Genomic DNA, 144,179 nt, shown 5'->3' on the forward strand with positions numbered 1-144,179 from the left:
CTTTGCTAGCAAAGCTGCCATCTATTCTTGCCCTTGGCAAATTATTTTAGGCACAAGACCTAACACCTGACTGAAGCTTTTTTTGCTAATTCTTGTTGATTATCCACTTCATTTACTATTAATACCCTCAAGATTTAATGCTAGATGTTGGACTCTCTCATGTTGCTTGTAAGTTTTTCAAATCTATTGTTTGTTATGCCTCCCACAGAAAGATAGCCCATTAAGGAAAGTTACCATGTTTTATACTTTCTAGAACTATTTGTATAAACTATTGTATAAAATTTTTGAATTAAGAGTTGTCTATTGCCTCTCCAGAATATCTATAAGATTTGATCATTTCTGCTTACTTTCATGCACTTCATTTCATCTAGTCCTTCACCTTATGCCATGATTACTCTAAGATCCTTTTTTTTTTTTTTTTTTTTTTTTAAAGATTTTATTTATTTATTTGACAGAGAGACACAGCGAGAGAGGGAACACAAGCAGGGGGAGTGGGAGAGGGAGAAGCAGGCTCCCCGCGGAGCAGGGAGCCCGATGCGGGGCTCGATCCTAGGACCCGGGATCATGACCTGAGCCGAAGGCAGACGCTTAACGACTGAGCCACCCAGGCGCCACCCTAAGATCCTTTTAGATAGGCACTGTGGCACTAGTCTCTTATTTTAGTTACTATTCTATTCTTATATAAACACAAAAATCATTGTTTTCAACATCCCTCTAATCTACCAGGAGCTTATTCTTATACTGTTTGTTTTGTATTGTTTGTTTTTATTTTTTACAGAGCAACCGTTTCTGAATACTATTTCTTGGAACCCTAGGTCTATAGAAATTTAAAGTTTGTGGCATAAAAAAAGGAAAAAAAAAACAAAACCCTGGACAAACATGTTAAAGAGATATTGGGTTAAATAACATTAAAATGTTTCTTTATGACATAGCCAAACACTGAATATGTTAAAAGACCTTATAAATCTGAGTACATACAATAGACAAAAATTTCCAAGTTTGTTTAGTCATTGACTATTTCTATTTTCTCATGAAGCATACTGAGGGCTACCGTTGCAAAGAACATACTTTAGGAAATGCTAACTGAGAGATTTTATTCAAACATTGTATTCTGATTCCCTTTTCCCTAACCCAATCCAATGCTTTATTGACTTTTCTCTTGGCTTCTCTTTCCCAACCAAGACAGCCTCAGAACTGGGTCTTTATCGGTGACCCCTCACCCCTTCTGCTGACGCTTTGACCTAGAACAAATGTTCTCCTGCACCTGTACTATATATAAGTTCTATTGATAATGTAAGTTTTAAAAATTAGGTTAGAGAGATAAAAACTTTACAATCCACAGCAAGCTTAAGTAGTGAATGATGACATGAGCTTAATTTCCTTGGTGAGCCTGATTTTAAAGTCTTACTTTAAACCATAATAATTTGATAAATACAATGGTTTTCTTTATATAATTTACCTTTAATATTTGTAGGACCATTGCCCATTTACTTGCTTATTCTTAAAAAAAAAATACCTGCTAAAATAGAATGTTGGTTCTTATTCATCATCTCTTATACCATATACATAAAGTAAAATGGGGTTTACTGGTGTGGTAAATATGAAACATTTGCCACAAAGGCATAGATTTAGAATCCATGATTTGCATGCTTGGAACTTGCAGTTGCTCTAGCTTGACATTAGAAAACCTAGAGGAATCAATTTTTATTTTTTTATTTTTTATTTTTAAAGGTTTTATTTACTAATTTGACACAGAGAGAGAGAGAGCACAAGCAGGGGGAGCAGCAGAGGGAGAAGGAGAAGCAGGCTCTCTGCTGAGCAGGGAGCCCGATGCGGAGCTCGATCCCAGGATCCTGAGATCATGACCTGAGCTGAAGGCAGATGCTTAACTGACTGAGCCACCCAGGCGCCCCAAGGAATAAATTTTTAATACTGATCATACATAGTACTTCTCCAATGTTAATTGTTTACCTAGGTCTTAAAAAAAAATAAAAGACAATAACAAAAAGTCAACCCTGCCATTGTTTACAAGTTTCTAAAAAACAGATTTTTGGATTGCTTTTTAAGCTGATATGACATATTTGCTTTGGATACTGAAGAAGAGGGCATGTTGTCATAGACATGTAAGACTAGAATTCCTGGCTGCTGGAGGAAAGCATGAGCTCTTGGATCTGCAGCAATGCTGATGGGCAGATTAATAGCTTGTCAAAAGAGGCAACTCTAACTTGGCTCAGACTTGGTAAAAACTGCAAATTTTTTTTAAGATTTTATTTATTTATTTGAGAGAGAGAAAGCATGAGAGTGGGGAGGATCAGAGGGAGAAGCAGACTCCCAGCTGAGCAGGGAGCCTGATGCGGGGCTCGATCCCAGGACTCTGGGATCATGACCTGAGCAGAAGGCAGTCGTTTAACCAACTGAGACACCCAGGCGCCCCAAAAAATTGCAAATATTTTTGAAAGAGATTCCATCTGATTGGAAGATCTGTGGGTCTGTTACTAGTCATCTGCTTCTGCCGCAGTAATTGTTATTATTCCTCCGGAGGAAGGTTTGACTTTGAGTAGTCCTGAATGAGCCAACTTATCACATGCTAACTATGAGAGAATAAATAAGGGGCATAAACAGATCTTTGGATGACAGTTGCTTTGTAATATCTATCTGGATGCAAAGAGCTTTGGCTAAAATCAATAATTTTGATATAATAGATATTGGACTAGCCTTGATGACATTAAATTATATGTTTATTTGTTTTTTCCTAAGGCACATTTTTGAAGTATAGTGACAGTATCATGTTATTTTCACAGAGGTCAGTAATTTTTTTCTCTCTCTTTTTTTTTTTTGCTAAGGACCTGGGACATATATCTGATTTATCTAAAAACTATATCATATCATGTAGGCATTTATGCAGTGAATACTCTGACAAAACATTAAAACCTTGATCTGGGGGGCGCCTGGGTGGCTCAGTCGTTAAGCGTCTGCCTTCGGCTCAGGTCATGATCCCAGGGTCCTGGGATCGAGCCCCGCATCGGGCTCCCTGCTTGGCGGGAAGCCTCCTTCTCCCTCTCCCACTCCCCCTGCTTGTGTTCCCTCTCTAGCTGTCTCTATCTCTGTCAAATAAATAAATAAAATCTTTAAAAAAAAAAAAAACAAAAAACCTTGATCTATTTTAAGTCCCTGCACATACAATCGCAGATTGTTCCTCTCCATGGGAGTAAGGGCTGATGATGCATTGATAGGTGGTACAGTGGACTTTTAATTGTTCAGAATTGTTCCTCAATTAGCTGAAACGGTACAATGCTCAAATTCATAAACAGGAAGATCTTACTCATATTTCTTATTTTATCTTCTCAAAATTACATTACAATTAATGTGGTGTTTTGGTTGCATATGAATGTTATTCTAGGTGTCATGATTGGATATATAATTTTTTTTAAGATTTTATTTATTTATTTGAGAGAGAGAATGAGATAGAGAGAGAGAGAGAGAGAGCATGAGAGGGGGGAGGGTCAGAGGGAGAAGCAGACTCCCCGCTGAGCAGGGAGCCCGATGCCGGACTCGATGCCAGGACTCCAGGATCATGACCTGAGCTGAAGGCAGTCACTTAACCAACTGAGCCACCCAGGCTCCCTTTTTTTTTTTTAAGTTAAGATTAAATATATAATTTGCAGTCACACACACATGCAAATATTTTAAGGGCCCAGTTACCAGAATCAGACATACTTAAGTGTCTAGTTCTATCAATCATTTATTAGCAAAGTTATTAGCAGAATTTATAAGAGCTATATGATACCTCTGAATCTTCATCTATAAATTGTAATAAGAATAGTACTGACCCCATAAAGTTGTTGAGGAGATAATGAATTTAACATGCTTTGTGTATATCTGGAAAATAGTACACCTCAATCAATAATGATAATTATTGCTATTGTCATTATGTTGAACAAAAAAAATTAAGTGAAAAATGATTCTCATGTTAGTTCATATTTAGGTCTAACCTGGACTTGGAAGTAAGAGCCTGAATCTATACTAGAACAGCCTCTTTGACTTCAATTTCCTAGTCTGTAGTCAGAATTCTGTATAAGCCATGTCTATGTCTAAAAACTAAGCTGCTTTAACTCACCTATATGCAACCAGAATCAGAGTCTTGATGTTCTACAGGACATTAAAGATGGAACAACCCCATCTCCTCACCTTCCAACTCTATTATCCTAGATGAGTTTATTTCTCTTTTGAGGCCTTTGATTTCTCATAAAAAATACAGGTATGAAAATAACTTGCAAAGATATCTTGAAGTTTTTAAGGTATACTTCAATGACATTTCTTGCAATTAATCAATAAAAGTGGCTAGTGTTTAAAAGTTAGTTTAAAAATAATTAGAAGATTGGAGAACATTTTAAGGATGATATGTTGTTTGAAAACACGTGGAAGTGATCTTGGGCTATCAAATATTGTTTTCATTATTCCAATACGTTAAAATTGGCTGCTCATTGAAATTTCCTAATACAAATTTTGCTCTCTTCTGAAATTGTGAATAGTACTTAAAGAGATGCTGAATAATTGACACATTATTTAATTATTCTCTGTTGAATCTTCCCTTTATATTTATAGTCTCATTATCTATTTTTGAGTAATTTTTAAAGATGATGAATTGGGGGAAAAACACATCTTAAGTAGCTGGACATGGGGGTGCCTGGTTAGCTCAGTGGGTAGAGCTTGTGACTTTTGATCTCAGGGTTGTGAGTTCAAGCCCTACTTTGGGTGTGGAGGCTACTTAAAATAAATTAATTAAAAAATAAATAAAATAGCTGGACATGGTGAAAGAACTGGGTAAAGGTGGTCAAAGGGTACAAACTTCCAGTTATAAGGTAAGTAAATTCTGGGGATGTAAAGCACAACATGATGTCTATAGTTAACATACTATACTGTATATCTGAAAGTTGCTAAGAGAGTAGATCTTAAAAGTTCTTGTCACGAGGAAAAAAATTTGTGAACTATGTGTGGTGATGGATGTAGTAATAATCATTTTGGAATACATACATATATCAAATCATTATGTTGTACACCTGAAACTTATACAATATTGTATGTCAATTGTATCTCAATAAAATTGGGAAAAATAAAACAGCTGGACATGCTTTTCTTAAAAATCTATTGTGGTTATAATAGCATTTGGACTGAAGTTATGATGAAAAATCTCATTATGACTTAAAATTTGGACTAATGTTAACAAATCAACATGATCCACATAGAGAAAAAATAAAAAGGGAATAAATTTATGAATTCCAGACTAATGTTTTAAAGCTACTTACGGCAATAGCAAGAGTGCTAAGTGCTTATGTCATATGAATAAATAGTGTGGTGAGAAACATCTCTTTTCTTCTAATGTTTGGCTACTCAATCTAACACAAGATATTTAGGACAGCATTTATATTTGGTGATCAAGTAAAATAAATATTATTGGCCACATGAAGCTGGGTACATAAGAAATAGGGTTCCTATTGAATATATTGAGCTACGCCTCCTAATATGATTCCAGATAGATATAAATAAAGGAACAAAAAAGCAGAAAGGAATGTACAACAGGATCCTATTAATAAAAAAATCTATCATTTCATTAAGCAAATAAAAAAACCCAAAAAACAAAAAGAGGGGAGATAATTATTTCTGTCTCTTCCATGGACCAGATATTTAACATAAATTAACCTGTTTAGTTCTTAGAACAATTCTGCAAGTTATGTACTGTTCTCTTCATTTTACTGATAAGAAAACACAACATTTAAAGAGGTTACGCAATGAGGCCAAGATTTACTCATTTATTCAGCCTTGTTCTAGGTGCTTGGGCTATATCAATGGACAAAAACAGACATAAATCTCTGCCTTCATTGAGCTTACATTTTAGTGAGGAAAGAGAGGCAACACATACATTAATAAGTTGTGTAATATATTAAAAGGCAATAAGTACTATGAAAAAGAAAAGGAAAAGCAGGAAAAAGGGGATCAGAAGTCCTTGGAGGAGGGATAGTTTGCACCTTTAAATAATATTAGATAAATTTTCTTGAGAAGGTTACATGTCAGAAACAACTGAAGAAGTTAGGGAGTTAGACATGGCTGTCTGGAAGAAGAGCATTTTAAGCAAAGAGAATAGCTGGAGCCCAGGTGGGCCCCTGTGTGGCATAGGCATGTTGGAGAAGCAGCAAGATCAGTGTGGATGGAGCCGAGGGATCAATGGGAAGAGGGAGAGAAGGCAGTAGTTGGAGAGGGTACATGACAATTGGAACCTTGTAGACTATTGTGAACACTTCGGTTTAGAATCCAAACGAAATGAAGAGTCATTGCTGGGTTCTGGGCTGAGGAATGACATCATCCGACATATGACATGTTTTAAACATTTCTGGCTGCCGTGTTGAGAATACTAGAGGATAGGGGAGGGCAATGGTAGAGGCAAGGAGAGCAGCCAGGAAGCTATTACAATAATCCAACTTAGAGATGATGGTGACTCAGTCGATGTTTGTTATGGTAAAAATAGTGAGAAACAGTTTCCTCATAGTTTGGATGTGGGGAGGGAGACCAAGAGAGGAATCAAGAACAATTTTTAAGAATTTTTGGCCTGAACAACTAGAAGGAAGTGGTTTCCATCAATTAAGAAGAAGACTGAGTGTGGAGCAGATTTGGGGAAGAAGAACATTAGCTCCATTTTGGACATGTTGAGTACAAAATGTTTATTAAATGTGCAAGTTGAGACATTGAGAAGGCAATTGGACATCTGAGTCTAGAGTTCTGGAGAGAGGTCTAGTTTGGAGAAATAAACTTGGGAGTCATCAACACTGGTACTGGAAGCCATGTGACTGGATGAAATTACTAAGACAGTGAATGGAGATTTAAAAAAAAAAATAGAGAAAGTGGATCAACTCTTGATAGGATTGGGGAAAATCAGATTATTTCATGACATTATTGGGAAGGTTTCCCTTTGTCAACATAATACAAAAAAAGCTCTATAAATACAGGTGACTTGATCATCTTCATAGAACATATTCAAAATTCTGAACTTCACAGCTTCACAAGCCTGGAGGAGGTCATTTTAGGTCACCAACTGTACTTCCTAAACTTTGGGCACAAAACAAAAATGAACCCAAACATATCTAAACAGTTGGACATGCTTTTCTTATGAATAACTAATTCTCCAATAATATACCCATAAATGGCATAATTACAAGACAATACTAGGGAAGGTAAACCAGTCAATTTTAGGTATTTGCAACACATAAGCTCTTCTAAATGTGTTCATAAGATTTTTGTAAGTAAAAGGTAGATCTATTTCATTACAGGAATCTGAATATCCTATTATTCCAAACTCTTAGTGATATCCTGATTATGAGAAAACTAAGTTTATGTTATATTCTTTGACTTCTGAACTCCCTTGGTTGCATGCAACTTATTCTTTTATCTTTCTGTAGGGGAGGAAAACATTTTCCCTTTACCCTTCTAGGTTCTTGTCTAAGAACCACCCTCCCCCTCCCCCCTCCCCCCAATAAAAGAGTAATAGCAGAAAAACAAACAGAAGTTTAGTAACATGTATACCTCCTGTGTACTTGGGAGACATCCAGGAAAACTGAGTAACTCTCTAAAATGGCCCAAGCCATGATCTTAAATACCTTCTACTGCTAAAGACAAAAGAAGATGTTAGGGGCAGGTGGTTGTCAGGGAGAAAGGCCAGTTATGGGAGGTTACCAGGAATAGCACAGTAAATAAGGGTACATTGTTATACAGATTTAAGTCAGTGACTTCTCCATCAGTAAGACTTTCTAGAGATTTAGTCATCATCCTCTCCCTGGTATAGAGAAAGAGAGAGAGGGAGAAAGACAGAGAGAGACAGAGAGAGACAGAGAGAGACAGAGAAAGAGAAACACCCTTACAAATGGAGACTTCCCTTATAAATGCGAAATTTTTTTTACAAAAGGGTAACTTCTACTCAGTTTTCAGAGCTTCTCTTATGTCTGCTGTTTTGTAAAAATAATCAGCTCCAAGTAATCCTTATTCCAAAGAGATATATTTTGGGGTGGCAAATTCTGTTCCCGCTCACTTTCTTTCTTACATGACTTATTCTCCAAAACTTATATCTTATTAAACTTATATGACCAATGCAATTCTCCTGTATATACTTGTAAAATCCAAAGTCCTATCCTGATCCAATTTGGAGGCTCCAAATAGGATAGCTCTTTAAATAAAATAATGATCGGGCGCCTGGGTGGCTCAGTTGGTTAAGCAACTGCCTTCGGCTCAGGTTATGATCCTGGAGTCCTGGGATCGAGTCCCGCATCAGGCTCCCTGCTCAGTAGGGAGTCTGCTTCTCCCTGTGACCCTCCCCCCTCTCATGCTCTCTCTCTATCTCATTCTTTCTCTCAAATAAATAAATAAATAAATAAAATCTTTAAAAATAAATAAATAAAATAATGATCAAATGCTAACCTTAGGCAGCAGAACATCTTGTGAAGCTTATAGAACATGGTTATATATAGGAAATATTCCCTTCCTGTCATAGATATGGGTTGAAGTAGGTCCAAATATACAATGCTAAGTGGTGCTCACCTGAGACAATGCTTTCTTTTTTTTTTTCTTTTTTACGATTTATTTATTAGAGAGAGAGACAGAGAGAGAGCGCCCACAGAAGTGGGGTGAAGGGCAGAGGGAGAGTAGCAGAGGAGGAGGGTGAGGAGAGAGAATCTCAAGCAGACTCTCTGCTGAGACTGAAGCCCAACACAGGACTCCACCCCACCACCATGAGATCATGACCTGAGCCAAAATCAAGAGTACCACAGTTAACTGAGCCACCCAAGTGCCCCTGAGACAATGCTTTCTTAATAATAAAAAAAAAGTCAATTAGCTATACCGTCAAGAGGTAATGGGAAAGGTTTGTCACCCAAAGGTGCCTTGTCAAATGAAGGCTTTTTCCTAGAAAAGCACAACTAACACTTGACTACCAGAAGGCCAAGGTCATATCTGACTCAAAAGTGTAAACATCAGACTGAGTTTCTGGTAAATTCCACTCAAGGTATGTAACACTAAATAAATCCCTTGAAATATTTGAGCTTCACTTTCTTCATCCGCAAAACAGTAATGATGACATAAAACTTGCCTAGGAATGAACGTTGTGAGGGCCAAAGGAGATAATGCAGGGCCAGGGTTTTGAAACGGTCAAGTTTTGGACACAAGTTAATTATGTAACAAATGTTAGAATAGCATTACCTGCAGGATTATATGTTTTCAGTGATTTTGACCAATTTAAGCTTACTTAGAAAGGGCAGCCTTTTAGAAATTGTTGGTAAGACTCAGAGATTTAGATATCAGGAGTCTGATGATGAAATTATAGAAACTGTGTGTTGTCCCCTGGTCCAAGAAGGTCATCTGTTGTTCTCCCGTTTTTGTTACTAGTAATCAAAAGTTGACCCTAAACGAATTCCAGCTCCTTGAAAGGTATTTTTTTTTCCTTCTGTACCAAAACGGTCCTTATCCCCCTTTCCTCGCGCCAGTCATTTCTAGGCCCCTGCAGGGGGACTACATTTCACAGAAACCCCTCCAGTGCCCGGAGGGGATGGTGCTGTGACGTCCTTCCACGCTCGGTCGGAACACCTTTTCCCTCCCCCCGCCCGCTGTCCCGCCAGCCCGCCGTCCCCGGCTCCCGGCAGCGCGGCCCGCGCTCCCGCAGGGGCCCCGAGCGCGGCTGCGGACGCCCGGGCGGCAGCGCGCCACGGCGCAGGCTCCGCGGCCCGAGCAGGCGCGTCAGCCGAGCTCAGCGGTGGCGCGGGCGGCGGGGACGCAGCTGCCCCCGCCGCACCCCCAGAAGCCACCGCCGTCTGGGCCCCGAGCCGCCGCGTCCTCGCCTGGTGGCTGCGGGCGGGGCCGCCTCGGGTAAGTGTCGGGGGCTCTTGGCTGGGGTGGGGGTGGAGGGCAGGAGAGGACCCGCTGTGAGAGGCGGCGGAATTAACGCTCTGCGGAAAGACCAGGTCAAGCCTGGGGTGGTGGAGGCGCGAGGAGCACTGCGGCGTGCAGGGGGAGGAGGCGAGCGCTGCCCTGCGCGGGTAAAGGGGCGCGGGGCGCCCGGCAGCCGGGTCACGGATGCACCGGTGCGGTGGAGTCCGCAGATACGCTCCGGATGGAGGGCTGCAGAGAGCTGGGAGAAATTGGGAGAACGCAGGATTTGCGGGGAGGGCTCCTTACGTTGTTTTATTTGTGAAGCTCCTTCAGTCATTGCAGCTGTCCCCTTTGAAAGGTTGGAGGTGAAGACAGGGAGCATAGGGTTGAATTTCTCTTCGACCCTTCAAACCGTTAGGATGGTCCTCCTGTTTTCCTGGGGAAGAATGTGAAGGCGGGAGAAGTACCTGCTGCTGTGGACAGAGGTGTCTGGAAGCAGATGCCACCGTAGGATGGGGGAAGGGAGCGTCCAATGCTGGAAGTTGACAGAGGAGAGCCTTCTGTTGTTGCTCTTGGCATGATAAGTCCCCTCTGTTGTCCTCGGTAGAGGGGGCCAGGGAAGAAGCCTTCTGGCTTGCCATAGGGGCTGTAAAGGATAAATGGGAGAAAATAAGAATTCTTGGGAGAAAGGAAGGGGCAAAATATGACATAAGAGAATCAAAATTATAAGGGTGAGATAGTAATTAAGTGGATGTTGAAGGATCTGATAGATCTCTTAGTCTGCAGAAAAGAATGATGAAGAAACAATTTATGGTTTGGAAATGAAGGACTGCAAAAGAGGCTTAAATATTCCAGAATATTAAAGTTCTTTTTTTTTTTTTTTTTCTTTTTTGGATGCATCGGACCGGCAAGAATATAATTCTCATTTGAGCATAGAAAATGTTATTAAAATAGGACTAAGAAGATTATTTGGAAGAGTCTGACCATACTTGCTGTTTTTTTTTTCATATTAATGTTACCTAGAATTTGTGGAATCAAAAATCATCTACGATAACTGTTAATAACATGAAAGTGGGAAAGCCAACAAGCTACCTTAAATCAATATGCACCCTTTTTGGGTAAAATGTAACTTGCAAATTAAATGGGTATAAATAAAAACAATGAATTTAAAGTGTGAAACTTTTGATTCTAATTTTTTCCTTTATCTCTGTCAATTCTTTAAGTTCGAATTGTCTTTTCCATTAGAAAAGCTTTATCATTTTTGAAAAAATATACATGCAAAATTCAAAAATATAGAAATTGAAAAAAGAAAGAAAAAATCCAAATGTACAAGGAGAAGGTAACCATTTTAAAACTGTGTTAAACATCCTTGCAGGTAGCTTTCTAAACATACATTGATAGATTGTGCAATTCAATTCAATGTCAATATACAATTGTCTGTAGCTATAAAATCAGAAATTTTGCATACCTTTTTTATACCTTTTGCATACTTTTATACCTCCTTGGGATTGTATTTTGTATGAGCCATTATTCTATTTAACCCTTACTGCTAAACATCACAAATATATAATGAAGGCTAACCACATAGGTTCGAGCAATGAGAATTTCATGTACAAATGCTCTTGTCAATTGGGTAGTAATGGTCATACTCCTTAGAGTTGTATTGTTATCACTTTATGTAAACATTTTCTTGTTCTTTCTTGTAGATTGATCTCCTGAAATTTAACTTTCAAGATGAAGTTTTTATTGGCGATTGCCTTTTTTATTTTAATGTCATTGTGGGTTGAAGAAGCTTATTCTAAAGAGAAGTCTTCAAAGAAAGGGAAGGGGAAAAAGAAGCAGTATCTATGCCCATCGTACGTCCTTCATGTCTTATATTATTATATGGAGAAATGTTATTGCATTTTTTATCAAAGTAAGGTGGTTTGAAGCATATCAGCAGAACTTTTCATATGTACCCATTGGTTTCACAGGAGAGATTTAGAATGTGATAGCTAATTCCTAGTGTTTAAGGTAAAGTTTTATAAAGTTTTGTTCATGCTTTGGGATTACATAATTTCTATACATCTTTTACAAAATTAGAAAAAACATTACTATTTCTTTCGTACCCCAAATATGGAACTCTAATTGGATACTGAAATTCCATGTTTTGAGCAAATTAGCAGTTCAAAAAGATGGTTTTTAAAAAATATTCCTAAAAATGAATATCAATTTAAAAATTAGCTAAAATATGATTTTTAAGGTGTATTTATATTGATGCATGGAAGAAGAAAATGCACATAGTAGATCAGTTTTCTATTTTAATATTTTTCTGCAAAGGGCTTAGATTGGAAAATTAGGATATTTTTCAAAAAATATGTCACTAAATTTGAAGTTACTTGTAAAAACAAAATCTAAATCCGAATCACCCACTCCTCCTTTTGTAGTTTGGACTTTTTTTTTTTTTTTTTTTTAATAGGAAGAGCTAATATTACTGGATAACAGCATATTCTTAATAATACCTAATGGTTAGAGCAATTGAAGAATATGTAAGTAAATAACTTTCACAAATGTAAGGTGTTTTCAGGTAATAAGATCACATATGCATTGATCTGGAATAAAAATTAATTTCCTGTTATAGGTCATTTTTTAATTAATATGTTTTAAATGCCATATTGATCACAGGTAACATCTCAGCATCAACATTATTTAAAGGTAGACTATTACAGTTTTGTAGGTATTTGGTATGGGATAGTAAGGAACATTTTGGGAAGTTTATTTTGTTAAGAAAGGATATTAGAATTGGCATTTTGGGATGGATATCTGTATGACTATGTGACACCGGAAGTCTGGAGAGTGTCATGATGCACATATAGTCTAACATTAAATAAAGCTCCCGATTTAGAAGTATCTCTTGGTTTTCAAGTTTATTAGTCCTACTTTTTTCAGTGCTGCAGAGTCTGCTGTCAGCGCCAGATTTCTGGGTGTATTACAGGGTGGCCCTGAGTTATATTCATGTGTCCCTCCTTGGCCATCTGCCCAGTTGGGTATGAAGTATCTGATGGGGCAGGTTTAGGAATAATCACCATCTGCAACCATCACTACTCTTCAGTGTTCAGAGTTTTTGTGTCACAACCAGGAGATAAGCCTGTTAGGGAACTGGACATTGTCAGGCTTTACTCCTCCCGAGCGAAAAGACACATTCTCATGTTTTAGATATTTTTATATTAACCTTTTACTTGATGAATGTTGGCATATTGGTACAGACTGTTGCATATGTGTTACAGTCATGGTGATTCTATGTGTGGAGTCAGGTCAACTTCAATCGATCAGGTTTCTCTATATGTGAAGCTGATAGGACTCTTTTTCCACTACCTCCTGCCCATTCCCCTCCCCCCCCAATCAAATGTCATGAATCAAAGAGTTTGGAAGATGGCAACATCAAGCCTTAGAACTACCACGTATCTTTTTTTTTTTTTTTTTTTAATTTATTTATTTTAGAGTGGGGGAGGCAGAGGGAGAGAATCTTCAAGCAGACTACCCACTGAGTGCGGGACCCAACATGGGGCTCGATCTCACGACCCATGAGATCACGACCTGAGCCGAAACCAAGAGTCAGATGCTTAACCTATGGAGCCACCCTAATGCCCCTAACTACCATATATCTTATGAGAGTCCTTTAGAGGACATTCTATCCCTTTTCAGAATTATGCTATTAAATTGTCTTATATATAAACTGGCTATATATTTCCAGTGTGTATAGCTATTTAGGACAGATTTTTAGTTAAATCTAGTAGATTAAGAATGAAACAATAAGGTTCTCTTTGGCAAATAGAAGGCCCAACATACACTTGGTAAGCCCATATCACAGTATTATAGATAGGTTGTGTAATTAACTGAAATTTTATTGTTGAAATTTTCTACCATGACATTTAAATTTTAATTATTTTATTTATTTTATTTTATTATAATTATGAGACTAGACAAAACTTTATTAACAGTTGCCATGGTGATGCCTCTAAAAATCTGACTTATTAAAAAGCAGGTGTGCCTTGGAGAATAAGATTTATATATATATTTTTTTTGTTTGAGCATTTTATTAAGAATTTTGAATTATGAACTTCAGAAGACTAGAGTTTTCTCTGGCTGTGTTTGGATCCATTATACTAAATTTCTTTGAACATCCAGATTAAGAATCTCAGCTATAATAATGTGCTGTGAAAGAATATGCATATCATTTGTTTCTTAGAGAATGATCCAGTTAGTCCATCTTGTATAAGTTGATAAAGTATAAAATATAAAATATTTTGACTAAGAGGAGTATTTGAGATTATGAAATTTAGGTACAGACTACCATATGCTCTTCAATATGGTGAAATCTTGTTCAGTGATATTTTTATTTATTTAAATTGTTTTTTTTCTTTTTGAATAGGGTTGATGAAGCAATGAGGTTGTATATACACATGCAGTTAATGTGTGAGTGTAGCAAAAGTGAGCAAGAATTTCCTGTTTTACTGTTGTAACAATATTCTCTCCCCCAACCAAGACTTGTAAATAAGAAGAAAAAGGTTTTAAAATGTAGAAGAAATAAAACACTTGGGGTCCTTAACATTCTAGAGTTTAATTTTGATGTTGAGCTTGAATTGTATCATAAACTTTCCTGGCTCTTTTACTATATATTTTTTAACTCATGTTGTCTTGAGATCCTATAACATAAATTTATGCTATTGTTTTTTGATGTATAAGTGAAACAGTAGTACCACATTGACAAGCTATCTGATAAATTTCCTTTCAAAAACTTTAGAAATTTCATACATATTAAAATATAAGAAATAAACTGTAAATGAGAAAAAAATTGATAAAGTCCTTGGATACAGTAAGCTTTTTATTTTACAGCTTGAATTTAACATTAACCTTCATCTATTGGGTCTCTCCTCTGATTATGTATAGTCTGCCTGAGTGATTCTGTCCAAATCTATGGCTGTAACTACCATCTATTCACTGTTAACTCCTAAGGTTCTGTGTCCATCCCAGAGTTCTTTGAAGAATGCCATATCCATACATCCAATATTTTCTACCTGGCTATCCTATTTTGACCTCAAACTCAACTTAAAATGACAAAACCTGAGTTCAGAAATCCTCCCCACCACTCCTGATGCAGTGTGTCCTTATCCAGCAAATGATACGACTACCTCTTTTGCCAACTGAAATGCTGGGGATCTCCTTAGACCTTCTCTTTCTACTGAAACATCTCAAATTCATTAGTGTCCAAGACTTCTCAGTTCAGAGTCTTTCTCGTCTCCAGAATATGTCCTTCATTTTCACTCCCCTGTGGGCACTGCTTTAATTACTCCTCTCTACCCATTTTGGTGAACTCTTTATTAGTCTCCCTGCTTCTTGTCTTCCTCCATCAGTTCATATTGGACACTGACCCCAGAGGATGTTTTCTAAATCTTCAATCTAGGCAAGCAATTCCAATGCTTAGAGCCCTTCAACGGCCTCCATAGTTTTCTGTGGCTCCAGAGACAAAGCTCTTGCTGAATTGGCCTCTGGCTCATTTCTTGGCTCCACATTTCTTGGCTCCACACAAAAAGCTCTTACTGAACTGACCTCTGACATCTCCAGCAGTATCTTTCTATCCCAGCCCCTCTCCCAACCCAACACATATGAGTCAGGTCTCATACACACTTGACCTTTCACCCCTTGGGAGTATTCTTCCCTTTACCTGAAATTCCAGTGCTTTCTTTTTTTCTTTAGTTAACTCCTACCTCAGTGGTCTTGTCCAAATCCATGGCTATAAATATCATCTTTCACTGTTGACTCTTCCTAGAAAACAAAATTCAACTGAGTAAATTTGAAGATTTAATTGGCTTTATTAAGCAGTTCATAAATCGGGCAGCATTCCATCTAGCAAGTAGAGAGATGCTCTGAGGAGTTGTACAAAGTGGAAGGTTTTTATAGGAAGGAGAATGTGGCAAGAGGTTATTAGCAAAAGAAAGGATTGCTTCAGGCAAGGCTACCTTTCCTTAAGGGGAAGGGCAAGGGATTTTATTAGGTGGATTACCTCATTTTTGGGGGGATGGAGAGGGCACGTGTGACAGATTCCTCATTGATGATGATCCGAAAATTCCTGACTGTCCAGTTTAAGACTACATTTTTAGGGTAGGTTGAAATGCAGTTGGGTAAGGTATTAGGTCCGTATTTGGTGACTTGCCTTAAGTGACACCATTTTGGGCCAATGGTTTTCTTTTTTTAAAAAATTTTTTTTTTTTTTTAAAGATTTTATTTATTTATTTGACAGAGAGAGAGGCAGCGAGAGAGGGAACACAAGCAAGGGGAGTGTGAGAGGGAGAAGCAGGCTTCCCATGGAGCAGGGAGCCCGATGCGGGGCTCGATCCCAGGACCCTGGGATCATGACCTGAGCTGAAGGCAGACGCTTAACGACTGAGCCACCCAGGCGCCCCAATGGTTTTCTTTTTAACACATTTAAGTCTGTATGCCTGGCCCAGACTTCTCTCCCAAATAACCAGATTTTAATCTGACGGTCCCATAATGACCTCAAACTCAAACCTTGTTATCTTCTTTGGGAAGCCTTTCCTAATCTGGTAATTTGATTTACATAATTGTACTCTGTGCCTCCGTAGTTCCCTAATTGCCTATGATGTTTATAATACTGTATGGTAATCATCAATTGTAATTTTCTGCTTTCCCCACTAGATTGTAAGCTCCTTGGGAGCAGCGTCTTATTGACTCAATCACCAGAGATGAGATCAATTTAGTGCCTGACACAAAGTATACATACAATAAAAATTTGTTTAAAGAGTGAATAAAAATCTAAAGATCTTTGGCTCTTATAAGTCATTATATTTGGATTTTGTTAAGGAACTTGAAAATAACTTATATAGTCCCTATGGACCATATTTAGAAATATGGTCTTAACATAGGGACAACTAGATGAGTTAACAACTGGGTAATTAGTGAAACATTTCCAATCTGGATGATGTTTCCTGGTGAAATTTTGGCCTTATCATGTTTAACATTTTATCAATGACTAAAATAAGACCGTACAAAGGAAACACATATCCAAACTGAGGATCATGTCATTTGGGGACATATAATGAATATCTGAGACAGAATTAGGATCCACTATGATCTTGAAGGGTTAAAGTGATGGGCTGAAACTAAAAAAGATAGATGGAAGTATAAATTACAATTTTGTCTAGAAATCATCTGTGCAAGTGTAGGGTGGAGGAAACAGTATGGTAGAGAACATTTGGAAAAATTAGGTAATACAGTAATGATTTAAATATATATAAAATATGTATTACGTGTATATAATATATATGATATAAATGAGTATATATAGTTACTTAAACTAGTATTTTTATTTTACCAATCTTATGTTAAGTATATTACTTCACTTAATAGGATGATACTATTTCAAGATTAGAGAGGTTTCTGCATTGTGCTAGTCAGTATTTTCAGGGGAGAGAAATAAGAACAATTGAGATCATTAAAATCATGTCATATTAGAGAGACTGAAAAAACAGAGATTTGAAAGTTGTTTTCAAATCGTTGAAAAACTATGATGTAGATAAGAAAATTAGACTTTGCTGCTGGCACCAATAGTGAAAACCAGGACTAATGAGTAGAAGCTGTGGGTAGGATATTTTTAGCTCTCAGGAAGAACTTTCTAATAAGAGTTCTGCCTAAATATAATTGACTGGGAAGGGACGTAGTGGAGTTCCGTATAACTGTAGGCACTTGGTATTGAGGGGTAATTATTTGGCAGACCTATTTTATAGAAAATTGGAACATGGGTAGGTGGTTAGACCAGATGGTCTTTTCAATTTGTCAGATTTTTAAGATTCTTTGATTCTAATATATTGTATTTGATTATGGCCTTACTATTATCCAATAGAATGAGATAGAATCATTTGAAAATTTTATCTCAGTGGTAGAATTTATTTGACAGAGAGAAAGAGAGAGCAGCAGCAGAGGGAGAAGCAGACTCCCCACTGAGCAGGGAGCCCGATGCGGGACTCGATCCCAGCACCCTGGGATAGTGACCTGAGCTGAAGGCAGATGCTTTACCGACTGAGCCACCCAGGCACCCATGGAAGTATATTTTAATATGTTCTGGTTTCATATATGATACACACATAAATATAAATCTATAAACCTATACCTTATGATTTATAGCAAGCATTGATAGGATCACTTATGTCTACCATCCCCCAATCACTATTTGAGACATATTTCCTCCTATTGGTTTAGATCAGAAAAGAGAAATATTTTCTGGGTTTGAAAGAGATACTTTTAAAATATGAATATTCATGAAAGTCCAAGATGAAATTCTACTACTGAAGGTTTTTAAACCCTTATTATTAACACAGGACAAAGATATATTTATTTTATATGGTAGATTTTCTTACCTACTATTGATTAATAGAGTGGGTTGATTTTAGTTTAGTTTTGTTGCTTCCTAGGGGAAATGTTCAAGATAAGTGTGTTGGCCAAAAGATGAAAGGCTGATTGCAAAAGGGGATGGGTAATCTCTGTAAAGAATACAATGGAGGGGCACCTGGGTGGCTCAGCGGTTAAGCGTCTGCCTTCGGCTCAGGTCATGATCCCAGGGTCTTGGGATCGAGCCCCGCATCGGGCTCCCTGCTCAGCCAGGAGCCTGCTTCTCCCTCTCCCGCTTCCCCTGCTTGTATTCCCTCTCTAGCTGTCTCTCTCTCTGTGTCAAATAAATAAATAAATAAAATCTTAAAAAAATTAAAAAAAAAAAAAAAAAAAAAAAAAAAAAGAATACAATGGAAAATTGCCTACATTATTCTTACTATAATATATCTAGGTTGAATATTTTACTGATGTTTGATTGTATATTTTCTTATTACCTATTGAACAGTCCCAGCTGAATGGCATGCTTTTCTTTTGCCATGAGCTGAATTAATGATTTTCCCTTTCCAAATAATTTTCCCAGGTTTTGAAACTGGCATCCTCATTACTCTAGCTGCTCAGGCATGAAACTTAAATGGAACCTGTCTTTCTTTCTCTTAGAATGATTTCCTATATCTGTCATGTTCATTGCATCTCCACTTACCATCATTTTGAGCAGTTTTCATCGATATTTTTCTAATTATTTGCCCTGTTTTTTCTGTTCATTATCATTCATCTCGCATATTGTTTCCATTTTCATCTTGTTAATATTATGTTCAAGACCCACAATGTCTTCTTACTGCCTGTTGGGTCCCAGTGTAAACTCTTCACTTTGATTTTCAAGGGCCTCTCTAATTTGCATCCCAAACTTTATGTGAAACTACCCTCTTATTTTAGAAAGGCTGATCTGTCCTTGCTCCTAAACTTCTCTGCCATTGCTTATGCTTAGACATGTTTATGTGTAGAATGACAACTTCCTGCATAATCTGTGCAGGTCTTACTAGTCCCTCAGGACTCAGGTATTACCTTGTCTTATGAAAGTTTTAAAATAATTAGAAGTTTCAGTTGAGAATAAGGTTAATATAAATTGATAGCATGTGATGGCTGTTTAATATAAAAAATATTAATATCATGGTTGGTATAAATTCTGTATTAATACTAATACTCTTTATATGATATCTTTATTTTCTAGTTGAACTGTATTATGTATGTATTAACTCAATACATGTATATATACACATCTCATCTAATATATATATATACACATACATCCATCTCATCTCAAATATTTATAATTTATTTGGATGGTTAACACAATATATTGTTAACTCTAACCATATATAACAAATGTATATACACACACTTATTTAGCATGCCTAAGTGAGGCTCTTATGCAAAGAATCTTGAAGTGTATATACATATATATATATATTCACACATGTATATTTAATATATATATGTGAGTGTGTGTGTGTATATATATATACACACACAAACACGTATTATACACACACATATACAATTTTATATTCTGCCTACTTCAGAATTCTTTCCTTAAGAGCCTCACTTATGCTTGCTAAATCAAATGGAATAAAATGGGTGACTGACTATATAGAAAAAACAAATAAATCTTTTGATTGGTCAGTGGCTCACTGGGACTGTGATTAAAGGTAATACTTCTAAACCCGTATTGTTTAAAGTTCCCTTTGTATGTATGCTAAATCATGATGGCATGGTAATATAGGAGAAAGAACACTGCTATATCTCAATTAGAACTGTTGCTAATTGGCTTTATGACTTTCAATAATTCACTAATTTTAGGGGGTGTCTCAATTTTCTCATTTGTATAAGGGAGAAGTTTGATCTCAGTAGTCTAATTTCACTCATTCATTCATTTATGACAGCTGTATCTTTTAAGACTTAATCAAGTTTTATTTATGATTCTTTTGATACCTTTATATTCAGGGTTAATTATTTTTGTTTTTGTCACTATTTTGCTTTCAGATTTAAAGCCAGTCAAGCCAAACCAATGGAAAAAGAATACACAAAATTCTGTTTCTTGACCAAGTTAATTACAAAGAGATCTAAATTTCAAACTTGGTTTATCAAAATGTACGCATTTAATTGAATCCCAAAGTAGAATAATGTATGCAGAAGGTGAATTGTTTGCATTCTTAGTTTACCAGTTTTTCACAAATTAAGGAATTTGACTTACAAAAATGTACCTTTTTTTTTCCTTTTGGAGATGAATAATACAATAATACAGTAAAGAATAGAGTATATTTGCAGAAGTCTTCTCTGTTCTCTTTGTGCTATTACCTAAAAGAGGCACATCACTGCTGTGCTCCAGAAAGCAGAGAACCTTTTATAAATGAGTTCCTTTACCACAGACATTTTATGGAAATATACACTTAGAATTCATGAAGCAAATTATTCAAATTTATGTACATACAAATAGCTCCTCTGAGAGATGATGTAAATATGAAATAATATTTCTAGAGCTCTGATTGGAATAACAGCAAAACACTGATTAAATCACTAATAGAATATGTTGGGTAACTTGAAACATCTGACCTTTATTAGTCCTCTTGTAAGAGAACAATAGTATGAATTCATGACTATTCAGGGAAGGTTACTACTCTGATTCCTGAGAATAACCTAATAAAAAGGCCAACCGATTAATGAGTGGATGTGTAATGAGTGTTCTTTTGCATCGATAAAAGCTCTCCGTAATACCGTGGGCATGGCTGACAAAATGATCCAGAGGTCTAACTGCAACACTCTTTAATATCATCCAGAAGTTTTGTATTCATTTGATTATAATATTTTTGGCTTAATTCTACAGATGTAGATGTTTTCAGTTTTTAAGAATCTGTATTGATTTATTTTGTGTGGTGATCTAGTCTTGGCTGGGTCTTCACTAAGTTTCCAATAATCCTTTTACTTGGCCCTCAGTGGCTCTACTTTTCTAATAATTGTTTCATCCTTTATCCTGAGTCTTAGCATGCAGTCTTAGCTTTCACTTCAAAGAAAAAAAAAATAGAAGTCATTGGGCAGAAACTTCCCCAGTGCCTCTCTGTCTTCATGCTAAAGCTGCCTATAACATTATCCTTTCTTTTCTCCTTTGCTTCTGACTTAACAGGAAAGGAGATTCCTTTTGTCTTCCATCCTCTTCTGACACCTATCTTTATTACATTACCTTTGCTCTCCCAAGTTTTCAATATGCTTTTTTTCTTTGGATCTTTTTTTTCTGAGGGCTTACAAAAATACTGAAGGGTCTCTCAATTGAAAAATAATAGTTTTTATATTCCTATTTCATTAACTTTGTTTTTTTCCCTGTGTTCACTGCCATATGTCTTAAACTAATAGCCTACAATGGTCTATACTTTCTCAGGGATATTCATTATTTTTTTCTTTCCTTTCCTTTCCTTGAATTTCTTTAAATTATGAAAGCCATACATTATTGTGGTAACACATAAAACAGTATGTACCACTTAATATTCTGAATACTCACTCTCCTGTTGATATTAACTCCTGTCACCATTGTGCTTTTTGATAAAGATATTTTTTTCCTTTTAAGGAAATTTACTGACTTTCTTTTGAGTCCTTCTACTACTTAATAAGAACTAATGATTGTCCGCTGCATCCTGACACAGTTTCCTACCCCACCCACCCAGCTTTTGGCTACTAGCACTTGACCCCCTCCTGGAACTATTTTTCTACCTCTCTGACTACAACTGATTAGCCATCTTCACTTGATATTCCTTTTCTCTCTGTCCTGAAATACTGAGTTTTACCAGATATTCATTCTTGGTCCTTTTAGCTTCTTACTCATCAATTTTCCCCTGAGTAATTTCTACTTTATCTATGGCTATTCCCACATCTTTATCCCTAGGTGTAACTACTCCTATGGGTTCCCTATAATTATTTTCAAAATCCTACTGGACTTCAGAGTTAATGTATGAACCAGCTCTTCCATCTGTATTTCCCAGGTTTGTATTCAGCCTTTCCTGAGAAATGGCAGAAGTATCTTTCTTCCATGAGCTATCTCCCTGATTATCTCATCAGTTACTTATCTTGTTGATTCTTGTTTAGAAATGACTCTTGCATCTGGCTGTTTCTCCCCATCTCCACTAGTATGGTCTTTGCCAGGCTCTCATCATTTCACCTTGAATCTGTTATTGCAATTACATACCTAGATGCCTGAATTCCATCCTATCTTCTCCACTTTTATTCATATTGCATGGCAGTGGCTCTCATATGGTTGGTCTTGGCACCCCTTTATAATCTGAAACATTGTTAAGGACACAAAGAGCTTTTGTTTATGTGAGTTATATCTACTAATATTACCTTATTATAAATTGAGACAAATTTTTTTTATTTTATTATGTTATGTTAATCACCATACATTACATCATTAGTTTTTGATGTAGTGTTCCATGATTCATTGTTTGTGTATAACACCCAGTGCTCCATGCAGAACGTGCCCTCTTTAATATGCATCACCAGGCTAACCCATCCCTCCACCCCCCTCCCCTCTAGAACCCTCAGTTTGTTTCTCAGAGTCCGTAGTCTCTCATGGTTCGTCTCCCCCTCCAATTTCCCCCCTTCATTTTTCCCTTCCTGCTATCTTCTTCTTCTTTTTTTTTTTTTAAATTATAATGTATTATTTGTTTCAGAGGTACAGGTCTGTGATTCAACAGTCTTACACAATTCACAGCCCTGTGAATTGTGTAAAATTGAGACAAATTTTTAAAATATTAAATCACTTAAAATAACTCTACTCATTCCATGTTAACATAAACAACTTAATTCTTATGAAAATAACTATATTTTCAAAAATAAAAAATAGTGGGGAGAGTAACTATTGTTTTACATTGCTGCATATCTGTTTCAGGCTGGCTTGACTGAAGATAGCTAAATTCTCATATTGGCCTTGTGATATATTGTTTTGATTGAAGTAGGTAAAGAAAATATGACCTCACACAGACATGTAATTAGAAAAGGGAAAAGTATTTTAATAGCCTTTGCATAACTGTGAATATTCTTCTTTAATGCCATGCCAAAATTTAACAAGTGATAATTTTTTAAAAGCTAGTTGCAGATTTAAAAGCTAATCTGATTGTGAAATCAGATTAGTGAACATTCTGTTTTCTGTTGCACTAAAGTCCACTGGTTTTACACTTTTTAAGACTTTCTTAGTTTTATTACTATTCACATTTTTTCAGTGTCTTAATCATTTTTTGAACAATTTAATATCTGCTTTTTTTTCTAGTTTTATTGAGGTATAATTGACCTATAACATTGTATTAATCCAAGGTGTACAACAAAATGATTTGATATATGTAAATATGGTGAATGGATTACAATAAGTTTAGTTAACATCCATCAAACCTCACAAAATTACACACTTTTTTTCTTGTGATGAGAACTTTTAAGATTCACTCTCTCAGCAACTTTCATGTATACAGTATAGTCTTGTTAACTGTAGCTACAGTGAATGGCTCTTTTGCCCAAACATGATTTTATAACATCCTGCATTGGTCATTAGGAAAATATTGGTTTGCTGGGTTTTGCAGATGTTAACACATTTCATTATAGAATATCAAAAAATCACATCCATTTAATGTCACTTCTGATCTCATTGGAAAGTCTGTTAAATATTGGAAAGCTGTCAAGGTCATGGTGATGATATTAAGTTTCCTAAAATTCCAATTTTTGTATGAAAATTTACATTATTTTATTGGCAACAGATGTTATGCCCTTTGTAGTTATTGTTGAAGTTACAAGCTCTCTTGATTCGCTGTTAAAAAGTTATTCGCTAAATAAGACTAAATTACCACAGTTTTTCTGTGGTGTTCCATGAAAATGGTGTTCCATAAAAATACCTAGTTTAGCTAGAACATTAGTCGCCTGAGTGCTTTTCATAGGAACAGTTAACATAGTTTGGTGTGTAGCAGAAGTGCTGTATGGATACTTATCATTTTTTTCACACAGAATATTAAGACAATGTGGATTTAAATTTCAAAATTCAATAAACTTAGCATGTTTTTTACTGCTCCTTTAAAAACATTACTTATGAACACTATTTTTTAAATTATTTATTTCTTTAATTACTGCTAGCATGTAGTAGTAAAGAACACAATGACTATTAGTACACATTAATATTATTTTCTTGATTTGTGCCCCGGCAGTTTTATCCACCATTGCTTCTATACCATCAGTGCAAATGTCAGTATTCTGAAACAAAGTAAATAACATTTTTAAATTATTATTATTTTTATGAAAATAATTTTGACTCTGTGGACCACCAGAAGAGGTCTTGTGTACCTTCAGGTCTTTGTGGACTACACTTTGAGAACTAATGTTTTATGGTGTCAACAGATTTGTGATGCTCAATGTATATCCAATCATTTATTTCTCTCTCTTTTTTAAAATATTTATTTATTTGAGAGTGTGTGAGAGGGAGGGGCAGAGAGAGGGAGAGAGAAAATCTCCCTCAGACTCCCTGCCAAGTGAGGAGCCCCACGCGGGGCTCAACCCCAGGACCCTGACATTATGACCTGAGCCAAAATCAAGAGTCAGAGGCTTAACTGACTGAGCCACCCAGGCACCCCTTTCTCTTTCCACTTCTGCTTCCCACTGCCAGCATGCTCTTGGTTGCTGAACATCTTGGTGGTCCAGATCCCCCTGTGAGTCTGTACTGTTGTTCCTACTGTAACCACCTTCTCAAATTTGCCCTTGTCCTCTCCCTTTTACCTGTTACATGCCTCCTTATCCCTCCAGCCCCAGCTCAAAAGTCACCTAAGCTAAGAAAGCCCTACTCTATGCACAATTAAATGATTAAGAAATGTAATTAATAATGACAAATTTGAAGTGAAATTAGTTGAATTAAAGAGGAAGAATTGGATTGAAGTTCCAGAGAAGAATTGGGTTCACTTTGTTACTAACTCATGGTATGTCCTCAGATATGTCACCTTGGATCTTAATAATCCTGATCTGTAAAATGAAGGAATTAGCAATATGATTTATGAATTTCTCACAGTAATTGGGAGAAAAGATTATTTGGAATTTTAACATGTGGAAGCAATGTTGTCCTGAGTCAGAAGACCTTAGTTCTGTTCTAGAACACAATATATTTGTGACCTTGAATGAGCAATTGTTTTGCCTCTCCAGTCCTCAATTTTCTCATCTGTAAATTGGAAATAATAATTTCTACCTATTTCACAGAGCTTCTCTGAGAGTATAATTTGAAATTATATATGAAAGTATTTTCTGAACTGTAAGTTTTACAAAGTGGATTACCTATGTTTGTGTATTACGGAACCCTTTTAAGGGGTTCAAAGGAATTTTACATATTTTATATTATTCTTGGTCTCATTCTATCATTACTTAAGCTAATTTTTATAGGCAGAAAAACTAGTCATGGAGAAAATATCTGGGTAACTTGATTAGACATAGCTTTTTCATAGATTCAGGATGCTCGGATTTGGGTGAATATGACATTTGTGGCACACTCAATGCAAGGGTGGACACCATCGGCCTGACATATGACCCCATTTAATACAATGAATCTATATAGCAGGCAATGTCATTCATCCTTTATATACGAAAAGTTTGTGTTGTGGAGCATGTTTATGGAGCTTTCTTAAGGTCATTAGGTTAACAGTATTCTAGTTATCTAATCCAGGTGGGTATTTTAGGCCAAGTTTTTGCTCATACAGCACATCATAGTCCATCCTGTTTATTTGGAAGGTAAGAAAACCAAGGTCAAATGGCTTTCTTAAGGGCACACCATGGGCTAGGAGCTGGGAGTAAAACTTAGGTCTTCTGATTCTTAGTTCAAGTTTTTTTTTTTTTTTTTTAATTAGCTTTCTTTCCGGTTTGTATTTATTTAGTTGTTACTTTCACCAATAAGAACTCATTTTTCTTTATCTTGATTTCACTTGTCCTTTGTATATTTTTTTTTCATTTTTCAAATAACACATTAGGTTTACTTGTGGGCTTTTACTGAGATTTGAAACTCATTGAAGTTCTGTCTGAATAACAGAATGTCAGTTTCTGAGCACACAGTCTTACAACCTTCCTGTTCATTGATGTGTGTTCCACCACATAAAAACTACTCATTAGTTTGATTAATGGTTTCAGTTTGGATGTTAGTTACCAATAGTGTTTTGTAAATAAGTCATTCTGAGCTACTATTGTCAGGAAACAGTGTATGATCCATTCTTTCTTCAAACTCCATATACTCATACAATAAGATCTACAAACTACAAAGGAAATCAAGTGTAAAACACACAGTTCTCTTTGGCTCTGCTTTCAAGAGATAAAAAGCCATAGTCCCAATTCTTTGGAGATAAAAAAGGGAATTATCATTTAGTGACTGTAACAAATTTGGACACATGCATTTACCCCCTTTCATATAGAATATTAGAGATTTTTAGTTTTAACCAGTAATTCTAGTATCATCTTTTAGTTGCTCTTACAGTCTGTCTCTCTCTCTTTTCATGTATGTATATATGCAGGTGTTTGTGTCTGTCCATGTGGGTGTATACACACACACATACAATTGAACATAAAAGTTGTTTTTGTGTGTATTATTTTAAACATTCTGAAGTCTAATATGAATACAGAGAAATGCACTAATCATAAGTATACAGCTTAATAAGTTCACATTTAACCATGTAACCTGCACTCAGATCTAGAGACAGAACATTACTCAAACCTTAGAAGCCACTTCATGTCCTCTTCCAATTACTCACTGCCTTCTTGAAGATTACCATACAGTATATTAAACTTACCTAATTTTCAACTGCATATAAATGGAATAATCCAGTAAATATCTTTAATGAGTGCCTTATTTTGTTCATTTTATCTGTGAGATTCATCTGCAATGTTCAGTCCCTGTCATTGCTGCATGGTATTCTGTTATATGAATCACTACACTTTATTTTTCTAGTCTACTGTGGAGACTTTGGGTTGTTTCCAAATACACAGACACACACAACAATAAAGACATTTATTGAGGACATACTGGAAATGAGTAAGAAAAGGGCAGGCAACCTAACTGAAAATGACTAAAAGTCTATAGCCACAAGGCCAATAAGCATTTTCACTAGTCATTAAGGAAATGCAAATTAAAATCACAACAGGATACTATTACACATCCACCAGAATGGCTAAAATTAAAAAAAAAAAAAAGAGGAAAATACCAAGTGTTACGAGAATATGAACTACAACTCTCATATACTTCTGGTGAAAGTTCAGACTGGCATAAGCACTAGGTAAATAATTTGACAGCGTCTAAAAAAAAAACCCTGAAAATTCATATTCCCTATCACCCAGCCATTCTGTTCCTAGGTATATACTCAGTGGAAATGTGTACATGTTGACCAAAAGATATGTACAAGAATATTCATAGAAACATTATATGTAATTACCAAAAATATAATTCATTTTTTTAAGTTTGGATATGTTTTTTTGTTTCAGAAAATTCAAATTTTTAGACTAAAATGATATTTAGCATTGCATCAGGAATTAGAACTTTGGTAGTACTAATATAGATTGAGTTGTCTAGAATAAGAATTATATAAAAAAGGTAAAATAGACATTTGGATCTGTAGTTAAAATGTCCAAGATAAGGATTGACTAAGTTATTTCTGGAAATGTGCATCTTCTTGCTTATCAAAATTAGGTAGGTATAGTCAGTTCTGGCTTATCATTGGAATGGAAGGGAGTAGTCCCATAGGTAGCTTTAAATAAAAGGCTCAGGGGCACCTGGGTGGCACAGTCAGTTAAGTGACTGACTCTTGGTTTTGGCTCAGGTCCTGGTCTCAGGGTCATGAGATCGAGCCCCGAGTCAGGCTCCACACTTGACAAGGAGTCTGCTTGGGATTCTTTCTCCCACTTGTGCTTTCTCTCTCTCTCTCAAATAAATCTTTAAAAATAAATAAATAAATAAATAAATAAATAAATAAATAAATAAATGGCAAAATCACTACTATTTTGAGTGCATTTGTATTATTTCACAATTCTTAATGCTAATTTTCAACTTAGAGCAAACAATCTCTTTCTGATCCTTAATGGACCTACTGTCTACTTCTCATTTCGTGTGTTAAACATTAATCATTTAGTTTATTCAGTTGCTCTTTATCAAGCATTTAGTTTGTGCCAGGCCCTGACCTAGGTGCCTGGGATAAGCTGTGACCAAAACAAAGTTCTTGCCCTCAGGAAGTTTGATTCTAGTGGTAGACAGAACATGAACATGTAAACATGAATTTTTAACATGGTAAGTAGTGATTAGTGCTACGGGGAAAAATAGAGCAGGATAAGGAGAATCGAGGGTGTAGGGGGTTGCTATTTTATGCATGTTGGTCAAAAATATCTGATAAGGTAAGATTTGAATAGGAGCTGAAAGAAGTAAAGATGAAAGCCATGGAGATCTCTAGAAGAACAATGATTCAGGGAAAGGGACACCAAATATCAAAGTCCTGAGGCAGGCTTTGTGTGTTCAAACAACAGTCTGGAGACCAAGAACAGAGTGGATGATGGAAGAGTCAGAAAGCTTGTAGGTCATTGGAAAGGTGATTCCCATGTTTTGGGTCTGAGCAACAGAAAGCATGAAATTTTTTCATTTACTGAGAGGTCTATCAAAGACTACATTAAGAGTAGATAAGAAGTGAAGGAAAATCAGGAGTTTGGTCTTGATCATATTAATTTGGGGGTCTCTATTAGACCTTAAAGAGGAAATGTCCAGTAAGCCTTTGAATATAGAGTCAGGAATTCCGGGGAATGGTGCAGTCTGGAGGTATAAATTTGCGAGTTGTAAATTAATGAAGTGGATGAGGTCACTTAGAAAGTGACTTAGGAAAGTAACATCTGAGAAATGACTGGGGATGAAGTTGAAGAAATAAAGAACAACAGGCAAAGGAGAATGGGAAGGAACAGCTAGGGAGAGTAAGACTGGAATTGAAGACCGTGTCTTTTACTTAGAACTGAAGTCAAATTAAGAAAATCTTTTTAAGAAGGTGGGTAAGGAGCAACAATGTCAAGTACTGCTGTTAGCTCAAGAGAGGTGAGCATTGAGAATTGGTCATTGCATTTGACAACATCATTGACCTTGATAAGACTTGTTTCTATAGATGGTTACAAAATCTCGCTACACTGGATTTAAAAGGCATTAGCGAAGAAATGAGGGTTGAAAGTATTAAGATTCTTCTGAGGAATTTTGATGTAAAAGGAAGCAGAGTAGTAATGAGCTATAGTTAGAGGGAATGTAGGGTCAAGAGGAAGGTTTTTACAGATGGGGGATAATAAAGCATATTTGTAAGGTGGTGAAAAGGTTCTGGTAGAGAGAGAAAGCTCGTGATGCAGGAGAGTGGGGACAGTTGCTGGAGTGATTCCACAATGGCAGAAACTCACAGAGAAGTGGAAAATGTTACCTCGGATAGCATTTTTATCTTTTTTTTTTTTGCCAGCTTTTCTATGAGGTTCACAGTGATAGAAGCAAACTAGAGAAACAATTGTTTTGCTTAAAAGTCCTATTACCCTAGAAAACATAAAAAGGGACTTCATCTGGTCTCAGCATATTGCACCTACTATCCTTGCCATTTATTCTGGGCTAGGACACAGATGCCAAAACAAAATCTTCTGATAGATAGCAGGGCATCACCTATATTTCTCTTAAGTCTCCGTTACATAACCATGCAGGATCTGTACGCCCCGTATAGGTTGTAATTGACTGCTACTCCTGTACCATGCAGTAGATAACTGGTTATGGTTCATTGATCTTCTCTGTGGGTTCCAGAGATGAGTTTACATCTTGTTTTCTTTCCATATACTTGTTTGTCTTTGGAGTCCCATTTCTAAGCCGTATTGCACAAATTACCTTTCAATAGTGTGTGAAATTTTAGGAAAAAAAAAACAAAACCCTTGAACAGGAATATTAATTAAGGCTTTCTTATGGATGGAAGTGACCTTGTAGGGGAAGAAATAGAATTTATAAGACATGAACTGCTGCTATCTTTTACATATTAATCTAAACTCTTCATATTAAATGAAAATAAAGGTGGTATTTTTGAAATAGAGGTTTTTTTGAACTCTTCTGTGGAAATGACCAATTGTTGATTCAACTATTAATTAGGACAAAGCACTTTTATTTAATTAGAAAGCCAAGTTATTAAAATTCTAATTGATAATTTCATAATTCTCAAATCTTAGCTCGTGTAAAAATTCTTAAATCTCTACTTCAAAAAGTCTGCCTATCTATATCAATTCATAATCACCTTCTGTATTTGAAAGTCATTTATGCTTATGTCCTGCCAGAATCCAAAATATAGAAATCATAATTGATTATTTGATATTAAGGAGCATCTTAATTACTTACATTTATTTTTAAGTAAATATTAACATTTACCTTATTAATTAAATAAATAATCTATAATTACTTACATTTTCTTTTAGGACCACTAAGAGCAGTTAAAAGTTAACTTAGTATATCAGGAAGATCAGGAAGTTGAAGTAGGATTCTTTCTGACTCAGTTTTGGCTGAAGCTCCAAAGGCCAAGAACAAAATGATAGGTGCCTTGATGGCCTTAATGGGTTAAGACTGAAGAGACCAAATAGGAGAAATTCTTTGGAGAACGTTGCAGGAGCCCAGTAGCATTTTCCATACCCCCTGCCATTGGAGATGGGAGGAAAATGTTTTTCCTCATTCTCAAATCTAGTGAGAGACAGAACCATGTCTCTCCCCTGTATTTTGGGGGGCTCATAGTAGATTGGTATCTGATTCACATCGGAGAAGTCAAAGGCATGGCTGTGACTTTGGCTAGAGGAGATATAGTAGAGAGAAGAGGGCTACCAGGACATGGAGATTCGCTTTCTGATTGTCGGGAAAAAAGAATACTTCGAGTATTCACTGTGACTCAGATGTTGGTCATATGAGAGAGAACAAGAGAAGTAGACAGTGACAGAGTGAGAGCAAAGCAAGCAAGAACGTGCTGGCTTGATGTTTAAAACCAAGGAAATTTGCCCCAAAAGGCCTGGGAGGGTGATGGAACCCCAGCAGTGTGCCTGTGAGGTGTGGGCTGCAGAATACCTGGGGGTGAAGGTTGGAATCAGGAGTTGGCAGCTGAAGAAAAGCCATGGCCATTTCATGGTCATTGAAGTGAGAGGTTGTCAAAGAGAGGATTTTGAGAAACCCACAAAGATGCTCTAAACTAACAAGGCAGGAGAACAAGCAAAAGCTAGTCCGGCCCACAACTCCTTTCTGAGGAAGACTTGACTAGGGGAGGGAGGGGGTGTCATTTTTGAATCATTTATTATTACCAGGGAATGGGCATCTGAATTATAAAAGTGACAATTCTAGAGGCACCAAAAGTGCCAGTGGAAACTTTTTATTATCTGAGAGTGACGGTAAATGTTAAGAGATGTGCTGGAGATTTCATCCAAGTACTAGCTCACAGAGCGAGTCTGGATGGGTGTAGGGGGAAAAACAGATTTTTTTTTTTATAATTGAGTCTTCTAGAGTCTAGCTCATTCAATAAAAAGTTACATTGGCTTCCAAACAATGGTTGATAAGAACAACAAAAAAAAGGCTTATCTTTCATTATCCAGATGCCACCACGTATTGCAAGGAAGCAGTTCATCTCACTGAATGACATTCATACTTATTGCCTTTGTATCTTGTAGTGGGATTTTTGTTTGGGACACTTATTATTGTTCAGACATGTGTGCCTGTGGATGTTTTAATGAAGATCTAATTCAAAAGAGATACTTTTCTGATTTCTATCTCACAAATAATCTTATACCTTAGAAACGCTGCAAAGAGAGTTACAGCAGAAACAGGATCAATAGTGGTGGCTTTTCAGCAGTTCACTCAGCTCACTCTTGAGTAGCAGAAGCCCCTTTATCCAAAAGCTCTGCAGTATCTCTTGGAGCTCTTTACTCGAAAGGGCTATGAAGCTTAAATTTTTGTTTCAGTTCCCAATTTCTGCTCTGGCCTCTCTTAATATCTTGTTTTTAAGTTTTGGTTTGTAATAGCAAGAAAACTACTTCCTATTGCTAGCTCAGTACCATAATTTTCTAGAGAGCTGTAGAACTACAGTATTGATCAGAAAAATAAGATACATGAATTTACAGTATGTATACATGTAAGAAATCAGAATATTCCACATATTTGCTTAACCAAACCACATATTGATAAATTTCAACTGGTTTGGACTCCACTTTTTTTTTTTTTTTTTTTTCCTGACTGGGTTGTCTTATTTTGTAACAGATTTCTCTTCCTTTGCCTATGACACAAAATAGGTTACTGTGAATTGATATATAACACAAAGAATAAGGTACTATTCTAAGGTCTTTACTTAAATTGTCTAATCCTGACAACAGGTCTTTTATGAAGGAATGATTTTCCAGGATTATTAGCCTCTGTGCCGCCATTAGCTCATCTGTAAACAGGGCTAATAATCCTGGAAAATCACTTCACTCAACATCATCATATCTGCGAGATTTCATCCATGTTGCGGGTATAGCAATAGTCCTTTCCTCCTCATTGCTGTGTTGCATTTAATCATCTTGAATATACTATCTTTGTATATTTGCCTACTTTATTGTCAAATGGAAAACAAATCTGAACTTAGGTAAAGGTTTGATTTGAAAGGATTGTTGCAATAGAGAGAATGCTCTGACTTTAAGATCTGTAAGCATCTCAGAGGTCAGGCAGAAGGGGCTTATCTTTTATAGGAGTAAATGAGGCTAGAAGGAACCAGGTGTTGGGGAGTGCAGTGAGCAGGTGACAAAATTGGACAATTTTTCTTTGCCACAAGCCAGTTCTTGGAGAAGTTCATTAAGGAGGGTTTGTTCTGCTTTCCAAGTGACTGCTTAATCTCAGGGGCATGAGAAAATTGAGGGGCCTTTGGGGAGAAGAGAAGCCTAACCCAAGTTTGTTCAAGTGAAGTTGCCAGGCATCTAGTTCAGGTTGGTCAGTGGGGACAAACAGTTCAGGTACTCATTTATGAAGAGAAAAGGGGAGTTTAGAGGGTTTCTGTCTTGTCATAGGCAAACAAGGGATTAACCATGAGTCTTAACAGGTCATCTGGGGACAGTATCTTTGCAGTAAGGTGCTTCCCACAATGCTAAATGGTGAAGATATTTCTTAATGTCCCAGTGTTCCAGGAATTCAGGTAGAGTTTGAATATTGCTATTATTACTGTTGATGAACATTCATAATGCTTCCAGTTTGGGGTCATTATTATTTGGGTTTATTAAGGGTGTTATGAACATTTTTACACATGCATTTTGGTGGATATAAGCATATACTGAAGAGTGAAATTTTGGTATCAGGGGCTATGTGTATATTGAACTTTGGAAGATATGGACAGTTTTCCAATTAAACTTCATCATTAATGTAGGAGAGTTCCAGCTGCTCCACATTCATGTCCAAAGTTGATATTAGTAGCGTTAACTTGAATTTTAGCCATCTGGTGTAGGTATCATGGTACTGCAATGTGATTTTAATTTGCATTTCCCCAATGATTAATATTGTTGAGCATCTTTTCATACATATATTGGATTTTTAGCTATCCTTTTTTGCAAAGTGCCATTTCAAGTGTTCATCCACTTAATTGTTGTTTTTTTTTTTTTTCCTGACTGGTACGTGGAAGTTCTTCATACATTCTAGACAAGATGCTTCGTCACATGCATGCACTGCAAATCTCTTCTCCAATCTTTGTCATGCATTTTCAATTCCTTAATGGTAATTTTTGATGAATTGAAGTACTTATTTTGAATGATCTCTGATTTATTAGTTATTGTTAATGCTTTTGTGTTTTTAAAAAATCTTTGTTCCAGGGTCATGAAGATAGTCTATTTTGGTTTTTTTGCTTTTTTTTTTTTCCTGAGAGCCTTATTGTTTTATGTTTCACATTTAGTTGTGTAATCCACTTCAGTTTGTTTCTTGTATATGATGTGGGGTAGGGTCAAGACTCACTTTTAAAATAGGCATATCAGTTAATGCAGCACATTTATGGAAGAGGTCATCCTTTCTCTGATTTCCAAATAATAGCTGTGCAGATAGTTCAGTAATCAGCCATTTGATTCAGTTAAAAAAAACAAACTAATTTTTGACTTTTTTCTTACATTCAATTGAGCAATAACTCATTCAAAACTTATTATATGTATACATACAGTATAGATTTTCTTTTTGGGGGTGTCACTAGAAATTGTGTTTTTAAATTTTTTTTTCATCTCAATGTGATAAGAACACTTAATATAACACGTAGCCCTCTTAACAGATTTTTGGGTGTAATACAGTATTATTAGGTATAGACGGTGTTAAACAGCAGATCTCTAGAACTTACTCATTTTGCATAACTGAATTTTACCTTTTGATTAGCAGCTGCTCATTTCTTCTCACTGAAGCCAACCATCATTTTCTTCTTTGCTTCTCTGAGTGTGATTACTCTAGATACCTCGTATGAGTGGAATCATGCAGTACTTATGCTTCTGTGACTAGCTTATTTCACTAAGCATAATGACCTCAAGATTCATCCCTGTTGCATGCTGCAGAATTTCCTTCTCTTTAAAGGCTGGATAGGGGGCGCCTGGGTGGCTCAGTTGGTTAAGCGTCTGCCTTCGGCTCAGGTCATGATCCCAGGGTCCTGGGATTGAGTCCCACACGGGCTCCCTGCTCAGTGGGAAGCCTGCTTATCCCTCTGCCTCTGCCTGCTGCTCCCCCTGCTTGTACTGTCTCTCTCTCTGACAAATAAATAAATGAAATCTTAAAAAAAAAAAAAAAAAAAAGGCTGGATAGTACTTGATTGTATGTATATACCACAATTTTTTATCCATTCATCTGTCAGTGGGCATTTAGCTTGTTTCTGTATTGTGGCTACTGTGAATGCAGTGACTCTGGGAGTGCAGATACAGGGAGGACCTGGGTTTCTAGCCCAGTCACTGCAGCAAGGTGGTGGGTGTGGAGCTGTGGTGAGTGCCGCTTGTTGGCACAGCTCTTTGTTCTCTGTCATCCCCAGGGACTAGCGTGTGTGCTGGGTCCCACATCCCCCCAGATGGGCGAGATAGGAGCTGGTCCCTAGGGTAGCACCTGGCAAAGCTGGGATATCAGATGTGAGGTCTGACTCTTTCCCTCCTCAGGGAGAAGCAGGGAGCTGAGGACACCTCTGGATGATATTACACTGTGCTATGCTGTACTAGGTTGGGAATTATGGTGAAAGGGTGTCTCTACTTTTCCTACTAGTTTCATTGCACCTGCTTGGGTATAGAAGCCTCTCAACTAGCTTTTGGATTTCTGACAAGAGAATTGATCTGTGCGTTGCTGCTAAGTTGGTATGTCCATGAGGAGAAGGAGGCTCCATTTCCTACCCTACCACTCAATACTCTGCCCACTCCCGCCTGGCTCCTGTCTCTCTCAGCTGAGAAACAGCTCTCCTTTTGCTAAATCCCATGGGGGAGATTTCATTCTTCACCTTAACCTCTCAGGGGCATTTGGTCCCATTAACCAACCATTCCATAAAATATTCTTTCTCCTGGGGCACCTGGGTGGCTCAGTCGCTAAGCGTCTGCCTTCGGCTCAGGCCATGATCCCAGAGTCATGTGGAATCGAGCCCCACATCAGGGTCCCTGCTCAGCAGGAAGCCTGCTTCTCCCTCTCCCCCTTCCCCTGCTTGTGTTCCCTCTCTCGCTGTGTCTCTCTCTGTCAAATAAATACATAAAATCTTAAAAAATAAATAAATAAATATTCTTTCTCCTTAAGTTTTTTTTGCCACCACATGCTTCTGGATTTCCTCCTTCCTCTTGGGCAGTTTATTCTTTGTCTTAATTGTTGGTTTATCTTCCTCCATCTGCTCACTAAATGTTGGACTTCCTCAGTTTTTTTTTTTTTTTTTTTTTAAAGATTTATTTATTTATTTATTTGAGAGAGAGAGAATGAGAGACAGAGAGCATGAGAGGGAGGAGGGTCAGAGGGAGAAGCAGACTCCCTGCCGAGCAGGGAGCCCGATGCGGGACTCGATCCCGGGACTCCAGGATCATGACCTGAGCCGAAGGCAGTCGCTTAACCAACTGAGCCACCCAGGCGCCCCATGGACTTCCTCAGTTTTTAATTCCATATCGTTTCACTGTAAACTCTCTTTTCTAACAAGTGATTCTTCTGACCATTAGAATCATCTGAGGAGCTTCTAAAATCCTGATGCTTGGACTTCATCTCATACTAATTAAATCTGGGGTGGGACTAGGCATCAGTAGTTTGCAGAGTTTCTCAGGTGAAGTCAGTGCACAGCAAAGCTGAGAACCGCTGGATAAATCCACCTGAACCCACAATTTTAAATACTACATTTTCATCAGAATAACCAACATTTGTGTTTGATTCTTAAACACATAACCAGCACATGGTATCGTGCATGGCGTATAGAAAATGCTCAAAAACTTTGTTAAATGAATTCAAGGAATGACTAAAGTCAGGGAAATATTTAGCATATAGATAATTGAGTGATAGTTATGTTTTTGTTGTTCTTTAAGGAATTGCATTATTTAGTTGATGTTGTGGGTTGAGTTCTCTCTAAGACGGACCGTGAGATGAAGATTTCCATGCAGAAAGAGATTGCTTTTGGAACAACACTTCTTGGGAATGGGAAGCAGGTTCACACATAGGAACAGTGCAGTTGTACCTGAGGCATGGGTTTGATGCTACAGGGAGCTCTGAAGCTGGAATGGTCTTTCAAAGTTGTCTCAATCAGTAGGAAGAGACTTGAATACTTTTGTGTCCCCATATCAAAGTCTTCGGGTATAAGTTGACTCCAGGGCAAGACACCTTCCTTCAGCTGAAGGCTATTCTAGAAGTGACCCAGCTCAGAGCCTTAAGAAACCAGCATTCCTGGCAGAAGCCTCAGTTCCAAAGGAGTGATGGGGAGGATAAGGCACCACAGCATCCACTACTAGTAGAACCAGATGAGCAACCAAATGGGATCTTACAGATCACCTTATTTAGACCTTTGATTTAAAGGTGAGTATACTGAGGCTCAGAAAGGGATTTGCCCAATATAATGTAGTAAGTAACCTTATAGTAGTCTGTCGGGGTCTATAATGCTAGTCTCTTTGCTCTTAGACAAGTGTTTCTTCAGTTATACCCACACTTAACTTTATTATGTGTGTGTGAGTGTGGGATTTATCTTATCACCATTTCTGTTAGGCGGGAAGGGAAACATTTTATATTTATCTCTGTATGGAAATAGAAAATTGAGAAAAGATAAGTACAGTTGTAGTTACAGTTGGTAGCAGTTAGAGATATTACTATGGATTCGTATTTGTTAAGCCAGGATGTAGTACTCTTTCTGCAGAGCATGGGAAGTAATTGCTCAGTGAGTGTTTTGAGGTTTAAGTTTGCTTCCTTATGTTATGAGGTTTGTATAAAATTAGTAAACCAATACAAAGTAGTGAGAATGTACAATGTTTTACACTGTTTGAGAAACATACGAGTCAGTAGACGATCCTTGTAGTATTCATAGGATGAGTAATCTCACATGTGATAGAAAGTTAAAAAAGACCACAGCCTCTGGTGAGTTTGGGAAGTCGCTGGTATCCAGAATCCAGCATCTCTGCAAATAGATGTTTCTACTTTGTGAAAAATGTTTTTTTGAGCCATGGATGATGTAATTGCATAATTGAAGGTAGACAAGATATGAAAATATTTCCACAGGATCCAACAGTTCCTTAAGCCCAATTGAGGGATAAATAAAATGGTTGCTGTGAAACACTGTTCTTAGTTATGATTCTTGCCTGTAATAACACAGTAGACTGTGCCACACATAGGCACACGTACCACAAACACATCCTTTTTGAATAAATATAAACTAATTAAACTCAACTAGTCATGTAAAAGGTATCACTCACTGTATTCATAAACCTTCTGTTCACAGTTGAATCTCTGAAAACAGAATGGAAAATAAATACAGAAGCTGTCAAGAGAGGTAATAATAAGTTATACTGTAATTAGGAAAATACAAAACAAATAAAACCCCTCTATAATAACCTTGCAGTTATCTGGATTCATACATAACTACCGACTTAATTCATTACCTGAATATATAAAGTGTTTCTCTGTCTTTGTATATCTATCTGTCTGATTATCTAGAAGGGTATTTTCACTGCTCTAAAATCCTCTGTGCTCTGCCTGTTAATCCCCCACTCACCCCAGTCCCTGACAACCTCCTTTACAGTCTCCATAGTTTTGCCTTTTCCACGATGTCATGTAGTTGAAATCATCACATAGTAGCCTTTTCATATTGTCTTCTTTCATTTAGTAATATGTATTTCTGGTTCCTCTATGTCTTTTCATGGCTTGATAGATCATTTATTTTTAGTGCTAAATAATATTCCATTGTCTGGATGTACCACAATTTATTTATCCATTCATCTACTAAAAAACATCTTGGTTGCTTCCAAGTTTGGCAATTATGAATAAAGCTGTTATAAAAATTTCTGTGCAGGTTTGTTTGTGTAGACGTTAAGTTTTTATATCCTTGGGTAAATACCAAGGAGTGAGATTGCTGGATCGTACGGTAACAATATGTTTAGTTTTGTAAGAAATTGCCACCCTGTTTTTCAAAGTGGCTGCACCATTTTGCATTCCCACTAGAAATGTGTCAGAGTTCCTATTGTTCCATATCTTCATTTGCATTTGGTGGTGTCAGTGTTGTGGATTTTGGCATTGTAATAGATGTATAATGCAAATTAAAATTGCAATGAAAAATCATTGTTTTAATTTGCATTTCCCTGTGCCATATGATGTGGAGCTTCTTTCCATAGGTTTATTTGCCATCTGTTTGTATTCTTTGGTGAAGTTAAAGTCTTTGGCACTCTGCTTTTTTTTTCCCCCCTCAAATAAACTTTATTTTATTTTATTTTATTTATTTTTTTAAAGTTTTTTAAAGATTTTATTTATTTTATTTCAGAGAGAGAGAGATAGAGCACAAGACGGGGGAGTGGGAGAGGGAGAAGCAGGCTTCCCGCCAAGCAGAGAGCCCGATGTGGGGCTCGATCCCAGGACCCTGGGATCATGACCTGAGCCGAAGGCAGACGCTTAACGACTGAGCCACCCAGGCGTCCCAAATAAACTTTATTTTAGAACAGCTTTTGATTTACAAAAAATTTGCCAAAATATGGAGTTCACAAATACTCTGCTCCTAGTTTCTCCTATTATTAGCATCTTGCATTAGTATGATACATTTTTTTTTTTTTTTTTTTTACAATTGAAGAACCACTGTTGATACACTGTTACTAACTAAAGTCCATTCTTTATTCAGGTTTCCTTAGTTTTTACCCCATGTCCTTTTTCTGTTCCAGGATCGCATTCAATATATTATATTACATATAGTCTTCATGTTTCCTTAGGCTCCTTTGGCTGTGACAATTTCTCAGACCTTCCTTTTTTTACATGACCATGATGGTTTTGAGGAGTACTAGTCGGGTATTTTGTAAAATGTCACTCTACTGGGATTTATCTCATGTTTTCCTCGGGATTAGACTGGAGTTATGTGTTTTTGGGAGGAAGGTCACAGGATTCAATGCCATTCTCATCATATTTTATTAAGGGTACATAAAATCAACATGACTTAACACTGTTGAGGTTAACTTTAACCTTCATCACCTGGCTAAGGATTTGTCAGGTTTCTTTGTTGTAAAGTCACTCTTTTCCCCCTTCCCACACTATATTCTTTGGAAGGAAGTCACTATGCACAGCACATGCTAAGGAGTGCGGAGTTATAGTCCACCAGATGAGAATAGAGGATCTATTTGAAATTCCAATTATTTGGAATTCTGCATGGGAGAATTGTCTGTTCTACTTCATTTATTTATTTAATCATTTATTTGTATCCATATGGACTCATGGATTTTTATTTTATACTTTGGAATATAAACCAATATGACTTTATTTAGTTGCTCAAATGATTTAGATTTGAGCATTTGGGAAACCTTTCCATTGGCTTCTGTGTCCCTTTGACACGCTCTCATTTTTTTTTTTTTTTTTTTTGAGCTTTCAGTTGCTATGAGATATCTGATCTTTTTTTTTTTTTTTTTAATTCTTCTCCTTTCCTCTCATTTTAGATGAGGATACAGCATTTGTTTCCACAAAGGAAAGTTTCTACAACCTGAGGTGTTTGGGCCCAGGATCCTCAGTGTTGTAAGCTTTGTGTGCATTTTTCAGGGAAGAACATAGATTTTACCAGATTCTTAGTGTTGTCCATAACCTAAAAAGAGGTAAAGAATCACTGCCCTTATGTAAAGAGGAGAAATAACACAACCTACACATTTTACAAACCTTGCTCTTTCTTTACTGCTTTGTGCTTGCCTCAGTTCATGTCCAGCTGGAGGCTTTGCAGCTCCCACATGCAGATTCCTCATGCTGGCATATGCCAGACTGCTTTCAAGTCCAAAAAGAACTTTGACCATTGTTGTTGCCTTTATAGCTCCGTAAAAACAAAAGCATCCCTTTGGACTCAGATTCCTGATTGGAGAGAAGACGTTCAGTTAATATGCTCATACACACCAGTTTTGATATTGAACTGTGCAGTATGGTCACTAAAGGGTCATGTAAAAATAAGAGTGTTCTACAGTTAATGGAAAACTGAGTTTCCCCTTTGGAAAGAAATTTCTGGATTTTTCCTTTAGTGCTGGAAAACATTACATCACCCAGCTATACAGCCTGATACATTCCTCGCATAACTTCACATATTAGTAATGACATTGGTTCAAGTTTAAGCGAGTGAACAAAAGAAGACTGGTTGTAAAAAGGCATTTGATATAAAACATTATTTTCTCTAGTCATTTGATCACTTTGCCTGAGTAAAGTAAGTTATTTTCTTAAATTAATATCACATTTCTATGGAATAAATCCTGTTTTGTCATAATAGAATTGTTGATAGATTTCTTGAAATAAAACAAAATGGCATAGTCAAATGGATAAAATATCAGACTGAGATGCAGAAGATAAAGACTAACAATGAAACATTACTAGTAGTGTGTGACCTAATTAAATGCATTTAACTCTTCTTTTTCTTTTTGTGTTGTGTAAATAGTACTAGTCACTTTCCCAAATTATAAGGTTTATATAGTAAAGTGCAGACAAAGGAAAAAATGCAAATTATTTCAGCTCTTTGGCAGAAACTGCTGTAGCTTCTAGACTCTTAAACTGTATCTTAACATGTAGAGATGACTTTAATATTATCTTAGTATTGACTGAGCTAAACAAATGATTTTTATTGTTTTCGGGTAGGAAAAACCCCTGATTTCATGCATGTGAATATGAACTACATGGGATTTCACTTAAATTTTAAAATATCTTTGAATTTCTAGTATAAAGAAAGGTGAACTGTTAACTGAATATTCATATCAGGTTAACTACAACAGACATTGATACAAATAAGAATAAAAGAAAGGGGCTATAATGTATTTGATATATTCCTTTTTTATTAATTTGAAGAGATTTTTGTTAGCCAGCATTGATTTTTTATTGTTGTTAATAAACAAGAATTTTTGTTGTTTTGTTTTTTGTTTTTTGTTTTTGTTTTTTAGCTGTGGAAAGAAAAAAACATTTGGGGATGTCTGGATGGAAGAGTGACTCTGATAAGTTATAGAAAGAGCAGACTCAGATTTTTCAGGACCAATGATAAGTAAGACTAATAGAAACTAAGAATATATCTATTACACACACGCATACATCTATACACACACAGTTATATAATATATATATCCTAAAGCAATATATGGATGGATGGAGATAAGATAGATACTATTTCGCTTCCATTATGGCAGTTTATTGTGAAATGATAACTAGGAATCAGGATTACCAGATTTCATAACTCCACTACCTTAGGATACTCTCTTAGCCTTGCTGTCTTAGTTTCTGTGTGTATGTCCTCAGTAGCTCCATTAACTCACCTACTGCGTACTCTTCCACCAATCAGGATTTTTCTCTTTCTCTCCACTGAAGAACAGCTCTCTGGGTGGTTAATAATCTCTCCTGTTTCATCAAGGGAGCGTTTGTGATTATCAAATAAAGAATGTAATGGACATGATAGTTGATTTCTCAATTACCTATTTCATTCTGGACTATTGATCTGAGCCAATCATGATCATTTTTTCCTCCTTGCCAGTGATTGGTTCAGCAGTAGCCAATGCTGGGAAGCTTCTGAAGAAAACAAAAGAACAAAAATAACCCTTATTCTAAGAAGACACCTCAGGAGGAAATGCTCTTTACCTGGATGTGATGTGTGGAACGGCTTCTAGCACACACAGCCATCCTGAGGCTGAAGTCAACTTAGAAGAGCTGGCCGATAGAGGGCGCATGGGTGGCTCAGTCGGCTGAGCCTGTGACTCTTGATTTTGGCTCAGGTCATGATCTCAGGGTGGTGAGACAGAGCCCTGTGTTGGGCTCAGTGCTGGGCGTGGAGTCTGCTTGGGATGTTCTCTCCCTCTCCCTCTGCAACCCCCCACCCCTGCTCTCTCTCTCTTTCTCTCTCTCAAATAAATATATCTTAAAAAAAAAAAAAAGAGCTGGCAGATGAAAAGTGCTTGAGATAGTGTGTATTTCATACTATCAGACAGTTTAGGGAATTGCAAAAATATAGAAGCCACGATTCCCTCAAGAATCATACTGTCTGCATTCAGTCTAGTTGGTAATATATACACAGATATTAAAAAAAGCTATAATATAATTGCCAAACAGTATATTTATGTTTGTGTTCATTAGCATAAGATGAGACGATTGAGGCAAGATTTTAGGAGGGCAATCTTAAAGGACAGGGTGGGTTTAGATTAGTACAATGAGAAGTGGAAGATACAGTATTCCGGGAAGGGGGATTTATTCTGAACCAGTGAATGGAGGAAGGACAAAATTTGGTTGAGTTACAAGGACTAGAAAGTGAGTTTGATTGACACAACTTACAGCAGTAGGGGAGGAAAGATTTTTTTCCCTTCTATCCTCAATAGCTAGGTCTATGAAGTAAATGACAACAAGAATATTAACAGGAGAAAAAGTATACAAATTATTAATTTTTAATACCACATTCATGGGGGCATCGGAGCTAAAAAAAAAAAAAAGTGACTACCTGAAGAGTGGTGAGATTTGAGAGCTTATATATGTCTTCATAGAGAAAGGGGAGGAGGATGTGTGCCTCTTAAGGGAGAATATGGGATTTTTAGGAAAGAGGAATGGGCCTTTAGAAGAGTAGATGGGAGGTATGATAGTTTGTGACAAAGTTTTTTGGGTGCCCTCTCCTGTGATAAGAGTCAGTCTTCTTTAGTTGATGAAACTCCCAGGGAGGGGATTTATGACAGTAAATTCCTTTTGGAGAATCTGTCTATAGGCAGATAGGAGTTCAGAGAAAGCCTCCCCTGCATTTGCTCTTTTTCAAGGGCTTTAGCTCAAAATAATCCATATGCCAAAGAGACATCTTCCACAGCTGGAAGAAAAAAATCAGTCTGGAAATTTCTCTACTACTAAAATTAGTGTTAATTGTTTTTATGTTGTCTGGTCATTTCATTGCTTAGAAGGAATGTACTTGTAAAGGATTTTTCATCAAGAGACACAATAATGCAGTCCTTAATTGATCCAATACAAATGTATTTTGTAATCAATCAATTCTATTTTCCTCCCCTGAATGAGAAACCTTTTGGATGGGTTTGAACACTAATTTGCATCCTAATATCCAATTTTCCCACATACCCTCATTCTCTTTAGAGTTTTCAATCTTTTGATAAGGGATGACAGTTGGCTCTAGGGAGGTTACAATTTCACCTGCAGTGAAATGGAAAATCTCATTACCAGTCCCCAAGTCCCTGCAGCTATGATATTGGCACTGATAAGGCCATGAAAAGCAATTTTAAAATAATATATATAATCTCCTGCACCTTTAGGAGGTTTAACTAACTGATTATCATGTTTTTCTTTAATATTTTGGACTCTGATATCTACTTGAAAAGATTGTCTGTATCAGTTTGTAGTATTTTTTGACTTTTTATAAACTTAATATCAGTCCCACCCCACCTCTAGGGGTTATATCTTATCAGCAGATTGTATGATAATTAACTCAGAACAGAATTGCCTGATAGGTAAGAGCTTGGATTTCAAAACAAAGCCATGCCCCTTACTTCTTTTGTTTTTTTTTTTTGCCTGTAAAAGCTTTAGTTTATTATAAGTCTGCTTACACTTTATTTTTTTAATTTAATTTTATTTTGTTAATCACCATACATTACATCATTAGTTTTTAATGTAGTGTTCCATGATTCACTGTTTGCGTATAACACCCCGTGCTCCATTCAATACAAGCCCTCCTTAATACCCGTCACCAGGTTAACCCATCCCCCCACCCCCCTTACTTCTAAGTTTGCTTCATATAAATTAGTATCATTTTTGAAACTGACATTTTCACCAAATCAATACAGAATAGAATAGACAGGGCTAGATGCTCCAAGCATAATTTTAAACTTCCTTGTGATTGTCATGGATTTTTTTTTTTTTGTACTGGGACAATGATTATATAAGACTTTATGGGTGGTAAAACAAACTGAAACAAACAGTAAACGACAAAGCATTTTTCATTGGATTCCAAGGAAGTGCATTGTTTGTTTGTGTTTTTAAGTGCTTTCAAACGATACCAACTTGGTCAAAATTAATTGTTCTAAGTTATTTAAAATGGAAAAATGTGGCAGTTTTTTCTCTTTTTGAGAGTTGACAAGCAAACATATGTAGAAAAGAAAGATAGCTGAAACTTGTAGCTCTGTATTTTCCTTATTTAATTGATCTGGTAATAGAGAAACTTCTTTTACCACTACCTCCTCCCCTCCCCCCCACCATTCTCCCCAACATATTAAACTCAGTGAGGACATTCATTGGTTATTTCTTAGGCAATACCATTTTATAAATGTCAGCATGAGAGTTTTATGAATTGTTAGACTATCTCTCTGGCCATATCATAATTATAGTATTCACATACTCCTTTGCTTAGGCAGAAGGTTAATATACATTATTTAAAAACTATTTTTTGCTGTTTTTTTTCCCTTTTATCTCATTGTCTGCACTCCCTTTGTGCTTCTCTAGATTTTGATTGCAGATTACTTCTGAACAAGTAAGATGTTTGCTTAATTTAATTTAAAAGAAAGCAACAGGGAGTATTTAGGGTAGTGTTTCATGAATTTAGAAAATTAAGTGCTAAAATACTTTTTTTGTTTTTTATTTTTTATGACAACTAGCTTTTGGGCATCTGACAATGCCTGCTATTTTTATTTACTTCTATTTGGAAAAGCCTTGTGGTAGTTGTGAATTTGTCTGAAAAAGCATCTTTTTTCCATGGAAAATTACCCATTTCTATTGCTGGCTATTTCTAAATGCTTACCAGAGTTTTGTTTTGTTTTCTTCTCTTATAGCCAGCAGTCAGCAGAGGACCTTGCCCGAGTACCTGCCAACTCCACTAGCAATATCTTGAATAGGCTATTGGTCAGTTATGATCCCAGGATAAGACCAAATTTTAAAGGTTTGTTTCTTACCCCCCCCCTCCAAAATCTTCAATCTTTGCAGTTTAAAACTTAATTTTATGTGTTTAATCATTCAGTTGTGATATTCAAAACAATAAGGTTTCAAATTGGCATGCTACTGTCCTGTGATGTTGCTTAGACTTAGAGCAATTTAGTGACAAAGATACTCAAAGACAAGCAGAATATTAGTTCTTATAGTTTTATACGGTTCCCAGTTAAAAGAACAAAAATAAGTATATTGTTGATTAGACTAACCTCCGTCATGGGTTTGCTAAGTACTTAGTATTCCTAACCTTAGTGATTTAAATTTCAAGCTCTGGACACGGATCTGGCTTTCATTCACAGAAACTGAAGTTATAATTTGTAGAATAGCCTATACTCGTTAGGGATAGACAATAGTTCTGATATGTATTTAGATTCTTTTAAAATTTTTGCTAGCATTTCACATTGATAAAAAATTCCCTCTACTCTTTTGCTGAAAAAAGATGGCCATATGGTTTTTAAAAACATGTTAACTTTGTGAATAAAAGCAACCGTGTTTTCTACAGCATAGATCGTTTCTACTCCAACAGAATATTACTATTTATCACACCTTTCAAGAACCAAAACCATACTTGCAATAAAAATCACGAGAAGATTATATAGCTGTGTAAACTTTCTTTCTTTCTTTTCTTATTTTCTTTTCTTGTCCTCTTGATGAGTTAGGAAAAGCTATCTGAAAAAAGTCTCCTCTCGAAAACTGTAATCCTTATTGCTGGCTAAGGACAGGTATTAATGTAGATCAGATTAACATTATAAGGCTTGATATTTTTTTCTTCTTCCTTTACAGAAAAAAAAAAAATGTCTGCAGCTGTTTCTAGTCAACTGAAGTTATACAACTATGTTGTAAAAACAGGGTTTTTGTTCATTACCAGAACCTATTCAGTTACTTTCAACAACAGCCATGGTCTGGGTTGTCACATGTCTACCATATATTGATTCACCACCTGTTTTTCATCAGTCAGTGGTTCTGTGGCTAAAAGGCTAAATTCACATTTTCCCTTTGTTAGCCCAACCAGCAGCCCACAATGAATAAAAAGAAAAAAGAAAAAAAAAAAAAAAGCAAGCAAGCAAGAAATTTGCAACATTATACCTTAATTCTCACTCCATGAACTTTCAAATTATTTTCCAACAGGTCAGGCAAAAATCTTTATAATGTTTCTGTTATATGATTGACTTCACATATTCATGAATTAAAAATCAAAATATAGTCACTGTAAGTAAGACGTATTGAATACTCCTTTACTAATAAAAGTAAGATTTGAAATGATTATAAAAATGCAAAAAATTAAAACATTTAAAAAATGGTGTTTTTTTAAAGAATATTTTATGTTAATTTCTTAAGGTAATGCATTAGCTCAATTTAAAATTTCTTTAAAGGTAGACATATTTACTCAGAGTCTTAACAATTTAAGAAATAAATATTTCTGAATAAATAACATGAGTTAATACAACTTAACTCCTTTTTTATTTTTATTATAATTCCTTGCTTAGAAAAATAAGTCAATAGCAATTGTGAACATGGAATACTGAGACCATAGTTTTAAAGTTTTACATCCCATGTGGTTTGGAAAAAATATAAAATCAAGTCCATAAACCATAAAAATATGAAAATTCTGACCAACTTTTTTAGAGCTACTAAATATATTCTTAATTTTTATTTGTAGGCATTCCTGTTGATGTAGTAGTCAACATTTTTATCAACAGTTTTGGATCTATTCAAGAGACAACAATGGTAAGATTACAGGCAGTTTAATATTTTTAATTATCAAAATTTTAACTAGAGGATAGTGAAAGTAATAGTAAAACTGAAAAATAAGGAGTAACTCTAAGGAAAAATGCATGCTTTCTTCTAGTATGAAATATCCAAATTCCAAGTTGTGTTACATCAGTGATTTCAGTGCTTATATAATTTTGCAATTCAAATGTAGCCTTAATGCTAATTAAAACTTACAGACTTGGAAGAATTAATATACTCACTCCAAACAACTAATTGGATACCACCTGGGAAAAGCATTTATGCAATGAATATTCTGGAGCAACGTTTATTTCCTAGTATGCTTATATGTATGAACATTAAAAAATATTTAAGTGTTCACGGTTTATTTTTCTTCTAGTTTCCTGAGGAGAATCTTTGTTTACTCTGTTGTGCTAATATTGTGATGTTTGGATCAGAGAATTGTAAAAGGCAAAGAGGAAAATTAATTTTTATAAGGCAACAGAGCTCCCTGAAAAAATTATGTAACAAGAGGAAAGGTCAAGGAAGGGCAAAAGAAAAGCGAGAAAGAGATGATGGGCGGGCTCCTGTCTTGAAAGGAACAGAAAAGAAGGGTTTGAAGGAGTGGCTGCTACCCATAATGAGTTGGACTGCAGGGACAAAGGCTGCTTTAAAGTAGTAGTTGTGTTAGTAGGTTACTAATTAGTAGATTACATTAGCAGATTTTCTGAATGATGTGTGATGTAATTACCCCTCCGCTTCTTAAAAGGCATTCAATAAAGTCTACCTGCTGTTTGATGTTTTAGAATATTAGATTTTGTGCCCTTTTTGAAAAACCACATGCTAAAATGATACTTCAAGCGGGAGAAAAAAGGCCCAAGTTTTTTCTATTTTTTTTGAGATACTTATATTTTATTAATAATATACATTTTGGATTGAAAGACTAGGAATGGATAGAGCACAGTATAATTTTTCAGGGATGATCTCAGGCTAGGGAAAGAATGATTTAAAATATTTATTCCTTTATTCCTCATAGCAGCATAATGTGTTATGAAAGCAACTCTATATTGCATTTAATTTGTGACACCCATTTTTGTATCTAATTGCAATGAGAATGTTATTTATTTTTTGTAGAAGCATATATTTAGCCCCTGAGTAACTGATTATTTTCTTAGTGTGTGAATATTTTTAGAGAATTATTCAAAAGAAGATTTTGGAATCAAATGCGTTTATTTCCAGTGACTTTTTAGTTCACCTAAATGATAGAAACAGAGTACAGATCACTAGAAGACAGCTACAGAATAAGATACGGACGACCGTATAGCACTTAGGAGACAAGTGTAACACTCGTTAACAGAAAATGTGGTTAGTCTAGCTAAGCACTTCACTTTGTAAGAATAAGAGATGTCCTTTTCTCAAGGTGAAACTTTAAGGGAATCCATTTTGTCTTTATACTCTTCTCTGTGCCCTCTTTTGTCTTTCATGGCATCATTACCCTAATCCTAAATCATCCCTGAAATATGTTCTGGCCTGTTGGAAACATTCCAATTCTATCTTGCATTTTGGGACAGCTAATGCAAGGATATTTTTTTTCATTTGCATAAAGACTGCACATGTGTCCAGCTCAGTAGGTATCATTAATGTATCTCTTCTTTAGTAATCATTCATTGAATGCCTTCCAAATGTCAGACACTTAAACTTCTGCAGGCCCTTTCAGTAGTTACTGGATGACACCGGGTTGAAAACACCTGCGGGAAAGGTATGCTAGAAAAGGGAGATGAATTTTCTTACAGATTATTTGGGGATTATAATAAAATATTGCATATTTATAACATATTCTCATACTGTCCTCCTTCAGGGATTCATCATAGTAGCTAGCCGGACTACTTATTGCTGGGACCAGATTCAACCGATTCTCATCAGGGAGTCTTTGTTCCTGCTATTTATCCCTGATTTTCATCTCTTATCTTCTAATCAGAGCCTTTTCTGGCTGCTCTGACTCACTTTGTGCCTTCTTTTCAATCCAGGTCTTTCATCTCTATCACTTGTTGCTTAAATCTGATGGCTTCTTTACTGTAATTAAACTATTTTTGTGTGTTTTTCTCTTATTCTCTAATGGAGTGTAAACATTTTAAAATCAGGAATAATGTATCCCACTTCTTCATTTTCCATTTGTTCTTTATTACCTGATATAAACACTGGTCAGGAATACTGGTGATGGACTCAATAGAGTAACTTCAAGGGTATACATGTATGGAGAAGATGAGAGGATATTTCTTTTTTTCTTCCAATCACCCAGGGTGGGCGTCCTTTATTATTATTATTTTTTAGCTTTATTGAGGTATAATTGACAAAATTGTAAGAAATTTAAAATGTACATGATGATTTGATACATGTCTACATTGTGAAAGGAGTCCCCTCATCAAGTTAATGAACACATCCATCACCTCACATATTAATCTTATTTAAAAAAAATTTTGGTGAGAGCATTTAAGTTCTACTCTCTTAGCAAATTTCAGTTATACCAACAGTGTTATCAGCTATAGTCACCATGTTATACATTAGATCCTGACTTTATTCAGACCTTATTCAACTCATTCATCTTATAACTGAAAGTTTGTATTTTTCTACCAACCTCTCCCTATTTCCCACCCCCCAAGCCTCTGACAACCAGTTTTCTACTGTTTCTATGCTCTCCAGGCTCATCCATGCTGTTGTAAATGACAGAATTTCCTATTTTTTAAGTTAGTAATATTCCATTATATATATATATATATATATATATATATATATATATATATATCTCCATTATACACACACACACACCACATTTTCTTGACCCATTCATTCACTGATGGACACTTAAGTTGTTTCCGTACTTTGGCTATTGGAATAATGTTGCAGTGAATATGGGAATGCAGATATCTCTGCAAGATTGTAGTTTTGATTCTGTTGGATATATATACCCAGAAGTGCGATTACTGAATCATATGGTTGTTCTATTTTTAATTTCTTGAGAAACCTCCATACTGTTTTCCACAGTGGCTATACCAGTTTATTTTCCCGTCGGCAGTGTACAATGGTTCCCTTTACTCCACATCCTTGTTGGTATTTGTTATCTCTCTCATTGATTCATTCATTCATTCATTCATTTATTCTGCTAATAGCCTGAGAGCATATTTCTTAAAAACAAAGAAAACAAAAAAGTCCCTGGAAACAAGAGGTTGGGAAAACAGAGAGTATTAGATTTGTCTAAGTACAGGATATATGTTCAGGGAAACAATATGGTGGGCAGTGTGTAAGTTGCAATGTTAGACCGGCTTGTGCTTGAATCTGTTGTGTACCTCATGTGCTATACCCTGACAAAGAGTGAATAAATTACAAAAATAAAGCAAAAATATTTTGCCTGGCATAGTAGCTCTCAGTGATGGTGATTCTTGGGTTGTTATGCATTTTCAAATTCATTTAGTATTTCACAATAGAATCTCATCCCAAAGAAAATGCTACAGAAAATGAACCATTTATAAGTTTGTTAGTAACACCATGGTACAGTTGTGGTTTTGTTTATTAATAGCCCCCTAGAAATCTCCCCTACAAAGATCTGCTGAAATAAAGGAAGTCGTAAAGTCTGGGAAGCTTTAATATTACCCCAAACTTTTCTCTCCCATTCAGACCTTTCTACTTCAACTAGTAGTTGCTTATTCCAGAAGGCATAATGCAGGACGCAGAGCTCGGAGGGGTGACTGTGACTTCAGTAGCTGCTAGTCAGGTGGTGGACAGATATAGGGCAGCTTCTGAAAAGGGGAGGGCGCCCATTCCTTTTTTCCAACAGATAATGTTGATTATGAAAGAAGCAATCAAGGTTATAGGCATTCACATTGTTGTTAGGAAATTTGAGCCAATTCCATTTGGGAACCATTGCTTCATGCTTATTTGTTTTTTAATTCAGTTGCTAACTGTTGGTGACTAAATTAAAAGTAATCTCACATTTATTCAGAAGCCATAATTGTGTAGTGAAGGAAAAATTATAGCCATATTAATATTCCTTAAAATATTCCACACTTCCATGGTTATATGCCCCTTCAGCTTGTTTCATGATCTCATTTTATAACTTTATAATTCCTTTTTCTCATATCTGTGTGTTTATTTGTGTTCCACTACCTTACATTTTTGTAAGGTATCATTATAAATACTATACGTGGTATTTACTGACTTTAATAGTAACATCACCAAAATCGTCAAATAAATGTAATCATCCTAATTTGAAGTTCTAGTTTTATCAGTTTATATGTTACTGCCTGTGGCAACTGAAACAAGAGTATTCAGAACAATGAAAAGAATGGTTTTTTAGAGGCCAGGTGGTGTCTACTCTGTGGTTATGTTTATAATCTTTGTTGATTTTTCCATTCAGTTCTTACCTTTGGCTTAAATCACTGGGATTTTCATAATTGAAAATGTGAACTATTGCACTTGTGGGGGAAAAAATTGGGTAGTATGGTTTATTATAATAATCTATACACAGAAACTTCATCTCATCAGAAATACATAAGAGCTATTTAATGGAAATGGGAGCCTGTTTATGTAATCCATATTCTTTCTTTGGTTTAGGCATGCTTCATAATTATATTGAATTATTATTATACTATAATTCATGATCCCATCAGACTTTCTATGCCTTTCTGCTGCATGGCTTATTATTTGTCTTAATAGACTTCAGTTCTTTTTGAGCAACCCAGTGTGCCTATTAGGAAAAAAAAGTCACATTCGGCATCTGCTAGAAGAGCTGAATCCTAGTTCTTGGCAATTATTTATCTTTGTTGTTTTAAAAACAATTTCATGTATTTCCCTTTATATAGACTTACATTTCTTTCCTTAAAACTTGTCTAAGTTTACTATTCCTTTTTTCTTGTTGCTTTTATTATTAACTTTCCAGCATTATTTCATTGTAGAATAATATTAGACATGTTTGTCCCCATTTTTTTTCTATTTTATGTCTTAGATACACAAACCTTCAAAAGGTTTTTATATTTATTTTTTCTCATATGATCTATCTTCAGGTTTGTACCCTGTGGTAGGCTAAATAATGTTGCCCCAAACTGTCCATGTCCTAATCTCAGAACCTGTGGATAAGCTATTTTACACAATAAAAGAGACTGTGTGTCTGTGATTAAAGTAAGGATCTTGAGTTGGGGAGATTATTCTGGTTATCCAAGTGGGTCCACTATAATCACAAATATCCTTATAAGCAGGAGGCAAGAGGATCAGAGTCAGTAGTGGTAGATGTGATCAAGACAGTATGAACATGGAGTGATGCAAGGATGTGATGTATCAATCAAGGAATGTAGGCAGCCTGTAGATGCTGAAAAAGCAAGGAAATAGAGTCTCTCCTCAGATCCTCCAGAAGGAGTCAGCCCTGCAGATACCATGACTTTAGTCCCATGAAACTAATTTTGATGCTCCAGAACTATAAGACAATAATTTATGGTATTTTAAATCACTAAATTTTTGGTAATTTTGTTACAGCTGCAATGGGAAACTCATACACATGCTGATGAACACTTTGTTAATGCATTTTTTTTCCCTCCCAAATTCTGTTGCAGGATTATCTGATTACATATAACTTCATCCCAAATGCTACTGGAGAGTTATCTGATTATGTATATAACTTTTTCCATATATGGAAATGGCAAAACAATCAATGGTTTTGAATTCAGTGATTATTAAAAGCTCTCACTTGTTAATAAGGACATAATTTGAAAGAGAATATATATTTTAGTTGTTAAAAATGTGTTTCATTCTCTTTTTTTGTCAAAGTTACTTTTTTAGTGTCTGCCTTAAAATGAAGATAATATGATTTGTCATGGATACTTTCCTCTTCCCTTTTTTTCTCGTAGCTGTATAATTTAGAAGTATTGGTGATTAAACATCATATTAGGCAATAAGGAAGGAAGAGAAATGCTCAAGTTTTTTTTTTTCTTCTTCCAATAATTTGTCATTGTTATCAGTTGATATAGGAGAAATTAAATTAATGATATTAATAATACTAGACAAATATCCTAACCTGTCAAAATGCGACAGTAATATGTATTAAATAGAAGTATGTTGGATACTTTCTATTCAGCCCAACAGACTGCTACTCTGATGGAGTTTATAGTTTAGTGACGCACCACTGCACCACCTAGCAGGCCCTCCTAATATACATGGAATATTGGAATAGGTCTAGAAAATTTTAAATATTCGTAAGGTGTTATTAAATAATATTTAACTAACTTTTTTTTTTTTTTTTTTTTACAAAATGACATATTGGGAAAAATTGCTAAAATACAACCTAAAAAAATTTAGTGGTGTATTGTTAACTCGTAATTCTTACATGAAATATCTAACCTCACTAATGACTAAATTTAAATCCTTTTCAAGCTAGGCTTATAACAGCTCTGTTGACGGAACTTTAATTATAATGCTACCCATGCTATGAGAGGTGATCTCCTTTATTTCCTTGTGAATGCTAATATTTTTATTATAATGTAAAGACTACAGATGAGCTAAAGATGGCCTGTGTGAAAGCCAGCTAAAAATTATAACTAACCAGAATAGCTATCCTAACAACTCGAAGTATAAACATTTTTTAAATATTAAAATTTCAATAATGCAGCGTAACCAGTTTTAATGTCTTGTTGTGAAATGTTTTATTGCCTTGAAGAAATAGTTGAATTTGGGTGTTAATTGGGACTGAAAATTTTGGAGAACATCCATTTTCCAGATAATGACTAATAGTGTGCTCTTTGGAATGAACAATGAGTAGTATTTGTCACCAAGTTCTTTAAAAAACAATTAAGTAATTTCCCACTGATAAAAGAAGTCTGTTTGATGGGAATTTGTTCATTGCAAAATAAATGATAAAGCTATAATTATTGTGATTGAATAATTGAAAATAAATAGGTTTCAAAGATAGTTATCTTAATATAGAACATTTGAAATGCCAATAGCTAGCAATTATTTAGAGATGCTCATAAAACATTAACCAAAGCAACTAATGAGCTTTTATCTTTTTATGAATGTTAAACTTAAACTATTAATTTAAACTGTAAAATTTTAAAACATTCTTAAAAGATATATAAACCTGATACAACTTGAATTGAATCATAATAATACATGGCTACACAGCTAATAGAAAAGCATCTTTCAAGTACTTTTATAATGAAATAATAAGATATAATGACCAAGACTGATAAAATGAAATAAGCAATTTCCAGTTTTTCAGTGATGCTGATTATAATACAACTTTGGAAGTTCTACTAAAAAATTAAGAAAAGGATTACTGTAGAGGCTTGAAGCTTATGTGGTGCATTAAGCTTACAATGGAGCACTTGAAAGCAAGAAGAATAATTCAGGAGGTGCTCAGAAGCAGATTTTAGCACCATGTCAAGATCTGTGACCTTGAAGTAGATTATTGTTAAGAATAATTGTTGTTTGGGGGCACCTGGGTGCCTCAGTCAGTTAAGCATCTACCTTCAGCTCAGGTCATGATCTTGGGGTCCTGGGATCGAATCCCGCATTGGGCTCTCTGTTCAGCAGGGAGTCTGCTTCTCTCTCTCCCTCTACCCCCCCACTCAAGCTTTCTCTCTCTCTCTCAAATAAATAATAAAATCTTTAAGATAAACAACAAAAAAAATAATTGTTGGTTGATCAACACAGTACAGAGCAAAGTGAATGTGTTACACTACATGCAGAATTTTTTTTGAGGCAAAAAATAATCTTACTAATCTGTGTTACCAACATTATAAAAGAATAACAGCAGCATAAAGGATATATCCTAATAAGGCAGTGTATTTGTTTGGCCAGTTGCAGTTCATATACTTTACATACTACATCATTTAATCTTTATAAAAACCCTATCTTTGTGGGTAAGTTATTATTATCCCCATATTATAGATAGGGAATTTTGTCCTCTGTTTACTTCTTAATCCTCCATAATCTTGCTTTTAATATGCCACTCTACCAAAAATGCTTTTGCTAAAATTTTCAGTGACTTCCTCATTTGCTGAAAGTATTGAGTGTGACTATACTTGACGCTGTATGACACCTGCTACTGCTGACCTTCTCAGAGCTTTGGCCTGTTTGGTTTGGTGAAATCACATTTTCAGGGTTTTCTTTTTTCCTCAGTCTTCTAGCCTGCCCTTTGCATGCCCGCCCTTCCCAGGGTTATTTTTTGCCTTGCATTCCTACTCTAATTAATAACTTTTGGACAAACTCTTCATTGGTCTTCTTCTTCTTTTTTTTTTTTTTTTGGTTATGTTTTCAAGATTCATTTATGTCATAACATGTATCAGAATTTCATTCCTTTTTATGGCCAAATAATATTCCTTAGTGTGTATGTGTATACAGGCATACCTTGTTTTATTGTGCTTTGTAGATACTGTGTTTTTCACAAATTGAAAATTTGTGGCATCCTGCAATGAGCAAGTCTATTGGAGCCATTTTTCCAACAGCATTTGCTTACTTGCTGTCTCCTTGTCACATTTGGTAATTCACACACTATTTCAAACTCTATTATTAATATTATATTTGTTATGATGATTTGTGATCTGTGATCTTTGATGTTAGTCTTATGATTGTTTTAGGGCATCAGGAACCAAGCTCATATAAGATGTCAAATTTAATTGATAAATGTTGTATGTGTTCTGACTATTCTACCAACCAGCCATTTTCTGTCTCTTTCCCTGTCCTTGGGCCTCCCTTCCCTAAGATAGACAATACTGAAATTAGGCCAATTAATAACCATACAGTGGCCTCAAATTGTTCAAGTGAGAGGAAGAATCACATACCTCTCACTTTAAATCAAAGGTAAAAATGATTAAGCTTTGTGAGGAAGGCATGTCAAAAGCCAAGATAGGCCAAAGGCTAGATCTCTTGCATCAAAGGCTTAGCCACGTTGTGGATGCAAAGGAAAAGTTCTGGAAGAAAATTAAAAATGCTACTCCAATGAACACATGAATGATAAGAAAGTAAAGCAGTCTTACTGCTGGTATGAAGAAGGTTTGAGTGGTCTGGATAGACGGTCAAAACAGCCACAACGTTCCCTTAAGCCAGAGCCTAATCCAGAGCAAGGCTCTAACTCTTTAGTTCTATGAAGACTGAGAGGGGTGAAGAAGCAGCAGAAGAAAAGTTTAAAGCTAACAAAGGTTGGTTCATGAGGTTTAAGGAAAGAAGCCATCTCCATAACATCAATGCAGGATGAAGCAGAATGAAGGTGCAGTGCAGGATGAAGCAGCAAGTGCTGATGGAGAAGCTGCAGCAAGTTCTCTAGAAGATCCAGCTAAGACAATTCATGAAGGTGGCTACACTGAACAACAGATTTTCAGTGTACACGACACAGTCTTCTACTGGAAGAAGATGCCATCTAGGACTTTCATACCAGAAAGAAGTCAGTGCCTGGCTTCAAAGCTTCAGAAGACAGGCTGACTCTCTTGTTGGGGGCCAGTGCAGCTGACAACTTTAAATCGAAGCCAGTGTTCCTTTACCATTCTGAAAACCCCCGGCCCTTAAGAATTATGCTAAATCTATGCTGCCTGTGCTCTGTTGATGGCACAACAAAGCCTGTATGACAGCACATCTGTTTACAGCATGGCTTACTGAATATTTTAAGCCCACTGTTGAGACCTACTGCTTGACAAAAAGATTCCTTTCAAAGTATGACTGCTTCTTGATAATGCACCTGGTCATCCAGCCATTCTGATGGAGATGGGCAGTGAGATTAATGTTGTCTTCATACCTGCTAACACAGCATCCATTCTGCAGCCCAGGGATTAAGAAGTAATTTTGACCTTCAAGTCTCATTATTTAAGAAAAACATTTTGCAAAGCTATTGCTGTAATAGATAGTGATTCCTCTGATGGATCTGGGCAAAGTAAATTGAAAACCTTCTGGAAGGGAAGGGATGCAGCATTTAGATACTTCTAAGAACATTTGTGATTTGTGGGAAGAGGGGTCAAAATATCAACATTAGCAGGAGTTTGGAAGAAGGTGATTCCAACCCTCATGGATGACTTTGAGGAGTTCAAGACTGCAGGAGAGGAAGTAGCTGAAGATGTGGTGGGAATAGCGAGAGAACTAGAATTAGACGTGGAGCCTGAGGATGGGACTGAATTGCTGCCATCTCATGATCAAACTTGAATGGATGAGGAGTTGCTTCTTTTGGATGAGCAAAGGAAGTGTTTTCTTGAGATGCAGTCTACTCCGTGAAGACGCTGAAATGACAACAAAGGATTCAGAACATTACATAAACTTGTTGATAAAGCAGCAGCATGATTTGAGACGGACTCCAGTTTTGAAAGAAGTTCTGCTATGGGTAAAATGCTGTCAAACAGCATCACATGCTACAGAGAAACTGTTCATGAAAGGAAGAGTCAATGGATATGGCAAACTTAATTGTTCTCTTGCCACAGCCACTTTGACCTTCAGCAGCCACCAGCCTGGTCAGTCAGCAGCCATCAACATTGAGGCAAGACATCCTCCACCAGCAAAAAAAATATTATGACTCACTGAAAGATTAGGTGATGGTTAGTATTTTTTAGTAAGACTATAGTACAGTGTAAATGTAACTTTTACATGCTCTAGAAAATCAGACAATTCATTTGACTTGCTCTTTTGCAATTGTCACTTTATTGCAGTGCTCTGGAACTGAACCCACAATATCTCCAAGGTACGCCTGTATACCCCATTTCATTTATCCATTTATCTCTTGATGGACATTGGGTTGTTTCCATCTTTTGGCTCTTGTGAATAATGCTGCAGTGAACATGGGTGTGCAAGTATCTGTTGGAGTCTCTGCTTTCAGTTCTTTTGGGTTTATACCTAGAAGTGGAATTGCTGGATCACATGGTATTTCTATGCTTAAGTTTTTGAGGACATAGTATAATTATTTAAAAGTTAAAAATGTACATTTAGTGAGGAAGTACGGACATGTTAGTGATTTATTTAACTCATTAGTGAGGGACGCAGCGGGATAGTAAAGCTGCTTCAGTGGAAAATTTAGGAGCTTAAAGTGAAAGAATGAATGCTGAAATTAGATTGCTAAATTAGATACAGGCTTGTTAATGTCGCACAGGGCAATAAAGGCTTAATCTTTGGGGATATCTTTTCTACCTGACATAGAACATTTGCATCTATACCAGGCAAATATCATTTGCAATTTATGAATCTTCTGTATCTTATCTGCTTTTGCAGAGTCTAGGCCCTAACTAATTGAAAATGGCAAGTCAGACAAAGTTACACTTTCCTAGAGAATCATACAACCCTTAGGTAGGCTTGTTATACAATGTTTCAGCATGATATTGAAAGGGCAAATGATAATCTTTTTTTCCTTATTTCCAAATTTTGATTTTTCTTACCTTTGTGTTTATTCCCTTGCATTTTGTTTATACTGTTTTGCATTCACTTTTTTTTTTTTGTAACTTCATCTTTGTATATATCTTTCTTAGGTTGTATTACTTTGTTGAAATTTATTTACTTTTCTTTAAATTTTGATACATATTGCCAAATAACCCTCCAGGAAAGTTTGTACATTTATTTTTCTATTGGTGGTGTATGAATGTGCCAGCTCTCCATGCCTTGGCCAGTGATAAATATGATTACTCATCATCATTTCCAATTTCATGGGCAAAGTGAAAAAAATAGAATCTTGTTTTTCATTGCTTGTCTTTTGTAGTGAGACAGAACATATCTTCATGTTTACTGGTTCTTCGTAGCAAACTTTGCTATAGAGTTTTTCATGCGAGTTGTTACTTTCTTAAAAGAAACTTGCAGTATCACTCAGTGTTTTTGAGAGAACTGTCAGGTTGTTTTATACAAATCCTGTTCATGTTTAATGTTATATAACATTCTATCATATGAAAATAACATATTTTACTAATCTGTTCCCCCCTGATGGATTTTAGATTGTTTCTGGGTTTTTTTGTTTGTTTATTTTTTTGTTTATTTTTTGGCTATTATATATATGTATGCAGTAGATGTCTTTGAAATGTATTTATGTACCAAGTACATTTACTTTTAAAACTAGACTTCATTTTTTAGAGCAGTTTTAGCTTCACAGCAAAATCGAGCAGAAAGTATAGAGAGTTCTCATATACCCCCTGCCTCCCCCTGCCCACAACTTCCCCCACTATCAACCTCTGCACCCAAAGGTGTGCATTTGTTGCAATCAGTGAACCTACAATAACACATCATCCCCTAAAGTCTATACATTACATTAGGATTTGCTCTTGGTGTTGTTCATTTCATGAGTTTTGACAGATGTTTGAAAATATGTATCCAACATTATAATTTTATACAGAAGAATTTCACTATCCTAAAAATCCTGTGTTCTACATGTTCATCTCTCCCTCCCCTATAACCCCTGGCAACCACTGATTGATTGATTGATAGATAGATTTTTACTGTATCCAAGTTTTGCCTTTTCCAGAATGTCATATAGTTGGAATCATGCAGCATATAGCCTTTTCAGATTGGCTTATTTCACTTACTAGTATGTATTTAAGTTTCCTGCATGTTTTTTTATGGCTTGATAGCTCATTTTTTTTCTTGTTGAATAATATTCTGTTGTCTGGATGTACCACAGTTTATCTGTTCACTTACTGAAGGACATCTTGGTTGCTTCCAAGTTTCAGCAATTATGAATAAAGCTGCTATAAACATGAAAGTGCAGGTTTTTGTGTGGGTGTAAGTTTTCAGCCCCTTTGGGTAAATACCGAGGAGTGCAGTATGGTAAGAGTATATTTAGTTCCAAACTGTCTTCCAAAGTGGGTGTACCATTTTCATTCCCACCATCAGTGAATGAGAGTCCCTATTGCTCTGTATCCTCATTTGCATTTGGTATTGTCAGTGTGATGGATTTGGCCCTTTCTGATAGTTGTATATTGGTATCTCATTGTTTTAATTGTTTAATTTGCATCTCCCTAAAGGCATATAAAGTGGAACATCTTTTCATAGGTTTATTTGCCACCAGTATATCTCTTTGGTGAGGTGTCTGTTAAGATCTTTGGCCCATTTCGGGGCGCCTGGGTGGCTCAGTCGTTAAGCGTCTGCCTTCGGCTCAGGTCATGATCCCAGCGTCCTGGGATCGAGCCCCGCATTGGGCTCCCTGTTCCACGGGAAGCCTGCTTCTCCCTCTCCCACTCCCCCTGCTTGTGTTCCTGCTCTCGCTATCTCTCTCTCTGTCAAATAAAGAAATAAAATCTTGGGGCACCTGGGTGGCTCAGTCGTTAAGCGTCTGCCTTTGGCTCAGGGCATGATCCCAGGGTCCTGGGATCGAGCCCCACATCAGGCTCCCGGCTCAGCGGGAAGCCTGCTTCTCCCTCTCCCACTCCCCCTGCTTGTGTTCCCTCTCTCGCTGTGTCTCTCTCTGTCAAATAAATAAATAAAATCTTAAAAAAAAAAATAGTTTTAAAAAAAAGAAATAAAATCTTAAAAAACAAAAAATCTTTGGCCCATTTCTTAATGGGGTTGTTTGTATTCTTAATACATTTTAGGAGTTCTTTGTGTGTTTCTTCTTGGTCTTGACTTTAACTAATGTCTTTCTCCTGGTCACTCCAAAACCTCTATCTCTTGCTCTGGCCTCCTTTTAGTGATGATCTTCATTATTTCTGCCATTTTATGTTTCTTGGTATTCAGTGATTCTTTTGTATTGCTGATAAAACACTTAAGAAACAGTGAGTTTTGCCTCTTACTTTAGTCCTGCCCTTCCTTGATATCACCACCTATCAAAATTCTGCCTACTCTCAGAGAACTCCTGACTCACTTGCTGCAGCCTTTCCTGCCCCGTGTCCGAACTGATCATTTAGGCCCTCAGCAAGGGCTGTCACCCCTAGAGCCCTACTAATTATTCCCTTACTTGTTTAATTATCACTTCCTGAGGGTATGGCCCTCAAATTTTTATCTCTCTCAGACTGGTAGCTCAGACCTTCAAACATAGAAAGTCCTTAATGAATTACTATTTAATGAACAAATGAAGGAAGAAATGAATGTTAACCCAGCAAAGTAAAACTGATTGTTAACTGCATCTCTTTTGTAATCATTGAATTTAGTCTGGAACATAAAAACAAATAGATGTTTTATTTTATTAGTCCATGAAACAAACTTGCCATTGTTAGTCGATGTATCTTAAGTCTGTGAAATCTGAATAATATTAGATTGATCAGATATTAATAATTAACATTAATAATCAGAAATTGCTTTGTTTTCTAGTGCTGTATTGTATTCATCTGTGTATAACCAGCAACTAACATAGTCTTTGCATCTAGTACCCAAAAAACACTTTTTAAAAGCTTTTAAAGAATACAATTAAAGTTAGTTTTGATGTTCAGTAACCAATTGAAACTTATAGGTGGCATTTTTAGAACAATAGAAAAGGAATGCTGTCAATAGTAATTGTGAGCCTTTTCAAAGAGGTGATAATAACTATAATGGTAATAATGTTAATAATATGTATAATAAATTTGTTAACTTTTGAGTACCCTCTTTGTCCCAGGTTTCATGCTTTAGGTACAGCCTTTTATTTGATTCTTGTGAATAATTGAAGATTAATTTTATTGACGAATTTGAAGCTCAGAGAAGTTAAGTGACTTGCCTTAGGGCACATAATAGGTCATAATTCAGACCCACATTTGTCTAATTGTCCTGTCTTCAGATCTCAGTGTAGGTGTCAGTTCACTTGGTTACTTTCAACTAATCCTGAATCTAGATGCCCCATTGCAATCTATTTCCATTTTCATAGTCTTTTTCAAATTGTTTTATATTTGACTGATTGCCAATGTAACTGACAATTATTTCTTTGAAGTCTGAGAGTACTCACAGTGATATCCTTAGTACCCAGAGCATAGAAAGGAATATATGGTTAATAAATAAATTTTGAATTGAATGAGTGAGCCAACCCATCACCTAGGGACTTAGGAGGAATTTAAAAAAACCTTTTCAGAAAGTATATGATATACTCTGTAGCTAGATTCTCAAGGATGTTTACTGGAAAGGAAACTAACTTATTTATATAGCAGGTACTATATTAATCTTTTACATTGAGCATTTTATTGAATTATCACATTAGAAATTAAGATTCCTGTTTTTTTTTTTTTTATGTTAAGAAATTGAGCTCAGATAGTTTAAGAGACTTGCTCAAGGTAAAAGCTTTAAGACTCAGAGCTGAAACTTGAGTCAGGAACTTTATATTTCCAAGCCCATGTTGACTCCATTATATTAGACTTTATAATTTGATTAATATAACTATAAAAAATTATTTATGATGATATATAGAATTTTAAAAGGAGTGGCATTAAAACATTCTTATATGATTTGTAATTTTGTAATTTTCCCCATGGATAGGTTTGGTTTTGTCAAAGCCTTTGATACTATGTAGGGCTACGTTGGGCTTTAATCAGCTTTTGGCTGGTTAAAATGCTTTGAACTTAATAACTGATATAAAGATTTACATTATATAAAGATATTCTTGGACTGATGGAAATATTGATTAGACTTTAAGAAGGATTTAGAAGAATGAACTTCACATGGAGAAGCACCATTCAAATTGCTTTAAAATTTTAAAAGAAAAATAATTTTTCTGTATAATTTTAGATGAGTTACCCATACCATTTTTGGAGGTAGAATTGTGGAACATAGAATAGTGCTCCCAATGTATGGAGATTTTAAGGAGAATTCAGTATTAATGCTGGGGTAATTTCTGAAGTTCTACCCCAAACATTACAAAGTGGCTTCTTTTTTTTTTAAGATTTTTTATTTTTTGACAGGGAGAGAGAGACAGCGAGAGAGGGAACACAAGCAGGAGGAGTGGGGGAGGGAGAAACAGGCTTCCTATGGCGCAAGGAGCCCAATGCGGGGCTTGATCCCAGGAACCTGGGACCATGATCTGAGCTGAAGGCAGACGCTTAACGACTGAGCCACCCAGGAGCTCTGAAAGTGGCTTCTTTTTAATTATGCAAAATATGCCAAAGTTAAAGCTTAGAATTGCTTTAATTCCTGTCTGATATCTTGAGTATTATTATAAAATATCGATATAATGTCACTGGAAATTAGTTCCTAAGATGTAAACTAGCATACATTCCAAAATGTAGTAGTTTTAATCTAGATATCTGTATCTCTAAACATACAGCTAACATTCTATTAAAGTAAGAAAACCTAGTATTAGACTAAAATAAAGCATCTTAATTCTAAAAGCCACATTGGCAGAGTTTCTGGGAAGTGGCATCCAAATAATGCTCACAGACTCTTGTCAAGTATATGACAATCCCTTGACTGTTATTTTACTTTTCATCCATCTCTATTTCTGGCAAGGGTTTGCGGTGTATCAAAATAACAAAAAAATGCAAAGAAATAACTGAAATAGGACTAAATGTGCAAGGGCCATGCAGTGATAGTCATACAAGGATATGAGAGAGAAATTATTAATTCAATTGACTATAGAATTCAGCCTTCAGTTCCCTAGCTGCCAAGCAGAAATAAAAACATGATGGGATACTTCAGTCTTGCTTTCCTGTAATAGGGAGCATATAAGAGAATCAGGAACGTATTTTTAGTATAAACTCTGAGGAATAGATTTGTTTTTGCAAAGTGCTTAGACTAAGTATGCCTAGCACATAGTAAACACCTATATAACGATATTATGGTAATATATGTATAAACAAATGAAAAAATTAAATAGATAAAGAATTTATCTTGTATATTTTCATATAATGGTCATTGACCAAAATAAGGAGTCATGGCTTTAATAACGTGTTTATAAAAGATACATAGGCAACCTCTTCTGGTTATTTTTCATACTAATCCTTGATAGCAAGCTAAGGACATGTATTTTATCATGACATTGTGAGTGCACATTTTAAATATGGCAGTTTAAAGATGTAGTTTTTGATGATTTACCTTTTGATAAGACACAGTACATAGAGAAGGTAATAGAATAGTTTTAGTGTATGTAATTTTAGAATACTGATAATTTTAGCAGATCACTCCAAGGAAGCTTTTTAGCAAATAATTTGAAGTTGAATATTGTTCAGTGCTCAAAGTAATGTCAAATGTATGTCAACCATGTGCTTTAGCTAAGGTAGTGTAATTGGTATTTTATTAGAAAATTAATCCTAGGAGTGCCTGGGTGGCTCAGTGGGTTCAGCGTCAGAAGCTTGATTTTGGCTCAGGTCATATCAGGGTCATGGGATGGAGCCCTGCATGGGGCTCCATGCTCAGCAGGGAGTCTGCTTGAGATTCTCTCTCTTCCTCCCTCTCTGCCCCTCCTTGTGTGCTCTCTCTCTCTCCTTCTCAAATAAATGTCTTTTTTCAAAAAAAAGAAAATAATTGAACCTAATGTGTATTCCTTTTAAAGGGGAGGGCCATGCATGTTTGCCTGGAATGGATAAAAGCTTGCATCAGGAAGCAACATGAGGTCTTCTGGAAGTCTCACCATGTGATGTAGATAAGCCTTTGTCTTGGACGCGTATGAATTAATTCTTGTTGTCATAATCACTGTCAGATGTGAAGCAAATAAGTCCCATTATGAATTCTAAGATAGGTGTATATTTTGACAGTTCATGTAGTTGTACAATGCAGCTCTTTATTTTCCAGAGTTCTAGGCCTCCTTTATCCCCTCCTTAATTCCATGTTCATCTGATTAGAAAAATGTTATCTTTTTTTTTTTTTTTTTTTTATCAGTGGTGCAGATATGTTCAGTGTCAGTTTATATAATCCTTAATTTATTTGACTTTGGCCCTCTAGTGTCATCTGCGTGTGATTTTTAAGAATCAATTTGTATTACACATGTTGAAGTTTTTATAAACCTTAAGTTTAGAGTAGCTATGAGATGTAGGCAGTTTAAATCTTATTTCACTGTCTATACTTCAGTTTGTGGATATTGTTACTATGTACCTTACCCTTCTACAATTACTATACAGAGTCTGAAGATAATGTGAGAAAGTAAATTGTCCAAGCTTTTTTACTGGGACAATTACTACCTCTTGATTATGCTTTATTTTATATGTTATACATATATAAAGCATGTGCACTTACATTTCATAGAAATCTATTCTTATTACTTAATAAAAGATGGTCTATAACCTCTTCCTAGTTACTTATTTGGATTTCAATTTGAAGTTTATTATTTAATTCATTTTGATCATGTTGAAAGGCTATGGGTAAGACAGTATTTTGTGAATTTTGAATGATTGAAAATAAGGAAGCTGAAGCCCAAAACAATTTTTACCTTGAGCACTTTTGTGCATGTTCTGAGTACAGTATGTAATATTAAAATCAAAAGACCCGAGCACGATGCTCAATGCTAAGTTTGTATATGCTAACAACCTGATTTTTGCCAGAACCCCATTTCACTGGCAGATATAAAATGTATTAAGCTATTGAACATGTTCCTAGGTTCACATATTCTTAAAATATATGTCTTGACATAATTTAATTTTTACAAAGTTTTAAAATGAAAATTTTTGGAGATAGACAAAAAAACTGAAGTAAAATAGCCAGCTGTTTAGCAGATTTCAAACCATTTTTCTACTATAGTTAAATAAACATAACGCAAATTTTGATATACTCATCTGTTTTGCATAATGCAAATCTAATTTGACTATCTCAAATTCTCTCTACAATCATGTACATATATGAGTAGTCAAGAATAGTTTTTCTTTTTCCTTCTTACATATACATATATAAGTATGTGTGTTATAGTTATATACATGTTATATAATATATATGTTATATATATGTATATTATTTTTATAGTTTGCTACTTAGTAAAAAGCAAATGGAAACATTTTCCCTTGGCTTCTTATCTGTTTTTAATTTAATTTTATTCTACTTTTTTTGGGAAGAATAATGACAATATTTAGCTTTCTACTTTTTTTGGGAAGAATAATGACAATATTTAGCAGTCTCATGTTTTTACAATAACAGCACTTAACAAACTGGCGTAATTGGCATTTGTAAAAAGGTGAAGCAATTATTGGTAAAGTTATATTTTGATGTTGGAGCTAGCAAGTGCTAAGGAAATTTCTGTAGAGAGTTGTTAAATAGACACAAGGGTCTTTTTAGACTGCCCGTGGGGCTCTTTATATTTAGTGACCAAGCGGTTTTGATCCTGTTTGATGGTGGGAGACTAAAAATATTTGTGCTGCTTATCACTGAAACTCTTTTTATTCTGGTGCTGAATATATTCTTTCAAATAGCAGTAAACACACACATACACACATTTTTTTTTTTCCAGGACTATAGAGTTAACATTTTCTTGAGACAGAAATGGAATGATCCCAGGCTGAAGCTCCCTAGTGATTTTCGGGGCTCAGATGCACTGACGGTGGATCCCACAATGTACAAATGTCTGTGGAAACCTGACTTATTTTTTGCAAACGAAAAAAGTGCCAATTTTCATGATGTGACCCAGGAAAATATCCTTCTCTTTATTTTTCGTGATGGAGATGTTCTTGTCAGCATGAGGTATTCTTTAATATTTGTACGGATATATATATGTATATATATTTTTAAGTCAGATTATCACAGAAAAACATATTAAGCGACTTCTAAGACCTCTATTTCTACTTTCAGGTTATCTATTACTCTTTCATGCCCTTTGGACTTGACCTTGTTTCCCATGGATACCCAACGTTGCAAGATGCAACTGGAGAGCTGTATGTAAATGAGACCCTAAGTGAATATAGCAATAAAAGTGCTTAAAATTTCTAGGCAATACATTCTGCTAGTCTCTTAGATAACAATGGTAAAACTAATGCTTTTTATTACAAATAGTCATTAGAATAATTTATTTAGGAAAATTATTGTTATTCTTTTACTGTAACAATTACTAAGATAGACACAACCTTTGGATACTAGGTTTTGCTTTCAGTTTATGTAGGTGTACACTTCTAACTTATTCCAATTGCCATCATCATTTGAATTGATAATATAAATAAAGGAGAAAACAGTATCCTAATAACTGTTCTGCTGTTAAAGCCACATGTTCAGAGCAGAAAATTTGAAAACATTAAAAAACAGTGCCTAAATCCTACCAAGTAGTCATTTTCTGTGGATGTCTAAAAAATTTTTTTTTTGCAAAATTGGAATTTTTGTGTTTGTGATCATACGTTTTTCAGTTCATGAAAGAAGTACCATATTAAGGTATAGGTATATTAATTAAAATGATTATTGAAATTATTATTTATCAATTAATTCTCTATGATGCTTATCTTTTGAAAATAAAAGTAGGACATAAAACTTGAAAAACTAACACTAATATAAGGAAGCCTTAGCCTGAATACCTATATACCATGACCTATTTCAGCAAAAAGTAAAGATTGATGGCCTTGTAAAATATCTTATATATACTTGCTAGATGATATGCTTTAAAGTTACTTTGTGGTTATCTGTTGTTTTTTTTAAAAAAAAATTTACTGAAGTTGGAGCCTAAATTTGAACAATCTCTACTGCTTTCTAAGTATAAATTGAGATTTTACAGATGTAAGTGTATGTCCGTATGTACATTTTTGTGTATGTGTTGTATATATTTAGGCCTGTGTGTCAATATGTATTTGTGTAAAAAATTCCAACTGGATATTTACATTCAAATCTATTGCCAGATGCACTGAAGTATTGCTTTGAAAAATCCATATACTCTATAGAGTTGAATGGTAGGCTACTGTATGCTGTAAAACCCCATAGGATCCTTGAATTGTAGCCATATTACCTAAACCCAAAATGTGTGCTTCCACATTTAATAATGATGTCCATTTGAGAGATTGTTTTACTGCTTTCCTGTGCAATGCAATGCCTTTAGGGAAATTTATGGTTATTTCTTCAAAAGTATAAGTGATTCGGTGCTTAAGATTTTTTTTTTAATTTCCAGGTAGCATATTGTATAATTGTGAACGAATCTATTCTGAATATATTCAGAAAGCTAGTATGACTTATTTATTACTTTTTATTGATGACAGTTCTGAATTCTGACATAGCAAAATATGCTACTATATATGAGGCAGTGAAATTGTAACTATTTATGATATGCTCATTGTTTTAGCTTGTTCTTTCTTTAAGTCAATTATCTGTAAATTTGTGCTAATGTTTTCATTGATGGCCATAGATTTTATCTCTTTGCATTTTTAACAAAAATTTCATAGAAGAATGGCCTATTATCTTACCATTTCTGTGTTTAGTAATTGGATTCTTAAAATATTAAGAAAGTATTAATAATTATATTTCAAACTAATATTTTTATTTATTTACTTTTGTTTACAGTTGGCTACACAACTGATGATTTGCGATTTATCTGGCAGTCAGGAGATCCTGTTCAGTTAGAAAAAATTGCCTTGCCTCAGTTTGATATTAAAAAGGAAGATATCGAATATGGTAACTGTACAAAATACTATAAAGGCACTGGTAAGTAATAGTCTTTGAATTAAACAAAACTAAATCCTATTTCAAAGGTTCATTTTAATTTTAACATATGCTAGGAACAGAATAGAAGGAAATTAGTTAAAAAGTGAGTTCAATATTTACAAGTAGTTTATCTTTGCGTTCATATATTTAAATCTTTCATAAAATTACATTCACTAAAGTTCTTAAAAATGTTTATTACTAAATAGTTTTGCTTTTCTTTTTTTTTTTTAAGATTTTATTTATTTATTTGACAGAGAGAGACACAGCGAGGGAGGGAACACAAGCAGGGGGAGTGGGAGAGGGAGAAGCAGGCTTCCTGTGGAGCAGGGAGCCCGATATGGGACTCGATCCCAGGACCCTGGGATCATGACCTGAGCCGAAGGCAGACGCTTAACGACTGAGCCACCCAGGCGCCCCAATAGTTTTGCTTTTCTTTATGTAATTCTAGATAACAAGAGGTTTTCAATTTTTTATTTTAGTAATATGAACTCTCCCAGGCAATGGTTTTCTTAGGTGTTGCCAAGAAACTCTGCTTCTGGCAAGTTTCAGTTTGGAGCCAAACATGGATTTGATCAATGCAATGCATATACACTTGTCTCCTGTCTTTTAGGCAGGTTGTAGATGTTGGTTGACCCATATTCTTAGTTTTACAAGGCACTGATCTTTATGCTGTGTAGGAAGCAATAAGTGTGGAGAATAACTGGACATCAGTAAATACTCCCTGTATAATATTGTTGGCCTAGGTTATGGAACAGCTGATTGTGAAAAGCACAACAAATTAACCTCATTCATTACATTACCTCAAGCTTTGCAGAAATGAAAATATAATACCCACTAAGCAATACTTTAATAATATGATTCATATTCAACATTTGAGTCACAACTGATAAAGTTATTGAGGGTTTTAGATATTAAATATAATGTTTTTTCCCATAGTAACATACATAAAAGGCTGATTGATTTTGCTCATTACATTCAAACTAATCATTTCAACTTGTAAATTATACAATCCTAATTTTCTATGAGGAAGTAAGCAAAGATATGACAAAGATGTTCAGAAATAGATATAATTAGGAGCGCCTGAGTGGCCTCAGTTGGTTAGGTGCCCAACACTTGATTTTGGCTAGGGTCCTGAGATCAAACCAATGTAGGACTCTGCGCTCCGCAAGGAGTCTGCTTGAGACTCTCTCCGCCCCTTCTCCCACACCCCCATGGTGCTTTTAAACTCTCTCTCTCTAAAATAAATAAATCTTTAAAAAAAGAGAAATAGATACAATTTAACTTTAAATGTATTGCAACATTTATGTTGACTTGAAAAAATAAAAATGTATAGTGTAATTGTGTAGAATTCAGGGAGATCAGATGCTTGAGCTTATAATGCTGCCATCATGGCATCATCAAAGACAAAATATAATACTAAAAAAAGCAGAGTGAACGTTTGCACATTTACAGTGCTACAATAATGCAACACTTAGGCTACTTGGAGATAAAGTTAGTTTAAGCCTCTGTTGTCGTTGACCTTCACATAATTTAATGGATTATATAGCATTTATATATAAATAGTTCCTTCTTTTATAGAACTAATAGTATATTAGAACAAGAGAGATAGTAAGCAAATATACTGCTAAAAGAATTTATAAAAGAATTTAAAAAAGAAAACCTGAGAGCTCTTAAAAATTTGACCATCAGAGTACTCAATGAAGAAGTCATCGATACATGGACTTTTAGATATGGAAGTGATCTTATTGACCATTCTGAGCCAGTTCCTTTATTTAACACAGAAAATAACTGAGGAGCAGGTTGAGTGAGGACTTACTGAATGTTACAGGCAAATCAATGTCAGCCATTGAACTAAAAGCACAGTACTCCTTTTCCCTGCACTCACTCAAATTAAGGAAATGGACTACAGTGTTTAGAAACTTTTATAGGTCACCTAGTAATGAAAAAAAAAAAAAGTTTGAAAGCCGAGGAAAATCCTTTTGGGATTGTTGTATAGAAACACATATTTAGTAGATGGCTTTTGGAGTTCTGGCTGTATGTCAGGCATTATTTTAGTGCTCTGCAGGAACTCTGTATTTTAATCCTCACAACAACCCTGTGAATTCAGGACTTTTATTTTCTCTATTTTACATGTTACGATAATAGAGCAAAGACACTTACCCAAGTCATACTATTACTAAGTGGAATAGTGAGTCTGACATTATTATACTTCCTGTGGAGTCAGTCCTGTTATACTTTGCAAATAATTATCCACACCTAGATTATATGCTTAACATTTCAAAATGAAGTCTCTAAGTTGTTTTGAGAAATTTGAAATGACCCTATTGAAGTTTTAAACTTCATCTAAAGATTAAAATAAAACTAGTAGTTTTATTTCTGATTTTATGTGATAGCATAAAATTATGAGATAGTGTTGAAAATCCTGGGGGCACTTATTTTTTTACCTTTAAGCCCTACATCTACAAATCTCCATTTAAGGGAATAAAGGAGACATCACTGCCCTTTTATAGATCTATATTCTAATATGGTACACACATAAAATAAATACTATTTGTTTTTGTTCTTGAGAGATTACTCAAGATTATAAGAAGTAAAGTTTTCTGTGGTACTTTTTGAGCTATTTTAAGTATGTTACAGGTCTCTCATTAGCTACAGAAAACAACAATAAAAGAACTTATATCTAACATAATGATAATTGTCATTTACTGTGTTTCAGTAAACATGCATTTCAGTGTTTACATGAAATGTAATACATTTCATGAATGTACATGAATCATCGTATGAATATAAGTAAAACATATTTTAATGTTTGGATAATATTTAGATATGCATTTACAAATGTGGTACCTTCTAAATATATGAATGCCTAATATGTAGAATAGTGAAAAAGATATAGACAGCAACGTTTACTAAATGATGGACAATATTTTCTTTAACTTGTACAGAAATAATCAGAAATGATGATTTGGCTTTAGCTTTATTGAAAATTACAGTTTTTTAAAATTATAGATGTTACAAAGGTGGAGAGATATATGGGAAAACAAGTATACAAAAATACTTAAATTGCAAGCCTAAGTGAATAATAATGAAATAAAACCTCACAGGAAATAGAAAGTAAATTGAATTTGCCAATGAACATTTATATCAATTAGCTGCCCACCTGCCTCTCATAAATGTAACAGTACTAGGAAAAGATCAAAAAGGATCAAGAAATGTTTCTCATAAAATTTTATGGAGCAAATCACTATAATATCCAAGCATGTATTTTATTGCCAAATTCATCCCAGTCCTGGGAAGCTCCCCTAGTGGGTGCCTTCATAAAAGGAGGGGGTGGAAACTGGCTTCAGAGTATAGGATTCCTGTTATTTAGGCTGTCATTTAAACATGGTGGAATGGAATGCAAAAATTCATTTTAAAGTGAGCAACTCTACAATAAGCTGTTGTAATATTTGTGACAATTTAGGCTACCTAAAAATATGCAATAAGCAAATACATTTTGTTCTCTATCTCACAGCACTAGGCAAACACAAAATGAACTTGAATAAATGATGCTATTGCAAAGCCAGGTACTTCAGAACCACCTTTAGGAAATACTGTGAGCCTCTTAATTGCAGAAAATTGGACTTATAAAAGATTATATTTTGGGAATTTTGCACATGATTGTTAGTTAGAAACATGTTCTTGTTTGTCCAGGCAGGAAGTTAAGATGAGTGGTGGGAAGAGAAAAGGGAGGGAGTTCTCCTTGTTTGACCGCTTGTATCTTTTTAAAACCTATGCACAATTTAAATTAATTGCCTAGTCTTAATAAAATTAAAATTAAAAAAAAATGACAAACATGCTGCATTTTTTTGGGGGGGGTTGTTTTTTTGATATAATTTGGAAACACTTGGCATAATTAGAATTTACTTCAGTTCCAGTCAGCTCTTTATTTTTGTTACATATTGGCCCCACTATCTTTCTAATCTCTCAGAGGTAGCAATGATTATAATTCACACTGGGAAAAGGATAGATTTCTGGTCTAAGTTATTTAATAAGAGGATGTGAATAGCTGTTTTTTTGAGCATTTTTTAAGACCCTATTGTGTGCTAGCACTGCCATAGGTACCATTAGTGAATGAATTTGAAGATTGTTCCAGTGCCAGAAGTGTGTATATTCTTACTAATTAGGAAAATTAGATAAATATTACTTTTAAAATATAAAATAGTAAAAAAGTAATATTGTCCTTTCCCCATAATTATTTTATTTATTCATTGATTTATTTGTTTCAGCATTTTGAAATAATGATGTTGAAGCTGAACACAATTGGAGACATTTTAACTTTCTGTTATTTTCACATAACCTTGCTTTTTATGAATGGCAAATGATATTTTTATCAAAATTAAGCACTTCAGGCATTAAATATTATATTTAAATTGCTAACTGAAAGGGCTAAAGCATTTATAAAAAAAAAAGTCTCAAACATCTAGAAGCGTCTCTTCTATTCTGGTGCTAGAACAATATCTTGTCACTTATTTTGTTTCTCAAGTCAGCAAAGGCTATGATGAGGCTGCACATAATTTGTGATTAATTTGGGGGACTAGTTGGTGTCATGGCATCTCTAGAATTATGTTGTAAGGCAATTTCTGCATTTGTCTCAGCTTGTGACAATGAAGTCCTTTCCCTCATCAGGCATGTTTGAGGGCCTGGAGTGGAGGAAGGGAGAGAATTGAGAGGAATATCAGATATCTACCCTTTATAATCTTTTATCTCTATAGAATGAAAACATGTATTTCTTATCCTTGCTAAGATTTACTTCTAATACACTTAATTTTTTAAGGTTTAAATATGCATAGGAGTTATCGTAGACTGCTATGCTTTCTAGATAAGAAGTGATACACGTAGCTGAAAAATTATACTGACAATATATAGTCGTGGAATGTTTCTTTTTAGACTTGTTCCACTTTGATTTACTGCTCCCTATATGATTCCCTTAGATCAATTGCTCTGAGAGTGCCCATGGGTAATGAAAAGTTTAAGTTCATTGCCAGTTCCCTGAACAAAGACTTAAAAGCTGAGACACTGACCTAGTGGAGCAGCATGTGGTGTCTATTTCTCAACGTCATAATAAAGTTGTGAAAGGTCAGGTGAGATGGGTCCCATCATGTCAACCTTCTACATCAGATAAATTATATATTTATAGGAAAAAACTATTTTTGGGGAATTTACTTTGTGAAACTGCCTCAGACAGAAGTGACTTACAATTTACAGGTACACTATTGGTTTTTGCCGTTGTAGGTAGGTGAGCCCCTCCTATTTCTAACATAAAGTTTGTTTCTGAAAGGGTACTACACCTGTGTGGAAGTCATCTTCACCCTGAGGAGGCAGGTTGGGTTTTACATGATGGGTGTCTATGCCCCGACCCTGCTGATAGTGGTTCTCTCCTGGCTCTCCTTCTGGATCAACCCGGACGCAAGTGCTGCCAGAGTGCCCCTGGGTAGAGTATTCCGTGCTTCTTTCTCATGTCGGGAACACGTTATGTCCTTGCATAACTCGCTATATAATCAACTATTTTAAAAAACAGACTTTTAGAATTGAAGGCAACCTTTCTCTCATCTGTTTTTAGACTTTCTTCAAAACTTGACATTGAACTAGATTTTTTCAATGTTTATGCACTCAATAATTATACTAAGTTTTTTTCTTTTCATATCTTTGGTTAATCTATCCTACTTTGACTTTCATGCAATAATTATTACTAAGTAATTTTCACAGATAACTAAAGTCTAAAATCCCCAATAGTGCCATACTTAAACACAGAACTATTATGATGGGAATCTTTCTAAATAATATTGTCTACTATCTCATACTCATCCCCAGGGAATATGTGGTACAATGTATCTTTTTAAACATGACTTCATGTCATTTTCTTAAACATCAATTACTGTGTGCTCTGTCATCAGGAGTGGCTAGGGAGAAGAAGAGCTGGTTATCCATGCTCCCCCATTTGTTATTTTTAATGCTCTGTCACACAGAAACAGCATCAGCCAGTCTTGAAAAATGTGTGTATATAGGGGTGAAAAAGTCTTTGCTTCATGAAATAATCAAGAGCTCTTCTAATGGATGAAGTGAATAAACTTAAAAATAAGGACATTGTTACAACAAATTTTGATTGTTTAGAGTGTTTTAAAATGTTTCATTACTGCGTGAATATATGTTGTGTGTGTTTTCTGAATATCACCTGGAACTTATATAGGTAAGGCTGTGGGATATCTGACCTCTTAGTGACTGACTGGTTGCAGCATTTGATTTTTTATTTCCATTGAAAAGACCCTGTGCAAATCTCCCTCCTGACATATTGGGGGAATTAAATGAAATACAGATTTTAAAAAGTAGGCAACCAGGAAGAAGCAATGAAAATGACAGTTTTACCTGGATAAGAAATTTGATGGTTTATATTTAATAAGAGCCACAGAGACCAAATCTACATCTTAATAACCAGATATGTGGGAAATTTCATCCTAATGGTTATGTATCTGGAATGAAGACAGTACAACCCATTGATTAACTCCTTTAGGGGATGAGAGTGAACTATGTAGTATACTGCACTGAGAATAAAACTCCTAAAAACTAGATTTGTATCCTTAGACTTGTCAAAAATATCATGCATTTCCCCCCGAATAGTTAATTTTTTGCTTATTAGTAATATTGTACTCTTACACAGTGATAAAAATTGAAATGTCAGGCTTCCAGGAGTACTCTAGAGACATTTCAATCCCTGACATATTCTTGAAGGATTTTTCTCTGTAAATCCCTTTCTATTATAGGACTTCTGTCATAAAGTCCCTGAACTGTCCACTTAACATCCGGTAGAACTGTTGTATGAAGCAAATGTGTTTAATGGTTTAAAGTCAGTCTCTTCAGTTAAATCTGGATTTGAATTCCTGCTCTCTGCTTACTAGTTGTGACAATTTAGACAACAAACAGATCTAACCTCTTTAAACATACTCTTAAAATGTCAGTAGGGATGAAAAAATACTCAAAGGGTTAATTGGAGGATTGAAAATATGAGTGGAGAGTGCTTATTACACATTCAGGAGTTAATAATATGCCTCATTTATACATTACATTATAAAGCACTTTTACACACTTGATTCATTCAGCAAGTATTTATTGTGCACCAACTACGTCCTAAGCAATATTCAAGAAGATAGGCATAGAGTTAAAGTAAATAGCAAATAGATAGTTAATGAAATAGATAAAAGGAAAACACTAAGCCTCAATGAGTGTATTTTTTTGGAAAGAAAGAGACACCAAATAAGTACAATATTTAATATATAAGATGGTGACATATAACTTCCAGTTATAGAACAAATAAGTCATGGAGATGAGAAGTACAGCATAGGGAATATAGTCAATAACATTGTAGTAACGGTGTGGTGAGTGGTGATGGCTACATTTAATCATGGTGAGCATTGAGCAATGTATAAAATTGTGGAATCACTGTGTTGTACACCTAAAACTAATATAACATTGTATGTCAACTACACTTCAGTTAAAAAAAAAATTCCTAATGCCCAGGGAGTGGGTGGAAAGTTGATGTAGGGACAGAGAGTTCAGGGACAGCAGCCTGCTTGTCAGGAATTGCTCAGAGAGAAGTGATATTGGATAAAAATGTGATGGAGGTGAAAAAATGAGTCACTGTGGATATCTAGGAAAGAATGAGCTGGGATAGTGATCATCAAGGCCAACATTCCTGAGGCAGGAACATGCTTGGAATATTTTGGGACTGCCAAGGCCAATGTGGCCGGAGCAGAATGAGTGAAAGAATGATTAGTAGATGAGGTCAGAAAGAGAACAATGGTGAGGGGACCATGTAACATCTCCTAAGGCATTCTGATGATTTTGGCTTTTATTCTGAGTAAAATGGGAAGCCCTTGAGGGCTTTTGCACATGATCTGCTTTAAATTTTAACAGATTCTCCTTGCCTGCTTTGTGTAGAACCCAGTAAAAGGAGGCTTGGGTGGAAGCAAGGAAAGCAGTTAGGAAGCTATAATAGTCCAGGTGAAACAATCACAGCATTGCCAGGGAGTAGAGATGCTCATAAATAGATGATGGATATGGTAGAGATAAAGAGTTTTGTAAATGTGTTGTATGTAGGATTTAAGAAAGCAGACTCAAAGCTGACTTCAAAGGTTTTTCTGACTGAGAATCCAGGAAGATGAAGCTGCCACTAAATTAGATGGGAAAAGCTTCGTGTAAAGTAGGTTTGAGAAGATGGGCAGACCAGGAGCTTCTTTTGGACATGTTAAATCTGAGATATCTTTTAGGTAGTGTTATCAGGTAGTCAGTTGGATATACAGGTCTGGGGTTTTTAGGAGAGATCAAGGCTGGTGGTCAGAACTTCAGATTTATCTGAAGTTGCTTATGTTTGTATTTGTCTTTAAAATGATGAGACTGGAGTATAGGTACAGAAGACATCTAACAACTCCACCCTTGAGACTGAGAAGATGAGTAACAACCAGCATGATGTAGGTTCCTGGGAGCCAAATGGAGAAAGCATTTCTAGGTGAAGGGAGTGATCAGTCAAGCTGCTTATAAATCAAGTGAGTTTGGGACTAAATATTGTCATTGGATTCAGCAACCTGGGGAAGTCACTGGTGTCCATGATAAGGGCAGTTTCCACAGAGTGACAAGAGGAAAGCTTGGTTGGAGTGACTTCAAGAGAGAACAGGAGGGAGGAACTATTGGCCTCCAGTATAAACAACCCAGTGGAGATTGTTAACTGTAAAAAGAAAAAGAGAATAAGGAAATAACTGGGGTGGGAATAGGAGTTGAGAGGTTTCTGGTTTTTGTTTTTAAGGTGGACAAAATTACAGTATGTTTATTTTTGGTGGAAAACAAGCATTAACAAAGGAAAAAATGAGAGATGGAAGAAGTACAGGAGCAGAGTCCTTGAGAAGTGAGAGGGGATGAGATCTGGTAGACAGACTGGCCTTTGCTAGGGCAAAGTGGATTTGTCCCAGGGATCAGCAAACTCCTTCTGTAAAAGGTCTGATAGTAAATATTCCATGTTTGTGGGCCATATGGTTTTTGTTGCAACTCCTAAACAATAGGAGTTGACAGTACATGCTTGAGTGGATGTTGGTGTGTTCCAGTGCCCTGTGCATCAGTTTACTGTCCCCTTATCTACAATATCAGGAGAGAAGGCAGAGTATATAGGTTTAGACAGAGATAGGTGAGTAGATATGGTAGTGGGGGCTTGTAAATGATTTTGTTTTCTCAATAAAATAGGAAGAAAGATCATGAGTTGCCAGTGAGATAGGATAGATTATTGTGAGTTTGAAGAGAGAGAGAAGGTAGTGAATGGGCAAGGGGTAGGGACATATTTATGTTTTTGACATGTATTCATGATGTTGCTTATGTTTATGTTTGGCTCTATCTTATTTCTTTTTTTTTTTTTTTAAAGATTTTATTTATTTATTTGAGAGAGAGAGAATGAGAGAGAGCACATGAGAGGGGGGAGGGTCAGAGGGAGAAGCAGGCTCCCTGCAGAGCAGGGAGCCCGATGCGGGACTCGATCCAGGGACTGCAGGATCATGACCTGAGCCGAAGGCAGTCGCTTAACCAACTGAGCCACCCAGGCGCCCCATGGCTCTATCTTATTTCTGAGCAGTATTTCATAGTATGGATACAGCAGCGTTTGTTTTTCCATTCAATAATTGATAGACATTTAGATTGTTTCCAATCTGAATAATGTTATTGTAAATAATGTTGCTATGAATAATTGTGTACAAGTCTCTGTATGGACATATGTTTTCATTACTCTTGGGTAAATACCCAGGAATGAGATTTCTTGATTTTAAAGTAAAAATATGTTTTGCTTTTAAAAAAAAATAATTATTTTATTTTATTTTTATTAAGTTTTTAAATTTTATTTTAATTCCAGTATAGTTAACATACAGTATTATATTAGTTGCAGCTGTGCAATGTAGTGATTCAACTGTTCTATATATTACTCAGTGCTCATCATGATAAGTGTGCTTTTAATCCCCTTCACCTATTTCACCCATCCCCTCCATCCTTGTTGCCTCTGTCGCCAGTCTGTTCTCTATAGTTAAGAGTCTGGTTTTTGATTTGTCTCTCTCTCTCTCTCTCATCTTTTTTTTCTTTTGCCCATTTGTTTTGTTTCTTAAATTCCACATATGAGTGAAATTGTATAGTATTTGTCTTTCTCTTATTTCACTTAGCATTATATTCTCTGTCTCCATCCATGTTGTTATAAATGGCAATTTTTTACTCAACAGTGAAAACCTGAAAGCTTTTCATCTAAGATCAGGAATAAGACAAGGATATCCACTCTTGCTATTTTTATTTAACATAGTATTGGAAGTCCTAGCCAGAGCAATTAGGCAAGAAAAAGAGATAAGCATCTAAATTGGAAAGGAAGAATTAAAACTGTCACTATTTGCAGATGACATATACAGAAAACCCTAAAGACTCCATCAAAAAACTGCTAGAATTAATAAATGAATTCAGTAAAGTTGGAATATACAAGATCAACACACAAAAATCTATTGTGTTTCTTTACACTAATTATGAGCTATAAGAGAAATTAAGAAAATCCTATTTGTAATTGCATTAAAAAGCATAAAATACTTAGGAATAAATTTAACCAAGGATGTAAATGAGCTGTATATTGAAAACTACAAGTTATTGATGAAATAAATTAGACAATGCAAATAAATGAAAAGATATTCCATACCCATGGATTAGAAGATTGATATAGTTAAAATGTCTATACTACTCCAAGCAGTACACAAATTCAGTGGAATCTCTAACAAAATTCCAATAGCATTTTTCCCAGAAATAGAATAATTCTGAAATTTGTATGTAGCTACAAAAGATGCCAAATAGCCAGAGCAGTCTTGAGAAAGAAAAACAAAGTTGGAGGTATCCACATTCCCTGATTTCAAACTATACTACAAAGCTATAGCAATTAAAACAGTATTGTATTGACATGAAAAATAGACACACAGATTAATGAAACAGAATAGAGAGCCCAGAAATAAACCCATGCATATATGGTCAATTAATTTATGGCAGAGGAGCAAAGAATATACAATTGAGAAAGGACAGTCTCTTCAATAGTGTTGGGAAAATTGGACAGTCACTTGCAAAAGAATGAAACTGGACCACTGTCTTATACCATACACAAAAATTAACACAAAATGGATTAAAGACTTAAGTGTAAGACCTGAAACCATAAACCTCCTAGAAGAAAACAGGGGGTAAACTCCTTGACATAGGTCTTGGTGATGATTTTTTGAATCTGACATCAAAAGCAAAAGAATCAAAAGCAAAAATAAACAAGTGGGACTGTATCAAACTAAAAAGCTTCTGCACAGCAAAGGAAGCCATCAATAAAATGAAAAGATAACCTACCGAATTGGAGAAAGCGATTGCAGATCATATATCTGATAACTTTAATATCCAAAATATACAAAAACATATACAACTCAATAGCAAAAAAACAAAAACAAAAACAAAACAAAACGAAACAGAAAAAAAATCCAGTTAAAAAATGGGCAGAAGACTTGAACAGACGTTTTTCCAAGACTTACAGAGGGCCAATAAACACATGAAAAGATGCTCAACATTCTCCCAATCTCATTTTGATTTACCTTTTCCATTGTTAACAAACATGAAAGCTCCCTCTATGAATCTTAGGTAAAGAATTTTGTCTTTAGCTACTTCTTTAAGTATAGAAGTAACTATGCAAGTAACTTTGGAAGTAACTTTTATAAATTATACATAACATTTCCTTTCTCTAGTACATAAAATGCTTTAACTGCTGCTAAAAAGGAATTTTTTAAACAAATAACTTTCAGTCAAAAAGATTAATAATTTAGGTTACAACTCAGACCTCTAGCAGACCACACATACATACATTTCTTTCTTGTACTCTTTTCGTCTGGAATAAGATCTCTTACAGAAATGTCAAAAAGTATTTTTGGATTCCCACATAATATTAATAATGGTTTTCCTTTTAGTATCCTTTGATTAAGGCATTGTGAAATGATAACATCTTAATATAATTTAGTAGTACTTCTAAATAAATTTTCATTTTATTAATCACAATTCCACATATATGAATTTTATAAATAGTTTATTGCTTAATGAGATAAAAATCATTTGGAGTTTAGATAGGTATGAGAACACTTGCAGTTATTCCTTGACCAGTTCATGGCATTTGTTATTACATTAGTATTATACTCTCTAGCTCCATCCTCATTGCTGCAAATGTGCAAGATCTCATTTTTTTTTGATGGCTGAGTAATATTACATTGTGTGTGTGTATATATATATATATATATATATATATATATATATATATACACACACACACCACATCTTCTTTATACATTCATCTATCATTGGACACTTGGTTTGCTTTCATATCTTGGCTATTGTAAATAATCCTGCAATAAACTTAGGGGTACATATATCTTTTCAAATTAGAGTTTTCATTTTCTTTGAGTAGATACCTAGTAGTGTAATTTCTTCTGATTGGTTTATAATTTATTAAAATTCAGACAAAATTTCACTATGCATTATTTACCAGTGAAGTAATTTTATTTGAAGAATGTATTAAGATAATGCCACAATATTTGTCTAAAGAAATATTATTTGCTCAGATTTCATTTTTTAAAAAGATTTTATTTGTTTAGAGAGAGAGAGAGTGTGTGTGAGTGGGGGTTGGGGTAGAGGGAGAGGGAGAGAGAGAAAATCTGAAGCAGACTCCATTCTGAGTGCAGAGCTTGAGGCAGGTCTCAATTTCACACCCCAAGATCATGACCTGAGCCGAAATCAAGAGTCGCCACTTAACCGACTGAGCCACCCAGATGCCCCATGATTTCCTATTTTAGGATAAAAAAAACAAATGGGTATTTCCTATTTTAATATGATTTCCTAAAGAGAAGGCATACACAGTGATGTTCACATTCTCCTCCTCCATAACTCATCTCCATTTCTATTCTTTCATCTTTGAAATGATAAAAACCATAATAGAATTGACTATCATGGTTTCTAACTTAATACCTGGGATTATAAATACCTCCTTTCTCCCCCCTCCCCAAAATCTATTAATGTCATATCATTCCTTTTAAAAGGCAATCCCTTCTCTGTTTCTTTGGTCTTCTTTCTCTGACACTCCAGCATTTCTTCCTCGCAAAGTTTTCTATATTTTCAACATGACCTCCATCTGCATGATATTGGCTTATCTTTCCTTTTACAAAACTCTCAAGTGCATTGTGCTGTGTCATGGTTATCAATTTTGCGTTTCTTGGCCTTTGTCTAACCTAACTCAGTATTTTCATACCAAAGTCATTATCTTTTCTAAGTCTCTTCTTCCCATCTTTCATGGGTACTTTCCTAGTAATCTGTTTTTCAGAAAATTGTCTCAATCTTTTCCTTCTTCCTTCAGTCAATAACCAAGTCTTTTAAAAATGTTCTCTTCAAAATCCTTTTTATATCAGTTCTGTCCTTCTTTTCCTCATGCTTTGTTTCTGCAACTACTATTTTTTCCTTTCTTTGTCTGTTTTGTACATCCCTACCAGAGTAATGTTATTCAACATTCTTTTGCTAATTTCATTTCTCTTCCCTCAGTTTACAGTTCCTTAATATTTTTTACCAAACATGGTAAATTCATTATAGTGCTTTTAGGATCTTCTATAATCTGACATTATTCTCCATTTTCTCATGAAGTTTCTAATATATCAGAAAATATTCAGGTATACTACTAAGTTTGATACATTCTGTGTTATTGAGGAACGTGAAATGCTATGGAAACACGGAGAATGGTGTGTCAATATAGTCTATCTCAAGGAATTAAGTAAGGCTTGTTTTTGATTGATAGGTTGGCACATAACATTTGATTAAGAATAGAAAAATTGACTTGGAAATATAATTTGCCAAATTAATGCCCATAGGTATAATTAACTGTAGTTTCAAGCGATAAGTGATAGGACCTTGGATTTTTATGTTATTTTCCACTTCCAGGTTAGAAACATTAAGACCTAATAATCCTATTAATTAATTCTTAATTTTCTTCAGGACTAAGGATAGTCAGTATGATAGCAGATTAGATGTTTATCAAATTTTTATATTCTAAGTAATATTGTTTCCATCTGCTAGAAACCTTTCTAGTAGAGAATGTTTTAACTCTTGAATACATAAAAAAAAAAAAAAACCAACAAACTCTATACCTTTTAGGAGCCACTGAATGCAACTGATGGAATACATTTTTCAATGTTTTAACTGATTATTAATTCTAATATAGTACTTACCATATTCCCAAGGCAAGAGAAAATGAGCCAAGTGCATCTTTATTAGGATAACATATGCATTAATTCTCAGTGGTGGTCAAATCTAGAATAAAAAAGTGCACTTGGCCCCATATGTGAATTGGACTCACAGAGTCAAGGCACACCTGTTTCCTACATGGCTGAAAGTGAGTCTCCCTTAACATTATATAAGACTTTTTCTGACCCAGCGTGTTGTTGATAGTCAGTGCCAGTGGGTCATATTTGCCCATCCCCTCTTCTGAAAATATGAAGGAAGGAAGAAAGAGACAAAAGGGAAAGGCTGGGAGTGTGGCAAGTGTAAAGAAAAAGAGGGACATAAATTAATGCAATTTTCCTTTAGGATCTTACAATTATTTGACTTAAATTGATATATAACTAGTTAGCTTTCCATAAATGGTTAATATTACATATAGCAGAATAATATTCTTTCCTTGAAAAGCTGAAATCATTTGTTTCCCTGAAATAATCAGGGATGCTCTATCTTTATCTTTTCTATTAGATTTTGTTTTTTAATTGTGAGCCTTATCAGAAAATTGCTTTGTATGTTCTATTCTTGCTCAGGTATAATTCTTCATGGGGTAAAATTCAGTTCTATAACTGTCTAAAATAAAGCTGAAAAATGACATAACTAATTAGAGAGCTTTATGGTTTTCTCTGAGATACTACAAAATAGTTTTAGACATCTATAATATTTAAACCAGATCTAAATTGTGTTTTTATACCTTGGTTTAAATTTCTGTTTACTTTTAAATATTAAATATTTACAAACATCTCCAATTACATTCACTAATCCTCACATAAAAGGTATGTCAGTATTGTTTTTATACTCTTTGAGCTTGAAAGAGACCTGAGGAGCATTGAAACTTACTGGAGAGTGATACTGTCAAAAAGTAATGTTTGCAGGACATTTCACAGGGGTAAAAAGCAACTTTAACTCCCATTTCTGTTTCTGTAGGTATCTTCTCGGTACTCAGCTTGGCCTCCGAGTGTACAACCCTTGCTGCTGAACTTCCCAAAGTATCCTACGTGAAGGCTCTTGATGTTTGGCTCATTGCTTGTCTTCTTTTTGGGTTTGCTTCACTGGTGGAGTATGCTGTCGTCCAGGTGATGTTGAATAACCCCAAAAGAGTTGAAGCAGAAAAAGCCAGAATTGCTAAGGCTGAGCAAGCAGATGGGAAAGGTGGAAATGCTGCTAAAAAGAATACTGTGAATGGTACAGGGACTCCTGTTCACATTAGCACTTTGCAGGTAAGAATGAAACTATACAGGGAAAATTATTTCCCCCATCCTCTCTGCAGCATCAGGAGAAAGATACTTTTCTCTGTGTGTGAAGGTTTGATAGAATTGGTGTTCTGTCATTTTTCTTTCACAGAGGAAAAGGAACTGTACACAGCATACTTTTTTGGCAAAGAAATAAAAAACACTTAGGTTAAATACTAATTAAGAAAAAGAAATCAACAGCTTATCAAATTTGTAGAAGACTTTCCATGGAGTTTCATGGTACATTTCTGCTTTGATGGCTACCATTGAACGTGGAGATCTTGCCGAAGTATAGACCTTCCTCGTGTTCCTCACTTGCTAAGCCATCACTGAGAGGCCAGAGGACTGCCGGGAGCACTGACATTCTGTCATCACTGAAGACCTTAGGGGAGCCCATGCTTTTGATAAAACCCCCTACTGTTCCCCACCAAGTTAGAGAGCTGCACACAGAATATGTCAGGCAGGCTACTTATTTATCGGATGACTGGCTCCTAGAGAAACTATACCCAGAGTCTGGGATCTGTCCAGCCCAGTGGTAAGTGCTTACAGAATTGGACCTTGCTTTATCACTCAATCATAGATCTAAGAACAATAGGCAGTGCCTTTAGATTCTGATAAATTCTGGGGCAATAGTCTATTTCATGGATTACGAATCACCTCCTCTGCCTATATTATGGCCCCATCTTAATGGGGCCATTAGTCTGTTTGTTAATTACCACCATGTCCCTTACCTAGAATGTTAGACAAGTATGCCACATACACATTTTTAAATGCAAAAGCGGGCAAACTGTTTTTATGTGGTGCTGCCTGAAGCTAGATTTTTTAGAAAAATTAAAAAAATTTTTTTTGTTCTGGTTAAGTCATTAAACTCATTTTCTGCATCTACAGCCAAGACTCTCTGCAATGTTAGTTGCTACTTTGTGGGAGGGCTTTTCAGGCCTTATAACTCGTTCATACCCTAAATCCCTTTATGAAGAATGAGTACATAATTTTCATTAATACAGAGCTATCATGACCTTAGGGAGGGCATATATTTGGCATGTCTTTTTCCATCCTTTTCCATCCAGCATGTCTATATCATTATATTTGAAGTGAGTTTCTTGTAGACAACATATATTGTTGATTTATGACTTTTAATCTGCTCTACTACTCTCATATTTTAATTGGTATATTTAGATCATTTAACTTTAATATAAGTATTGATATATTAGGGCTTCAGTCTACTGTTTTGTTTGCTTTCTGTTTCATTTTCTTATCTCCCTCTTTTCTGTTTCTTGCTCTCATGAAGGTTACTTAAACATTTTATAGAATGACATTTTGAGTTTTTTATATTGTTTTTAAGTGTATCTCTTTGTCTATCTTGTTTAGTGGTTGTTCTAGGTACTAATTACATGTACATAACTTATTACGGTCTACTGGTGTCATTATTTTGCCAGTTTGTGTGATGTGTAGAAACATTACATTCTTTAACATCCCTTTAACTTTCTGTTTATGATAGAACTGTAAATATTTCTTAGAACCTAATTAGAAAGTGTTATACTGTTTGTTTCACTATCAAACATAGTTTAGAAAACTGAGAGGGAGAAGGAAAGCTTATTGTATTTATGTATCTTTTTGCTTACCATGTTCTTGCTTTTTTTCTGATATGTCTTCCATTGTTTACTTTTAGAGAATTTCCATTATCCATTACTTTGGGTGGTGCTGCTGGTAACAAATTGTTCTAGTTTTCCTTCATCTGAGGAAGTCTTGATTTCCCCTTCATTTCTGAAGGATAATTTCACTAGGTATAGGATTCTGTGTTGACAGTTCCTTTAGCACATAAAAAACATTGTGCTACCTCCTTCTGGCCTCTGTGGCCTCTGATGAGAACCCCACTTAATTCATATGGTTTTTCCCCTGAGGGTAAACTGTCATTTTTCTCTGGCCACCTTCAAGACTTCTTTTGATCTTTATTATTCAGAAGTTAAATTCTATGTTTTGGTGTGGATTTCTTTGCGTTTATCCTGTTTGGGATTTGTTCAGCTTGTTTAAAAATGTAGACTTAAAGGGGCGCCTGGGTGGCTGAGTGGGTTAAACATCTGCTTTCAGCTCAGGTCATGATCCCGGGATCCTGGGATCGAGTCCCACCTCGGGCTCTCTGCTCAGCAAGGGACCTGCTTCTCCTTCTGCCCCTCCCCTGAGCGTGCACTCACTTGCACGTGCGTGCTCGCTCTCTCTCAAGTAAATAAACAAAATCTTAAAAAAAATTTTTTTTTTAATATAGGCTTATGTTTCTTGGCAAATTTGGAAAGTTTTCAGCTATTATTTTCTCTAGTACCTTTTCAGATCTGCTTTCTTTCTCCCATCTTTCTGAGACTCTGATGACACAACTGTTAGATCCTTTGTTATAGTCCCACAGATCCCTAAGGCTTTTCATTTTTTTCTAGTTGATATTCTCTGTTTTGTTGAGACTGGATAATTTCTTTGGTTATATCTTCTAATTCACTGATTCTTTCCTCTGCCCCTTCCATTTTTCTGTTGAGCTCACCCACTGAGATTTATATTTTGCTTAATGTATTTTTCAGTTTTAAACTTTCCATTTGGTCTTTTTTCTTTTTCTTTCTTACTCTTTCTTCCTTCCTTCCTTCCTTCCTTCCTTCCTTCCTTCCTTCCTTCCTTCCTCCCTCCCTCCCTCCCTCCCTCCCTCCCTCCCTCCCTCCCTCCTCCCTCCCTCCCTTCCCAAGATTTTGTATTTCTTTGCTCAGGCTTTCTATTTTTCAAAGGTTTCAAACAAATGTTCATAATACCTGATTGAAACGCTTTTATCATCCATGTTTTAAAACATTTCTCAGATAATTCTAATACATTTTTCATCTTGGTGTTGGTATCTACTGATCGTATTTTTAAAAAATTCAATTTGAGATCTTCTCTAGTCCTTTGTATGATGAGTGATTTCTACTGAAACCTGAACATTTTCATATTATTTTATGAGATTCTGAATCTTGTTTAAACTTTCCTTTCTTGTTTTAGCTGGCTTTCTCTGACTGTGTCCTTCCAGGAGAAGGAAGGGTGATGCATCAGTACTTCCAGAAGTAGAAGTCCAGATCCTCACACAGTGAGGATGGGGTCTCTTCATTATTGCAGGGTGGGATTGGGAGTTTTTAATACCCTGTGTGATCTTCACTGATACTACAGGGGGAATGCCCTTGTTACCACTTTGTGGTGATAAAAGTCCTGCCTCTCTGCTAGGCCTCCTATGACATCATCCCCAGTGTAGAAGAGGGGAAGCAGTTTGTTTCTGCTAGGTGGGGGTGAAAGACGCTTAACCATCTGAGCCACCCAGATGCCCCTTCTGCCCAGTTTTTAACTGGATTGTGTTTTTTGATATTGAGTGGTATGAGTTCTAATGTGAATGTTGGTATACTTGATATTGTCCCGAAGTCCCTTACACTATCCAGTTTTAAAATTATTTTTTCTCTTTGCTGTTCAATTTGGGTTATTTTCACTATCCTGACTTCCAGATCACTGATCCATTTTTCTGTATCATCTAATCTGCCGTTTATTCCCTCTAGTGTATTTATCATTTCTGTTATTGCATTCTTCAGCTCTGGTTGGTGCTTTCTTATATTTTCTATCTCTTTGTTGAAATTCTCACTGTGTTCATTCATTCTTCTCCTGAGTTTGGTAAGCATTTTTATGACCATTACTATGAACTCTTTATCAGGTAGATTGCTTACTCCATTTCATTAAGTTCTTTTACCAAGATTTTGTCTTGTTCTTTCACTTAGAACATATTCCTCTGTCTCTTCATTTGCCTAACTCTCTGTGTTTGTTACTAAGTATTAAGTAGTTGAGCTCCTTTTCCTGGTCTTGAAGGAGTGGTCTTATGTAGGTGTTGTCTTGTGGAGCCCAGAAGTGCAAATCCTCCTGGTCACCAGAACCAGGTGTTCCAGGAGTACCCCCTGTGTAGGCTATGTGCACCCTACTGTTGAGGTGGGGACATGACTGTTGTGGGCATGTGGTAGGTGGGAGTGGCCCCTGGCCCAACTGGCTAGGGTGCCTGGCTCTGACTGCTGCAGGTGTACGGTGGGTGGGGTTATTGTCTTGTCAGCTGCAAGGCCTGACCAAGGCACATGTTGTTTGATGCCCTTTATGGGGCATGCCCTCCGACATTAGCAGTCTAGAGGGAGGATTCCAAAATGGTGTTCACCAATGCCAGCATCAGCATGGCAGAACAAGATAGTAAAAATGGCTGCCTCCAGTGTCTAAGTTCCTGGGGGAAGAGAGGCTCAGCTGTCTCCTGTTCTTGCACTGGTTTCCATGTCAAGTGAGTCAGCACCTGAGCCTTTTAAGAGTGGGTTTTTCTGTTACTATGGTTCCATAGTTTTCCTGGCCATATTCCTTACTAGTTTTCAGAGGTTAGGTATTTTGGGGACTCATGTCTCCTGTGCAGAATCTAAGGGTTAAGTTGCATGATATGGAGCTCACATCTTTCACTCCTCAGGATAAAGCTCTATACCTTTGAGATCCCTCCTAAACATGGAGTGCTGTGCCTGAGGTGTGGTTTTTTCCCTCAGCAAGACCGTATCTCTGCCTCTTCTACCCATTTTGTTGATGTTGCTTATTGCAGGGGCTCTATTCATCCAATTTCTTGATCCCCTTCAGAGGGAATTATTCCATATGCAGATGTAGATCTGTTAGGTCCATGGGAGGGATGAGATCAGGATCTTCCTAGGCCATCTTGAATTCTCCCCAGAATCATGTTTTTTGGAATTCTTAATCTCAGGAAACAAACTGAGGGTTGCGGAGTGGTGGGGGTGGGAGGGATGGGGTGGCTGGGTGGTAGACATTGGGGAGGGTATGTGCTATGGTGAGCACTGTGAAGTGTGTAAGACTGATGAATCACAGACCTGTACCTCTGAAACAAATAATACATTATATGTTAAAAAAAAAAAAAGATAGTAGGAAGGGAAAAATGAAGGGGGGGGAATCAGAGGGGGAGATGAACCATGAGAGACTATAGACTCTGGGAAACAAACTGAGGGTTCTAGAGGGGAGGGGGGTGGGGGATAGGTTAGCTTGGTGATGGGTATTAAAGAGGGCACGTACTGAATGGGGCACTGGGTGTTATACGCAAACAATGAATCATGGAACACTACATCAAAAACTAACGATGTAATGTATGGTGATTAACATAACATAAAATTAAAAAAAAAGAATCATGTTTTTTTAAATTTAGCTTTCAGGCATTAAAATAATTACCCAATGAAGAAACGTTCAACATATTTAAGAACTTCTGTATTTTAATTCTTATTGTGTTTAGGGTTGCTAACAGAAACACACGTGTTTGGATTCTGAAACTATTACATTTTGCTACAAAAAAGTCATAGAGTGATGCTTAGGGAGTTTAAAAGTTGACCAGAAATTTTAATCTCCAGAAATAAATGTAAATTATTCTTATTGCTTACAGGCCAAATGCAATTTCTAAAATGAACATTGTACCTATGTAATATTTGTATCCTGAGATAGACTTCAAAATGAGAATGAGTAAAAAAATAGCATCTTTAATATATACGTCAAACTTAGAGCAAATGTGTAAGCTTGATAAATTCATAAGACTGTTACACATTGACATAAAAGAATATAAAAAAGAGAAATTAAAAAATTGTTGTCTTTTTAATTTAGTGGTTTTGCTGTGAAAAAATAGTTTCTGATTTCAAAATGCACTTGTTCCAGTGTACTTTGCTTTCAAAACATAAACTTTTGCAAGGTAATTTCAATGAAATTGTTATTGAAACCCAAGTTCGGCTGCTTGCCACTCAAAAGGAAGTACTCAAGAGAAAAGTGTTGGTTGGAAAAGAAAGATTGCTTTATTTAGGAGGCCAGCAACCTGGGAAGATGGCGGATTGGTGTCCAAGGACCATCTCTGAGGTTCCAGGCGAAGAAATGGGGTTTTTAAAGGGGAAATTCAGGGTAGGAGATTACATACATATTGATGAAAAGGGCAGGGAAACTTACGACTATTCATGAGGAAAGATGAACCATACATATGAGCAAACATATATGTAACATAAATCCCATGTTCACTTTGGGGTGGGGACTTAACACCAGAAGGAGGCAAAATTCAGCCCCTGACATCAGGAGGTTATCTTAGGACAAGGAGAAGGGGCTATGGACATGCTCTGAGAGCTGGTATAGACTGGAATGGGGTCTTAGTCTCGTTATCTCTGTTAAGGAATGTGGGGCCTTGCTTGTTCATAGGCTGGCACCATATCAGTTGACCTTGAGTTCAGGCTTCTGCAGAAACAGCTAGTGGATCTGTTAGTAGGGTCTGAAAAGACACAATAGCTGATTAGGGAGAAACAATTCTCTGAAAAACAAGCTTTAAACTTTCTGCTAGTTTCAACCTCATGAACCCTCTGGGGTATGGTTTCAAAATGATATGTTACTTGTTTTAAACAGAATAACAATAGTTATTAATTAAAGCACAATGAAATTTGGATTATAGGTAATTTTTGATCATGCTGATCTTTTAAAATAATACTGTGTTTGTGAGGGAAAGAAATGATTTTAAAAGTGTAAGAAATAAGAAACATCAATGATAATGTGATCTAGCTTTTAGCATATTTTTATAATTTTGCCTGCATATATAAATTTGTTGTCATACATACATAATTATCTAGGTTACCCCCCAAATTTAGTACTTCCTCAACCATTACAGTATTTTACCTACTAATTTGTTTGTTTACTTGTATAACCCTTTTTTAAATTCAACAAAAATGTTGAGGACCTACTGTTGTTAATATCATCCTGTTCCCAATGCCTAGTATGTGCCATGTGCTATTCATAAGAAAGATACTGTGAATAAAAGACAAAAAAAGTGTCTTTGCCTTTGGATTTGAACAATTAAAAACGTAAAACCTGCTGTTCATACATGAATGAGATGTTGTTTCCCATGGTAATGTTAGGTTTTTAAAAAATAAGGAATGACTTAAATTTGGTAAAATATATAGAGATTATTCCCTTCTGAACCTATTTTTATTAACTGCAGAAGATACCATTATCCCCATGAAATCATCTGTAAGTCTTCTGGTCAAGAGATATTACATAAGGAGATTTGCTTTTAAATGTGTGACTCAAACTGAAAAAGACCACACACACAAAAAAATCTTAAAGGTTATAATTTGAGGCATTAGGAAGTTCTTATCTGCATCATTTTTTATTCTTGACAGTTTCATTATCATACTACCTCATTTTTGCTACCAGTAATTTTCAGGAGTGACAAGCTTATATGATGAAAGTAAAGGAGACACATATTTATATGAGGAAAAATTGAGAAATTATAAATTGGAGATTAATATAACCAAGATCACTTTTAAGAATGTGTTATGTAGGGTTACGCTCTTATTAATAAGGAGTTTATTGAATCCCTCTTGATGTGATATTATAATTGCTTAAAATAGTATGACATTGTAAATATTTTTGTACTTTTATATACATATTTATTATGATAATTACGTGTAGAGTATTAACTAAAAAAAGTTATGTTTGTGTAAAATCTCCAATGAATGGAAAAAGTGAGACCAGCCATGAATCATGACCTATTTAAGGAACCTGAGGACTTCTTATTTCTTATTTAGTTGTGTCACATAATTAAAAGATATTTCTATAGTAGAGGTTCTCTCCTTCAGTACACACACACAACTCTACTCTTTTCAAATAAAAGAATCTTCAAATACATTTCTGGAAGAGATTTTAATACATTAAATGATTGAAGATTTAGTATAACTAAATTGAAGCTCTTTGGAGTGCTTTTCTATGTTATTATTTTAACATGGAAGAAATTATTCTTCTTTTACTGACGTGTACTATATTTAAATAATCTCTCTGAATAAATATAACATCTTATGTCTACATTTTGAATAAATTGTGTAGATTAAATTCTAAAATTGTTAAAATGGCTAGCAGAATCTAAGAATATGTTTTTGTAAATAAAACAGATTATGAAATTTGAAGTATTTATGTGTGACTTAGGTTATAGTATCATATAAATTTGATTACTTGTTTAGTTATTTATAGATACTAAAACTATACCGAGAGCTGTGTATAAGATTTAAAGTAAATGCATTTCTATAGTAAATATGTATGGCTTTCTTTGTGAAAAAGTAAAAAAAATGATAAGCATGCTTCTTAAGTCTATTGGCAGAAGCTAGAATACCCCTTTGTTTTGATAAGTGGATTCTAAAGTACAGTTAGTAAATAAAACTTTTGGAGTAGAGAATTCTAAAGGGAGAAAGCAAGATGGGATATCCATAGAGTCCTAGATTTTGAAGATTGTTCTGAGAGTCTGAGGAAAATGCAAAAATTTGATATGTAGAGTCTGTTCTCAACCTCTGTTCCAATCAAGGCAGCAATTTTACTCTTCACAAAAGTTCACTGATATATCCTGAGACTTACTCCTCAAATACCACTGGAAAATTAGAGCTTTAAATGTGGTCTTCTTTCTGGTACACTTTTAAGGAAGGTGTGTGAGAGTGAATGTGAGTCTCTGTGTGCGTGTGCATGGTGGTGGGGTTTAAATGACAGACTCCTTACTGAAAATGGCCTTTTAAAATTTCAATTTGGGGAATTTAGATGGAAGGTGTAAAAGTAAATTTTATATATATATATATAAAATATATTTTCTATTATATATAATCATAATTCACAATATTCACATATTTGTGTATATATTCAAATATTTCTAACATTCATATATAGATATTCATAATTTTATATATATATGATTTCCCAAAGTCATATTTAAATAATTTAGATTTAGTTGCTACCTTTGTTCTCATTCCAACTGACCAGTCCCTATTTTATGCCAGATATTTTCCTAGACACAGTGCATAAGTTGATATGGACTAGACCCTAGACCTGTGGTTGCTCAATCAAAAATAGCTACCTCATTAAGACATACTCTTTTAAAGTTAGTTGACTTCTCACAATTGGTAAATTGTAACTGCACATTAGGAAAGGGGAGGGGGAATCCTCTTTCTTAAGGTTGGCCTCTGTTAGCAAAACAAAGTTCCATCAAAGCATCTAAATATGTTAATATATTGGTGTTTCACATCTTTTTTTTTCTTAGTATGAAACACTAAGAAAGGTAAAATTCCCCCCAAAAAACATATAATAAATAAATAAATAGGTAAAATTCCAGCTTCACAATTCCCATTCCTACTTATCAATAGTTTGTGTATTTTTGTTTAGTTATATTTATATATTATATTTATAATATATATATTTATATAAACATATTTTTTAATAATTCTTACTCAGTAGGATTGTACAATATCTATGTGGTATAAAGTATATCTGAATAAAGCCAACACTTATATACCAGCTTAAAAAATAACATTACCAGTACATGTTCATAATTGAAAAAAAATGGAAATAATCTACATGTATAATGATGGGATATGCACAAACACATTTTAGCTTTTTTTTTTTTCACTCAGTATATCTTAATTTCATGTGCTGTCCACCCCTAAACACTGCCATCTGGCTCTTGCCCAGAAGATATGACTCAGTGTTTGTCCAGATAAAAGATAGGGTCCTGCTACCTGAAATACTGCTGGGAAATAATTTATGTTACTTCTTACATTAAGCATGAGTTTTACCCAGCCATAATCTGGTAAAAGGTAAATAGAATCTATATAACTAATCATTGTATTATACTAATAAGACAAAACCTAGAGTAGCTATAGTATACTAACAGTATATAATGACAGGTTTCCTTTTTCAGTAAAAGCAATAAATATCAATAATGGAGATTCCAAAAGCGGATCACAGAACTCAGGATTAGGAACAGTAGGAAATTAAGCGGTAGAGTCAAGAGCTTACCCTTCTGTGGCCTTTTGTAATATCAGTGCTATCTTAAGACGTTGGGGTTGGCATCTTTTTTTTTTTTTTTTCTGAGAGCATTTCTGATTGCTGGAGAGAGTTCAATGTGAAATAATTATTTTGTATATTATAGAATGGATTTAAATTTAATAGTTCAGAGATTGTCAACTGAATAATCTCTGTGACATATGATCTGGATGAAATATACACAATTTCTTTGGATTCTCTGAGTGTGGTTGGCTAATCCACTTTAATCAACAAATTAGAAATGAATGCCTTTCATCAGTAGATCTTTGATTCATGATCACTGTGACCATCTTTTAGTTCCTATTTGTGAATGCAGTTTAGAGACAGAGTCTGTCTCGTTGAAGAGATAAATGCCTCAGTCATTTATAAACCACCATCTTTGGAAATAGAATCCATGGAGAAGTCAAAGGTTAGAAGTACCAGAAGATTTCTGTAATCCATGTATTGTGGTAATATGGCCTGTGTCAGGGTTAAATATTGGATTGTAATTTATTGGTATTTCAACTGAAAACTCTCACAAGCCTGGGAGCACCTAAGATAAATGTTGATCTGCACTTTGAGTCTCTTGACATAAAGTAACCTATCAAAACTTTATTCCATGACATAAGCCTTGTTATATGGGCAACATTTTAGACCCCTAAATGTTCAGGTAATCTGATGGCATAATCAGTTACTATTGATTCTTTTTGTCAAACAGGGATAATAGTCAACTGATTAAACCATCAGATTTTTAAAATATCCTTTTGAAGAGATGTTTTATGAATAGAAAAATGCTAAATGTACTCTGTCCTTAACTTTTATTCTCAGGTTGGAGAGACGAGATGCAAAAAGGTTTGCACTTCCAAGTCTGACCTGAGGTCTAATGACTTCAGCATTGTTGGAAGCTTACCAAGAGATTTTGAATTATCCAATTATGACTGCTATGGAAAACCTATTGAAGTCAACAATGGGCTTGGGAAATCTCAGGCAAAGAACAACAAGAAGCCGCCCCCTGCCAAACCTGTTATTCCAACAGCAGCAAAGCGAATTGATCTTTATGCAAGAGCATTGTTTCCTTTCTGCTTCTTGTTCTTCAATGTTATATATTGGTCTATATATTTATGATAGATCTTTTTCATTTGTGTAAAATAAAATGCCATTTCATTGTGACCGGCCTCATCCATAAATGCCAATCTGAAAATTTTTTGCATTTTCATAGCAATATATTGCATTTTGGATGCCATTTGATTGTAATAAAAATGTGGCACCTTACTTTTGAATGGCAGCATGATCTTGTTACTTCTGTGCTCTACTAATGATGTATATATGTATAGCAAACACATTGCTTTAGGAATAAATGAAGGATAAGCATACTACATAAAATAAAATCCAAACAATTCTCTTCAGTTAGTGTAAATTGCAGATACTTCAGATGATTCTGATAATAAAATGATGTGCACGCTGGATCCTGTTATGATCACCGTTCTAATGTATGTAGTATTTCAAATTTCCTTCCTTGTAACTTTCAGAGAAAGCCATCTTATTCTTGTACAATTTTAGATGGTATTATCACAGATTAAGCAAAATTATATTACATATTGTTTAAACTTTGTAAGTAGAAATATATCAACTATAATTATGTGGAGAAATAAAGTTCAAAAAATTACTAATTTGTAAAATCAGCTCATTTTAAAGTGTGCCTGTTTTGTCAAAATGCCAGCTTATGAAACACAGTCAGCATTTTGGAAACAAAGGGAAATCTAGATTTACATAAATTCATAGGGAATTCTGACTTCTGATAAAAATAAAGGATAGATACATTTATTAAATATTTCTGACAAAAGAAATTCTATTTAATCCACCTTAAAGCCTAAATGTATTTTCATGGATTTCATTTTGTTGATACAGAATATATAAAATCATTGTGCCTTAAAGAGTCATAAATATTTTAAATTGGACTATAATAAAGGATATGTGATTTCACATAATTTTTAAGAAACAAAGAGGAAAATACCCTATTCCTGGAAGTAACTTGAGTTTGGGGGAAAAAAAAATCATTGGAAGATTTTAACTTCTTTATTAAAATGCTTACATATTTTTAAGTAAATTTTTTTTCTGAATTTGTTTCTTTTTTTATTTGAATACTTTTTGGATTTGCTATAAAACATTTAAAGATTAAGTATGTAATATCTTTGTTTAAGTTAGGTCTCATTGATAGTTGTATTTTCTTTCTTGCTAAAAGTCTAGACTCCTTAGATTTATTTACTTTGATCTTGTTTGAACCTGAAATAGGCACCTTCTGGTCTATAAGTCTCCCATTTCCTAGTGATCAATCCAGTGTACCTTTTTATTTCTCCATAGCTGAAATTGGAATTATCCATAATTCATATAACAACAAACGTAAGACCAAGTAAGTATATTTACATTATTTGGAGAGTTTTGTTGCAGCTGAGAGTTTATATGGTCAATTCAATGATAAAATGTGTTTAAATACTGTTTATGCAAATCGCTATATGTAATTCAATGCTATTTTATTAAAGACTTTAATTTTTTAAAAGATTTTCACTGATTACCAAATTTTTAAAAAATAAGATGTAATATAATCCTCTGTAGTCCTTCAGCACCCCCTAGTTGCAAAAACTTAGCCATCTGAATCGTTTTAAAATGCCATAAGTAACCCCACCAATGGACTTGAATATCCTGTGAGGACCCAGGGCAGTAACATTTTAATGGAATTGCGATAGGAAAAAATGCCTTGAGTAGGACTTAAACCATTTACAACTTTTACTTATAAAAATTATATTTGCTTATAATACGTTTTCTATGTTCTTGCAAATTTCATTCATATTCAGGAGTTTGATTTAGATACAGAGTTTTAAGTGGGAAATGTACCAAATGGAAGACAGGTTTCATTATGCAAGAATTTATTGAAAAAAATGTGAATGAATTCCTTTCTGTGATATAATATTGTCACCTCTTAAGATCAATTTTAATACACAACTATAAATATGTAGCTGTTCCAGGACTAAATGTGTTATATAACTTCAAATGGAACATTAGACCGTGCTCATAACAAAGAAGTACAATCCGTGTCCACTTACAGTTGTTTTATAATTGTTACCTCAAGGATTTAGTCGCTTAACCCCAGGGTAGTTCTGGTCTGTGTCTCTAAATATTATATCTTTCTGGGAGACTTGCAGTATATCTACCTGGATATCAGTATCTCAGATTCAGTGTCTCCAAAATAAAAATTATCTTCTCCTCACAAATCAGTAGGTTTTCTTATTCTCTGTTCTTGTTAAAGATGTCACTATTGTAATCAGCCATATTAAATCTTCCTTCCTTCTCTCACTACACCCTTTCAAAAGGTGTAGAGATTTTCCCTCTCACCCTACCACCTCCTCCTCTCCATTTCTGCTGACACAAGTCTAACTCAGTTGCCCTTTCCCATTCTTTTTCAGACTGCTACAGCAGTTTTTAATCTCGCTCCACTCTACCTCCGCTGATTATTATTATATTATTATTTTATTATTATTACTATTTTGATTAAGTAAGTTCCATACCCAACATGGGGCTTTAACTCACAACCTTGAAATCAAGCATTGCATGCTGCACAGACTGAGGCAACCAGGTTGTGGTTATTTTTAAACTAACCGTGGGATATTATTATTTTTGAACTAACCGTGGGATATTAATTTTTTTAATTATCCAAGTAAGCTTATTTTTGAACTAACCGTGGGATATTAATTTTTTTAATTATCCAAGTAAGATATGAATACCTTGATGTATTAGAAAGCAAGATGTATTCAGAGTGAGCACTAAAAGTTGCTGTCAGGTTCTTCTTTCTTCAAGCTCTTCTCCTTTTCCCCAGAGGTCATCACCTTACTCTAGGCATTTACAACTCTGTCCAGGTTTAAATATAAAAGATAATTTAGTTCAATGGGATTTAACATAAAGGGGATTTTACCATATGTATAGATTTGCAATTTCTTTATTTTTAATTTACTGTGTCTTGGAGATCTTTCTGTGTGAGGACATATTGGACGTTCATAAATTTATCCTCTGTCTCCTAATTAATTCTATAGCGTGAATGTGCTTGAATGTAGCAGAAATTTTGATTGGTTTACTTTTCTAATACAAAATGGTTATTGCAATAAGTATCTTTGTGCCATATGAGTATACTTCCATGACGCAGATGCCAGAAGTGGAGTTGCTGAGTTTAAAGATGTATACATTTTAAATTTGGGGGTGTTCTCCAGATTTCCCTCCAAAAAGCTACTAATGTTGATTTTCATCATGATATATCCAAACTCTCACAACCTAGTCATCTCTTAACCTACTTGGTGTCATTGACATACTACTTTTCTTTTTAAAAGCTTTCTTGAGAGGCGCCTGTGTGGCTCAGTTGTTAAGCGTCTGCCTTTGGCTCAGGTCATGATCCCAGGGTTGTGGGATTGAGCCCTGCATGGGGCATCCTGCTTGGTGGGAAGCCTGCTTCTCCCTCTCCCACTCCCCCTGCTTGTGCTCTCTCTCTGTGTCAAATAAATAAGTAAAATCTTAAAAAAAAAAAAAACTTTCTTGAAATTGTTTCAGAATTTTAGAAAACTTGCAAAAATATTCCAAAGAATTCCTGTTTACCATTTATCCAGATTCCCTAAATGTTAATATTTTATCATACTTACTTTATTCCCCTCCTACTGCGTGTGTATGTGTGAGTGTGTGTGTGTGTGTACTTGAGACATTTTTTTCTGAAACATTTAAGATAAAGTTGCAGATATGATGTCCCTTTACCTCTATACAGTTTAGTGTATGTTTCCTAAGCAAGGACATGGTACCACAGTATCAGTTACCCATATCAAGAAATTAACATTAATACAAGGCTATAATCTAGAGACCTTATTCAAATTTACCATTTGCCCTGCTTTTTTTTTTTTTGTTTCAAGGTCCAATCCAATATATTTCACTTAATTATCATGATAATAAATTCTTTAAAATAAGGCTTGATCATGGCATTCTGCTCAAATATTTCTGGTGTCTTGTGTTGCCCAAAGAACTAAGTAAAAAGTCCTCTCTCTGACATAAAATTTTCTCCTATTAAATGTTTAACTTATCCCTGAAGCTATTTCTCATACTACCCCTCTCCTCACATCTTAAACTCCAACCAAACTGATTTTGACCTTTATGTGTCATGTTTAACAATGACTGGAGTGCTGAGTTCAGCCAGGTACCTTTCCTTTTAGGGAAGTGGTTTATTTTATGTTTCACTATTTCTTTTAAGTGTGCCACTCTTGGACGTCATGTCTTTACTCATTTTAACTAGTATGTTTTCCCTCAACATTGTCTTTTAGTCATATGGTTGCATCTCTATTGAAAAACGAAGTTAAAACTATTTCCCATTACACATGCAATGTTCAAATTAAGGTGCTCTAAAAACAACTCAATTTATCATCTGTATTACTGAAAGTTTCAGTTTACATAAATAGTTGAATATAAAATTTTAAAGTACCAAGCCTAAGATGAGAAATAGTTTGAAGTATTTTCTATAACTTGTAATCAAGGCTTTTATTTTTAAGATTTTATTTATTTGACAGAGAGAGAGCATAAGCAGGGGGAGCGGCAGGGAGAGGGAGGGGGAGAAGCTGGCTCCCCACTGAGCAGGGAGCCAATGCCGGCCTAGATCCTAGGACCCTAAGACCATGACCTGAACTGAAGGCAGACAATTAACCGACTGAGCCACCCAGGCGCCCTTAAGGCTTTCTTGTTAGAATATTATTACCATGCTTTAGAATCGCAGATTTATTCCAATTATATTTTCAAATTAAATGCATATGTTTACATCATGTATCAAAAATTTAGCATTCACTACCTACCCCCCTTTTTTCGCTAAACAGACTTTCTTGTCTGTTTAATTATATTAATAATTAATAATTATTATTAATTATATTAATAATTAATAATTAATATTAATGGATAATATGGATGCCATATTCAAGGTTGGTTATAACCTTAGTGTGTGTATATACATATATACATAAACTTAATATTTTACATTTAATAAATTTTATGTTTTCTCTATATTTATACACCTATATTATTATATATGCTTATATATTATTTTATTTTGTTCTTACCCAGCAAGAACAATGAGAAAATTGGAATTTCTATATTCTAAACAATAAATACATTTACATTTCCACAAATACTTTAAAATTTCTCAAATCTCACATATCACACCCAAAACAATTCTCTCTAAACCCTCTTAGAATAGAATACTGAAAAAAAAATTGTAGATCAGTAAATGCTTATTGGGTACTTAATATGCTAAAGGTATTGTGTTAGCCCAAAACTGTAAAGACCAGGACTCCATTCTTAAATGAGAGTCAGTAGTGTGAGAAGGAAGTGGATACGCTAAATACACAGACCACTATAATACAAATCAGAATGCATAATGCATATTACCAAAGCACGAGAAGAAGGAACAAACTCATTTGTCTAAAAGAAAAAGACCTGTCTTCAAGAAAAGTAAGAAATAGTTTAATATAGCTAAATAAAAGCTATTTTACCATAGATGGTAGACTTTTGAAGCTAGATGTTAACTAAAAAAAAAATGATGATATGTAAAGTGCAGAAACATTGCAATTAAAAATGTTAGGGTGCTATTTGCATTTTATTTCCTAGTTAACATTGCTGAGGAACTAATGAATAGTAAAATTTCCTTAGCTGATGATGTAATGCACTTTACCTAATGTTTGCCTCTTAACTAAAACTCCCATCTGATCTTAATCCTATAACTTGAAACATTTTTCAGTAAATCCCAATTTGCAGCCTGAGGCAACTGCAGTTCAATTAATATTCACAGCGAGGTGGTCAAAAGGAATCAGAGCCCTCCGCTCCCCTCTAGAAAGAATGCAGTCAAACTACAGGTCCTTTCCCAATTACCTCATCAAATAGGGATTTTATTAGTCCATTAGCATTGCCTCACCCTATGCCATTGATGAGACATAACAGAACCCCATTTTGTGAAATGGTAAACAAGTTGAAGAGGCAAATGATTTTAATTTTTGAAAAAGCTCAGCTCAGTTTATTGTATGTTCCCATGGGATGTTCGTTCAAGTGTTTATTAGAGTTGGAAGTGTAGCAGGAAGAAAATGGCATTTAACAATAGTAAACACCCTGTCCACTTCTCTTTTAGGACTACAACCTCACGCCATATAGCTTTTAGGGATCTCCTCCTTCGGACACGAAGTTAGCACACGATGGCAGCATCATATCTGCTTGCTTTACTAACAAAACGTAAGCGTTTTTTATAAATCTAAGTTAGAATCTTCAGGCTCCTCAGCTACAAAGATGATCTTTAACATATTAACTGAGAGAATTATATGGAACTCATTAAGAGGGAATACCTAATAAATTCTGCCTTGGACTATTATAAAGCCTCATTCTAAACACAGCTGCACTTGTCTGGTTCATTCATTTGTATACTCAAAAGCCCTTTCATTCAAAAATCGTTGGAGTTTCCAATCCGTCCACTGGCATCTTAGAAGCTTTCAAATTTCTAGATGAATTAATTTAAATGTCAAATAAAAATGTGAAATTTCCTAAGGACTATATGTAGGACATGCATGATATAAAAATAATCTTAGGGTCTAAACTAAGACAAAAGCCAGTATTGTACAAAAACTTTTAGGGAAGCAGGAGTGGGTAGTAGAAAGATCCTTTGGACGGGGAGTAATAGGACCTGGGTTACAGTCCTGGGTTTGCCATGTACAGCCCTGCACACCTGGTCAAAGAATTTTTTCTCGGGTACCCTATTTTTAAAGAAGGAATAAAAATAATGTAAGAATGACCAATTATAACATGTAAGTCTGCCTTTTATAGCCCGTTATAGGCAAGGATTTGGAAACACATAATCTAGGCTAGAATTCTATTTACTAGTGTAAATCTTGGCAAGTTCTTTAACATTTGCGGGCCTCAGTTTCCCTATTTCTAAAACATGGGTAGCAATGACAACCACGTTATTGTGATGATTTAATGTATCATTATATGTAAAGGGCTCAGCAGAGTTCCCAGCACATAGTAAATGCAATAAATTATGGTTATTTTTATCTCATTTTACCTCTACTACTACGACTAAACTATTTCTGGCACTAAACCTATTGCTAAGGAAGTTGCCCTTATTAAAATAATGAGTGTTTGGCTAAAATATACACTGACACTTTGACAATAGGTGCATATTACTTCTGCCCTTTAGGTATTTTAGCATCCATAATCATTGAGATTGATTTTGAATATAAAATAATTTAAGGATCGAAAGAACAGCAGGAACTATAACTTGCATATTAAAATATTATTGGTAGGTAAAAAGAATCTTTGGAATATTTACTTGGAAGTCCATAATTTAAACATTAGGTTGTAACAGAATACAATAATGCCAAAAATTCAGAATCCACATATTCTACATTTATCCTATAAAAATAGATAAGTGAGAATATTTCAGAATTTTTGAAAAAGAATACAGGGAAGAATTTCCTAGATATGTTACCCATATTGTTCAAATTGAACTCAATCTCTTATAACTCATGCATGTATGGTACTAATAAAAGATAATTAATGCTCATAATGATTATCCTGGAGAACTGCATGATTCTGAATTTCTTTCTGAAACATAGCAGGAATACTAAATTATGTTCAGTAGAATTGTCTTGTTAATATATTTTATTGTACTGTAATTCTTTGAAGATTGGTAATCCAACTACGTCCTGACCACAATGGTTAGTCTCAATTAATCAAACTATCCAATTAACACAATTCTATGTAAATGATAATGTGTTGCATTCTGAATTCATATTAAAAATGTATGAGGCCAACCTCTAAGTAACAAAATTATATTGAACTCTTCTTAAAGGCAACATATTGTATGTTGTAGCTGTAATATTTATGCATATATGAAGAAACATCTGTTAAACACTTGGCACCTGACAAGTATAATGCTGGGAAGATACTAAAGTAAAAAATGAGTGTGTGTGTGTGTGTGTGTGTGTGTGTGTGTATAGGTGTAGGTGAATATATATATATATTTGTATATGTATATATACACATACATACAGTATAATAGCAATTGGTGTTTTATTTGCAATTAAGACATACTATATTTTGCCCTTTTGGAAGTACTAAAGGGTACCTATTTTATATATATATGGAACAGTTTCACATTAAGGTTACATTAGGAGCTCTTTGAGAGAATGCCTATTTAAGGATCAAAAAAATAAGTGTGTGCTAATTGATATGAACCAGATGGCCCACAGAGAAAAACTTAGTCTCAACAGATTGTTCCATTTATTTATTTGTATGCTATTCATTGAAAAAACACTCCCATTCTTGTATATACCCCAGGTTCATTCTGCCCCACCTCATAAAATGAACTATATAGGCCTCCCCCACCTCATCATTGAATTCATCAAGAACAACTCCTGTTTTCTATGTGCTGAATGGTGCAGGAAGGAAACACACCCAGCTGCCTCCCTATTCACTTAGTCCAATCCTTTTGGGTTTACTCCTAATTCAGGCTGAATCTAATTCCTTGCACATAGGCTAGGTCAGTCTTGTCCTCCAGGGGGGTTTAGCACTTGCAGAATATCCTATCTTGGTATCTATTCATGAGCCATCATTGTTCATCCCAGCCCAAATCCCAGCTCTTCTTTCATTCTTCCACTCCCGTGTCTCAACCTCCTCTACTTCCCTCCTTTCCGTATGTTTCCACATGTTTCCTCTGTGCCCCCTGGGGTGCCCATGGCATTATACATGAAACCATAACATCCTTAAGCTTTATTTGTTTTATTCCTTCCCCTGCCTTGCCTGTACTTAATCAGAGCTCTTCAGAGAAGTGTTTAAGTTCCATACCAAACTGTGAGTAGCTGTCAAACTGCATCTGTTTCAGGTGGGCCCTGTTTATTTTCTCTCACCATATATAGGGTATGGGACTTGAATAAGCATCTTTCTTGCTCTCTAATAATTTCCCAGGCTACTTCTCCACCTATGTGTCTTAGTCTGTTGGAGCTAGTATAAGAAATAACCACAGACTGGGTGACTTTAACAACAAACATTTATTTCTCACAATTCTCAAGTCTGATAGTTTGAGATTAGGGTGCCAGCATGTCTGTTCTTGGGGAGTGCCCTCTTCTTGGTTTACAGGGGGCCATCTCCCTGTGGTGTCTTCACATGGCAAAAAGAAAGCTAGTTAGTTCTCTGGCCTCTTGTTATGAGAGCAACAATCCCATTCATGAGGGCTCCACCTTCATGACCTAATTACTTCCCCAAAGCCTAGTCTCCAAACACCATCACACTGGGATCAGGATTTCAACATTCAACATATGAATTGGGGGGGGGGCACAAACATTCACACTATTGCACACTACTACACTGTGCAAACCCCCTTTCTTTTGTTTTTTTTTAACCCCTTTCGAAGCTTGAGTTTTTTTATTATGATTTTAAATGTGCGTGTGTGTATCAATGAAAGAGACATTGAGAGAGAGAGGTATCAGTGGGAGTAGAAAAAACTCAGAAAAATGGTAAAGGAAATATAATAATTACCTATATTCCAACAACTGAGAATTAAATCCCTTTAACTTTCTAGCATATTTGATTTGAAACTTTTTTATTCCTTTTATTGATAAGTAACATAAGAATACTTGTCTTATTTGTTCTTTTAATTAGAACTATGAAAATTAGTAAGAGGAAACCTCAGTAAGAGGAGTTGGAAGGCCAGAAGGGGAAACTCTTGGGCCCCCTTGTCTTCACTTGCAGACCCAACAGGAAGAGGCAATACTTTAGCTACTTCTTTACTACAGCAGGAAGAAGAAAGGTTTTGCTCCTCCCCCAGCAACAACTCAGCCAAAGAGAGACAGTCACAACTCAGCCAATGAAAAGCCACTATATCTCAAACCCCTCTTCTCCATTGGGTTTTTTTGTGTATTAACAGCCCTCCTGTTGTATTTATAACATAAACAACATGTTTATGTTTTGTTTATAACAGACCTTCTGTAGCATTCTCCTTCCTCTATAAAAAGCATACTTTTCCTTTGTTCTCCAGGGTTGGCTATGGCTTGGCCGTGGCTTGTTTGTCCTGAATTGCAACTTTCTGCTATTCCCAGATGAACCCATTTTTGCTGGTAAAATAACTGGCAGTTCTATTTTTAAGGTTAACAGACTCTAAAGGATAAACTTAAAATAGTCACCACTTCCAATTATTTATCTTGATCCTCTGCAGTTATACCTGGAGGCAGTTATGATTATCAGTTTGTACTTTTTCAAAAATTATTGTATAATATTTTAAAGGAACAATATACAAATATTCGTGTTTTTAAATTTACACAAATGATATGTAACTACATGTATTACTCACATTAGGATTTTTTTTAAGATTTTATTTATTTGTCAGAGAGAGAGAGCACAAGCAGGGGGAGCACCAGAGGGAGAGGGAGAAGCAGGCTCCTCACTGAGCAAGGAGCCCGATGTGGGGCTCGATCCCAGGACCCTGGGATCATGACCTGAGCCGAAGGCAGACACTTAACGACTGAGGCACCCAGGCATCCCACAGCAGTAGGATTTTTTAAAGCTATTTACATACATAACCAGATTATTCATTCATATGCATGTATCACATTTTATTTAATTAAGAATACTTATGTTGATTCAAAGTTTTTATTTCAAATAATGCTGAAATAAACATCCTTGTGTACATATCCTAGTATTTATGTGAGAACGATTTTGTGTAGTAGATAACTATAACTAGAACATCTGTACAGTTAAAAAATTAATTTAAAATGCTAAATTTTTTATAGGGTAACTATATCAATTTACACACCTGCCATGATTGTATAAAAGAACGTATTTCCATCCTCCATTCAGCAGTGATACAGTAAGAATTTAACATTAAGAAATTTACCAAACTAAAGTGCTGAATATACTTATTGTTTCAATTTGCAACTACTGACATGATTATATTGTTTTATTCTCCTATAAACTATTATGTAGTTACTGTGTTAAAAGATTTTCTAACTTAAATAATACCTGTATTTCTGAGATAAGCTGTTTTTGTTTGTGATGTGTTATTTTTAGCATATTCCTTTTATATTTAATATAGTCTTTTAAGAGTTATGCAAAATTGCTATATCTGTTTTTATATGTGAGATTGGCCAAAATAATATTTTCTTATGTCATCCACATTCTGTTTATGTGGTATCATAAAATGAGTTGAGTATCTTCCTGTTTCTTTCTAGACTCTAGAAGAAATTAAGTAAACCCAGAATGAATGGTTCTTTGAGTTTTTCTAGAACTCCCATAAAATAGATCCAGTCTTATGCTATTGAAGGTACATTGGGAGACATTTATGAATCTGAGTGCATTTGAAAAAAAAAAAATATTGGTCTATTCAGGCTTTTTCCTTGTTAGATAAATTTTGATAATTTATATTTTCTCTAGGAAATTATCTGTTGCCTTTAGATTTTTAAGTTATTGATGATTATGCATAAAATGTGTTGTGGTGTCAAAAATCTCTATTATAATCTGTATCCCTTCTTATCTTAATGATATTTACTTATGTTATCTCTTTTCTTAATTGCACTTATACAGGTTTTCAATTCTGTTAGCCTTATCAGAAAATCAGTTTACTTCTTTATTGATCAGTACCATTGGGTTTATTTTGTATGTGTGTGTACCGCTTCATTAATTTCTTCTTTTATCTTTAGTATTTCCTTTCTTCGATTTTGTTTGGGTCTATTTTGTTGTTCTTTTCTAAAGTTCTTAATTCAGATGCTCAGTCCTTGTTTTTTCAACTATTCTTATTTTCCAATAGATGCAAGTTACAAACTCCTCTGTAGCCATTGCTGCATGGCACACATTTTTCTGTACATTTTTTGTTGAGGTTTAGTTATCAATGCTTTTCAGTTTATTTGTTATTTATTCTGTGATATGAAATTTTTTAGAATTGTGGCTTCTACTATGCAGATTCACAGGATATTAGGCTATCATTTTGTTAGGAATATCTATTTTTTGACTCTCATTTCATTATTGATTTCTTATCTTACTTGTTGATGAACATAATCTGTGAGAAAAATTATTAAAAATTGTCATTTTTCCATGTAATTCTATTGATTTGGCTTTCTATATTTAAGGCTTTATTAATCCCTGTGTGTGTGTCTCTATATATATATGTATTATTTATAATAATAATATCTATATATTGTTTTTAATTTATTTACATTCAATTAACATATAGTATATTATTAATTTCAGAGGTAGATTTCAGTGATTCATCAGTTGTATATAACATTCAGTGCTCATTACATCATGTGCCCTCCTTAATGCCCATCACATATTTACCCACTCCCCTACCCTCCAGCAACCCTCAGTTTGTATCCTATAGTTAAGAGTCTCTTTTGGTTTGTCTCCCTCTCTGATTTCGTCTTGTTTTATTTTTCCCTCCCTTCCTCTATGCTCCTCTGTTTTGTTTCTTAAATTCCACATATGAGTAAAATCATATGATAATTGTCTTTCTCTGATTGACTTATTTCACATAACATAATACCCTGTAGTTCCAACCATATCCTTGCAAATGGTAAGATTTCATCTTGTTTTGATGACTGATATTCCATTTGTATATATGTATGTATAGACACACACATCTTTATCCATTCATCTGTCGATGGACATCTTTCCATAGTTTGGATATTGTGGACATTACTGCTATAAACATTGGGGTGCAGGTGCCCCTTTGGATCACTACATTTGTATCTTTGGGGTAAATACTTGGTAGTGTAATTGCTGGGTTATAAGGTAGCTCTATTTTTAACTTTTTGAGGGAACTCCATACTGTTTTCCAGAGTGGTTGCACAAGCTTGCATTCCAACCAACAGTGTAAGAGGTTCCCCTTTCTCCACATCCTCGCCAACATTTGTTGTTTCCTGACTTGTCAATTTTAGCCATTCTGACTGGAGTGAGGTGATATCTCATTGTGATTTTGATTTGTATTTCCCTGATGATGAGTGATGTGGAACATTTTTTCATGTGTCTGTTGGCCATTTGTATGTCTTATTTGGAGAAATGTCTGTTCATGTCTTCTGCCCATTTCTCGACTGGAGTATTTGTTCTTTGGGTGTTGAGTTTGGTAAGTTTTTTATAGATATTGGATACTACCCTTTATCTGATAAAACATTTGCAAAAATCTCCCATTCTATAGGATGTCTTTTGGTTTTGTCAGCTATTTCCTTTGCTGTACAAAAGCTTTTTATCTTGATGAAGTCCCAATATTTCATTTTTGCCTTTGTTTCCCTTGCCTTTGGAAATGTGTCTAGGCAGAAGTTGCCATGGTCAAGGTCAAAGAAGTTGCTGCCTTTGTTCTCTTCTAGGATTTTGATGGATTTCCGTCTCACACTGAGGTCTTTCATCCATTCTGAGTCTATTTTTGTGTATGGTGTAAGGAAATGGTCCAGTTTCATTCTTCTGTATGTGGCTGTCCAATTTTCCCAACACCATTTGTTGAAGAGACTATTTTTTCCATTGGATATTCTTTCCTGCTTTGTCGAAGACTAGTTGACCATAGAGTGGAGAGTCCATTTCTGGGTTCTCCATTCTGTTCCATTGATCTATGTGTCTGTTTTTGTGCCAGTACCATACTGTCTTGATGATGACAGCTTTGTAATAGAGCTTGAAGTCTGGAATTGTGATGCCACTGGCTGTAGTTTTCTTTTTCAACTTTCCTTTGGCTATTTGGGGTCTTTTTTGGTTCCATACAAATTTTAGGATTATTTGTTCCAGCTCTCTGAAAAATGTTGATGGTATTTTGATAGGAATTGCATTGAATGTATAGATTGCTCTGGGTAGCATAGACATTTTAACAATATTTGTTCTTCCAATCCATGAACATGGAACATTTTTCCATTTCTTTGTGTCTTGCTCAGTTTCTTTCATGAGTGTTCTATAGTTTTCTGAGTACAGATCCTTTACCTCTTTGGTTAGGTTTATGCCTAAGTATCTTATGGTTCTTGGTACAATTGTAAATGGGATTGATTCCTTAATTTCTCTTTCTTCTGTCTCATTGTTAGTGTATAGAAATGCAACTGATTTCTGTGCATTGATTTTATATCCTGACACTTTGCTGAGTTCTAGCAATTTTGGGGTGGAGTCTCTTGGGTTTTCCACATAGACTATCATGTCATCTGCGAAGAATAAAAATTTGACTTCTCCTTTGCCTATTTAGATTCCTTTTATTTCTTTTTGTTTTCTTATTGCTGAAGCTAGGACTTCTAGTACTATCTTGAACAGCAGTGGTGATAGTGGACATCCTTGCCGTGTTCCTAACCTTAGGGGAAAAGCTTTCAGGTTTTCCCATTGAGAATGACGTTTGCTTTGGGCTTTCGTATATGGCTTTTATGATATTGAGGTATGTTCCCTCTATCCCTACACTGTGGAGGTTTTAATCATGAAAGGATGCTGTACTTTGTCAAATGCTTTTTCTGTATCTATTGAGAGGATCATGTGGTTCTTGTCCTTTCTTTTATTGATGTAGTGTATCACACTGATTGATTTGTGGTTGTTGAACCACTCTTGAAGCCCAGGAATAAATCTCACTTGGTCATGGTGAATAATCCTTTAAATGTACTGTTGGATCCTGTTGGCTAGTAGCTTGGTGAGAATGTTGGCATCCATGTACATCAGGGATATTGGTCGGTAATTCTCCTTTTTGTTTCGATCTTTGTCTGGTTTTGGGATCAAGGAAATGCCAGTCTCAGAATGAGTTTGGAAGTTTTCCTTGCATTTCTATTTTTTGAAACAGCTTCAGAAAAATAGGTATCAATTCTTCTTTAAATGTTAGGTAGAATTCCCCAGGGAAGCCATCTGGCCCTGGGCTCTTGTTTATTGGGAGATTTTTGATTACTGCTTCAATATCCTTGCTGGTTATGGGTCTGTTCAGGTTTTCTATTTCTTCCTGGTTCAGTTTTGGTAGTTTATATGTTTCTAGGAATGCATCTATTTCTTCCAGACAGCTTAGTTTGTTGACATATAGTTGCTCATATTATGTTCTTATGATTGTATTTCTTCAGTGTTGGTTGTGATCACTCCTCTTTCATTCATGATTTTATTAATTTGTGTCCTTTCTCTTTTCTTTTTAATAAGACTGGCTAGGGTTTTATCGATATTCTTTCAAAGAACCAGCTCCTAGTTTCGTTGATCTGTTCTATGGTTCTTTGGTTTCTATTTCATTGATTTCTGCTCTAATCTTTACTAATTCTTTTCTACTGCTGGGTTTAGGCTTTATTTGCTGTTCTTTCTCCAGCTCCTTTAGGTGTAGGGTTAGGGTGTGTATTTGAGACCTTTCTTGTTTCTTGAGAAAGGCTTGTATTGCTATGTTCTTCCCTCTTAAGACTGCCCTTGCTGCATCCCAAAGGTTTTGAACAGTTGTGTTTTCATTTTCATTTGTTTCCATGAGTTTTTTTAAATTCTTCTTTAATTTCCTGGCTGACCCATTCATTCTTTAATGGGATGCTATTTAACCTCCATGCATTTATTTTCCTTCCAAATTTCCTCTTGTGATTGAGTTCAAGTTTTAAAGCACTGTGGTCTGAAAATATGCAGGGAATAATTCCAAACTTTTGGTACCATTTGAGACCTGATTTGTGACCCAGTTTATGATCTTTTCTTGAGACTGTTCCATGTGCACTCAAGAAGAATGTGTATTCTGTTGCTTTAGGATGGAATGCTCTGAATATATCTATGAAGTCCATCTAATCCAGTGTGTTATTCAAAACCCTTGTTTCCTGGTTGATCTTCTGTTTATATGATCTGTCCATTGCTGTGGGTGGGGTCTTAAAGTCCCCTACTATTATTGTATTATTATCAATGTGTTTCTTTAATTTTATTTTAATTGGTTTATATAATTGGCTGCTCCCAAGTTATGAACATAAATATTTATAATTGTTAGATCTTCTTGTTGGGTAGACACTTAAATGTGATATAGTGACCTTCTTCATATCTTATTACATTCTTTGGTTTAAAATCTATTTTGTCTGATATAAGGATTGCTACCCCCACTTTCTTTTGATGTCCATTAGCATAATAAATGGTTTTCCACCCTGTCACTTTCAATCTGGTTGTGTCTTCGGGTCTAAAATGAGCCTCTTTTAGACAGCATATGGATGGTTCTTGTTTTTTATTCAGTCTGATACCCTGTGTCTTTTGATTGGAGCATTTAGCCCATTTACATTCAGAGTAACTATTGAAAGATATAAATTTAGTGCCATTGTGTTTTCTGTAAAGTCACTATTTTTGTATATAGGCTCTGTTTCTTTCTGGTCTATGTTACTTTTGGTTTCTCCACTTAAAGGATCCCCTTTAATATTTTTTGCCAAGCTGGTTTAGGGATCACAAATTCTTCTAGTTTCTGTTTATCCTGAGAGCTCTTTATCTCTCCATCTATTTTGAATGACATTCTTGCTTGATAAAGTATTCTTGGCTGCATATTTTTCTCATTTTGCACCCTGAATAAACATGCCAGTCCTTTTTGGCCTGCCAGGTCTTTGTGTATATGTCTACTGATAGCCTTATGTTTCTACCTCTGTAGATTAAGGACCTCTTGTCCCGAGCTGCTTTCAGGATTTTCTCTTTGTCTCTGAAATTTGCAAGGTTCATTGTTATATGTTGAGGTTTTGACCTAATTTTATTGATTTTGAGGGGTGGTTCTCTGAGCCTCCTAGACTTGAATGCCTGTTTCCTTCCCCAGATTAGGGAAGTTCTTAGCTATAATTTGCTCAAATATACCTTCTGCCCCTTTCTCTCCCTTTCTTTTGCTCTGGGACTCCAATTATTCTAATATTGTTTCTCTTTATGGTATCACTCATCTCTCAAATCCTCCCCTCATGATCCAGTTGTTGTTTATCTCTTTTTTCTTCATTTTCTTTATTCTCCATCATTCTATCTACAATATCACTGATTCTGTCTTCTGCCTCATTTATCCTAGTAGTTAGAGCCTCCGTTTTTTATTGCATCTCAGTAATATCCTTTTTTTATTTCAACCTGATTAGATTTTAGTTCTTTTATTTCTCCAGAAAGGGATTCTCTAGTGTTTCTATGCTTTTTTCAAGCCCAGCTAGCATCTTTATAATTGTTATTTTGAATTCTAGCTCTGACATCTTACTTATATTCATATTGATCAAATCTTTGACAGTAAGTACTGCCTCTTGTTCTTTTTTCTGGGGTGAGTTTTTCTGTCCTGTCTTTTTGTCTGAAGAAGAATAGATGAATGAGAGAACAGAATAAAAAAATATCAGCCACAACCCATGCAAAATATACACTAAACAAATCAGAAGAGATCAAAAACCAAAAAAGAAAAAAAATGGGAAAAAATGAGACAATATAATCAAGCAGGTGGATAGAACACAATAAAACAATAGGTCCTCTAGGTATTTTGGTCTGTTTCTTAGAAGAAACTAGATCCCAAAATTGTAAAGAAAGAAAAACTTACATGTATACAAAAATAAAATTGAATACGATGAAAGAAAGCCAAAAATGAAGAATATATATATATAAAATGTAAATGTAAAAATGAAATTAAAAAAAAAAAAGACCTAAAAATAGTTGATAAAATAAGAAACTAGTTGGAAAGAGGAAAAAAAAAAGAAAAAAGAAAAAAAATTAAGCTGTAAGACTAAAGAATCATGAGAAAAAACCCCGAATTCTAAATACTGAAGTTTTGCAGTTCTGTGTTCAATAAACTTAGTATTAGCTAGATGTTCCTGCTAGTCTTCTGAGGGATGGGCCTGTTGTGTTGATTCTCAGGTGTCTTTGCCTGGGTGGAATTGTACCACCCTTGCCAGTGTAAGGCTTCAGATTGCTCTGTGTGGCTTTTGTTCCCTGAAGACTTTTGGAGCTGCTTTAGAGGATGAGAATGAAAATGGCAGCTTTCTAATCTCTGGCCCCAGGCCCAAAAGCTTGGGGACCCACTAGTCAGTGCGCCCTCAAGGAAAAGCAGTCAGTCACTCCTGTCTCCCTGGTCTCTGTCTACACTCCATACTCACCCAGCCAGTGACCGAGTGTTTCTACCTCAGACATGTGACCTCAATTCGAGCCTCCAAACCCTGCAGATTCCTGTGCCACACACCTGTGCTTCTCCCCCCAGAGAGGGAAGGAGTCTCTCAGTGGTTCTGCCACTTGTTGGACCCCTGCTCAGAGAGCAGTCACCCAACTATGTCTTGGTTCATGGTTTATGGTAACCCCAAACTGAGCTCACTCCTGGGCTCACTGATTGCAGCTGACTTCCCTGCTCCAATGCCTGAGAACTCTGCCGCACTCAGGCACCCCTGGTCTTCCTGTGACCCCGGTGATCCTGAGACCATACTGTCCCACCTAGGATTCTACCCGGTTTCACCATTGGAGTGCCTTTCAGGCAGGGATGTCCCTCACCAGAGCAGACTTATTAAAGTTCTGATTTTGTGCTCTCCTGCTATATCACTTTCTGGTGTCAGCTTATGAAGGTTCCCACAACCCATGGTTTATCTGCCCATATATCACCTCAGATTCACTTCTCTGCATTTCCTACCTTGCAGAAAGTGGTCATTTTTCTATTTGTAGAATTGCAGCAGTTCTTTTCTTAGATCTCTGGTTGGGTTCCCAGGTGTTCAGAATGAGTTGATATCTATCTAGCTGAATTCCTGGGACCAAACTAAGGTCTCCTACTCCTCTGCCATCTTTGTCCTCCTTCAAGATCTATGTATTATATATAACTGCCTAAGACTGACATTTTCTGATGGAATATTGCATTTATTTATATAATTTTTGCTATTTAATTCAATTTCATGCTTTCCCTTTAATTTTATATCTTATTTTGCCTAATTTTAATTTTGTCACATAACTTCCTCTTTGCTGACCTGTTCATCTTTTCGGTGTTGTCCCTTATGAACTGCACATACCTACATTATATGAGCTATTTTAGAATCTAACTTGAACACTGTCTTAATTGTAATGAAACATTAGGCAAACTCAAAAGGGACATTCTATGAAAGACTTGACCAGTAATCTTCAAAAGTGTCAAAGTCATGAAGAACAAGGGAGCTATCAGTGTTTGGAGGAAACTAAGTCTTGATAACTAAATGCAATGTGGGATCCTGGATGAGATTCTGCAAATAAGGCATCAATTAAAAAGATTGGGGAAACAGAGTTAAGTCTGTAATTCTGTTAATAATATTGTACTAATGTTAATATTTTAGTTTTGATACATATACTGAGGTTATATACGATGTTAACATTAGTGAAAGCTCGGCAAATGGTATTTGGAACTCTGTTTTCCTTGTAATTATTTTGTGTAAATAAAATTATTTGAAAATAAACAGTTTACAAATATCATTTGAGTTTTCTATTAACAGCTATGTTTAATTCATTAATATTTATTGTTTTCAATGATATATATGGATGTATTTCTGCCATTTTATGTAGCATGTTCGTACCATTCTTTCTCTCCTTCTCACTGTTGCTTTGATCAAATTTTCTTAATTCTATTTTTTCTCTATCATATAGAAATATATATATTACATTCTTTTTTTAAATGTTTTTATTTTATTTTTTAGAGAGAGAGAGAGAAAAAGAGAGCAGAGTGCAGGGGGGAGGGTGGCAGAGGGAGAGGTAGAGTCAGAATCCCAAGCAGGCTCCACCCCTAGTAGAGAGCCCTACTCAGGCCTCGATCTCATGACCCTGAGATCATTACCTGAGCTAAAATCAAGAGTTGGACACTTAACTGAGCCACCCTGGCACCCCTATTACATTCTTTATGTGTATAATTTTTAAACCACATATCTAAGGTTTTTCCTCCTGTGTCTAAGTGTATTAACTATTTCTATTTGTTCTCTGACCAAGATAAAAATATTAACAAGTATTTCCTTCTTTAGATATTTCTTTCTCAACTCCTATATCAAAATTGCCTGAAATTTTAATCTTAGAATACTAGTAAAAGTATAAATGTTTATTATTGAATTAAATACTTATTTAGATTTAGAAGATTTTCTATCTTCTCATTGTAATACATTATTTAGAAGTTTTTTTGAGAAAGTTACGAAGTTCTGTGGTAAATCTTATGAATTCATGTATGTTTGAAAATGTCTGTTTCTGCTCTATTCTTACATGAATATTTAGCTTAGTATGTAAGTTTTAAAGTTATTTTCCTTCTAATGTTTCTGATGAAATATCTGATATCAGTCTGGGTCTTGGTTTGTTGTTGTTCTGTTTCATTTTGTTTGTTTGGGTAGGTAATCTGTCTTTTCTTAATAATATATTTTTGGATATTCCTTTCCCTTCACAGTCTAAATTTTGACTAGATATCTTTTTTTTCTTTAGTTATTCTCAACAGCTAGTGGATTTCTAAATTGAGGGGTTTATCTTTCTTAGTTTGGGAAAAATTTTGTTCTTTTTTAAATTACAGCGTCACCATCTTTTCTTTCTCTTTCTGAAATTCTTATAGTCCTCTTAATTTCTTTGCTTTTAAAATTACCCAGTATCAAGTTTACTATTTTTTTCAATGATAGAAGTAATCACAAAACACAGAGAAGAAAATACCATCAAAATGGTATTCCTTTCTTGATGCATTAAGATGTGCACCGGACTAGCTTTTATGTAAGAGATCTATCAGTAAAGTACATGGTCCCATAATATACACAGAAGGAAGCTTATTTGGTGATGAAATATTTCTCTTTTATATTAGTTGAATAGCTTACATTACATTATATTACCCTTTCCAGAGAGTGATGCAATTCATATATTTTGGATTTGTTAACCAAGATGATTTCTAGACAAACCAGGTACATCTTCCTAAAAACATTCCATAGGTAAGAACTCTTGCTACTAATGTATTTTCCAGGTGGTTTGCCACTTGTATGTTTATGAGGAAATTTGATTAATCTTCTTTCTTTTTTGCACAGTCACCAAAAGGGGAGAGAATCTATTATAGGTCTGCTGCTTTCCATCTCAGTCCACTCTCTAATCTTGGTCAAAATCTTCTTGACACATACTTCTCAGAAACTTTTAATAAAATTTCATGTTTTATTTTATGAACTATTTTATATTAAATAATAAAATTCCTAAACCCCTTTGATCAGCATTTTAAACCATTTATTGTGTAGATGAAATTTTTTCTATGAAGCATGCTATTGGTGACCATATCATTTCACAGTTCTTTGATTTTTTTTTTACCAGCAATTTTATTATCTGTAGTAATTTCAAATTAAAAAAAAACATGCAGATACATTTTTAGTTTTTAAGGAAAAATTCATTTATTTTATTCTGGTAAATCTTTTATGAAAGTGATTTTATCACTTAGTTTTTCAAATCTTCCTCTCAAACTATTTTCTCATTTTGGAGGTCATCATCTATAATAAGTTTGGTTTTTATTTGATTCTACCTATTAGCCTACAAATCCTTTGTTACCTATAAAACTGTAGCAGATAAAGAAAGGGTATATTTGGCACATCACTTGTAAATATCTGATATATTTACATCAGTAAATTTGCAATATCATTCTCATTCCTTCCTAACAGAAGTCGTGTTTCAGCAACTAGGATGGAGACTGGAGGCCTTTGTTCAGTAAATTGTGGATTCCAACTGGTCTGTGGGCATAACCATAGCTCATTTATGGTATAGCTTTTCACAGAGCCTGACATAAAGGGGTCAGGTGTAACACTGTCCATCTTTCCCCTCTATGGATAATATTATATTGCTTCTTTATCTTTTCAATTCTAGTTAGTTGCATCACAGAAGTGACAAAATCTTTTTTACTCATTGTACTGAACAATGAAAGAAAATAATAAAGGCCACTAGTTCTTTAGTAACATCTGGCCATAACTGAGGCTTACCGCAGTGTCCCCATAAATGCAGCCCACTACTCTAACCCTCTAGCACTCCTGGAACTAAACTTTAAATACATCAGATTCCATATGATTAGAGTATCCAAAAGTCCTTCCTAGATAAGAATGCCAGTCCTCTGTCATCATTGGTGACAAGTTTGGAGTTCCATTAGAGTTATTATTCAATTACTCAGAGTCATATTCTAAAAACAATAAGCTGAATGATAGCTGGAGTTAACCACAAGTAATTTGAGTTATCAGGGTGCTTTGTATCACCTCTTTTCCCTTAAGTTTTCAGGTAGAGTTCATTGGCAGAGCTCATATATTAGCAAGAGTCCAGTTCCACTTCTCTAAAAAAAAAAATAAGTTCAGAATTTCCCCCCAACATTAGCCACTAATCAGTGCCATGTATAAGAGCACTTGGGAAGAACAGACACTCTTTTGGAAATAGCATGATTGCATTCCTTCCTGGGATTGTGAATCACTTATGAATTCCAATTCCATTTGTTATTATTTCCTCTTGTTTCCTTTTATCAACCCTCATGATCAGCCTTTTTTAGCTCAAATGTCCTATTCACCCATTGGGCTGAGGATCAAGTTATTTAAACATCTAAGCCAACCTTTCAAAGTGTTCCCCTTTATCTGTATTGAATAATAAGTATTTTCATTATCTATTCCAATTAGAAATTTAAAATGTGATAGTTCTTATTATATTAGGTTTCTTTTTCCAGTTTTGCTTATTGGTAGCATTCAAGTGTTTACTTATCCAGAAAGGCCAGAATGGTAGAAAATTTGTTGTTCCAAACTTGTAGTTGTTTTCTCCAAGGCTGTTTTTGCTGCAGGAGTAGAAAAGCCTATAATAGGCAACCCACAGAATGGGAAAAAATGTTTGCAAGTCATATATTTGAAAAGGGATTAATATCTAGAATATATAGAGAAATTCTAAAACTCAGCAATAATAAAAACAAAACCTTTTTCAAAACAGGCAAAGGACTTGAATACACTTTTCTCCAAAGAAGATACACAAAGGGCAGAAAGCACATGAAAAGATGCTCAATATCACTAATCACTAAGGAAATACAAATCAAAATCCACCATGACATATCTCACATCTTGTAGTATGGCTACTATTAAAGTAAAATAACAAGTGTGTGAGGATGTGGAAAAATTGAAACCCTTGTGCACCATTGTGGGAACATAAAATGGTATAGCCACTATGGAAAACAGCATGGCAGTACTCCAAAAAACTTAAAAATAGAACTACTATATAATGCAGTAATTTCATTTCTGGGCATGTACCCAAAAGAATCGAAAGCAGGGTCACAAAGATATATTTGTAAACTCATGTTCATAGCAGCATTATTCACAACAGCTACAATGTGGAAACAGCCCAAGTATCCATTGACAGATGAATAGATAAGCAAAATGTGTTATATATACTATGGAATATTATTCAACCTTTAAAAAGAAGGAAATTCTGATGTTTTCTAAAGCACATGGATGAATCTTGATAACATTATGCTAAGTGAAATAAGCCAGTCACCAATAGACAAAAACTGTATGATTCCAGTTATATGAGGTACTTAGAGTAGTCAAAATCAGAGACAGAAAATAGAATGGTGGTTGCCAGGAGCCAGGGAGAGGGAATGGGGAGTTCTTGTTTAATCAGTATAAAGGATTAGTTTTATAAGATAAAGAACAGGGATATACAGCGCCGATGGTAGTATAGCATTATGAATGTATTTAATACCACTGAACTGAACACTTAAAAATGGTTAGGATGGTAAATTTTGTTGTGTGTATTTTACCACAATAAAAAAAATGTAAAAAAAAAAAGATATTTGCTAAAGAAAGATAAACAAAGGAAAAAGAAAAGAAAAAAATAATGAAGGAAAGAAAACCCTGGAATTGAATCTCTGTCAATCCCAGTCAAAACCATTTGCAGACCCCTGTGGCTACTGGTTGAAATCCAGTGTAATCAGATTTGCAGGTATTGATTCTTTTCCAATTGCCATTAGGCACAGTTTCTTATTACATTAGACATTTCATCGGGTGCCAGAGGACATGACATCTCTCAGTCCATGAGTACATGGCCTGAACACCCACATGCCCACTTGTTCATAAAGTCAGGAGCTAGCTAGGCATCTACCCTAATTTTCCAATCCCCCTTTTAGCTGGCAACAGTATTTTATTGGTGAGCATCTACATAACCCAATTTGATTCTTCCTCTAAATCCCCACAGATAATTTTATAAGTGAATTCTCCATATGCAGTACTTTTTTTTAATTGCTCAGTCATCTAGAGTCCATTTGCCTAACCATATAGCAAAGGTCTTTGGCTATAACCCTAGTCTATAAATACTAAAACACTTTTTAGAGGACCTGAGTCTAATTCCTCTTCTGCTTTTAATTAAACATTTCTCAGTTCTATTCATTATTTATGTGAACTTGTCCTTGCTTGCTTCTGTCAAAGTTTTACCATCTGCTGGGCATATTGTGGCAATTTCCAAACAGCATTATGGCTCTAAGATTGGGCACTCCCTAAGATTGAAAATTCCCTAAATTTGGGAAGTCCTGCTAGTGACCAGGAAACCTATTTTTCATCTGTAGGGAGAGAACAAGATTCTAACTATAGAGGAATGGGGGCAAGGAGCTCCTCAGAGATCCTAAGATTGGTGGAAAGTGAGGCAATCCACTCATGTTTGTGGCATACCTCACTGAAATCCCCCCACCCTTGTGCTGTCCTTAAACTTCCATTTTTTTAAAAAAGATTTTATTTATTTATTTGAGAGAGAGAGAGAATGAGTGGGAGGAGCAGAGGGAGAGGGACAAGCAGACTCCCTTCTGAGTGCAGAGCCTGACTTGGGGCTCGATCCCATGGCCCTGAGATCATGATCTGAGCAGAAACCAAGAGTCAACCAACTGAGCTACCCAGGCGGCCTTAAACTTCCATTTTATAAGTGAACTTTGCTGTGTTACTCTCTCCCTATTCGAATGCTATTGGAAAGCTTAATTCTATTAGAATGCTTCTATGACATCACCTAATTCATCACGTATTTCTGTCCTTATATTTATTTGACCGTTCTGTGATGGGTAAAATTTTAATTAACATCCAATAAGAAGCCAACACTTTCCTTTCAAGTAAGCTAGAATTAGCAGCAGTCTTAGGCAGTTCTCAGATCCGACACCCCTGAGGTTTCAGCTGAGTAACCTTACTCAAATTATGCCAAAGGTCTAGTCGAGGTATATTCTGGTTGCAGATACCTCTAATGTAATGTGAGCAGCCAGGTCATAAGAGTTCGATGGGATTACTTGTGACACCACTCTCTAACTTTTTTAATGCTTGTTTCTGCTCAGAGCCCAAAGCAAATTCAGATTTCCTTCTGGCGACTTTGTGATTAGGAAGCAACAGGATTCCTAGATGAGAAAGATGATTTTGCCTTTATATATCAAGTAAACTGAATGAATCAGAGGGTTCATCACATTTAGTCCTTAATAATCTGCTGTTCACATTTAGTTCCTGCTTAATATACTGGCTAGACAGGGTTATTACAATGGCAGTTAGTGGGAATCAAGATTCTCACTTCAGCCAGTTCCTTAATCAAAGCAATGATAATTTACTGCCCTTCTGGATTTTTATCTTGCTTAATGCTAACTACTGAGGAGAGCTCAGGTAATTCCCAAGTTCCTGTTTTTCGAGGCCAATTTAAACTGGAACAAAAGCAGACTGAATTTATATCCCTTGTGAAAATCATCCCTATGTCTCGTTCACATATAACACTTATCCCAGTTATGTGTGTAGTTATAGGCAATGAGACCACAGAATAATCTACCCAGTCACAATTCCCAGTTTGTAGCTTTATCTCTACCTTAATTTTCTTCACTCAGCATGTGTACCCTCCCAGTTTCAACCTTGAGCCCTTGAGAACACATCCTTTCCCCCTAAGAGCCATTTTATCCCCCATGGGGATAACTCTGCTTTGAGCACTGGGCAAAGACCCTTTGGCATGTGCTCTGACATCTTAGTCCAGAAGTTTACTTCATTGTTAAACTATTTTCCACACTGTCTCCTATATTGATCTCCTGGTTACTCATGTTTACTGAGGAATTCGTGAAGTAGTATCGCAGATCCTACTTGTGCGTTTGCCAGATCCCCTCAGGTCTTTTTACCAGTTCCTTGGAGCCATCCTTTGACTTTGATGTGTTTTCTGTGCAAAGATCATGCCTGAAGATAATAGCTCTTTAGAGGATGGCTCTAGAATATCGAGGTGTCCTGACGAGACACAATTTCCTGGAATTCACACCGCTTCCTGAGTCAGGGCACCCTAATGCCAGGGACTGACTGTATGGGCAAACAGAAATCCAGATCCTTTACTCTGAAGTGAAACTTATGTTCTTGAGCTCCCCTAGGGATCCAACTGATCTGGGAATTCACCTGAAGTTGCATGTCCTCCTTGGCTTGTTCCCTTTCCCTCTCTGGTTTCTTATTCTTTTCTTACTTTCTCCTGGGAGTATATCATAAATCACTTGTATTTGAATCCTTGGCCCAGGTTCTGCTTCTAGGAAATCTGACTTAAGATACCTAACTAATAATATCCAATTCTTGTCATCCCTCTGGGTAGCATTTATGCCTTAGAGAAGGGATGGCAAACGGGTGTGTTTTGTCACCAGGCTCTCTTCTGACTTCATTGCTGTCACTGACTACTTCCATTGTGCATGTCATGGCATCTTCCCTGCTGAATTCAGATGCGGGCTCAGAATTCTCTACAACATGCTTTAGAAAAGCACAGATAATCCTGAAATGTTTTAAGTGTTTGACTTCAATATAAAAGAACAACCGTAAATAATACCAAACCTGTCCTTTTAACCACTCCATCTCCCACTCTTATTGTCTACAGAATCTTACATATAAATCAGATTAAATCCATGCTATATTCTCTGCCTAATCGTCTACTTAGAAGTGAATATGTACACCGATGTTTTCTTCTCTATTTTCATTAGGGAGTTTTAAAGGGATCCTACAGTTATATGGTCAGAAAGAAAGAGCACATTGTCTTGTTGTTATGGATGATCACTGGGATCTTGAAAGTATCATCAGTTTACTTGGAGTATGCCTCTTACTCTTTTGAATTGCATGAATTTGGAAGTGAGTATATTGAAAGATGCAGTTCTTCCTTCTGCTTCTTCATAGAACAGCTTCAATTTGGCTTCTCTGATGACCAATCTTTAAAAGACAGTTCTTTCTTTATCATACTGTGTCTATTGAGTTTTTTGTTGTTGTTGGTTATCACAACCTGACTATTCTGTAAACTTCTATATTAACTTGTTATTGTTGATATCTCTAATTATTATAAGAAAAAATTAAATAAAATTTTCATGAGAACAGGGACCTTATCTGACTTGTTTACCATTGTATTTCCCACAGTCCATTTGACTGGCACTGAGGAGGAATTCAACAAATATGAGGTGAGCAAGTTAATGATGAATGAAATAGTAGGAAGAAGCATACGTGAGGGCTGGTCTGTGTGGAACTTGAATACACAGTGCTGAAATTAAGAATCACATTTTATTCCTCTTTCCTATGATTTTATTATGATTTTCCTCATAGAACAGTGGATTACACATGGTTCTTGGAGTTGGACACAATCTATGTTTACATCCTGGGTCTATCACTTACTAGTTCAGGGTTTCTTAAATCTCCAGGGCCTAGTTTGTTCCTCTTTAAAACAACATTGTGCCTAACAGGACTTGCAAGGGAGATAAAATGAGGCAAAATGTTTAACATCTAGTATCTGGCACATGGCAAGTACTTAGTAAAGGTAACCATTTTAGAACTCACAGCATACAATATTTTTTATGTATTAGGAAGGTAAATGGAGTAAATTGATATAACTCCTAGATGTAATATGATTATACACACTAATGTGAACACAAAATTATTTATCTGAATAATAAACTCCTGGTTCTAAAATGAGATGTAAGATCCTGGAGCTCATCCTGCCCATCATTCCATTAGACAATAATTAAGATTTGTCGTTCATAGTTTTGGGGCAACTTATAAAATAGTTTTGAGAAATTGCTAAATTTTTAACAGCTGCTGTGAAATTTATACACCAAATATATCAAATAGGAAATATAAAAACACCACTTAAAGAATGCAATGGATATATGTGGCTCCTTTAGACCCAAATTTTCTTGCTAATCTATGGAGAAAGTTGAGCTGTATAAATTAACCTTAGCCTTCTTCCAGTTCCTTGACTTTATCATAATTGAAAAACAAGTAGTTAAACCCACAAAACTGTATTATGTCATAACAAAAAAACACAAGATTTTTGTTTTAGTTGCTTGCCCCCCCCCCAGCATTAAAATAGCAATGTCTAACTGGCATACTATCAGTGACAGATTTGTGCATTTATCTGTGATAGAGAATGGCAGTCAGACACTGCTATTTTAAAGCTGGAGTGGGGGAAAGCAAGCAAACAAACAGAAAACCACTAAACAACTAAAACAAAAATCGTGTCTTTTTTGTTATGACATAATACAATTTTATTTTAATTTTTTAAAATAGCTATCCAACCAGGATGTATTTTAGCACAGTCAGGTAAAAATCCTAATTATTGTTGCTAAAAAGAGAGTGCTGAACAAGGATGTTTGTGGGCTAAAAATTCTTTTATGGAACTCATTAGCAGTATCAGACACAAAAATATTTATGATGTTATAAAACTGCTGAAAACAGAGGGGGTATTCAGTGCAGTTTAGAGTTTATTTGGGCCTCAAACTACTTTCATAACCTTGAAATTCTCTCAAGCAGTATATGTAGTAGCAAATGGTGTTATTCAGCGAGTTTATAGTGTTACCAGAGTTTATGCAACGTTCAAGCAAAAGCTTTTGAAATAAGTAGAATGCTATCCTCAAGGCAAATTATATATAAGTAATCAAATCAATTTAAAGGTTTCTAAGATTAGAGAAAGTGTTTTTGTGTGCAGAGTCACAAAATTTCTCCTTTATTATAATTAGCCTTGGGGCACCTGGGTGGCTCAGTCGTTAAGCCTCTGCGTTCAGCTCAGGTCATGATCCCAGGGTCCTGGGATCGAGCCCTGCATCGGGCTCCCTGCTTGGCGGGAGGCCTGCTTCTCCCTCTCCCACTCCCGCTGCTTGTGTTCCCTCTCTCGCTGTGTCTCTCTCTGTCAAATAAAAAAAAATCTTAAAAAAAAAAAAGAATTAGCCTTATTTTTTTCCATGTCTACCTACTCTAATGGACATGCTTGTCTCTCTGCTTACACATTTCTGTCTCCCTCCTCCCCATTGTTAAGAGTAGCCATGCATTCTCAGTGAAACTGTCAAAATGTTAGTTATCTCAATAAGGTACTTGTAATTAAAATATTATATGAGAGCTAAAATTAAATATTAGGAGATATAGTTTTATAAAAAACATGGCTCGTATGAAAACTCTGAGCAAGTAAGTGTATGTCGTTACCTGTAGTGGTCTGTGTAGTTACCTTATTGTTTAGTCTGCAGACATAATGACTTCAATGTCTGATTTGCTTTCACTTATTAAACATGTTCACCATGGGATGATGTCTATAAAATCAGATACTGTTATGTTAGATTAGGATTTAATAAAAACTGTGAAATCTTAAAAAAAAAAAAAAAAAGAGTATCCATGCATTCTATTAACTCCTGGCTTTCATGTGGAGTAGTCCCAAATCCAACCACTGCATATCTTCTCCTGGAGAAAGGTGCTGAGTTAAAGTTTCCCATGTGCCTTAGGCAAGCCAGTTCGGATAACCCTTAGGACATCTTGTTGGAATAATGCAAACTAAAGTGCTTTCTTTCCAGCTGGAGAAAATACCAGTTGCTACAACCATAAGAAGAAATAATCTTAATCTTGTCTGGTCAAAATATAATCAGAGTGATTGGACCAAACAAATCCTACTATAACTCTGGAATTTCGGTTCTATTAATTATTATGTTTATCTTATTTTTAAGGCACTTGGTGCTGAGATTTTTGTTGTTATTTGTATAAAACACAGATTTAGCAACGAAATTACTCTTTTTAGAAAAGGGAACTTGTATTTCTTCCTGACTCATTCAGATATAAGAACTTAAGCATTGCCATATTAAAGTTGAGTTTTGCTTTAGTCTTCAGGCTCTAATAGTTCTATGGTTTTTCCCGTTGAAAAGCAGGTTTTCTAGGGTGTGTAACAGCATTGTAGAAATTCCTTTGAATATCCAAAATCCTTGTAGTAACTTTACCTCTGCTGGTGCAGAAATAGAGCTCAGTCTCCATAACAAGGTTTCACTGAAGGTTAGGGTGAAGGAGAGGGTCACATCCCAGTAGTACAACTTAACATGGAATATTAGACCCCCATTTTTTAACAAGTACTTTGTGTCTTCTTTCCCAGGAATTTCTGACCATCTCCTCTGTAGATCCTGGCTCCTGCCTTGCTGTGTTTCCTTGCTTCTCTGTTTTCTGGGCCACTTATATTGGGTGTCCCCTGGAAATTCACCTTAAAAAAAAAAAAAAGAATTTATCCTTTTCTGCCTCTTAGTTGTAGATCTCCCTTTGGACAAGCAAGAACTGAAGTGTTCTATTTAATAAAATATTAACCCAGCTGAGACCCTTTTGCAGTTGAAAACTGGCAGAGGCTTTGCAACTGAAATCTTATTTTGCATTTCCACATGACTCTGTGGAAAGATAATTTTTTTTTTCTATGTCATTTGAATCATGCTGCTTCTCTTTAGAAAAGAAGATAACACTTTATATAACACTTCACCCCTTCAGTGAAATTGTCTGCCTCTCTCACTAAAACATGAACTCTCTGAATGCAAAATCTGTCATATTAACTTTGATTTCTCTAGAACTCAGCACATTGGTGGTCAATAAATATTTGTTGAATGGATGAAAACATAACTGAACAATAAAAATAAAAATATGAGTATATAAGGGATTTAGGTTGACCAAATATTATAGGTATTTGCACAATACTATCCAAGTATTCCGTCCACTTATTCTCCATGCAATATTTCTTCCTAAATTTAGACTATTCATTCTTTAATATTATCTGATTTGAACTGGCTTTTTAAAACTCCTTAAGAATAATTGCCCTTATAAAAAAAAGTTTTATATGGATTATGCTTGCTATATTCCAGAAAGACAAATTACCAGAGGGTAATTTCTTTACACTTCTTATCAGTCTATGTTAAAAACAATAGCAAATTCATGTTCTTCCTAGGTATTAAACTAGGGTTGTATTCCTATCAATAAAGTTACATCATAGAAAGCAGTTTCAGAAGATCGAACTAATTTCAAGTTTGGTTATGCAGGAAAGCAAACCAATCCCCTAAAAACTGATCTCAAAGTGTAAACTGCTGTAGTGGAAGCCCAGACAGGTTTTGTTTGTTTGTTTGTTTGTTAATGCAAGTGCCTGACTTAAGCTTTGATTACAGAGGCATTTTATTTCAAAGAAGCCTACTTTGAATAAACACAGTGCCAGAGACACAACTAGATACAGAGCCAAGCCACCTCCCCGCACTGAGGCTCCTTTGTTTTGAAGATCTTAGTTGATTTTGGTAACAGACCATTTGGGCAACTTGTTTTTTCTCTTTCAGTGCCTTAAATTCCTGCTTTTATATTTTAAATTCACCAATAAAGAATGAGCCTGTGAAACCCCACGTCCCAACCATTGATCCCAATAAAAGCAGAACCCCAAGTTCTGTGCGCTCTGTCTCTCTCCCTCTACGCATGACCTCCCTGTGTGGCCCCAGGTGTGTTATATAGTTTCCAAGTCTTATAAGTAATAAACATTTAGTTTTTTGTAATTTCCTCGTGGTTACTGCTGAAGGATCTTGCAATCATAGTAAGAATCACAAGGGCCAGTCTAACCACAGCACTGGTTATTGATAGGTTGAGACCAGTACGGAACAATTGCATTTTTCAGGTCTCTTCATGCTGTGGATTGAAAATGGGTAATTTGTAATGGTAATGTTCAAAATTTCACTGGGTCTTGACTCCTGTAGAATACAGTAACTTAGCCACCAAGTGGCTCCATCTTCTGGGAATCTCTGGAGTACTCTTATGTGTGTTCACAAACAGTCCTCCCAGTTCTTCACATCTGGTCCTTCATCAATATGTGATACTTAAGAAGCCATTTGATGACGTACCTCCCTGCCCCGAGTCTGATGCTGGTGCTACTGTGAGAAAATCTATGTACTCTGTAAAATGTTCCCATAATGACAAAATCTCAAGCTGCCAAAGTCACATAGAATTCCTTGGATGGTCATTCTGACATAGTCATGTCATGATGCAAGCAGAATTGGGGGTGGGGGGGTTGTAATCCAAAATGACACTAATCATGCTATCTTGTCTCATGGAAACTCTTGTGAAACCATCTCCTCCATTATCTTCTCTGTCTAAAGATATAATCAGTGTATCTGAACTCAGGTCAGACGGACATTATACTGTCTTTCCTTTCCCTGCTTTTCCTTTAGGTATGCTTGCAAAGTCACCCAAGCTATCAACTTGCCAATTATTGGGAATGAAAAACAATGTCTTCCCCATCAGTAGCTGCTATGAAACACAATTTCTGGTGTCTCTGCTGAGAGGTTCATCTCATATCCTAACATTTATCTGAATCTACATTAAGTTTAAGAAAGAATGGCCAGTGTGTACTGCACATATTTCCATTTCCTCTTCAAATTACAGTTTCTCCTTCTCTGTCTGGCTTTCTGCTCCAGGCGGCTGACTTGTAGGAGCTGCATAGGTGGCTTCTCTCACTCTGACTTTCAGTTGCCTTTAGCCAACAGGGAGCCTGGTCAGGTGATCGGAGGAAGAAAGCAGAGTGAGGTTGGACTATTTCTTCCTCTCTTTTCCTTCTAATGGTGATCTATGTCCCCAACCAAAGATCATGGCTTCTTTCAAGATGGCCTTCTTCTCATGACTCTCTCCTTCTAGATTCAGGTACTGGGTTCCTCCGTTTATTCCTTTCAGCCTAAGAATGTCAGTAGTCCTGCTGGTACTACCCTGGATTATTGTACTGAATTTTGTGGTTTCCTTTAATTACATATGTTTTGTAAGTAGAATATCTTTGGATCATTCTTTTTGCATATGTTATCTGTTTTCTGCTGGGACCCAGATATAACTTGTGTTGCAAGTGGCCCTAGGAAATAGAACCTTATGATGGGATTCAAACATTAGATTGCTCACATATTTTAAGGAACAGAGGATATGCTTCTTATGAAGGAGGGGGAATGGGACTTAGATGATTTATAGAAGATGGTGGCACCATGTTTATAAACATTTTCACTGATGGCAGTGTAGGATGAAGTGGAACTGGAGGGAAATCAGGTAGCTGTGGCATTTTGTTGTTATGACAATAGTAATGATTTGAAATATTGGAGTCATCCAGCTTCTTTCTCTGGCCCCAGAGAACAAACAGAGGAGATATAAGAAATTAAAAACCTATGAGCATACAATTAGGAATATGTATCAAAATCAAGAAGCCTCTTTGAAGTTTTGAATGAGTCCCTCCTCCCCTATAGTAGCAGGAAATTTTTGGCCTGAGGAAACCTAGGTAAACAATTAGGTGCTCTACCAATTAGATATAGATACTATATTAAGTGGTATAATATATAAGTATATATTATAGTCTCAATCAGAGACTATATTGTCTGTAATATAATGGTGCTGGTAAGCAAGGAGTGGAATTCTGGTGTATTGAATAAACACATTCGTACAAACTCGGATGAGGTTGGGAGCCTATAAATTCTGAATTCCTCAGAATTGCTGTGTAAGCAGAAGCAGAAGCAGAAGCAAATTTTCAACTCTACAAGGGAGCCGTTCCTTATGCGGAAAAAAAAATGTGCACGGAACAGGTGATTCCCAGGATGAAGCCAATTCTTTCTCACTCCAACATCTCTCATTGTCTCCACACCAATAATAATAATAATAATAATAATAATTATTATTATATATTATATATAATATAATATATATAATAACATATATTATATAATGCATGATAATATATATATATGTATATATATTATATATCCCAAATAATATTTGTCCCAGTATATCCTCAAGAGAGGTACAGAGACTACTCTGGGTGTAACCTCTATAGCAGAACTTGACACTGATACCTTATATTGATAACATCGTGTTAATTGGACCTGATAAACAAGAAGTAGTAAGCCACTTAGATGCCTTAGTAAAAATATGCATTACAGAGTGTGGGAGATAAACCCCTCAGAAATTAGTGGGTCGACCTCAGAGGTGAAGTTTTTCAAGCATCCAGTGACCTGAGACTAATTGTGCTTTTACCAACCACCACAAAGAAAGAAACAATGCTTGGCAGACTTGTCTGGATTTTGCAGGCAATGTGTATCACATTTGGGCATGTTGCTCTGACACATTTATTAGTATTAAGCTATAAGGTTGCCAGTTGGACTGAAGAAAAATAAACTCCATTGGCAGTTTCAGGCTGCAGTGCAAGCTGACATTTAAGTCTTGAGACCCAGTAGACACAACGGTATTTGAAGTGTCTGGGGCAGACAAAGATGTTGATATAGAGAGCATGGCAAGTTCTAGTAAGGGAATCTCAGCACAGGTGCCTAAGGACCTTGCTCCCCTCTGCTGGCAATTCTTTTCCATTTTAAAAGCTTCTAGATTGCCAGTTGGCCCTGGTATATACTAAGTTTCTGTCCAGAGGATGCCACATGATTTTACAACCTGATTTCCCCATCCAGAAGAAATGACATTATCTAGTCCATTGTACCATAGAATTGTACCTGCACAGCAGCATACTATTATAAAATAGAAATTGTACCTACTGGACTGGAGGGGAAATGTGCTATGCCATGGAGTAGATGAGGAGGTTCACTACTCACTACAGTTCCTTTTAGTATTCTCTTGTCCAGTAATCAGACCAAAGGAAACTGTAGAAGCCCCAAAAAAGACTAGAACATCAAGGACTCAGACCCTGCAGGAATGAAGATTTGGGTCACATACAAGTAAAGAACTCTGTCTCACTGAAGTGCTGACTAAAGTAACATGAATATGGAAGGAATGCTTTAAAAAAGTGGCTATTTATGTCTCATAACCATCTACAGATTTGGAAATGGTTGTAGGTATGTTTTATGCTATTTATCTGTTTCTTTTCTTCTCTCTTTTGTCCCCCCTTACATTATATGAAAAGCACCAGTGGAGTCCTGCTGAATACTTTTGGCTAGCAGCTTGCCCTTCTAATTTCTGTTGTCACCCACTAAGTGAGAGTCAAGTGTATTTTAGAAAAAAAAAAACAAAAACAACACATTTTATGACAGTTGAATTTGATACTGTGATTATGCGATTTGGTTAAAATACTTTGTAAATTCATAACACGTGAAAAGAGAATTGTTGAAAACCATGTTGGATGTTCTGGAGACACTAATGCAAGTAGGTAAAAAATTTTATTCTAGTTAAGAGTGAGCAAGGCTATCAAAAATATGAGAAAAATCATAAAAAAATGAAAAGGATTTAGTGTTCATATTTCTTCACAAATATTCTTAAATTCTTATTCAGTTTTAGAGAGACTGAAATGGGAAACTATTTAGGAGAACCATGGTCAAGGTAATGGACTGGTCTCACTTCAAATGATGGAAAATGATTGTACATTTATCAGTACTAAGTGAAAGCAGAATTTTAAAGGTATGCATGTGTCTTCGCTTTCTTCAATTTTTTGTTTTAAATGACTTTTCTGAGAAACAGTAAGTATCGTATAAAACACCACAGGCTGATGATGTTAACTTCTCAAAATCAAACTTCAGATGAAGCCTCATCCATGAGTATCAGAATCAGTGTCAAATGCTAACACAATAGCTTGAGGGGTTCTATCCCACAGATCCTTTAATCCAACATGCACCAAAGTGAACACATCATTTGCCTACATATCTGCTTTCTAGTGTTCTCTATGTTTCATCCTGAGGTGAGGCCAACATTGTCCTGGACATTCAGCCTAGTACAAGAGTTGGCTTTGTTTCTCCATATCCTTTACCTACATGACATGCAGGTTCACTAACAAGTTCTACTAAGTTTCCATCCTAAATATTTCATAAAACCAACATTTTATTCCTATCCATATTATTATTATTTTAATTGGGATTCTCATCATCCCCACCAGGAATACAGCCTCCTACCTGGTCTCCCTACATTCACTATGTTTCCCCATAAATATATTCTCCACAGCCTCCAGAATGTTCTATCTAAAATACAAATCTTAAGAACTCATCTTTGTACTTAAAACTTTCCAAATGGTTTCCTTTTCCTATAGGATAAACTACCTATTTCTTACCAAGATCTAGCTTATTTCTGTTACTCCTTGTCTTATACTTCTCTAGAAACATTGCATTGCTTGTAATTCCTGGACCACACACATGCCTTTACTGACATATTTGCTCTTAAATGAAGCATTCTTGAAGTCAACCAAGATGGCAAAATAAGAAGCCCCTGAATTCCCCTCTTCCTATGAACATGAATGTATAGCTAACTACACATGGAGCAATTACTATGAAAAGAAATCCAGAAACTGAGCAACTACTACACATTGAGTGAATGAGGAAAATACCCACAACAAGAAAGTTAGTAAAGCCTGAGACACACTTTGCCATAAACCCCATCCCCATCACAGTGCCATACTATTGAGAAGGAACTCCCAACTCCCCACTTCTCTCTGAAGAGTGAAAGGTTCAGAATCCATATTTAGTGCCCTTTTAGGATTCCCACTTGAGGGATGGGCCTCCAAAACACCTAGTTGTGAAAGCAAATGAGGCTTGCATCCAGGAGACTCAAAACTATGGTAAAAAGAAGAAGAAGAAGAAGAAGAAGAAGAAGAAGAAGAAGAAGAAGCAGCAGCAGCTGATAATGGGCCTGCGACTACTCCCTGCCACTATCTACCTCAGGGTTCAGCATGGAGGAAGTAGGCAAAAATGAAAAAGGTCTATTGGGTACTTTAAAAGCTGCTGTCTGAGGGTTAGGCATCTAATTTAGCACACATCTAGGGTCTGGCTAATATCCTCCCTGGAGACTGGGGAAGCTAGTGGACCCTTCCCTTTCCTTCTTGCTCTAGCCCACTTCAAGCCACCAATTTCTTCCTAGAAGGAGCTTGTACACATGTCTGGTGTCCCAAGCTTTTGTGATTGCTGTCTGAGGGGCAGGACCCCAGATCACCTGGCTTTGAGAACCAACAGGGCTTTCATTTATGAGTCCCACAGAACTGTAGCAAAGAAAGAAGCATTTCTTAATGGGTGCAGAAGCACCTTCCCTACCCCCTATGGCTATACACCAGGGTCTAGCACAGAAAGAGTGGGCAAAAATGTCCATCTCCCAGTTTACTCCTGGAAGGGGCTTGACTACATACTTTCCCAGCTGCTGCCTGGGGACCCAACTTCCAATCAGCTTGCATCTGGGTGCAAAATATGATCCTCCCCTTTGGGACAATGATAGGTTTTGGCATGCTCCCAACTACTGTACCCACTAGGAATGAAGAAGGTGGTTTGGACAATCACAAAGATTTGAGGAACAACCAGAAGCTTGGGCCAAGATGATTAACAAGGTTCATCTCCTACACAAGACCACTCCCTCAATACTGAGAGAGGTGCCTGTTTGATTTAATGCAGAAACCAATACAGACAGTCAAGGAAAATGAAGAAACAGAGAAATGCATATCAAACAAAGGAACAAAATAGATTTCCAGAAACAGAAGTTAGTGAAAGGAGGATAAAGGATTTGCCTGATATAGAGTTCCAAATAGTGGTCATTTAGATTGAATTATGAAGAAATAGAAAATATGAACAGACCAATTACTACTAAAGAGATTGAATCAGTAATCAAAAACCTCCTAACAAAGAAAAGTCTTAAGGCCAGATGGATTCTTCTGATGAATTCTACCAAACATTTAAAGAACAATACCAAGCCTCCACAAATTCTTCCAAAAAACAGAAGAAGAGGGAACACTTTCAAACTCATTTTACAAAAGCCAGGATATCTTGGAACCAAAGCCAGACAAGGACACTCCAAGAAAGAAACAATTTCAGGCCAATATCCCCAGTGAACATAGATGCAAAAATTCTCAACAAAATATTAGCAAAGCAAATTCAATAGTACATTAAAAGAGTCATACACCATAATCAAGTGTGATTTATTCTAGGGATGCAAGGATGCAAGGTTCAACACCTGTAAAGAAATCAATGTGAAACACCACATTAACAAAACGAAGAATAAAAATCATATGATCTTCTCAATAGATGCAGAAAAAGCATTTGAAAAACATCATTCTTTCATGATACAAACTCTCAACAACCTGGGTATTAGGGGGAACATACCTCAATATAACAAAGGTCATAAATGACAAGGCTTCAGCTAACATCATACTCAACAGTAAAAAGCTGAAACCTTTCCTTTAAGATCAGGAATAAGACAAGGTTGCCTATCCTCACTGCTTTTTTTCAATACAGCCCTGGAAGTCCTAGCCAGACAATTAGGAAAAAAAAGAAAAAAAAGTAGAAAAAGAAGAGAAAAGAAAAGAAAAGATATCCAAATGGGAAAGGAAGAAGTAAAATTGATTCTCTTTACAGATGACATAGTATTGTGTATAGAAAGCACTAAGTCCCACCAAAAACCTGTTAGAACTAATAAGTTCAGTAAAATTGCAGGATTCAAAATCAATATAAAAAATTGCGTTTCTATAATAGACAAGGAACTATCAGAAAGAGAAAATAAGAAAACAATCCAACTTACAACAGCATCAAAAAGAATAAAATAACACACACTAAGTACTATAAAATTGATGAAAGAAATTGAAGAAGATACAAATATATGGAAACTGATTTTGTGCTCATGGATTGGAAGAATTAATATTATTAAATGTTCAGACTATCCAAAGTGATCTATAGATTCAGTGCAATCCCTTTCAAAATTCCAATGACATTACTAACAGAAATAGAAAAAAAAATTCTAAAATTTGCATGAAAGCAAAAAAGACCGTGAGTATCCAAAACAATCTTCAGAAAAAACTTAGGTAGAGGCAGCATACTTCCTGATTTCAAACTATACTACAAAGCTATAGTAAACATAAAACATATGAAGTTAATATTAAAAACAAACACAGAGAATAGAGAACCCAGAAATAAATCCATGTATATTTGGTCAATTAATTTTTGACAAAAGAGTCGAGAATATACAATAGGGAAAGGATAGTTTCTGCAATAAATGGTATTTGGAAAACCAGATTGCCACATGCAAAAGAATGAAAGTGGACCCCAATATTACACCATACACAAAAGTCAACTCAAAATGGATTAAAGACATGAACATAAGACCTGAAAAATAAAACTCCTAGAAGAAAACAGGAGGTAAGTTCCTTGACACTGGTCTTGGAAATGATTTTTTTTTTTTTTTGACACCAAATGCAAGAATAAATAAGTAGGCCTGCATCAAACTAAAAAGCTTCTGCACAGCAAAAGGAAACCATCAGCAAAATCAAAAGGCAACCTGTGGAATGGGAGAAGGCATTTGTAAATCATATATTTGATAATGGGTTAGTATCCAAAACATACAAAGAACTTATTCATCACAATAGCAAAAACCAAAAATCTGATTAAAAAATGGGCACAGGACCTGAATAAACATTTTTCCAAAGAAGACATACAAGTGGCTAACTGGTATATGAAAAGGTGCTCAATATCACTAATCATCGGGGAAATGCAAATCAAAACCATGATGAGACATCTCCTCTCACCTTTTGTTATGGCTAGTATTAAAAAGGTAAGAGATAACAAATGCTGGCAAGGATGCAAAGAAAAGGGAACCATTGTATACTGTGAGTGGGAATGTAAACTGATACAACTATTACAGAAAACAGTATGAAGATTTCTCAAGAAATTAAAAATAGAGCTACCATATGACCTGGCAATCCCCCTTCAGGTGTATATGCAAAGGAATGAAACCATTATCTTGAAGAGATACCAGTACTTCTATGTTCATTGCAGCATTATTCATACTAGCCAAGGTATGGAAGCAATCTAAGTGTCTGTCATTGCATGAATGGATAAAAGAATGTGCTATATATGAGATATATATGATATATATGATTATATAATATTATTCAACCTTGATATGAATGAATCTGGAGGGCATTATGCTAATTGGAATAAGCCAGACAGAGAAAGACAAATACTGTCTGGTATCACTGATATGTGGAATCTAAAAAAAAAGTCAAACTTATAGAAACAGAGTAGAAGAGTTGTTGCCTGGGGCTGGAGGGTGGGGGAAATAGGGAGAGGTTGGTAAAGGAATACAAATATTCAATTTTAAGATAAGCAGGGTCTGAGGATTAATGTATAAGATGATGATTATAGTTGATAACACTGTATTGTATAATTGAAATGTGCTAAGAGAGTGGAACTTAAATGTTCTCAAAACAAAAAAAGGATAAATATGTGAAGCGATAGATATGTTAATTAACTTGATGGGGTAATCCTTTAACGATGAAAACATATATCAAGTAATCACACTGTACACTTTAAATACCTTAATTTTATTTGTCAATTATAACTCCATGAAGTTGAAAATTAAAATTAAAAAAAAGTGTTTTCCTCACTACATCCCCACCGTTTACCTATCTATAACTTCTACTTGACTCAGTTCAGGTGTTAGCCTTTGGTGACTCTCCTCTTTCCTGAGCTCCAACATAAAATGTGCTTTATCGATTACTCTTTGTCTCACCATATTATCTTAACCATATGCCTACTTGTTTCATTTCTTATTGCCCTTCTCACATGGTCTTCATCATTTGCTTACTTGAATGAAGTCTGGGAATCTCTTGAGAAAAGTTTTTGTTGGGTCATCTTTTTATACACTGTGTCAACCACAGTATTTGGAATATAGTAGCTCCTCAGAGTTTATTGAATTAATGAATGAATTGAAACACCGTTTTCCAATAAATATTCCTGGTACAGGATTGTTACCTATAATATAAATTCATATAATCAAAGCTCACAAACAACCTAAAATGAAAACTACTTATTTTCATTTTTGGACATTCTAAATTCATTTTAAAAAGAGGTACAAAAGCCTAACTTGCTTAACTTTAGATATATGTTTTGGGTCATGTAGTTGATCTTATTGAATTAGTGATTTAAATTTTTGCTGCATAAAAGAAAAGAATGTTGTCTCAATCTAGAATAAGTATTAATATTAATATTATTCTTTATCTTAATTAAAGAACTAAAATTTCTATTTATAGCCCTAAGTGATTAAAATCCTCATGTTTTCTCATCCATTTCTTTATTTGCTTTGTCTCAGCCAGTGGGGTCTCATGTCTGGAACCAGGGTTCTTTCTGCAGGAACTGCAATCTGCTATCTTCTGCTGAAAGAGCATGGACCCTCTTTCCTTTCTATTGTTGAGTTGCATCCAAGCCTTTCAGATGGCCTACATTTTCACAGTTCCAGAGGATCAATAGGAAGAAAGGCAATGACCTCCACTTTGGTGAGACTTTGTCACTAGGGAGTATGGCACTAATTTATAATCCACTTTTGATAATGAAATCAGCTAAAATTTGCACTACCAGTCATGTAAAAAATTATCACAACCCTCCTCACATACAATGACTTTCCTTTCCTTTATGCAAAGCTTTTTATTATGGAATAAAAATTAAAACCGTGCAGATTGGGTAGGATATATAATATCCTTAAGCATTTTAAAGCAGATTTAAAAGGGAAATTATTGTTTCCCATGTTGAAACAAAGATTAAGTGAAACAGAAATTGAAATTTTACATATAATACTTATTTCTAGCCTTAATACTAAAAATCATATTTAAACACACACATAAAGGAACAACAGTAACAACCAACTAAGCAAACAAACAAATGACAGGGTGGGTAGTATTTTTATTTCTTCCATGTTTAATGTAACTTATCCTTGCTTCAGGAAAACAATACTTATGGATAATTACCAAAATTGAACAGCAGAGGGCAGAAAATAGCAAATTCTGTTTCTTTGAGCAAGCTACTCTATTCAACTATAGATCGAGTAGTTTTGAAATTTTCAAAATTGACTTCATTACTGATCAATTAGAGATATATTCTTGAAGTGAGAAGTTTCTAAGTATTCAAAATAAATTCTAGTAGTTTTCATTCATTTTCATAACTATTTACTTCAGTCAATTTAATTACATTTATATTGATAGTATTCTATACTTGAAAAATATAAGCTGTATAAATATTATAGCACATTAGAAAGAGTTCCATGAATGATGATATTAATATAATGATACTAACATTGCAGGAAATGTATACAGGTATGTTATGAAATGTACATACGTAATAACTACCTTGTGAAAGACACATTAATAGAATAGCAGTTGAATTACAACTAACGCCTACTAAATTTTTTATTTCTATTTTATATATGAATTATAATTTGTCATTAAACAGTAATATTTACCCAGAGTTCTTACATTATTTACTAGGGAAAATGATCTATGATTCAGCAAATTCTTACTTTATATCATTTGCTATTATAGAATGTAATTCAGTCATTTTGAGTTCATCTTTGCCTTTGAATTTGAAATAGATTAGTATGAAAATAGTTTTTGAAACATTTTTTTAAAGAAAAATTCAATTTCCATTGATCTACACTTCAAACGTCATTGCTTCTCCACATTTAAGCTCCTCTCTCTCTTCTTTCATTCCAAGTTTCTTTGTATGAAATTGGGGTTCTTGTGGAAAAAACTGAATGGAGAAGAAAAGAAAATAGCTGGAAAAGTATTTTTTTATTTTGCTCTGAGAAATTATTTATTCATTCATATGTATTTTTATATACATCATATATTTCAAATAGAGAATAATTTCAGATCATTTTTTGTGCCTTACATCACAACTAGTGATTGAATAGAGAAGCTTAATTTAATTATTCTTTATATTGTGAATTTGGATATATTTTTATTTATATCTCTTTTACCATTTATCCTTACTTAATTTTTAAAAAACTAAATGCATTTTAATTCACAGGGCCTGTTCTACATATAGTGAATTGCTTATTAACAGACTAAAATAAATTCTTGGTGATAAAATTAGGAGGTATTTTTACTAAGGTATTTTACTAAGCTTAGTAGTAGATTATGGGTATTTCACTTCCTGGTTTAGGAATAAATATCTAAAATCAAAAGCAGGGGAAGATCATAACTTGAAATCACAGATTTATAGGATTTGAGAGCCATAGAGGACACTTTGCCCATCTTTCTCATTTCTAAAATGGAGAAATTAAGCCCTGGAATGATTAGGGGGCAAGTGTGAGGTAACAGTTAACAAAGAGGTTGTAGGAATGATATTAGTGTGATAGTTGCACAGGAAGGCAGCATGATAGATTAACACTCTCAGCATTCTGAAATATTAGCAAGTCAATCCTTTAGTATTATGGGCTCCAATGTACTGCCTTCTGGAAACAATCCCTTGTACTAAACCTTCCTTTATTTCTTTGTTTAAACCAAAAAATCCATAAAACTTAAGAATTTCTGAGGCAGCCGAAGGAATTGCCAGAGCAGGTTCCCAGGCAACTGCTTGGCAAGCGGTGAGAAGTGCATAAATTGCGCAGGGGGGAAGTCCAGTCTTAGATCCTCCCCATTAACTCCCTTCCCACAAACTTTAATCCCTAACCTCATCTTTCTTTCGCAGTGGTCTCAAGCTTGCGGGTTTTAAGTGCTGAAAACTTAGCTTACTTTCTTTGAGCAGTGATTTCTCAAAACTCAGGGCCAATACGCGGTGGAATATTCGGTTTCTCACTATGTCCCTGGGAAAGATTGTGCAGCTCAAAGGCCTTTCTAGACTTACTTCATCTTCTTTCTTTCTCCTATGAGCCTTTCCTTGAAACGGAGTCTTCTGCTTTCAGTAAAGAAAGGGCTTCTAAAGAGCCAAGTCTACATGTCTTTACTACAGGAGGGAATCTGCAGTGAAGTCTGCCAGACCTGCACTCAGCTGGCTCTGCAAGTTGGCATTATGACCCAATGGAACACACTCTAAAGATGGGATATCCATGCAAAGTATTTCAAAGATTCAATCTTGATCTCCTCCTATGCGGCTTTAGCCTTTAAAGAAAGAATTTTGGGTTTGTCCCTGGATGCTGGCTACATCACATTTAGCAAAACTTCACGATTTTGGAACAGTTCTTCGATGGGTATTTTGTTTTCTTGTTTGCTTTTTGGCTGGGTCAGGTGAGGAGGATGATACCTTTTCTACATTGCTAGGTGAGTTTTCACAGGCCATAGAAAACGAAAATAAAAATTACTTAAAATGTAAAACAGCAGGGCCTGGTGAGAAAACGCTTCACCGGCAACAATTAGCAATTCGGCTTCTGCACAGCAGCCGGAAATCGGCTTTGCTGCGTTTGGTCCAGGCTGGAGCATCTGAGCGGCAGCTGCTGCGGAGGCAACAAAGGTAGCACGAGGCGAAGAGTGGGGCGCTGTCCTCGGTGCTGAAAGGCAGAAGCGTTCGGTGGGCGCGACAGCTCGCGAGACCTGAGGTCTAGACCGGGGTAGCGGCTGCCCGGCTCTGAGCCGCGCTTTCTTAGCGCCGCGCACGCGACGCTGCCAGGGCAGTGCGGGGTGCGGGGTGCGGGGGAGGGGTTGGACGCGCGCGCCAGCATCCTGCCGCGAGTCGCGCACGCGCGCCCGGGACTGCCTGCTCCTCTGTGACTTGCGTGTGTGTGTATGTGTGTGTGTGCGCGCGCGCGCGTGTGTGAGACAGAGGGGAGAGGGAGAAGAGAGCGCGAGAGAGGGTGAGTGTGTGTGAGTGCATGGGAGGGTGCTGAATATTCCAAGACACTGGAACCACAGCGGCAGCTCCGCTGAAAACTGCATCCAGCCAGTCCTCCGGACTTCGGGAGCAGGGACAGGGCGCAGGGCATCAGCAGCCACCAGCAGGACCTGGGAAATAGGAATTCTTCTGCCTCCACTTCAGGTTTTTAGGAGCTTGGTGCTAAATTGCTGTCTCAAAATGCAGAGGATCTAATTTGCTGAGGAAAACCGCCAAGGAAGAAAGAGGAGGAAAAGGAAAAAAAAGGGGGTATTTTGTGGATGCTCTACTTTTCTTGGAAATGCAAAAGATTATGCATATATCTGTTCTCCTTTCTCCTGTTTTATGGGGACTGATTTTTGGTGTCTCTTCTAACAGCATACAGATAGGTAGGTACCCTTTGTGCTCTGCTTTTGAATTGTGCATAATTTGGTGGTAATCTTTGTTCACAGTGGACAAATTAATTCATGTCATGTAGACTTATGTCATACCTTGACTGCATTCCAGATTTAAACTGCCTAGAATATACATGTTTTTCTTAGCATGAAGCAAAGGGAATAGGCTATGGCTTTGATACAATAGAGGAAAAGGTGTTCTCATTTCTGATTCCCAAATTTTATTAATTCTGCCTCAAGCAACATTTTCCTGTTTGTTAAGGTCCTCTAGGGGGTCTGAATGAAAAGCTTGTGGTTACCAGGAAAGGCTAACGTTTCTGGCCACCTACCTTGCCCTCAGACTCTCATCTGTGTCTTGACCCCTTAGCTACCATTTGGAGATCAGCTCCCCGCTGCCCGAGTCCCTTGATGTATTTATTCGGCCTATTAGCGAGAATAAGAGACTCCTGGGCTGTTGGGCGCTAGCGGGCTCCCCTCCTTTCCTTCCCTGGCACTGACACTGTTCTGCTTGGTGTTTGTTCTTTGCAGGGGGGCTATTTCCCAGGGGCGCCGATCAGGAATACAGTGCATTTCGGGTAGGAATGGTTCAGTTTTCCACTTCGGAGTTCAGACTGACTCCCCACATCGACAATTTGGAGGTAGCAAACAGCTTCGCAGTCACTAATGCTTGTAAGTAATGAATATTCATGTCTTTTGGATGCCGCACGCGGAGCGCCCGCGAGTGTGGGTTGGTGTGTGTGTGTTTCTGTGTGTCAGTGTGTGGGTGTGAGTGACTGCACACGCGCGTGCGTGTGACGGCGTAGGGAGAAAGTGGCTGCAATCTCGGGGACCCCCACTGGCGGGGAGGGGGTGAAGAGGGAGCAAAGACATTCAAGAGTGTGCGCACTAGGGAAGTGGGGTGAGGATTGGAGCTGGAGGGGGCTTCCTTAGGTTCTGGGGATTCTAGCTTATCTTGAGTGCTTCAAGAGAAGCCCTCCTTGCCTCTCCCCCTCCCCCTCCCCCCTTGCGCGACTGGTGGTACCCTGACCACAGAGAACACATTTATTCCCCTGGGCGCACAGTCGGGCTGCTGGATAGATCCCACGGGGGACTGCTAGAGCCCGGCCTCCTGCCCCGGCAGCTGCACTCCTCTCCTGACCCCGGATTTAAATCCACAGGCCCAGCTCGGATTCATTGTATGGGCCCCGCGAGCCCTATATTCCCCGCTTCGACGGGATAAGTTGTTAAAATGGTTCTGGAGTTGGGTTCGGGATTGTTACATAACGCCCACCCGAGGGGCGCGGCGAGGCGCGGCGAGGAGCGAGGCTGACGCAGGCCCACCGCCCGCCGGGTCGGGGAGGGGCGGAGCGGGAGCGCTGTCAATTTCTCGGTGCTCCGCGGAGCTTCAGCCTAAGTTGAAGGGGGCCATTCTGCTGTGGGCGCCGCGGTCAGCTCGCCGGCCGGGTGCGCTTTTTTCTCAGGTAGCGTGGCTCCAGCAAAGGCAGCGAGAGGAGAAGGACCCGAAAGCAGTTGGATCCGGCCGAGTTTGGAAATCAGAAGTCGCTGATCAGCCATTTTAGTCTTTGCAGTTATCCGTATTAGCCCCATCACTCTGCTCAGGGTTCCGGGACACGCGATGAAGCTCTGTTAAGGCTTCAGACAAAGTAATAGAATCCAAGCCATTAAGTCTCTAAAAGGTTCAATGGAGAGGCTCGCGGGCTCCTGTCCCGGCGCTCCCACCCCTGAGACGGCCGTGGGCAGTGCAGCCGCCGCCACTGTGCCTTCCTGCCCTCTTCTCAGCAGCTGCCATCATTTCCTGCCGACCCGGTTGGGGGAATCTTTTCTGCCTTAATGTTCTCAGTTTTTATTAAATGGTTAACAGTTTCGGGGGGTGGGTCGCAGATGGCTCACCTTCCACTTCGGCTACAGTGTAGAGGAGCTAGCGGAAAATTACCACAGAAAAAGCCCAACTGCTGTGTTCCCACATTAGGCAAAGTGGTTGTCATCTCAATTCCCCACACTGAGCCTTAATCATATATTCGATAGGTTACCCTGATTATGATATCAGGAACATCATCAACTCATTTTGAAACTACCACCGCTCGGATGAAGAAGTGAAACAATTTTCGTTTACTGATAGAAGAGGGGCATTATTATGGTCATGTTAGATGTCTAGAATCCAGTTGTTTATAAAGAACCTATTTAAGAAGGTTTCAGTGCTGTATGTTTTCTTCGAATGTTGATACCAAAGGAGAGAAGAAACTGAAGGGACAGGCGTGCAGGGAGAGATAGATAGATAGATAGATAGATAGATAGATAGATAGATAGATAGATAGAGGCAAGGTGGATTTGCAGCTTAAAAAAAAAAAAAAATCTCCGTAAAAGAACATTAAGAATATCTTGAAAAATTTCAGTACATAGATACAGACAAAGAAGCCGCTGTAGTTTAATTATTGAAGGTTTTTATACTTGACCTATTAACCAACCAGATTTAGGTTATTTATTTGATTTGATATCAAATTTCTATTTTTTCCTGAGTTATGAGTTTAACCTACGTCTGTACTAAGTATCTAACTGTATATAATTGTATACTAGTGTGAAAATGCTTTGAAAAGTAATGAAACTAAGACAACACTGTGATTATTGGGAGTATGTAGATTTCTAAAACAATGTGAAAGTAATTGACAGGTACACTGTTGAAATGGTCAGTGTTGGAGAAGTTCACTCATTGGTGAAAATAACGAGAGTGCCTAACTGAGAAAATAACAGATATGTCCACTGAACAAAATGAATATTCCTTGATTCTAAGAGATGTTGAATGACTGTGCTGGGGCTTTGTAAAGATTAAAGATTATTTTTGGTTTAGGTTAGGTGACTGGTTTAGGTCTTCAGTCTCGATATTTTTGAATAGATTTATTTTTAATATGAATTGTATTGAAATAAGTTATGCAGACAGGAAATGTATATATATTAGCACATATGTAACTCCATGAATTTCCACAGAATGAATACATCCATGGCACATGAATTTCATCGAAAACACACACACAATTTAATTTGTTTGAACATACTTCTGAGAAATGGGGAAAATCAAATCTTTATTTTGTGCAGATTTTTTTGTTTTTCTCAGAAAATGAATCTGAAATAAAAATGCATGTCTCCAGATCCCAAAATTACTCTACCATGGGTTATTATTCTGAGAAACTAAAACAAATTGTGGTAAGCAACTGAATGCCTTTTCAAGTTTGGCATGTGCCACTCCCATGTTATAAGTAATCTTACTGATTGTTAAAGAGAACTAATGAGGCACTGTTATTCAAAAGAGACATATTGGTTAGAATTTTCTAGAGTTCACATTGACTCATTGACTGAGCAAATAACATTTGGGACTCAGTTTCTTCATTCCCTTAGGAATTTCACAATCTAGAGCTTGTAAAATGAACTGGAGTGCTCGTATCCTTCTTCATTTCTTTTTGTTTTGCCAAGGGCAGGAGAAAAATGTGAAATTAGTTTAACTCTTTATGTTCATGTAAACTACAACCATGAAGTCAGTAGTCAAGAAATGAATGGAAATCTCT

The 144,179-nt window shown here is 35.7% G+C and overlaps 2 protein-coding genes across 5 annotated transcripts in view; both read left to right on the forward strand.

The window, feature by feature from the left end:
• The first annotated feature begins 9,756 nt into the window (after positions 1-9,756).
• On the forward strand, positions 9,757-96,187 carry GLRB (glycine receptor beta). Of its 2 annotated transcripts, XM_078069358.1 has the most exons (10): positions 9,757-9,903; positions 11,613-11,762; positions 45,766-45,872; positions 47,580-47,647; positions 66,891-67,120; positions 67,229-67,311; positions 68,912-69,052; positions 74,373-74,525; positions 84,347-84,639; positions 95,350-96,187. In XM_078069358.1, exons 2-10 carry the CDS (start codon positions 11,641-11,643, stop codon positions 95,644-95,646), a joined length of 1,494 nt encoding a protein of 497 aa, XP_077925484.1. In that variant the 5' UTR covers positions 9,757-9,903; positions 11,613-11,640; the 3' UTR covers positions 95,647-96,187. The 2 variants fall into 2 exon arrangements, with proteins under 2 accessions (XP_077925484.1, XP_035944851.1); XM_036088958.2 differs by lacking the exons at positions 9,757-9,903; positions 45,766-45,872; positions 47,580-47,647 and having other exon boundaries at positions 11,632-11,762.
• Positions 96,188-140,082: 43,895 nt separating this feature from the next.
• Positions 140,083-144,179, forward strand: part of GRIA2 (glutamate ionotropic receptor AMPA type subunit 2) — a 142,712-nt gene continuing 138,615 nt past the window's right edge. For 2 of the 3 annotated variants that reach the window (XM_036088960.2, XM_036088959.2), the window contains exons 1-2: positions 140,085-140,616; positions 141,151-141,291. In XM_036088960.2, coding sequence (XP_035944853.1) covers positions 140,529-140,616; positions 141,151-141,291 — 229 coding nt within the window. In that variant the 5' untranslated portion in view covers positions 140,085-140,528. Of the gene's footprint in view, positions 140,617-141,150; positions 141,292-144,179 lie in introns of all 3 variants that reach the window. The other variant, XM_036088961.2, reaches the window with a different exon arrangement.

The sequence above is a fragment of the Halichoerus grypus genome, chromosome 3, assembly GCF_964656455.1.
Source record: "Halichoerus grypus chromosome 3, mHalGry1.hap1.1, whole genome shotgun sequence".
NCBI lineage: Eukaryota > Metazoa > Chordata > Mammalia > Carnivora > Phocidae > Halichoerus > Halichoerus grypus.

Bases quoted from the DNA above. Each gene is read 5' to 3' on its own strand.
- GLRB (XM_078069358.1), top strand. From the start codon at position 11,641: ATGAAGTTTTTATTGGCGATTGCCTTTTTTATTTTAATGTCATTGTGG. The intron at 69,053-74,372 runs GTAAGTAATAGT...TGTTTCTGAAAG, and splicing joins AAAATACTATAAAGGCACTG to GGTACTACACCTGTGTGGAA. The intron at 74,526-84,346 runs GTAGAGTATTCC...CTGTTTCTGTAG, and splicing joins TGCTGCCAGAGTGCCCCTGG to GTATCTTCTCGGTACTCAGC.